Source organism: Adiantum capillus-veneris, chromosome 26 (assembly GCF_014529385.1).
Source record: "Adiantum capillus-veneris isolate H3 chromosome 26, ASM1452938v2, whole genome shotgun sequence".
Lineage (NCBI taxonomy): Eukaryota > Viridiplantae > Streptophyta > Polypodiopsida > Polypodiales > Pteridaceae > Adiantum > Adiantum capillus-veneris.
Window position 1 is genome coordinate 80,607,542 of NC_140956.1, and position 122,149 is coordinate 80,729,690.

Here is a 122,149-nt window from a genome sequence, read left to right on the forward strand (position 1 = left end):
CTTTCTACAAATTTTACTATCTTTAGAGAAACTTAATGTCACAACAAGGGGAATTTTGGGAATTTATGACAAACTATTTGGGGGTATATTGGGATTTTTTGAAATTTGAGGAGTATTTTGGGAATTTCCGCAAATTAGAGGGGTATTTTGGTAATCTTCCCTTAGAATTATCATCTTAGAGAGAGAGAGAGAGAGAGAGAGAGAGAGAGAGAGAGAGAGAGAGAGAGAGAGAGAGAGAGAGAGAGAGAGAGTAACCGATTGTTCTATCTGGATAGCAGTAAAGCAAGGTTACATGACCGTGCCCTAAGTCATTGTGGAGAATTGATATTAGATAAATTGCTAAAAAAAACAACAGCAAATAGATAGCGTACAATCTTACTAACACTCACATCGGTAGCATCATGCCAATTGAGGTGTGTTTTTCTCTCTTCAATTGTTAAACGCATCTCCCCCTCCCCCACTGCGTGCATTGCATCCTTTAATGATTGAAACGTTCACACATGCTTTGTCTTTGGCTAACCTCTATAATGGACCAAATGCTACATGAGAGAAGTTCTATCCAACATCATTTACTTTGATGCTTATTTTGTGGAATAAAGAGTCATTTAATGCTCTTGCATGTGAAACATATACATTTATCTTTATATGTAATGTAGCTTGTGTGCAAGCACATTCTTAGAAGTGCACATACGACCTCCAACCACCCAGCTGGCACTCTATAGCAATGTTTGTTGATGTGGCGACACAGTTTTGGGTGATGGGCTACGACATTAACCAACATTTGGCAGAGGGAGCTTTTTGCATAAGATTAGGGAATCCAACATAAAGTTCATGGAGGGAGATTTTTCGATAAATTTGCAAACCATTCCATTTTCCATGAAAAGCTCCATCTAAATCTCCCTCTATTCCCCTACTCATGCACTTTGAATCAAATAATTAAATGCTATTATGGAACAATTGGTCTTTCTCATATGTTTTGATCCTTGTATTAAGTTAGCACATAAGTAGTACATGATACGAGTTTACCAACAACTCAATAGCTTTGCATTCGGCCTTTTCTTAGATAGTGCAAACCATCATAAACTAAATACTTATCTAAGTTTGGAGCTCACAATTCTTGAGAGAATTTGTATTGAAGAGTGATTGCCTTATTGATCTGTTAACATTAGAACTAAAAGTGGCCTTTGTGCCTTGATTAGTAGCATGAAAATTGAAAAACATATAATATGGAATTATCAATGATAAACCACAGTTGTCAAGTAATGTTCCATAAATGATAGCAAAATGATTATTACCATGAATGAATGTCAACAAATTTTGTTGTAAAGAGATACGAGGGAGAGAAAATTACAAATTATATTCACAGACATAGAAGCGATATGGAATGTGATTAATCTCACCACAATCAAGTGTCTTATCCCTTGTCTTGGATAGTTGTTCAAAACTAGAAATAGAATAATTCATGTTATCTCAAGCTCTTCATTCATGAATTGACTTTAATAGAGAGATTTGATTGTCGATGATGCGCTTGTCCAAATGTTTTCAAATATAGACATGTGCTAAGATGATACTTCTACTGTGTCCTCAGTGCCATCTCTACAACTTACAAATAGAGAAAACTCCATTGTTTTATGGAGAGTTAGTAGTATAAAAGTCATTTGATAAAACTTGTGTAAAATCATGGATAGCAATACCATCCCATCAGCCAAAGAGCCAAGTGGTGATGATTAGCACAAGCTTAATAATATTTTGTTGATTCTCTTTTTTTATGGAGAGTTAGTAGTATAAAAATTATTTGATAAAACTTGTGTAAAATAATGGATAGAAGTACCATCCCATCAACTAGAGAGCCAAGTTGTGATGATTAGCACAAGCTTAATAATATTCTATTGATTCTCTTTTTTTCTTTTTCCTTTTTGAAATTTTCATAGCAACACGAATGTATATGTACAATATTTTAATGCTTTCATAATAGCGATCGTATAAATTTGGGGTTAAATGGCCATAGAAAGTCCAACAGTTGTAACCGAGATTGGGCGGCCAAGGAAATTTGTTAATCTGAGAATTGGCGACTGACCAAAATTTGAAGGTAACTAAACCAATCGAGTTCGGATCCGAACACTTCTCTGAGAGCGCCAATCGAGGTAAACTTGAGGTAGGAAAGATTGGACTCTTGAAATGGTCGGGATTGGTACTCACTAGGCCCTAAAGTTATGACCTTGGGTAGCCAATAGCATTGTAAGGGCGGACAAGAAAGTTTGGTTGTAGGCTTTGGTAGGTGGTTGGAAAAAGAAAAATAGATCAATCAATAAAAATCATTTAAATTGAGTAGCAAAAAAAAATCCAAGTGGGTGGCATGTTAACCCTTACGGACACCCTATCGCCTTCGATGGACGCCTTATTACTTATTTGAGTCATGGACCGGGCTTGTCGGTCCAATAGATGTGTAGGCAATCGTCGATGAGAGGCACACCACTTATCCCATTTTTACATGATTTTTACTATGATCGGCCACTGTGGGCGCCCATGTGTGAATGGGTCAGTCTCTTGTAAAGGTCCATTTTGACTTAAAATTTCATTCTTTGAGGTGCATGCTAAGAAGTGCTCTTGCTCTACCTCCATATCCTTCTCCTTGGTGTGCTCACGGGTGTGTGTGTGTGTGTGTGTGTGCGTGCGCTTGAGAGAGAGAGAGAGAGAGAGAGAGAGAGAGAGAGAGAGAGAGAGAGAGAGAGAGAGAGAGAGAGAGAGAGAGAGAGAGAGAGAGAGAGATCGAGCATTGTGGCGGCATCGATAGTGGCGGCTCCTTCTTCTTTGCAGCACAGGATCCTTCACGATGGAAAGCATTAAGCGGTGAGTGACACACCACTGCCTCTTTGAGCTTGCTAGGAATGTCTAGTCGTGTGCTTGCAGCCATTTGTGGCTCGCACATGGTGTTTGGCAAGTTCCCTGTCTCCGACACGTGCAGCAAAGCGCACATTTTTTACGTCGTTGTCGAGGACTGCCTTGCACTAAGCTCGAGGAGCACAAAGCCTTTCTTTCATCTGTTTTCAGCTTTTGTCTGAGTTTGTGTAGATCTGTTAGTGGTTGTAATGTGTAGGTTTGGCAGGATCTGTTAGAATCTGTTAGTGTTGAAATGTGCAGGTTTTTGCTAGATCTACTAAGTTCTGTAATGTGCAAGTGTTAGCAGGTATGTTAGTCAGTGTATAGTTCTGTAATGTGCAGCAGATAGTGAGCAGTAGACGGTGTAAAGGTTGATTGTTCTGTCAGTGTGTAGTTTACTGTGTTAGGCAGTGTGTGAGCAGAGATAATTAGTGTTAATTAGCTCTGTTAGCTGTAAGTAGGTTAGACAGAGCTGCCAGGGGCAGTTGTGTGTGCGTGTGAGCTCGGTGCCCACGCGCAATATTATCCAAAAAAAATTATTAAATAAAATAATTATTAAAAATGCTCGAAAAATATGAGAAAAAAAGAAAAAAAAAGGAAGGATCGAAATCATTCCCCGAGCCCGAGCCCAGGCCCCAGGCCTCAGTCCTCAGTCTTATGATATAGTATAGACACTACTATATATATAAAGATTAGAACCTCAAGTGAGGGGAGGGCATGTGGGATAAGTCCTCCACCATTCCCTTCACACTTACCCTTTGGACTTACTAATTTTAGCCTTGTTCTTGACTAGGAAAATACTATTTTTAGGATTTTAAGTTCTTAAAATAACCAAATCAAGGGTTGTAAAGCATGGCACGTCCCTCTAACCAAGACACTCGTTTTGAGCTATCACACGCCATATATCCATGGCTTGGTTAAAAAAAGGACCTTTAAAAAAAAAAAAAAAAGAGTAAATTTGGGTTACAAACGCCCAAAAAACTAGGTGAACGGCCTTCACGGGCACTCACCAACACTTATAGAGTGTTGAGATCACATGCACCTACGCTCCATCATGTACTAGAGGACGATCACATAGAGAGTGTCTCCATTTACGCGGGCACTCATTATTCCTCCACATTAGGCTATAGGCCCTCAGCGCGAACCCAATGTAGTACCACTCACCCAATCCCAATAGTTCAATCCAAGACATGCAAGACATGGGCCAATGGTCCAAGCCGAGCGTGCTTAGCCGCTTGAAGAAGACTTTTAGTAGAGCCACTCGCTCCGAACATGGAGCTAGCGATATAAATGAAGGGGGTGGGGAAGTAAATTCACCATTCATGACCAACGTAGACCCCATGCTCCTGGAGAGTGTGCATGTGAATAATCCATTCACTGCACCCCCTGACTCTTCAGAGCTAATCCCCTTCGAGGTTATCTTACCTGATGGTAGAAGCCTTTCCGAAGTGCAAGAGGTTGAGCGATATATCCTTACAGCTAGGAAAAAGGAAATCGAGAGCTTATGCAAGGCAGAGCAATAGAGAGATCTAAAGGCGAAGACCCCTATGTCAACATCCATGCTAGTCAAGCAATCAAGTGCTCCTTAATTAGCAACCACTGAGGGTCAACCCATAAAGAGACACATTGCATTTAGTTCAAAAGACACCCCTAGCACCTCAATCCTAAATGGAGCGTTTCAAAATGAGAACTGGGAGTATGAACTACAAACGGAGACTTTAACCGACCTATACACAGTATCACGTGGGTTGGTTAGATGTTCTACAATCCATAACGGGTGCTTCTAGCATAGAGGAGCAACAACAAAGAGTTTGTGATGGCATCCATAGGGTTATTGAGCTAGAGAGGCAGAACAAGGGGATCCACATGCCTTCAACGGGTCTCATGAGATTCTTGGATACAGGGAAGGCTAAGCAACCAACCTTATCACAAATGAAGACTCCCTCGGTAAGCTCGATGGATCCTCCATATGTCATTTCGCCAGGGGTCTCAATACAATCTGAGCCCATAAGTGATAGCTTTTCCTTTCCAAGTTTAGCTCATCTTTCTCTTGATGACACCACGGCTACCATGCCTACCGCATCGATGGGCATGATAAAAAAACACGCCATGGACCTTATTTATGAGTGAAGCACTACTATACAATACCTACAAGTGTATATCAATCATATACACCCATAGGCCCTCATGCTCGTGTAACTCCTACCCCTCCCCTTCTTTCAACAACTTATGCTTCATGACCACACCATCCAAGCTCCTATTTCAAATGAGACTATACCAGCTAGCGTTAGCATGTCCCACCCCACGTCTATTATGCCTAGGGACACACATATTAACTTTGGGCCACCACATGGCACAACATCGTACCCAACTTGGAACCCAAGGACTGCATATATGCCAAACCCAATGCCAACCCCCATTCCACATGCAGTCTCGAGAGCACATGTCCCCACTATACCTGCTTACTTGGGTGACTTGGCAACATTTTCTCAAGCTATTGGTCGATCTATTGCTGAAAATATGTGTAACACGCCTAATAGAGAACCTAGAACTAAGGCAGTACAAATAGCCAAGCTCGCACAAAAATTTAGTGGAGACGGGGATGTGAGAAAGCAGATCGAAGTATTTGAACAAATATGCGATTCCCTAGGAGAACAGAATGACCTAAATAAGACTAATTCTTTAAGCCTGACCTTGAGTGGGAAGGTTGGGGATTGGTATAGAACCCTAAGGGTGGAAGAGAAAACAATTTACCCTACTCTCATGAGTTTGTTCTTGAAAGAGTACATACAAGATGGAGTACTTTGGGGTGTAGCATCTTAGCTCCAGAAAGCCCAATGAGAGGAAGGAGAGTCCTCTTGAACAACTATCACAACACATGGTCCCTAGGGCCCAAAATGTTGTTCAAACAACACCCTTACCACCTCCAGTGCTAGGACCGCAACCACCACATCCGAGAATCACTTATGTGAATCAAGTGGTTTGTGAGTCATCTATTGCTTGTTTGAAGGGCTGTGAGGAATATATAGACCCTAATATTGCCTATGGGATTGATGCACTTGAAGAAAGTCCACAATACTACAAGGAGGACTACTGGAGACAAGTCAAACCTGTCTATCAAGTAGCTACTCTTGCAACAAGAAGCTAAAATATCAATTTCACTTCCAAGAGACCATCAATGCTACGAGTGTGGGGGTCCACATCGTGTAGCCGATTGTCCTATTAGATTACAAAAAAATACCACACTAATGCAAACCAATCAAGCGAGCACATCTACAATGCCCAATGTCCAAATAATCCGAATGCGCCAAAGATCGTGCCATTGAGCCTAATTGAGGTTACCGAGGAGCCATCACAAAGTACGCATGTGGTACCAGTAAATGTACTCACACAGCGATGCTTGAAAACCAAAATTATATTCTCGAAGAAAGAGACACCGCATCAATTGCCCAATATCAGAAGAAGAAGAAAACATGAAGGAAGAGATCTCAAAAAGCAGCGAAGTCATACCCCACTTCAAAGACCAACATAGGGATTGGTGACGACCCCGTATATATGAACGACGTTGAAGTGGATTCTGATTTAGGTGAGACCATGGAGACTAAAGCGACAATTAGAAAAGAAAAAAACAAGAAAGATCGTCCATGAGCCACAATGGCCAGGACCCAAGAAAAAGATAGGAACTTACCCAAACCCTACAATGGAGATCGAGCGAGTCAAGCAATTAATGGGTTTGGTAGAAGAGACCCAAAGGGATCTAGAGCTAGCACGTAGGCAGATCCAGATTATAGACACAATATTCCCTACGCAAAAGCAACCTCACAAAGACCATAGACCACTAGTCATACCAAGTGTCATTCGAGAAGAAAGTGGCTTTAAGTCATGGGAAAGTGGGCGTACTCCCTTCTTGTTAGAGAGAATGTTTACAGAGGGATTAGTTGGCCCAATTGAAGAAATAGAGATCCCATCTTCCCCACGCTAAGAGATTGAAGCCCAAAAAGTACCATTAAATATTGCCAAATTGATGGATTTCATGGCTTCAGAAGTTAGAACTACCATCATAATATTATGTTATCAATCAATTTGTGTGTCTATTCACTGCATATGCTTTTTAATTGTATATGAGAATGCAATTACTGTGCCAATTTTGGACGATTTTGCAGTATTTGAAGAAGTCTAAGGACATTCAATCTCAGATGCTCTTCCACCTCGATGAACGGGCTTCATCTCAATAGCTTTCGCGGTCGGAATCTACATCAGGAAGGGGGACATGTTACCCTTACGGACACCCTATCACCTTCGACGGACGCCTTATTACTTATTTGAGTCATGGACCAGCTTGTCGGTCCAATAGTTGTGTAGGTGATCGCTGATGAGAAGTGCACCACTTATCCCATTTGAACACGAGTTTTACTATGATCGGCCACTGTGGGCGCCCATGTGTGAATGGGTCAATTACAAAAGGTCCATTTTGACCTAAAATCCTCATTCTTTGAGGTGCATACTAAGAAGTGCTCTTGCTCTACCTCTATCTCCTTCTCTTTCGTGTGCTCACAGGTGTGTGTGTGTGTGTGTGTGTGTGTGCGTATGCTTGAGAGAGAGAGAGAGAGAGAGAGAGAGAGAGAGAGAGAGAGAGAGAGAGAGAGAGAGAGAGAGAGAGCATTGCGGCGGCAAGGCGGTTGAGCGTGGCGGTGGTGGCAGCTCCTTCTTCTTCGTGGCATAGGATCCTTCACAACAGAAAGCATTGAGTGGTGAGTGACACACCATTGCCTCTTTGAGCTTGTTAGGATTGTCTAGTTGTGTGCTTGCAGCCATTCGTGGCTTGCACACAGTGTTTGACAAGTTCCCAACCTCCGACATGTGCGGCAAAGCGCACATGGCCGAAGGCAGTTGGGAAAGTTGAGTGGCCGCCCGAATGTGCTCAGGAAAAATCATTTTTCCAAGCATACATATTTTACAAAATTAGGTTACTTTTTCAGGTTTTACAATATTTTTCTCTACTTTGGGGCGGAATTTCTCCCTTTCCCTAGCCCTCAATCGGCATTTTTGAAATTGAAAACAACACGAGATTAAGCTGAAACACGTTTTTCCCGAAAAATGGTGGCCGACAAAAGAAGTATGATGGGTGGCTATAGAATTAAAGAAAATTTATTTATTTACTATTTTCTTACTATGTTTGGCGGCCTATCATGGGTGACTATGCCCTTAAGGACTTAAGGACTAAGAGTCCTTGAGAATGGGTGGACAACCAATGGTTGACGTAATTTGGAGCCATACCTTTTATGAAGCAAAAAAAAAGTGCTTGCATGTCGACAACGAGCAGTAAAACGCTGCAACAAAGTAGGAGGAGGATATCCGAGCAGAGAAAACCTTGCAAGGCTTGGCCGGCAACCAAGTTACTGCAGGTTGAACCAGATTGATGATGTTGATAGCTGAAAGAAGACCAAGGGAGACAACGTGGGGCAAGGAAAGGCTGGCATGACTCGTTCGTTGTGCATTTTTGGCTCAGGAGTCGGTGTCGAACGGAGACAGCGTGGGGCAAGGAAAGGCTGGCATGACTCGTTCGTTGTGCATTTTTGGCTCAAGAGTCAGTGTCGAACGGCCGTGTGTGGTTGGCTCAAAGCCCAAGGCTTTCAGATTGTGCTTATGAACGCCATTAGGTGGCAATGGGCATCACAACCAACAATTCTCTCTCTCTCTCTCTCTCTCTCTCTCTCTCTCTCTCTCTCTCTCTCTCTCTCTCTCTCTCTCTCTCTCTCTCTCTCTCTCTCTCTCTAACACATGGTGGGCCCACTTACCATCGGCTAGCTACAGACACATTGTACCTGAGTCACGGAGGCAATCGACCAGTGACGACCTTGGCAAGTTGAATAGGGATGATGACGGCATCCACGGTGGTTTTCAAGAACTATTACAAAAGGTTAGGCGACCCCTTGCTATGGTTTGCAAAGGGTTTGAATTGAAGTGCGCAAGTGGGAGCATGTGTGAGTGTGTGCCACAATGGAGAAGAGAGGAGAGGAGGAGACCTTGTGTTTGCAGGGGCTAAAACTCACTCTCTACATGTGAGCCCCCTTATTTTATTATGTACATAATGAATAAGTATAGTGGGCGGGCACCTGGCCTAACTGGCCACATGGGGCTTTACCCCAACAACCTCCCATGTAAAGGCCAATGTGGTCGTGAGAGAGAATACAAAACCATCACAAGTATGACCTCAACCAACGCCCACTAGCTCACTGAATATGTGTGCATCCAGCTCTAATCGTAGAGAAAGTATAGAGCGATCGACACCATACTCCTCACCAAAGCTGCACACATCCTATAGGTATCTCACCATATGCTGCAAAGGATCCCTATGCTCAAGGCCAACGTCAGTCACTGCATGACTGACTGCTCCCACTGCAAATGCACCTACTACAAATGCAATCTCGGGTCTCAAGATCAGTATCTCGTACATGAGACTCCCAAATGCTGATGCAATCCTAGCAATATCTGCCAATCTGACCATCTCCGTCAAATCTGGCTCAAAACTCCACTCATGGAAATCACTATGACACCTGAACTCCGATCCCTGGAATCCATCCTCGTGTCCATCGCATGTCACATGCGCACCAAGAGCATCAGTCTATTCTGAACCTGTGTGGTAAGAGCAATGCCTAGCTCTAACTCACACGCATCAGCCTCTGGCCTAAGCATATCTATGAATGACTGAATCACGGCTGAATCCTCAACACTCAAGCCATCCATATCCGTCATCGTATCCACAAATGACATGCTCTGCTGCGCAACTGGCTCAATATGCTCACAAACTGGAGCATCATGCAACCTATCCGCAAAGGAGACATGCCTCGTCTCTCTGCATGGTTGCGTACTCACAAAGACTGTGGCGTCTCGTACATGATGTACTCACATCGCATGGATCGTGCCAACACTAGCACCTCGCGCTATGACTAGCTGTCCACGATGTAATCTAAAACTGTGCGCATCCAGCACTACCTGGCATCCGCTGTCTCGTAACTGACTCACAGAGATCAAGCTCTGCGTCAAGCCTGGCACACGGTGTACATCTCGCAAAACGTATGATGCACCACTCGGCAACAATAGTCTGACATCTCCTGCACCAACTGTGTCATGCACCGAACCATCAGCTAGACACACACGTCCAAGCATACCACTAGCATATGTGCTAAACCACTCACGACTCGGAGTGATGTGAAATCTAGCACTCACATCTAGTATCCAATGCGAAGGTAATGTGCTGTCAAAAACCGACATAAGAAAGTCAAGAGTAAAGATGGAAGCAAAGGCGACATCTTCGTCATGCGTAGCCACATATGCTACATCTGCTCCCATCATCCAAAGTGATAGCATCCCTCTTGTGATGTCTCTTGCGGTGTCTCATCCGTCGAAAACAACACCTACATACATGCCCTGTATGACCACAATGCCAACACACAATATCTCTATGTTTGCAAGACTTTCCTTTGATTGTAGGCATCTCTCTAGACTCATTTGTGCCAAAAGCATTGCACAGTCTTTGCCATAACTCTCTAGCTATCTAGCTGTACATGCATCCAAACCAATGCAACAGACAGACTCACCAAGGTGTAACCTGATCGTTGAACGTGCAAGCTCATCCAAGTCCTCCCACTCATCGTCAGTCATAAACTCTGGCCTAGCATCCATGCCCTGTAGTGGCAACACTTGGCCCAATTGAGTCAATGCATCATGCATACACGCTTTCCAATGCTCAAAGTTTGAACCGTCAAACTTTGTATGCAAAAGCACAAACCCTAACAATGATGTACGTGCCAAATCCATGGCGATAACCTGTGACAAGACCAAGCACAAGTCGATCAACTGACAATAGCCAAAGCCTGGCTAACTCATACACCAAGTACTATCAAAATACAACATAAGTTGGCATAAGCTATCTAAGAGAAGTATCAGCAAATATGGTGATCAATGTAACAAACACGTGAGAAAAATCGCTCAAATGATGCCAAAACACCTGCACTAATCCAAGAGCACTATGTGATAATCGATGAAACTATCATCAACAACTAGCATCAACAATCTCCTTCCATAAGAGATTACCACGTGTATGTCAAATGACATAATCCGGTGAGCAAACACTCTCACAATGTGATGCCAAAACACTATGGCAAAGCAACCACTGAATGCCAATGCAATCAAAACACAATTGCAAACCATGCGCATAAACAAATAAACTCGCAAGAAAAATCCGGCAGAGTTTCCGCAGTATTTGGCTATCTAACCATAATAACCATATATGCCATAAACATGCTCAGAACCATGAGCAAATAATGCGCAAAATCGTCACTCAAGCATACATGAGCTGGCCCAAAGTCTCAAATCTCTAAACTTGGAAAACAATCCTGTAATCAGAAACACAAGTGCATCAACCGCACTCTCCAAGCGAGGCATATACTAGCATAAACTTGGACACAAACCAACCAAAATATGATTGATGCTCAAAATAGCTGAAATCAGCCCACATATGCCATTGCAAGGCGAAGAATACCATCCGCTGAAAAGTGCACATCATGTGCATCCACATGGCAATATAAACGAGCATCAAGCGTGTACCAAATGTGTAGCCAATGAGCATCCAAATCAACTGAAAATTCAGCTCACAATCATGCCAGAAATGCTTGCAAAACTCTCTGCAAATCTATGCACCACACTCTTGAAATCTGCTCAATCGCACAAGTCAATGCACATAACCTGTGATGAATCCACTCTCGAATCCTGAGAGTCCACAAGAATGCATACATTCACAAAGTGTTCTCACCCTATGTGCATAAATGTGTTGGAAATCTCAACCCACACTCTCTTCACTGTTGAGAGAAAAACATCAATGCGCAAAACAAGAGAATGAGAAAGCTCAATCCGAGCTCTCCAAATGTAGCAAATCACCACAATAGAGGATGCATAGTCTTCAACTTTTCGAATACCCTGCAGCCGGTCAACGCATATCTCCCAAACCGCTAAGAATTTGCAGAAACTTCCTTCTGCAAAGTTGTAGACCACACAAAAACGTTTGAGCAATGAGGGAATGGACCTGAAATGTGTTGTTTTTATAGGTCTAAACAGATCTGTAAAAATCTACAGTTGTGTACCCTAGACGTGCAGGCAGTCTGAGTGACGTATCTCAAAATCGATTAGAATGAAGACGTTTTGGTAGGCCAAAACAGATATGCAAAAACGTGCTGTAGTTTTTTCTGCTTCTTCGCCTGCCTCCCTATTAAGCTCCAATGGTGCTCCCAATCCCTGAGCTCTGATACCAGTTGAAGTGCACAAGTGGGAGCATGTGTGAGTGTGTGCAGCAATGGAGAAGAGAGGAGAGGAGGAGACCTTGTGTTTGCAGAGGCTAAAACTCACTCTCTACATGTGAGCCCCCTTATTTTATTATGTACATAATGAATAAGTATAGTGGGCGGACACCTAGCCTAACTGGCCACATGGGGCTTTGCCCCAACATGAATGATGGGAAGTTCGAGGTAACTGGGAGGGTTGTTTCCCAAGCTAATTGTTCTCCTAATTAAAGCATAATCCCCTTTTATGTTCTACACTAATTATCCAAATTCCCTTGTCGTTTGATATCTCTTCTTCCACTTCTCTATGCACTTCTATCGTCCTTCTTGGGACCTCTGCTTCTTCTTCTCTATAAGCATTACACGCAAGCAATATCTTGTAGCCCGTGCAAAACTCACTTGAGTATTATATGGGTTTTGAATTCACTTGCATGCACTCTCTTCCAAATGCCGATGGGGTCAAACTAAACCTTTTTCATCAGCTTGCAACTAAATTTTGATCATCCTCTTCTTTATGAGTACTCCTTATATACTAAGATAATTCAATTGATGACTAGAGTATTGTATGGCATCTACCCCTACTTTGATTCCCAATTCCTATTACTATAGATTTAACCTCTTCTAACCCATCATAAGCCACGGAGCAAATCCGGATCAAAGCTTACTATATGTGAATCACAATATTCACAAAAAATAATTATCTTGATGCTTCATGCAAGTTTGACACACTCAATTCTAGATCTAGTTCACTTTCTCTCTTGTAGGCTTATTGCAGAGCTCTTCCTTTTTGTGCCAAGACAGACATGAGGGAGCAAAAATTTTATTTATTGATTTTAAATGTTGTCCTCGATTTAGATCTAAGAGACACATCTTTAAGGCTAGTCTTAAAAGTAAATTACATAAAGATATAAACAAAATTAAACTTAGCTATAATGATTGATCAAACAGATCTCCATGGTTGTGAATTGTTGTTCCGCCAAGAGAATTCCAAAAGCTCCAATTTAAATCCTCCTCCCCATGGTCGTCGCCTTTCCAAGAGCATCGCTTTGCTCTGATACCACTGTTGGGAGATAGGGGGACAATTCAACAATTCCTCACAAACATCACCATCAACTTGTCACCTTCTCTCCCAAATCCAAGTACACACACACACACATAAAGAGAATAGATTTGACAAAGATAGAGTGTAACAGATGTAGACATGATTAGAGAGTACATAGAATGATTTAGCATAGTCTAAGAGAGAAAAGCAGGGAATCTTGCAAGTGAATGGCCTAAAATCATAGCCCCAAACTCCATGACATCCCTTCTTGTGGAGTTTGGTATTTAATTTGTTATTTGAGTTTTTGGGTGCCAAAATTGAAGGGCCCTCTTTTACGTCTAGTCCACTTTAGTATTTGAGTGAAGTAGATCACTTATTGCATGTCCCATAAGGATGAGTTCTCGCTAGAGCTATTTACAAGCAGCCATAGTGGCTTGTTGAAAAAAAATATATAAAATATTGTGCAAAGCTAAAATGGCCGAGAGGGTTATTATTTGCCAAAATCTCCTCTTCAACTCCCATAATTCCAATCTACAAATCATTATCAACACACTATTAGTAAAATTAAATAGACAACACATAATTAACCACTACGCAAGCTATCCCCATTGTAGTTAACCACATACAATAGAAGGGTGCCCAGTCTCGTAACACGAGCATCTCATGTTTGACATGTTAGTGTTGAGGCCAAACTTAACAACTGCAACATTTGCAGAAAGAATTGTCAATTCTACGATGATTGACATTAGCATACGCTTAGTGGAGCTATGTAGACCATACAAGGATATCTGTGAGATTTGCATGTAGGTTCTAGCATGGATACACATGCTCACCTATCACTAGAGCTGATACGACTACATGCAGATCGAGTGAGTGAGCCAATGGGTGTAGGCTCATAGCGACTGTTAAGTCACTGTTAAGCAAGCATACTTTAAGTCACTATTAAACAAGTAACTTCTATATAATAAGAAACTTCCATTCTTGCTTTTAGCCAACTCCCAAAAGAGAGGATTCCTTGTGGACAAATTTCAAACCTTGAAAAGAAAAGTTTACACCTTTAGATGAATTGTTTTCTAAACATTGTTGTTGATGTACTCTAGGACTAATAGTAGGTGAATTTCCACGATAGCATTGCAAAGGTCCTACACCCTTGTTTTGTTTGCAAAGAACAAGATCCAAAATTGAGCAACTGTGATACCAGTCCTTTAAGTCACAATACAAAGAAGCTCACCTTATGTTTGTTGCAAACCTAATGTAATTGTTACAAGTCCAACAATGCCCTATTATTCAAAGCGAGAGACATGGGTAATGGGTGTATATTTATGGCATGCCTTCCCAAAGAGATAGCGGTGCTTAACAAGCCTACTTGAAGGTTAGAAATTATAAAGCGTGTTGCCTGCAATCAAACATTTGTATCTTGAACTCTCATCTCCAATGAACGGATTTCCTACCAAGGCTACACGAGGTTGGAAATGACAATTTGAGTAAAGAGAATCACATTCAATTACTGATTTTTAACAAAACCACAGACAACCTTCTCTTGAAGATCGCTATCATAAAAATCTAATATCTAACCAACCCAAATGATTTTCTCATATTAAACTGATCATTTAATGTGGAAGAGTAGATGGGAACAAGGGTTAGAATATAGGCATGTGCTTTGGGGTCTATCTCGACACGGGGCCAATGGTAAAGGGGCCCAAATGAGAGATGATCATTCAAAGAGCAAGGTTAGCTAATGGAGCCTAAAAACCTTAGGGTTAGCTTCATTAAAGACCTCTAAGGGTTAGCATTGAAAGTCCTTTGACCTTAGGTAATCTAGGGTTGAGCTTGAGGTAGGAACCCGCCGGCCCAAGCTTGAGGTGCTTGTCGTTCTTGCTGACTAAGGTGCTTGTCATGCTTGATGACTAAGGTGCTTGAGGTGCTTGTCGTGCTTGCTGACTAAGATGCTTGAGGTGCTTGTCGTGCTTGCCGACTAGGGAGCTTGAGGTGCTTGTCGTGCTTGCCGACTAGGGAGCTTGAGGTGCTTGTGGGAAGATTACCTAGCTTGAGGTGCTTTGTCATGCTTGTTGACTAAGGTGCTTGACGGTAAGGTGTTCCACAAAGTCACCAAAGATCCCTACAAGGAGGGGGCAAGCCCTACAAGAAGGGGCTAGAGAGAGAACACACACGCCCTGCAAGCTTGGTACAAAGAAAGCAAATAGGACACTTGTCAAGCTCCTCCTCATGTTGCCCTCATGGTGTGCCTAAAGCCTACTGGTTGGCCTTCCAAGGGGTCCAATGATAAATTGGTTAATTTAATTAATTGTTTTAGCATTTATCAAGTCCTCTCTCTCAAAGGGGAAAGGGGGACACTTGTCCCAAGCCTACCCTTGTTGCTTGATATCCTTCTTGTATGTGATTGGCTAGGCATGGGAAGGTCCAATGAGCTTCAAGCATGAGCTACAAGCATGAGCTACAAGCATGAGCTAGAAGGGGGGGTCGGCCAAAGCAAGAAGGGGGGCTGCTTGGGGGATATAATCTCCCACACACACTCACACACTCTCATTGTGTGAAGTGCAAAGTGCAAGAGCTCCATCTACTTCTTTAAGCTAGTAGAGAAGTTGAGAGCCTACGCCAACACTCTTGGCTATGGAATGCAAATCCAACCAGGAGCCATGCTTCAATGCTTAAGCTTGCCATCTTCTCCATCTTCATTACTATGCTATTATGTATGCTAGCAAGAAGAGCGATGATAGGTGAGGAACTATTTCTTTCTCCTATGGAATGTTTCTTCTTCATCTTCGCTACCCTCATTCCCTGCTAGCTCCTCCACCTTCGAAGGTGTTTGAGGACTTGGGACTGAGGCTTGGGATAGTTAAGGCTTTTTACAAAAGTTTATGTTATGCTTGTGATGCACGAAGCTTTCCATCTTCATTGCATCACCTAGGTCACATGGAACACAAAGATTGTATTGTACCAAGTCTCTGTTAATGGGAGAATCTGTAATAGAAATGCCTATTGGAGGGGGGATCGGCTTCGCATAAATCTGGTCCTCAACTGTTGTCATGTTCTCTAAACTCTCTCTCTTGCAAAAGTTTTGTTCATACCAAGTTAAGTAAGTACTATGTTTATGTTGCTACCATCAATTAAGTTCACCCTCTATACTCACAAAGTAATCTCACAAAAATGTTTTCTCTAATTTTCCTAATTCCGCTACTCTCAAAGTTCATAGGCCATTTCCATTACATCGCTATCATAGATTCTTGTTCCCATCGGCAAACAAAACTCACTAGGAATTTTACCATGGTCTTCAAAAACACAACTTCACCCTCTTTCGATGAGTCTCAACAAGTTCACATTTGAAACAAGGGAGCTTCTTCTTGAACATAAAAACACAAAAGAGCAAAGATTAGTGGCAACGATAGATTGTTTAATTCGAGTAAAGAAGCTTATGCATTCTCACTCGATTTCAACCCAACACCATAGGTCGACTCTATGTTGGCACTGTTGGACCATGCACACTTGTAGGCTATCAAGCTCGAGCAAGTATCTTAACTTCTCTTGATGCTTGGGCCAATTGCATGAAGGTTTGCTTTAGCAATCTTAGAGAGATTAGTCCTCCTTGTTAGATTTTTGTCTCATCTTTAGGCCCACTTGAAGACGAAGAACACAAGGTTTCTAGGTTTTGAGGAATCTTTAGAGCAAAGCCCAACTCAAACGTATAGTGAGGTGAAGCTTGATGCAAGGCCCTGCACTTGTGACTTATGTTCATCGAATATCTGGTGAGCTCCTCGCCGCACTGGCTGGCATGGCTCCTCCTCCTCCTCTCTCTTCTCGCCCACTTGCGATGTATCACTCGCGCTTTTCGTTTGTTGCCTTCCTCCCTTAGCTTGCGCTTTTCGTTTGCTGCCTTCCTCTCTCAGCTCACCACAATTGCCTTTGCTAATTGATAAAAAACGTGCATCTTTCTTGATTCCCTCTAATGCGTATTTTCCAAAATCATTAGCACTACTAGTACCCCCTACTGGTAACTACGTTATTATATTCGTTTCATTATGAGATTCTCCTAGATTCCATAATTTCCATTGCTTGTGCTGAAGGATCACAAAATAGCGGCTTGAGCAGACTCGAACTTAGATAGCGTGCAAATTGAATCCAGATGATGCCAGTCTACACCATCAAGATGAGCGCCCACGATGCTCCGAGTTGCAATTTTATATTTTAAAAAAAATATGGCTGTCGCCACATCAACGACCTGCATCCACCTGCCTGCTAGCTCGTGCGACATTCATAATCTACGTTCCTCCTCCTTCCAATTGCCTTCGCCCACGTGACACATCACCTGCTTGCTTCACTTCGCATACCTTCGCCCACGCTCCTGTTTTCCAAAGAGCTATCTCGGCAATGTTTTTTTAATTTACTACAGCCGGTACCCCTTACTTATGGGAAATAGACTGTAGAACTATTACAAAGGCAAGTATTTTAGGCGTTTAATTTATGGGAAATAGGAAGAAGGCTTCTGTTGTTTGACAGCCCAGCTATGGCGGGACAACCAAACCTCATGTTGTAGGGTTCCTTCCATCTGCACCGCTCTTTATTCGCGCAGCAGCGGATTATATGCAGCGTACCTCGTGGGCTTGAAAGCAGACTTTTAGCCGCGATCGCAACGCTTTTGGCTTGTTTGCGCACTCGCGCGTCCATTCTGGAGATGCCACAACGTGCAGTGATTTATTTCTTGGCTTGATTCATCAGCGATGGGGGGTGATCCTGACGAGCAGGAGCTGCAGAAAGCCCTTCTGATGAGCCTGCAGCCTGCACCAGAGGCTAAAAGAAGCAAACCACGTGATGGGCCAGTTGCGGGTACCCAAGATGTAGTAGCACAAGCCCGGAGGACGGAGCGTGAACTTCGGGCTGCAGCAGCAGAGCAGAGAATGCTTGCTTTTCAACGAGCACAGGAAAGGGCTACACCCTCCACTAGCACACTACCTTCACACCTTGTTCTCGGGGACCCCCTTTCTATTACTGATTCTGAAAAGCTCTTTACTATGGTCTTTGGTTCGAGTGTCTCCAAGGAGATCATCACGCAATGGTGTCACCAGGGATTCAGGTAATACTTCCTGCACACACTATTATTTTCTGGATCGCCTGATCAATGCTGGCTCTTGTTGCAGGTTTAGTCCAGACCCAGAGACATCTCTCGGTCTCGTGCAACGAGAAGGGGGTCCATGCGGTGTGCTTGCTCCTGTACAGGTAAATCTCACTAGTATTTTTGTGTTTCGATCGAAAGAAATGTGTAAATCTATGTCCTACACAGGTTTAAATAGGTAATTTTTGTGTAAAATTTTGCAGGCGATGGTGCTTAAGTACCTTCTATTTGAGAATGGAGAATCTCAAGATGGGCCATCTCACTCAAGTGGCAGCCTGACATCAACAGTGCATCTCAATACTTCTCGAGATTGTACCCTGGTATTCTCAGATGCACAAAGGACTAGGTATGTTGTATTCATTATGCTCTGTTTGTCACGTCCAAAGAAGGGTACCTCTTTTTGCCTCTTTATGCAAATTTTGTGCAATTGGCACACTATTTGGAGATTGTAGACTGTAGTCAATTGAACTAGGCTAAAGTAGGTCAAGCGTGAGGGTGGCTGACTTAATTATAATGTTCTTGTACTATAAAGCCTTGCAACTTTCAAGGAGAGAGCCGCTAGGCTTCGGAGCTTATTGAAAGACCAAAAACATGCTCATTCTTGGGAGGGGGTATATAATTTCTTCAAAATTTGTGTCATTCAACATGAGAGGTACAAATATTTAAGTTCGATAGTTGAACTATATTGCTAGAACTTGTCATGATACCACTGTAATAGACTTCGACACTCCAAGTCAAGAATCTACCACGACAACACAAATAACCACTTCAAAACATTTCACAGTTCACAATTGATTTGACACTGGCCCGGCGGAGTTCCGTGCCTAGAGATATTGTCCCTAAAGACTGGCGCCCCTTTCGGTATTTCTTTTTGTATTAATCTGTGTTCAAAGTACAAGAGTGCGGGCAGGCGCTCACACTCAAGACTCTGCGTCCATTTGCAAAGTAGTGTAGTGTGCAGCTTCATCTTTATTGTAGTTTTCTCCTATGATTCTCTATAGGGCTGAATGTTCCGGCGTAAGCCTAGGCTCACCCAAACTAGAGATTCTATTCTTTTCCTTGTACTTGTGATTGTCAAATTAGAGGGAACTACATGTATATCGACGGCTTAGCACGCGCTTCACCTCCTAGAGTTGGGCCAATTGGATTGCCCTTGACTACGTTTTTTAAGTTACTAGTGTCCAATTTGGTTAGATGACCAAGCTCAAGAATTAATAGCTTGAGTCATGTTTACTTTGTCTCCTTAAGATACATATGAATCGCATAAATTATCTAGAATCTAGAATAAGTCATTATCCTTAAGAGAATGTGTCACGTGACACATCCCAACCCTATGTGTCCGTGGACAAGCTATACCACAGCAGGGTTCAGTCAGTCCAGTCAAGTTTAGATTAGCAGTGATCTGGCAGTTTTGTGAGTCTATTCGTAGACCGTGCATGCCCAGTCACTTAGCATAGATGCATATCCTCCGGGTGCACACAACATGATCGTTGGAATTCCCATCAAAATCCATTAGTATCAGTTAGGGGAATTTTCCAGTGCATTTAGCCTATTTTCCTATTTTTTGTTATTTTCACTTATTATTTTTAAGTGACTTTCCAACAATAGTAGGTAGGGCAATTTTGCTAAGTTAATATATAAGCAAACCCAAGTTAGCACTTTATGGCAGAAGAGGCAGCAAGAGCTTCCTGCTCAACAGGCAACTTCTCAGTAGTACCCCCGTCAGCAGCATCAAGTCATCACTAACACTAGCCTCCCTTGGGGATCCTCAACGTTTTCAGCCTCAAAGCATAGCCAGCACCTGGCGTTTTCACTAACGCTAGACCACCAGCAACATCAGCGTTTTTGCTCAGCATTAGGACTCATTCCAGACCAGCGTTTTCAGCTTTAAAGGACCTGCTGTGCCAGCGTTTTTCAACCAAGGAACTCTCTCCAAAAACGCAGCCTAAAGAGCAGGAAAACCAGCATTTTTCATCATCATTTCAGCCCCGACCAAGACAGTCATTTTCAGCCATTAAACCAGCAAGAAACAATCATTTTCAGCCACGAAGACAACCCCGAATTTAGCCGTAGAAGATCACAGATTTTAGCCTTAGCCGTCGTCATCACCGTCGTCGTCATCAACATAGTCCCATTGCATCAGTCCATTGCATACGCATTGTACACCTTTGTGCAATCCAAGTAGACCACTCTCGCCGACGAGAGTGGGGCCTTTAGAGGAGGGTTTTACAACCTCTCGGGTGTCGTATCTCTTCTCTCTCCTTCTCTCAGTCTCATTCACTTGCACGCACAATATCCACTCACTTTGTTCGTGACCACAACACTCTACAAGACGGAAAGCTCTCTCTTTCCCTAAAGAACTAAAAGGAACCTTGAGCAATAAAGATCACTAATCTTGAGAAAATACAACATGCATTCCGTTGCACCTTACATTGGTATCAGAGCTTTGGAAGTGTTCTGCATTACTCAAGGAAAGAACCACAAGAAATTTTTTGCTTGTTGCGATCGCACGAACCCAAGTTTACTTGGGCGTGGCGATTCCTAATCGTGTTGTGTTGAAGAGTGACAGGAATCCCAAGAAAGAAGGGCTTGTCCAGCCTCCCCTTGTGTCTCTTTTCACTCATTGAGAGCGGACCGTGCACTTAGCGGCCGGCCAATCGACGTGAGGTGGGAAAAAGCAACCTTGGTGTGAGCGTAAGGCCGCCAAGGGGTGCGCCCGTAGAAAAGAGTAGAACTCGGGTGAAGAGAAGATCCTTCTCCAACGCGATTTGCAAGCGAAAGAAAACCTCAAGAACCCCAAGAACCCAAGACCCTCAAGACTCAAGAAACTCAAGAACCCAAGATTCTCACGAATCAAGGACCTCAAGAACCTCAAGAACCCAAGATTCTCACGAATCAAGGACCTCAAGAACCTCAAGACCATTAAGAATCCAAGTTCCTCGCGAGCTTAAGACCCCAAGATCATAGTGCATGGTCGTCACCCGAAGCGGAATGGATACTTCGCATACAGGTGATGAGCATGAGAGAGGCGACGAAGACTTGTCCCCACCCGGAGATGATGTCTTCAACCCTCCCCCTTCGCCATCTACGTCACCAAGTGCACCAGACGCTATGGAGGCAATGATGAAGCAGATGATGGCCATGATGGATAGACAGGAAGACAAGCGCCTTGCTTTAGAACGCGAGCGCGACGTAAGAAAAGAAAGAAAAGAACTAAGGAAGGAGGAAGCGGCAGCAAGAAATGTTGCATTGGAGGCCGATCGTGCCGCTCATAGATTGGCTTTGGAGGTCGAGCGTAATGCTCGACGAGAGCTACACACTCAAGAATTGCTTGCCCAAGTTCTAGCCTCGAAGACCGAATCACCCAAAGATCGTGGGAGTTCGTCAAGTGGCGCAAGCCACGACGCGGATTCCAACCATCCAGTTACAGAGAAGTTGAGTTTCAGTAAGTATGACGGTAAGATGGATGCGATTGTTATTCATTCTTGGTTGCATCAATTTAATGCTTATTTTGCGACAACTAAGAAGACAGGAAATAGCAAAGTTTTGACGACAGCTATGTACCTTGCCGGTAATGCCATTAATTGGTACTAGGCATGGCAAGAGGTACTGCTAGCTGCGCACCTAGAGGCAGTCGACGATTTCACGGCCTTCTCTTTTAGTTGGGCTGATTTCCAAGACAAGCTCAAGGCGTGGTTTATGCCACCTCAGTACCTTGCACGATTGAAGGACGATTGGCGAGCTCTCAAGCAAAATGGTATGTCGGTTATGTCTTTTTCTAATCGTGTTTTGCAGCTCGGCACTCAATTACACAAATCGTATGCGAAGCGCAAGGAGGCATTTCTTTACGGATTGGACGAGTATATCAAGTATGATGTCGAGGTACTCGATCCAATCGATCTCAACAAAGCGGTAGCAATTGCTCTCGCCCACGAGATGAAGCACAACAAAGGAAAGCCTAAGGAGAACAAGACTTCCACAAGTACCTCGCAGACTTCTCAGAAACTTAAGAACGGTAATAATGATAACTCTTCTAACCAATCTTCCAACAGTATCTCATTAAAGAATTCTTCCAATGAATCTAAGGGTAAGGCTAACACAATTGCTAAACCTAAGCTTACTCCAGATGAAAAGGTAGCACAAGGAATTGTAGGAGGATACATCACGTCGGAAGAACAAAGCACTTATTCTAAGGAAGGTCGTTGTTTTCATTGTCACATTAAGGGTCACATAAAAAGAACATGTCCTAAGCTTGAATCGAATGAATCTAAAGAACCCACAGCACCCACTACATGTGTCAATGCAATGAATGATAACACGATTGTGCCCAAAGTTTCTCAGGACCCTCCCATTGATGATTCTCTCATTAAATGTTATGGTCGTACGTCGGGGCACCGTTTTGTCATATTGTTTGACCCAGGTAGTATGCATGATGTGATCAGTTCCTCTCTTGTTGAGAGAGCTTGCCTCGAAGTTAGTCCGAGATCTCCTATCGAGGTCTCTGGCTTTCGTCCCGGTATGGACGCTCTCATCACGGAGGAGTGCCTTGATGTGTTGTTTCCGATTCAACAGACTGCCTTCACTAGAAGATTTGTTGTTTCTCCTCTCTCAGGATGTGATATGATTTTAGGCATGAAATGGTTTCGTGAACTGAACCCTCTCGTTGATTGGGAGGCTAACACTTTAACTCTCAATGCCAAAAGTGATTCTCCTACTGTTATTCATGGAATGGACATTGTTCCTTCTCCATCTCTCATTGCTACTATGCATGACAAGATTGAAAGGATTTGGGATAAGGAGATTCTCTCTGTCTCTTTTTCTCCACAGCATGACACACAGGATTTGCATGATTATGAGAAGCATGATGATTTGATGGATAATGATTTGCATGATGATTTGGGTGAAAAAGACAAGCATGATGAATTGCATGAAGATGATGTGATTGTTCACAAGGATGATGTGTTAGTTGATGTTTTTTCTAGCGAAGCTAAGCTCGTTGTAGATTCGATCAATCACCAAGAATCGATCTTGGCTTTTGAGTCGAGGTCCACAAATCCCCTACAAGAAGATTCGATAGATCTCGAAGAAGCGATCTTGGCTCTCGAGCCTTGGTCCAAAGCACCCTTACAGGAAGTATTGTGTGTTCACATGATTGATATGCACGCATTGTTCGAGTGTTTCATTCGTGATTGTTTCCTGTATTTTAGTCAACATCGTTATGTGATCCCTTTTCCTAGGCATGACATACTGTATGTTGAGCACGTTTCTCTCATGGATGAGCACGAATGTATGCGGATTATTCATGAAAAGTTGAAAAGTTTGTATGTCAGGAAGTCACATTCCATGTCTCTTCCTTGGCATGACACAGTACCTGAAAGAGCACATGATTGTATGAGCACCAAGCATAGGCATTTCCATTGTGATTTGCCACAGTTGATTGATTTTGATCAAACAGAAAAGATTCGATCGCATTGTTTGCATGTGTTTGATGAACGGGTTGCCACTCCGTCTCTATGTTCATCGACATTGCATGCACAGTCTTTAGAGAAGAAAAGATTTTTTTCCTTCACTTTACATGACATGGGTATGTTCATGGTTTTGTGTTGGAGAATTTTCAGCCATGGAGATTCTTGAAGATGAAAGAAGTAGGACTCTCAATGAAGTTGAAGCATCGAAGGAGCCACAGAGTCGCTTTCGGCGTGGCCCAAAGAAGCAAGCGTTGCAAACCTTTATGAAGTTCAAGTACCGCTCGATCCACACAGCAGAGTGGGCCGGTGAAGAGTCCCTTCCAGGATTGCGGATGCTGTTGGCGATCTCCCTAGACGCCATACAGTTCGGTACCAGTACCTCACTTTAAAAAGGAGGGGATGTCACGTGACACATCCCAACCCTATGTGTTCGTGGACAAGCTATACCACAGTAGGGTTCAGTCAGTCCAGTCAAGTCTAGATTAGCAGTGATTTGGCACTTTTGTGAGTCTATTCGTAGACCGTGCATGCCCAGTCACTTAGCATAGATGCATATCCTCCGGTTGCACACAACATGATCATAGGAATTCCCATCAGAATCCATTAGTATCAGTTAGGGGAATTTTCCAATGCATTTAGCCTATTTTTCTATTTTTTGTTATTTTCACTTATTATTTTTAAGTGACTTTCCAACAAAAGTAGGTAGGGCAGTTTTGCTAAGTTAATATTTAAGCAAACCCAAGTTAGCACTTTATGGCAGAAGAGGCAGCAAGAGCTTCCTGCTCAACAGGCAACTTCTCAGTAGTACCCCCGTCAGCAGCATCAAGTCATCACTAACACTAGCCTCCCTTGGGGATCCTCAACGTTTTCAGCCTCAAAGCATAGCCAGCACCTGGCGTTTTCACTAACGCTAGACCACCAGCAACATCAGCGTTTTTGCTCAGCATTAGGACTCATTCCAGACCAGCGTTTTCAGCTTTAAAGGACCTGCTGTGCCAGCGTTTTTCAACCAAGGAACTCTCTCCAAAAACGCAGCCTAAAGAGCAGGAAAACCAGCATTTTTCATCATCATTTCAGCCCCGACCAAGACAGTCATTTTCAGCCATTAAACCAGCAAGAAACAATCATTTTCAGCCACGAAGACAACCCCGAATTTAGCCGTAGAAGATCACAGATTTTAGCCTTAGCCGTCGTCATCACCGTCGTCGTCATCAACATAGTCCCATTGCATCAGTCCATTGCATACGCATTGTACACCTTTGTGCAATCCAAGTAGACCACTCTCGCCGACGAGAGTGGGGCCTTTAGAGGAGGGTTTTACAACCTCTCGGGTGTCGTATCTCTTCTCTCTCCTTCTCTCAGTCTCATTCACTTGCACGCACAATATCCACTCACTTTGTTCGTGACCACAACACTCTACAAGACGGAAAGCTCTCTCTTTCCCTAAAGAACTAAAAGAAACCTTGAGCAATACAGATCACTAATCTTGAGAGAATACAACATTCATTCCGTTGCACCTTACAGAATGAAGTTTCCCTTTTAGTATACCTAGGCATTTGATGCTTGAACAAAAGACTCCAAAATATTCCACATGTATTGGCAACAAATCGGCCGGTCAAATCTCTCTCAACATTGCCAAACAACCAGTACTACTTGCTGCACCACAAACTTAAAGACGGATCAGCACTACCAGCTTCAAGAACAAACTGGGATCCAAGGGGACTTGTTGCAACAACATTGTAGCGTATCCCCCCCCCCCCGATACAAAAATCCGAATCAAGGAGGTCTTGGCATGAAAACATAGCCGCAAGTCACCCTACTGTAGGCTAAAAATTAGCCTTTCAATCAGTCCTTTTCAAGTATTTGTGTCACAAGCTAGTGACATGGCACGGCCCCATGGGGGTTAGAAATAATAAAAGACCCAACTATTGACAATTCGGCCGAAGATCAAAAACTTACACAATCCCTTACTGACGTGGCAGTCGTACGGACGCCCAAAAATTGCAAAAGGTTGCACGGATGGCCGCAATCATGGAAATAGCCCTAGGGGCATATGCTTTCATGTGTGCTCTTTTGGAGCCAAAGCTTTTTGTCATAAACGGGAGCGCACACGAATAATCAACAAGCTGAAAATAAATAATATTTCAACTCAAAAGAGATGAGGGAGAAGATCGACATGGTATTTGGGACCAGAAGATGCGCGGGTCACAAAAAGAAATACCGAAAGGGACGCCAGTCTTTGGGGCCAATACCTCTAGGCACGGAACTATGCCGGGCCGTGTCGACTTAAGTGTGAATTGTGAACTGTTTTAAAGTGAATCCTTCCTGTGTCGTGGTAGAATCTTGACTTGGGGTGTCCAAGTTTGTTACAGTGGTATCAGAACGTGGCCGATTTCTCTTTTACCGGGAAATCCGATCCTTTTCTCGCAACACTTATGGATTCCAACAGAGATCAGTCAACTTCTTCTGCATCTGGGAATGTGGGAGGAGATCACGAAGAAGATTCTTATGAAGAGTACGGCCCACCTCAGCCTACTCAGGCTAAGATTGAAGAGATGGAACATTGCGAAGGATCCAAAATTTACAAAATTTTTGACTCAACAATCCTTCGAAGAAGTGCACACCCAGTGGCAGAAGGCCACAGAGCCACCCATCAAACTGACACTCACGAGACCTCCTTCGAGGATGTTTACAGAGCAAGAATTAGAAGAGGTGGTTCAGACACAGATCAGTCGGCTTTTGGACGCGAACAATAAAGCCAAAAAGCACGACAAAAAGCAGAAGAAAGGAACAGACTTCCCGGGTTATTTGGGTCGTCAATCTACTTTTGCATCGGCAAGAAAGCAGAAGAAGTGTGTACGATTCGAAGGACTACCCAGTTTTTCTTCTTCTTCTTCTTCTGACAATTCTTCTAGCTCTTTTGACTCGAGCGAAGAAGATAGAAAAGGGAAAAAGCGAAGCAAAAAGCAAAGCTTCGGAAGGGGCAAGAGAAAGGCAAAGAAGCCCAAGTTTCGCCTAGTTTCCGACAGTTCTACAGAGGACTCATGCTCAGATAGTTCGGATTCCGACGATCACATGTTTTGCGCAAAGTTGAGATCTTGACTCAGAGAACCCAACAGACTTCTAATAATGAAAGTAGAAAGAAAAAGAGCCCCCAGGAAAAGAAAGACAAGGAGTTCACGACCTCGGCTCACTCCTCGAGAGAGGGCCAACTACATCAAAAGAGGGGAAGTGTTTCGGATGCGGGGAACATGGGCACGTCTCCGCGAAGTGCCCTAAAAAGCCAAATCAAGAATAAAATGAAGACAAGCCAGAGAGTTTGAGAGCAACTGAGGAACGTGGACGAAAAGGCAAGATGAAAGCAGGAATGGTTCCAAATTGCATAGGTAGTGACCCAAGCACGATTGATGAAAGTACAGAACTTTGCCGAGCTTGGGGCAATGTGAAAGATCAAGAAGCCCTGATTTTCTTGGACGGAGGAGCCAAGGCCAACTTCATTTCACCTGAATTGGCGATGTGGCTTGAGATTACACCCGATCGGATGGGACCATGTTATGTCCCACTCACAGGAGAGGGGATCTAGCCCAGATGCCGTCGGGATGGGCGTCCAGTGTCCGGGCGGACGTAGTGTGAATCCGACCAGTGTGGCCTGCCATTATTATAAAAGGAAGGCCAAGGCCTCATTTCCAGTTATCGACCCCCACTGGTGTTGCTAATTGGACTATTTTCTTATTTTTAATGATTAATTTCTTTTTTAGGATATTTTATTATGTGCACTAAGAACTATTAAAAGATTGTAGCTACAGGAACTGCCATCAGGAACGGAAAACTCTGATGTGTCATTTGATGGGTGACGGTAAACATCGCGAAGGAGTTTCCGTAAGTTCGGTGGAAAGGGCTGGGTTACGAGTGCCCCTGATACGTCACATGATGGGTAACGGGTGCATCAGTAAGGGGGCATCCCGTAGGCTAAGGAGGAAATCCGAACTGAGTAAGAAAATACGCGTAAGAACGCAAGCACAGAATAAAGATGGGTTCAATGAAGCTTTTTACGAAAAGCAGGAACAATCGCGGGAAGGCAGACGCTTTCCCGCGAGGAATCTATGTTTGTATTGCATTCGTGCATGTGGTTGCATCCAGGGACGCCTGGGAAGTGTTGTTAAATGCATTGGTTTTAACTCATAAGGTTTTATTGAGTTTTTGGGCAGGTTCAGACCAATTTTAAAATATGCCGGCCGCCCACTTAATAAGTGGGCAACCACTTAGAAGATAAAGCAACAAAACCAGCCAGCGAATTCTCTCTCCCTATTTCGGGTAGAACAGGGGGGGGGGGGGGGGGGGAAACCAACAACAAACAAAACAAAAAAAACCGGCCGTAATCTCTACGCGAGCAGTTATTCGTGCTGTGGCCAGGGAGCTATAAAAGCACCACATGCCCTCACTCACGGGAGGTACCAACATCAACAAGAGAAGACTCTGCTGCAAGAGATCGCGAGACTACGAAGAGCCGGAAGCAGTAGAAAAGCACTAGCGCTAGGATTCTGGAACAAAGATTGGCGACGGAAACTGCAAGTGTTTGCGTGACGACTGAGTACGGAGGTCGATTCTCCTAGCAAGGAGGGACAGGTATAAGGTGTTGGTACGCATTGAGAATTGTTGCTCTGTGTGGTTTGTTTTGCAGGAATCTCCCGTCTTACGGGAAGGACCTTCACGGGCAGTACGACTTCACGTGTAAGTCCCTTATGGGAAAGTACGGCTTCAAGCCTAAGTCCCTTACGGGAAAGTACGGCTTCGCGCCTAAGTCCCTTACGGGAAGGAACGGCCTTGTGTCCAAGCCCTTTACGGGAAAGCACGACCTTCGGGTCTAAGATTACAGAACGGAGGGGTTTCCTCGGGTTCTCGTGCTTGTATACGAATTCTCCCTGAATAAAAGAATACTCTTAACGAGGGGGGACCAGCCCATCTTCTGGTCCCCAATACTGTGTCGATCTTCTCCCTTCTCTCACATTTGCAAAGTATTTTAATTTTCAGATTTTCAAGTGCTCGTGTACGCTCCTGTTTTGTGATAGTGGTATCAGAGCTCGGACTCCTCTCTTTCTCTGCAAAGAAGGACGATTCCGGGAAGAACGGGAAGAACCATGTCGAGCCAAGGGAGAAGCGTTGAAGAGGAGCTTCAACAAGTGGAAGCTCAGCTTGCGGAGTTGCAACAAATTTTACTGCTGCCAGACGTCCAAAAGCTTTTGGGCGGAATGAAGAAAACGAATGGAACTGATGTAGCCAAGCATCCAGACAACACTGTTGGCGTGAGACCACAGGAGGCAAGAGAAGAAGCACGTGCCGAGGTGCACAAAGGATCTTCGGATCGGAATGAACGACCTACTTCAAGGAAAGGTCAGGAAATAGCGCTCCTGCTAGACGAGAGCAAGGACATCTCTATCTCATCTCCATCTTACTCTCCTGATTATACTTCTACTTCTCGATCATCTCGTCAGAAGAAGGAAGCAGCTACTACCGCCACTACCATACATCAACCTAAAGATAAGCCTCGATTCAAGAAGCAAGGTCGCAAGTCTCAACATTGCATGAGAGTCTTCAAATCGACAAGGACATCAAGTTCGAAACCTACAAAGGACGGAGAGACATCTCCAAAGCACTGTCCTTCATCAGATAGTTCGAAGTCGCCTTTACCAATGGGCACTTCACAGAAAAACCCAAATTACGCCATGTGGGGATGCACCTCAAGGAAACGGCAAGTAATTGGTGGTTAGCCAAGATTCTGTAAGGTTCTCAGGCCAGAACTTGGGAGAGCTTTAAATGTGAATTTTATGAACAATTTCTTCCGCCTGACTTCGAGCAGGACATACGGAAGGAATGGGACTGGCTTGCCCAGAAGGAACATGAAAGAGTAAACGACTTATGTGGACAAGTATTGGTCAGTTCTTCTGAAGGTCACTCCCTTCATGAAGATTACCGACGAGGAAAAGAAAAGAAAGTTCGAAGTGGGTCTCCAACCGCAGCTTCGAAAGAGTATGAAGGTGTATCCGCATGATACTCTTCAGAGGATGATGGAGTCAGCAATCATCGCTGAGGATTTGCACTCAACTGGGACGCCCAAAAAGATGGAGCATAGCACTTACCGTGCAAGACAAAGAGGGGTCTACGATGACCAAGGGGGCCAAGGAAGAAAACGTCCTCCATCTAGAGACGATGATCATTCTAAGAAGCCAGAGGGCACTGGCAAGCGAACTAAGTACCTTTCTCCTACTCAACTTCAAACTTTCAGAGAGGAAGGAAGATGCTTCTACTGTGGCGAGAAAGGACATATGAAACCGGACTGCCCGCTAAAGCAACAATGGCAAGAGCAAGCCTCTATGAGGCAAGAGAAAGCAAGGAAGGAACCCGCACCACCAAGCTCGAACTCCATTCCAGATGTCCAGGGAAACACATAATCAGAGAAAGGGAAGCACTTGGACTTAGTGTTTCAAGAATTGCGAAAGCATGAGTTGCATGTGAATGCAAAGAAGAGCGAGTTCTTTCTCTCAGAGATACACTATCTCGGCCATATAGTCTCTCACAATCAAGTGAGTATGGATCCTGCCAAGATCCGAGTGGTAGAAGATTGGCCTATTCCCACTACGGTACATGATGTACGTAGCTTCCTGGGATTATGTTCGTATTATCGAAGGTTTGTTCGAGGATTTGCTCATGTAGCAGGACCACTTCATGATTTGACAAATAAGAAGATTCCTTTCAGATGGGGATCGAGACAACAAGGAGCTTTTGATCGGCTCAAGTACTTGCTAAGCCATGGACCTATTCTGATAGTGCCTGACTTAAGGAAACCATTTGAGGTTCACTGTGATGCTTCAGGCGATTGCATCGAGGTAGTGCTAAACCAAGAAGGCTATGCAGTGGCCTACGAAAGCAGACGGCTTAAGGATGCAGAGTTGCATGCATCAATCTACGAAAAGGAACTTACGGCTGTGATTCACGCCTTATCCAACTGGAAGCACTATCTTCTAGGAGCGGATTTTGTGATCAAGACTGATCACCAGAGTTTGCGGTATTTTCTTACGCAAAGGAAACTATCTGAGAAGCAGATGAGATGGGCAAACTTCTTGTCTATGTTTCACTTCGAGATCCTTCACACGGCTGGGAGTAAGAATGTAGTCGTAGACGCACTATCTAGGCGGCCAAGGGTGAACGCTATCACTTCGGTGTATCTCCAAGAATTAGAAGCACTACCGGATTTGTATCCGAATGACCCAGACTTCTCCACCTTTTGGGGAAAGCTACATCGTGGAGAGAATGAGTTTCCCTATTCCATTCGGGGCGGTTATCTCTACTACCATCAAGCCATATGTGTGGCGGAACCATTAAGAAAGAAGATCATGGATGAAGCACACGCTTCGCCTTATGCGGGTCATCGGGGTATTCTCCCTACGACCTTAGCAATGGAAAGATATTTCTTTTGGCCTAGCCTTAAAGCAGACATTGATAAGTATGTCAGGGAATGTTTGGTTTGCCAAAAAGTGAAGTATGATCGGCATAAGACGCCTGGGTTGCTACAACCTTTGCCTGTGCCTAATGAACCTTGGGAAAGTATTGCCATGGACTTCATCATGGACCTCCCTAGAACTCAGACTGGAAATGACGCGATCTGGACCATTGTGGACAGGTTTAGCAAGCAAGCACACTTTATACCAGTCAAGAAAACGATCAAAGCAGATAATATGGCTAGGGTCTTTCTGGCACAGATCTTTAAGCATCATGGAATGCCTAAGTCTATGGTGAGTGATCGAGATCCTCGCATGACAGGAAATTTTTGGCGTGCCTTGATGGATAATCTTGGTACGAAGTTGAATTTTTCATCTGCCTACCATCCTCAAACGGACGGGCAAAGTGAGATAGTCAATTCCACAGTATTGGATATGTTAAAAGCTTATGTGTCAGACAGGCAATCTGACTGGGAGAAATATTTGCCTCTTGTCGAGTATGCATATAACAATACCATACACTCATCGACGGGGAAAGCACCTTTTGAGATTCTCTATGGTAAGCCTTTGCTTCCACCCATCCTTTTAACTAAGGATAAGATCTTTGCAACAGATGAGTTTGTCCGGGATTTGGACACCGCCTACGGGCAAGTTAGGAGAGCTATTCTACGCTCTCAAGAAAAGCATAAGAAAGCTGCAGACAAGCACATAAGGAATCTAGACTTAACAGTCGGACAGTTAGTCTTACTCAAGTTTGAGAAGGCAAGACTTAAGAAACAAGCGTCTCATAAGGAAAAGGTGGTAAAACTTTCTACCCGTTACTATGGGCCGTTTAAGATCACTGAGCGAGTGAATGATGTGTCACCTTCCGATTAGAGCTACCGCTTAATTGGAAGATCCATAATGCTTTCCATGTCAGTTTACTCCGGCCGTATGTGGGACCGCCTCCAAGCCAGCCTAGTGCTGAGGAACCTCCTGAGGTTGAGGAAACAGAAGAAATACTCTAACCGGAGCAGATAGTAAGTCATCAGGAGCGGCCTCTCAAATTCGGAAAGATAACACATAAGTATTTGAGAACTACTCGAATCTAGATGCTTAGTGGATGACGCAGGAGGAATTAGCAGCTTATCCCGAGATACTGGGGGTATATGTCCAAGCACTACAGTTGAGGTCAACTGTTTAGAAGCCAGAGAGATGTTGCTAATTGGACTATTTTCTTATTTTTAATGATTGATTTCTTTTTTAGGATATTTTATTATGTGCACTAAGAACTGTTAAAAGATTGTAGCTACAGGAAATGCCATCAGGAACGGAAAACTCTGATGTGTCATTTGATGGGTGACGGTAAACATCGCGAAGGAGTTTCCGTAAGTTCGGTGGAAAGGGCCGGGTTACGAGTGCCCCTGATGCGTCACATGATGGGTAACGGGTGCATCAGTAAGGGGACATCCCGTAGGCTAAGGAGGAAATCCGAACTGAGTAAGAAAATACGCGTAAGAACGCAAGCACAAGAATAAAGATGGGTTCAATGAAGCTTTTTACGAAAAGCAGGAACAATCGCGGGAAGGCAGACGCTTTCCCGCGAGGAATCTATGTTTGTATTGCATTCGTGCATGTGGTTGCATCCAGGGACGCCTGGGAAGTGTTGTTAAATGCATTGGTTTTAACTTATAAGGTTTTATTGAGTTTTTGGGCAGGTTCAGACCAATTTTAAAATATGCCGACCGCCCACTTAATAAGTGGGCAGCCACTTAGAAGATAAAGCAACAAAACCAGCCAGCGAATTCTCTCTCCCTATTTCGGGTAGAACAACACAAAAAAAAAAGAAAAAAAAAGAAAACCGGCCGCAATCTCTACGCGAGCAGTTATTCGTGCTGTGGCCAGGGAGCTATAAAAGCACCACATGCCCTCACTCACGGGAGGTACCAACATCAGCAAGAGAAGACTCTGTCGCAAGAGATCGCGAGACTACGAAGAGCCGGAAGCAGCAGAAAAGCACTAGCGTTAGGATTCTGGAACAGAGACTCGCGACGGAAACTGTAAGTGTTCGTGTGACGAGTGAGTACGGAGGTCAATTCTCCTAGCAAGGAGCGACAGGTATAAGGTGTTGGTACGCATTGAGAATTGTTGCTCGTGTGGTTTGTTTTGCAGGAATCTCTCGTCTTAGGGGAAGGCCCTTCACGGACAGTACGGCTTCACGCCTAAGTCCCTATCGGGAAAGTACGGCTTCATGCCTAAGTTCCTTACGGGAAAGTACGGCTTCGCGCCTAAGTCCCTTACGGGAAGGAACGGCCTTGTGCCCAAGCCCTTTACGGGAAAGCACGACCTTCGGGTCTAAGATTACAGAACGGAGGGGTTTCCTCGGGTTCTCGTGCTTGTATACGAATTCTCCCTGAATAAAAGAATACTCTTAACGGGGGGGGGACCAGCCCATCTTCTGGTTCCCAATACTGTGTCGATCTTCTCTCGTCTCTCACATTTGCAAAGTATTTTAATTTTCAGATTTTCAAGTGCTCGTGTACGCTCCCGTTTTGTGACAACTGGCAGAGTGCCAGTGGTTAGCCCGCGAGGCTAGGAGTGCACGAGGTCACCTCGAGGAGGTGAGGCCAGGTGGTATGGGACGCCAGGTCTTATAGGTGCACGTCTATGTCCTCGGACGTTGCCCCAGCACGGGGAAGCTGCCGGATGGTGGCTATGGTCGGGTGATTCGTCCGACGCGTATCTGTAGGCAGTCTGTGTAGCCGGGAGATCCTTTCTCCTCGTTTGTTTCATGGTATCAGAGCCGGCTATAACCGGCCAGTACAACGTAGAGGGCGGTACTATTTCAATTACCTGTTAACTTCACACAGAGCACTAAGAAGGGAAGAGAAAACAGTTGCGTCCAGCGACTAGAATGTCACTGCGCACACGAGACCGACACCCTGTAGGCCCCAAAGACTGGTGCCCCTTTCGGTATTTCTTTATTCAAATTAAGGTAGACAATCCGACCACTTCGCACAAGCTTTCACAAAGCTGTCCAAACCTGGCGAGGGCTGAAAACACAGATTTTCGACCTGATTTTGGCAGCATAACGATGCAAAAACCCTTGAAGGTCAAAAGCACCTATCTAGGACGGATTCCCTTGCTATCTGGAAGCTTTCTAGTGAGCTGTCACAGAATTTCAGCGGGCTGTAATTCCCTGTTTTTCACTGCCGGGTGCCCAAAAGCCTGTACACTCATCCCAAGGCTCTCACGAGGCTCCCCCGGTGTTCCCTTGCAGTTTAGGTGTGTAACCCTAAACCTGCAGAAAAACACAGCAGGCTGTAATTCGCTGTTTCGGATCGTTTTTAGCGGAGCGAACACGCCTACGCGTGTCCCAAGGGCTCCCGCACGCAATGGGACAGTTCCCTTGTGAATTGGACGAGTTTTCACGCGAGAAAACTCTCCGAACTCGCAATCTTTCGCGATGGCACTGTGCGTACCTGTGGGGGATTAGCAATTAGCTAATCCGGTTCCTGTTCAGAAGGCTCTTGCCTTGGCAAATGCGCATAAACCCCCAGAACTGTACATGTTCATGTGAGTAGCCCAACTAGTGGAACATTACCATATGTGCCAAAAGGGAGAGAGAGATGGACGTGAGCAAATCATCGCGCTACATGAGACAGAGGAGAAGGCAAGCTTTCCATTAAAGTTGTAGACCTGCACCCACTACTCACACACACACTGTAGCTCACTTATGAGTCAAATCAGCCTCCTCTCTCAAATTGGGCGCCCCCTCTTGCTGATAGAAGTGGAAACTGCACCAGGAGCCGCCATGTGTCCAGTTTGCCCCTTATGAGTTAATTCTCTAGTTCCCACTGACTTATAAAGTTATATGTGACTTTCCGAGTGGCCCAGACTTCATTTGGCACACACAGGCTTCCATACTCGTCAGAATTCAGTGCTAACTGGCCCGACCAGTCCCAGACTGACCTACCCAGACTCCCGCTGCGAGAAACCTATTCGGCCGCAGCCGTTTCACACTGGCCATGCAATGTCCACTTGCACCTTTTCAAGGGTTCCGGGGAAAACAAATAAAAATAAAATAAATAAAAATATTTAGTACTTATTTACGGAAGGCAACAGGAAAAATACACCTCCTGGTGACACCGGCTTGGCTGCACGAAGGACTATGTGCACACCTACAGACTGGTTCGAGTCGGATAATCACCGTTTTATGTAATTTTTGATGATATAATTGTTTGATCGATTATTTTCTTCTCATGGGCATGTTTGCAGGTGAAATTTAATGAGCTGCTCGCTGATTTTTGATAAAATTCAGCAATTTAACAAGGGGAAGTGCTGAAAATCAGAGGATTTTTACTGAATTTAGATTAAAATTCAGCATTCTGTAACTTTTCAAATCTCTCTGTAATCTCCTTCTCTGTGCGAAGCACAGAGAGAGAGAGAGAGAGAGAGAGAGAGAGAGAGAGAGAGAGAGAGAGAGAGAGAGAGAGAGAGAAGTACCTCTTTCTCTGTAGCAGGGACTTTCTCTGTGAGCGTGGGAAGACAGATTGGTGGCGATTTTTTTTCCTAGCGTGAGGATCCGAGTTGGCTCCGGCAGGGCAAAAAGTCACATGCCTGGCAGAGGTCCGCACACGCTTGTGGGTGGGGGAAAATTTGCCACGCGTTGTGCTCCTCTATCTCCACGCACGCATTGCTGCAGATCTTTTTAACGCTGGGCAGCCTTTAGGCCTTGCGTTATTTTTTTTAAACAACACGTTGCCTTGTTTGATTATTATGCCAGGTGGTCTTTTATTTAAGTGGCCAAGGACACTTAAAAAAAAAAAAAGGGCCCGAACACTTTGGGATTTTTAAGTGTAGTCTAAAACCTGCATATTATAAAAAACTCACTTACAGAGTTGCAGAGCTTACAGAGAACTCAATTTTGGCCCTCCTGCTCCTCTCTCAAGCCTACTCTCTCTCACCTGCTCATGCTCCTGCGTCCCCGCCATCACCTGCTCGCCTTTAGACGCTCACGCCGACGCGTAGAGCTTTTCAAACTTCAACTGTTCGCGACCGAAAGGTGCAGAAAAGGTCCAGTTTTTAACGCACTTCACCATGGATTCCTCCTGCTCTGATGTGCAGTGTGACGACGCGCCAGGTAACATCCAAATTCCATTCACGCATGCTCTTTACACATGGATTACAAGTACTTTCCAGAGTTTCGACCAGCGTGTTACCGCTCTGGAAAACGCGTATGTTCAAACGAACCTTCGCTTGGCCTCTCTCGAAGGGGTCGTGCAGGGGCTTAGTTCCCGACTCTCTACTCTTGAAAATATGGTTCAGTCGACGACTGCGCGTATTTCCGAGGGCGAAACCCATCTCCAGCAATTGCGGATACAGATTGCTGCTTTTGGTCGTTCACAGGGTGGTCTGACCACCACAATTCCGTACAAAACTACAAATTTCTCAGGGGAAGAGAAGGAGTGCACGGAATTGGCCGTAAATAACTGATTGCTCCAGTGGACCACATACTTTGATCTCCATGGGGAGCATGATGAACGGAGGATTCAGACGATTCGTCTCTATCTGCGCAGTAAGGCGCTTACCTGGTGGCGTGCATGACACAGAAGCCTACGACGTGGGTTGATTTTTGTGTGCAATTTAAGAGGGATTTCGCTAAAATGGACCCTTTGAAAGCTTATGCCAAACTGCAGAGTCTTTCGATGAAAACTCTGTCTTTTGATAAATATACGACAGCTTTCAAAGAGGCGCTCACCTTCTGCAAGGTGGATTCTACGCACGCTGTGCACATGTATTTGTTGGGATTGCATGAGGACTACCGTTGGGCCTTAATTAAGGATAAAGCCTTGACTGAGGTCGAGGATGCAGTGGCAAAGGCTAGGACGTTCCATTTAATAAGTGGAGCGAATTATGAGACGAAAAGAACCGCAGACCATCAATCTGGTGAGGGTGCTTCGAGGAAGCGACCCCTATTCCAGCACAAGTCCAAATCATCGTCGAGATCTTCTCAGGAGAAGAAGAAAGCCAGAAATGCTTCAGTTGCTGATGTAGTGAAGAAGGGGGCTGTCACAAGGCGGGCCCCACGTGCCAATAGAAAAGAACAGACTGAACAAACTTTTAGCACTTCAATAACAACTGAACTGAAAGAGAGAGAGACGATACGCGACACGGAGTGGCGGAATTCCACCCCAGAGAATATTGGCCCCAAACCTTGGTGCCCCTTTCGGTATTTCTTTATATTACTGCCGATTCACAAAGTACAACAGCCGAGGAGCACCTGCTCTGCAATCTACGCGCTAAAAAGTGCTAGAGAGGGCCCCCAAGGCTCATATTTAAAGGCCCAAAGCCTAAAAGCATCAAATATGAAAAGCTGACATCACTTTCCTAAAATTTCGGGATTTCCCTAAAAATCCGCCGTAAATTCCGGGATGTCCGTACAGGTGCCACATCATCATATTTTGATGTGCAAAGTCTTTTGAGTGTGTTCTGCTTCATTTTTAATGCCTTTATGTCACTTGGGGCCCCATCGGACGGGGTCCCCATAAGTTGGTAGGACTTCTTCTTCTGTTGCTTGTTCTTCTTAGGGTTTGCAGGTTTTAGGGTTAGGGTTTCCAGAATTAGGGTTTGAACAGTTAGGGTTTTTGGCAAAAATTAGGGTTTAGGGTTTTGCTCTCGGGCAACCACATCATCTGTAAGTTGGCTCCATTCTTTAGGTTTTGACACGTCAGCAATTTGTTACATCTCCCCTTCTTGAAAGAGAGTAATCGTCCGCGATTACAACATATCTGCAAAACAACTCAAGTTAGCTCAAAAATTTCCGAGGGACATTGCGAGGGACAATCAGTTTGCTCTTTTTATTAAGGCTCCTATCGGTTGTTTTGATCAAGGAGTTAGCTTCTCCTTTCGTCCAGATCGGAACTCTTGATATTCCGACGTAGTAAAATTAGCCATCACACCCATACTGTACTGATCTTCCTCGGGTATCTTGATGCACTAAAATTACATACCCAGGCAATCTCATCCAATTAGGAATATTCAGTGGTTGGCACATCAGAATGCAACACAAATGCTCACATATGCATGCTACAAGACATAGAAACATAAAGCCACCGATGAACACTCCTCCCGCATAACCTAACAAGGTCCGGGCCGGGAGATATTCAACGACTCCCTCATCACTCCTTCCGCATAACCTAAAAAGGTTCGGGCCAGGAGATATAGAGGCCTTTTACAACCAAACGCCCCCCAGACCGCAGCTTGCGTCGTTTGGAGGTGCTGAGAGTAACCACTGCTCAGACTTCTTAATACTCCTCCTGCATAACCATCCAGGTCCGGGCCGGGAGTCACAACAACAATTATTTTACAAGTATACAACCAAACGCTCCCAGGCATCGGCCTGCGTCGTTCAGAGGTTTTCAAACATACAACGAAACGCTCCCCAAGCATCGGCCTGCGTCGTTCCGAGGTTCAAACAATACCAAAACAGTATTTCTCACTTCTCTGCCTGGGAGTAAAATCACCAATCATTGAAACCAGTATCAAACCAGAGTCAAACAATTCAAATCGGCACCAAAACAGGTTCAAAATAGATACCATCCATTTCAAACAAATTCCAAACAGGATCACCAAACAAGATCAAACAAAACTCAAACTTAAAAAGCAATCTCCACATTAGTCGAGCTCGAAAAGTCGACTGACTTTCCATCTTGAAACCTGCACCAAAAATTAGGGTTAGGTTCCTTCCATGAGGTCGTAGCCGAGCACGGGCATGGTCCATGAGCTCTTGGACAGACAGTGTTTCTTTGGCGGCGATGGTAGTCCCAGGAGATAGCAATCACACTAAACCTCCAAGGTCATCTGCTCGTGAAGAGACATCTACTGGGAGATGTCAAGAAACTTCAAGTTATAATCTGCTAGGGTTTCCATGGCAAGGATTCTAGGATACCCCACTCTGCAAGAAGTTGCACTCCGAAGGAAGATGTCAGAAACCATATAACTTTGGGCAAAAATTTTCTTGAAAGCTTGTCAAGTGCTTGGAGTATGTTGCTTGGTAGCTGTAGACATCAACATCTGTATAGCACTGCCTCTGAGAAAAACAGTGAGACTTGAAACAAAGCTGGATCCTTCTCTTGCAAGGGATCTTAATTGGCTTATGCCCTGTAAGACACGAGCGGTGAAGACGGGAGCGTGCCCGATGCGCGATGAAGTAAGGGTGGGAGTGGCTGATACCTCAAATATAATTCAATTCCAATAGCTCTGTCTGCTCTTTTGTAGGACCGGTATGCTTTCAAAAAAGCACACGCCTGATGCTTTGATACCATTATCACAAGGCGGGCCCCACGTGCCAATAGAAAAGAACAGACTGAACAAACTTTTAGCACTTCAATAACAACTGAACTGAAAGAGAGAGAGACGATACGCGACACGGAGTGGTGGAATTCCACCCCAGAGAATATTGGCCCCAAACCTTGGCGCCCCTTTCGGTATTTCTTTATATTACTGCCGATTCACAAAGTACAACAGCCGAGGAGCACCTGCTCTGCAATCTGCACGCTAAAAAGTGCCAGAGAGGGCCCCCAAGGCTCATATTTAAAGGCCCAAAGCCTAAAAGCATCAAATATAAAAAGCTGACCCCAAAAAATCAAATTTTGAGATTTCCCTTAAAATCCGCCGCAAATTCTGGGACGTCCGTACAGGTGCCACATCATCATATTTTGATGTGCAAAGTCTTTTGAGTGTGTTCTGCTTTATTTTTAATGCCTTTATGTCACTTGGGGTCCCATCGGACGGGATCCCTATAAGTTGGTAGGACTTCTTCTTCTGTTGCTTGTTCTTCTTAAGGTTTCTGGAATTAGGGTTTGCAGGTTTTAGGGTTAGGGTTTCTAGAATTAGGGTTTCAATAGTTAGGGTTTCTGGCAAACATTAGGGTTTAGGGTTTTGCTCTCGGGCAGCCACATCATCTATAAGTTGGCTCCATTCTTTAGGTTTTGACACGTCAACATTTTGTTACAGGGGCTTGCTTCGGATGTGGCCAAACGGGTCACCAAATCAAGGATTGCCCTAAGAAGAAAAAGACACAAAAACCGCAAGGTTGTCCTTCGGTTCAAATTCACGAGATCTCAAGTAACTCTGATGTTGTTCAAGTTGAAATCCATCATTTAGCCAGTTCATGCACTAATTGTACTTTTAGCACCAAAGTGTTTGATAAGCACGATCTTCTCCGTTTCCTCGTGAAGATCAATGGTCACGACGTGACCGTACTCCTTGATAATGGAAGCTCACACAATTTTGTGGATGCAAAATTGGTGCAGAAACCGAGTCTGCGGACGCGGGATAGTGACCATGAGTATCGCGTGAAGATGGCTCGTGGCGTGGATACGGATGTATGGAATCGGATGGTTCCAGACTTGTCACTCGAGCTAGTTGATTACAAAGAGAACTTGGATTTCCACATCATACGCCTGGACAGAGCAGATGTTATTTTAGGAATTCCATGGTTTTATGATAAACAAGACTCATTGTATATAGACTATGTACATCACTCTCTTGTTTTTGTTAAGCAGAACATGCCTCATGTATCTGTGTCGCTTTGTAATCAGAAGTCTGTAAATAATGGTTTTGCAATACCAGTTGTTACTGCTTTGGAAATGTATAAAGAAATAAAGTCTTCTGATGTTGACTTTTATCAATGTGTACCATTTGCTTGGTTTGATTCATTATTGCTTGGTACTTTTGTCACTGAATTTCGTACAAATGTTTCACGTTCTTCTGTTGAACTTGGGGATTGCGATGAATCCAACCTTATCCGAGGAATCATGACTGATTTCAAGGATGTTTTTCTTGATATCTACCTCCTGGCTTGCCGCCTTCGAGAGGAGTAGATCATGGCATTAGTTGGTGGTTGGTAGTTATCCCTTCTCAAAGCAACCTTATTAGTATAGTAAAACCGAGGAGGATGAGATTCAGCGACAGCTGAAGGATTATCTTGACAGGGGTTTTGTTCGGCCTAACAAATCTCCGTAGGGAGCGCCAGTGTTACTTTCTCGAAAGAAGGATAACACTATGCGCTTCTGCGTGGATTACAAGGGCTTGAATAAGCTCACTGTCAAGAACAAGTATTCGCTCCCGCGTATGGACGATCTGATAGATTGGCTCCATGGAGCGTTATATTTTACGAAGATAGACCTGCGATCAGGCTATCATCAGATACGGATCAAACTGGAAGATATTCCTAAGACAGGCTTCTATACGCGTTATGGTCACTACGAGTTTTTGGTCTTGCCTTTTGGTTTGACCAATGCTCCAGCTACGTTCCAGCAGATGATGAACGATCTGTTGAGACCATTTTTAGGCAACTTCGTTGTTGTATTTCCCGATGATATCTTGATCTACAACCGAAGTTTGTCCGAGCACCTAGTGCATATACGTTCTGTTCTCGAAGTATTGAGAACTGAGAAGCTTTATGCTAAGGCTTCTAAGTGTGAATTCTTTAAGAAAGAGCTTGTGTACTTGGGTCACATCATTACTCGCGATGGAATTCGCGTCGACCCTGAAAAATTGGATAAAGTCTGAAATTGGCCCATTCTGAAGAATGTACGCCAAGTAAAGTCCTTTTTAGGCTTTACTGGATTCTTTCGCAAGTTTATCAAGGATTACTCTAAAGTTGTTGCTCCGCTTACGCAACTTTTAAAAGGAGCGGTGAAAGGGCCAAAGACTTCTGGCCCTCATCGTAAAGGTAATCCCCCTGTTGTCTGGAATGAGCGTCTCGACGAGAGCTTTCGGACACTAAAGTACCTGGTGTAACAGACTTGGACACTCCAAGTCAAGAATCAACCGCGACAGCACCAAATAACCACTTCAAAACAATTCACATATCACAATAGATTTGCACTGGCCTGGCGGAGTTCCGTGCCTAGAGATATTGGCCCCAAAGACTGGCGTCCCTTTCGGTATTTCTTTTTATATTAATCAGATCAAAGTACAAGAGAGTGGCTAGGGTTTCACTCTCAGACTCTGCGTCTAGATGCTCTGAGAAGTGAGACCCTCACCACTTATTTAAAGGTTACAAGGGATGCCCAAAAGCAGAGCCCCAAAAGCTTTCCAGTTAAAAGCATAAGAGCTCAAAAGCTCTTCTCTTTTTTTTTTAATTAAAAAAAAGCATTCTCTTCCTTTCTCTTGCGTAGAGTAAAAAGCAAGATTCGCGTCGCTCATCATTAATTTTTTTTTCTTTTACAAGCCTCCGCGATTTTCAGAAAATTAGGGTTTGTGGCAAAAATTTAGGGTTTGCAGGTTTTTTAAAGGGTTTCTTGCAGAAATTAGGGTTTCTGCTGTCCGCCACGTCATCACTTTGTGACACCTGGTGACTACTACGCCAATATTACACATTGTGGATCCTAGCAAACCGTTTGTGGTTGAAACGGATGCTAGTGATTATGCTATTGGTGCGGCATTATACCAGGATGGACGTCCTGTTGCGTTTGAAAGTAAGAAGCTTTCTGACGCTCAAATGCTTTATCCAACGTATGAGAAGGAGCTTTACGCCGTAGTCCACGCCTTGAGGAAATGGCGGCACTACTTGTATGGCTCTACGTTTGTTGCATGGACAGATCATCACTCCTTGCGCTATATCTGTGATCAGGGTGATCTCGGAAGGTTAGATAGATTGAGCTTATGCAAGAGTTTGACTTTGAGATCCGTTATAGAAAGGGATCCAGCAATCGAGCTGCCGATGCGCTCAGCAAGATTCCTGAAGTCAATGCCTTGTCTATGGCTGAAATCTCGACGGATTTCTATCTCTCTCTCTGAGGGCTATGTCGTTCTGATGGCCGTTTTGGCAAGATATGGAACTAGGTCGAAGCGGGGCATGACTCGCATACAGGCTTGGGTGATCCGGAGACCCAAGTGAGTCGTGCTGGAGAGATGAGACAGCGACAATATTCCATTAGAGGTGGACTATTGTTCAGAAATGGTAAAGTTTGCGTGCCGGAAATCGATGAGGTTTGACAAAGGATTTTGTGCGAATGCCACGATGTTCCTAGCACTGGGCACCCAGGCATCCAGAGAACTTTGGCTTTGGTCAAGCGATATTGCTATCGGCCAAGAATGCGCTCTTACATAGAGAGCTATGTGAAGAGATGCGTTTACTGTCAGGTCAATAAGGCAGAGCGCCTTAGGAAAGCTGACTTGTTATATCCATTGGAAATCCCCGATGCCAAGTGGCAAAGTATTTCCATGGACTTCATCGTTGGTTTGCCAAATACTAGTCGGGGCAATGACGCTATTTGGGTTGTGGTCCATAGACTCACAAAAATGGCGAAATTTATACCAACGAAGTCGACAGTAAAAAGCCATGAGTTGGCGGCTTTATTTGTCGATTAGCTTATAAGCTGTATGGTCTGCCAGAGGATATCGTCAGTGATCGGGATACTGAGTTCACTGGCCGATTTTGGCGAGACGTGTTTGCTCATCTTCAGACGAAGTTGAGTATGTCGTTTCTGGCCATCCTGAGTCCGACAGACAAACTGAGAGGATGAATCAGACGTTAGAGGACATGTTGAAAGCCTATGTCTCTCACAGGCAGTCTGACTGGGAAAGGTATCTTCCACAGTTAGAGTTTGCCTATAATAGTAGCAAGCATTCTGCTATTGGATTTAGCCCATTCATGCTGATGTATGGATTTGAGCCTAAATCCCTGATTGCTATTGGCTTAGAGAAAGTCAAGGAACGCCAAGCTCGTGATTTCCTGTATGACATGCAAGAAATACTCGAATTGGCTAAGGATAGTATAAGAACGGCTCGTGATCGAGTCACTACTTATGCTAATCAAAAGAGATCTCCAAGGACTCTAGATGTGGGACAATGGGTTTATCCCAAGGATTCCAAGACTATGCGAAAGGGAAAGCATTATAAGCTTTCAACTAGATATTGTGGTCCGTTCTTGATCACAAAGAAAATTGGCCAAGTTGCCTACAAACTGGCTCTTCCTTTGGATGTTAGTGTACATCCAGTGTTTCATGTCAGCCGCCTTAAAGTGAAATTGGGCGAAGCCGACGTTGTTGTGCCTATCGAGGAATATGTATGGCAAGATATGCATTTTGAGTATATTCCTCGAGAACCAGAAGGAGTTTTAGATCATCGTACCCGTCATTCGTGCCAAAAGGCTTATGACGAGTACTTAATTAAATGGAAGGGTCAATCTGAAAGGTTTGCTACTTGGGAACCTGTTAGAGCTTTGAAGGCTTAGTATCCCCACTTCGTTGATGAGGACATCAATGGTTCTTAAGGGGGGAAGTATGTTATGTCCCGCTCACAGGATAGGGGATTTAGCCCAGATGCCGTTGGGGTGGGCGTCCAGCGTCCGGGCGGACGTAGTGTGAACCCGGCGAGTGTGGCCGGCCATTATTATAAAAGGGAGGCCAAGGCCTCATTTACAGTTATCGACCCCCACTGGCAGAGTGCCAGTGGTTAGCCCGCGAGGCTAGGAGTGCGCGAGGTCACCTTGAGGAGGTGAGGCCGGGTGGTATGGGACGCTGGGTCTTACAGGTACACACCTACGTCCTCGGACGCTGGCCCCAGCACGGGGGAGCTGCCGGATGGTGGCTATGGTTGGGTGGTTCGTCCGACGCGTATCTGTAGGCGGTGTGTGTAGCTGCGAGATCCTTTCTCCTCGTTCGTTTCAGACCACAAGCAGAGGCAGTTCTAGCGGCACCCATACGGGACGTGGCCATTACACCTGTCATTGGCAAACTCAGTTGCATTGTCAGGGGTATGTGGGGCACGAGGACTTCTACATAATGCCCTTGGAAGGTTGTGATGTCCTCCTGGGAGTCCCTTGGTACCATAAGAACAACGCTTTGGTGGATTATCGGGCGAAGAAAGTGACATTGACCAATGAAAAGGGCCGAAAAATTGTACTTGATGTGAATTTGAAGAGCGAGTCTGTCCCTATTGTATCACTCCGATAGAACCCCGATTTCAACATGGGTGAATCTAGTGCAACGGGTTTGCACAAGAGGGGAGTCACTCCGCTCCTTTGTCAATAGATTGCTCCGGTTTTTGATATAGAGTCACTGATGTCCCTTTGGGTTTTAGGAACATTGTTGTGCTGACAGTATTTTGTTGTATGACTTTATGAACTAGAATTTTTGAAAATGAAAATGATACTGGTTGATTTGTACTTGACTTATTTAAGTGCAAGAACTGATAGACGAAATGACTGCAGCTTTCGGTCTCATAGATCTCTTTAGACATGATTGCAATATGGATTAGTTAATCGGGCATTTGTGAGGTCCCGACTGGATCTAGATGCGATTGTTAAATACGTTGCCGATTAATCATGGTCTGAGATTTAGAATTAATTTGAATGTGATTTGTCATGTGATGTCCTGTGATGCGACTGTCAATTAGTACATGTGCGAGATGTGTTGTTCCTAGTGCGTCGGTACTAACAGTTAGTGTCTGCTAAGACAATTTATGACCTCTATCTGTTTTGCAAGCGTAATCAAGGGCGATTACAATGCTTTCAAGAGGGGGGTATGTCACAAATGGGTGACATGGCATGGCCTTGGACACACTCATTGAGTCGGGCAGCAGTCCCGGACACACAGCCAGGCCGACAATACACCTTGTATGGCATTTTCGGAATTTCCGATGCAAAACGCGCTGACAGGCTAATGTGGCAGAGTGTATGGAAATACGCTTTTTGCGGAGATGCTGATGACGTGGCAACGTACGGAAACCTTGCTTTTACGTTGGCTGAAGTTCGCTGGCTGATTTTAGCAAGGCTTTTGGGACAAATTGCTTTATTTTAAAAAGCTTTTAAGCTTTTGGTTTTGTGGCTTTGCTTTTGGGCATCCCTTATAACAATAAATAAGTGGGCAGGGCCTCACTTCTCAGAGCATTTGGACGCAGAGTCTGAGAGTGAGCACCTATCCACTCTCTTGTACTTTGAACACAGATTAATACAAAAAGAAATACCGAAAGGGGCTCCAGTCTTTGGGGCCAATACCTCTAGGCACAGAACCACGCCGGGCCGTGTCGACTCAAGTGTGAATTGTGACTGTTTTAAAGTGAATCCTTGCTGTGTCGCGGTAGAATCTTGACTTGGGGTGTCCAAGTTTGTTACAAGCGATCTCACTCTGCCCATCGATTCAACTTCGTGCCAAGGTGATCAAACAAGGCACGCCAAAAGTTTCCTGTCATGCGAGGATCTCGATCACTCACAATAGACTTGGGCATTCCATGATGCTTACAGATCAGTGCTAGAAGAATCCTAGCTATATGATCCGCATTGATCGTTTTCTTACCTGGAATAAAATGAGCTTGCTTGCTAAATCTGTCCACAATGGTCTAGATCGCATCATTTCCAATTTGAGTCCTTGGGAGATACATAATAAAATTCATGGCAATACTCTGGTTGATGAGCACAGGTAGAGGTTGGAGTAACCCAGGCGTCTAATGTCGAGGTACTTTACCTTTTGGCAAACTAAGCATTCCCGAACATATTGATCAATGTTTGCTTTAGCCTTTAAGGCTTGGCCAAAGGAAATACCTTTCCAATGCTAAAGTCGTAGGGAGAATTTCCCGATGATCCGCATAAGGTGAAGCATGTGCTTATTCCATGATTTTCTTTCTCAATGGTTCCGCCATGCAAATTGTTTGGTGGTGATAGAGGTAATTGTCACAAGCCGGGCACCACGTGCCAATAGAAAAGAACAGACTGAGCAGACTTTTAGCACTTAAATAACAACTGAATTGAAAGAGAGACGACACGCGACACGGAGTGGCGGAATTCCTCCCCAGAGAGTATTGGCCCCAAACCTTGGCACCCCTTTCGGTATTTCTTTATATTGCATCAACACAGTACAAGCTGGTACTCCAGACTTTGCACCTTCTCCAGGAAGAATGAGCCCTAACCTCATATTTAAAGGCCCTAGGCCCCAAAAGAAGTTTAAAGTAAAAAGCCTTCAAACTCAAAAGCATCTGGTCCAAAAGCAAAGGCAAAAAGCTGTCAGCGTAAATCACGGAAAGCTGGGGGGGGGGGGGGGGAGGGCAACCTCACCAAAAAGGGGTTGGGAGGTGCAAAGGGAGACACCACCAACCTCAGCGGACGTCACTTGTGAGCCCGACGCCCTTCCAAGTGGGTATGGCATTTCCTAGGGGACAACCGTTGGGTCACAAGGGCAGTTTAGTGTGGTGAGCGATAAGTTACTTGGAGGAGGCAACTCCGAAGGGAAGACCGAAGCAAGTCCTGCAGTACTTGGGCCTTTGAACAAAGGTACTTGGTCGCTCACGCCCATAACTAGTCAGCGAGATAGGTCTCTCAAGGGCACTGCTCTAAGAGTGTAGATAATTCTGGCCTCTTGGGGAAGCAAAGCCTCACGTAGACCAAAGGAAACTAGTGACAAAAGCGTCTGCCGTAGGAGCCTGGTTGCATAGTCCCGGTCGTCATTCTTGTGCACTTTTTTGGTGTATGAGGGGAATGGCCGGGAGTGCCCAACCCGACTCCTAAAACAAAACAAAAAAACTTATGGAGATACTAGATGAAGCTCTAGAGGATTTCAAGCTTACCGGAGATGACATGCCTACAACTTTTCAGGTACTAAACATTGCTTTAAATGCTATAGACAGAGGTGGTTTCTTGCTCCATGTTGATACCTCCATGCCAAAGGGGGTGATGTCGATTTAGTAGCATTTATGCAAGGGTTGGAGATGTCTACCTATTTGCTTCAGTTTTATGATCTTCAAAAGAATAGTGATCTTCTATTTGCTTCAGTTTTATGATCTTCTAACAAATAGTGATGCATGCGAGTATAGGGGATGGTACAAAGATGTGATTAGCATGTTCTTTAAGTACTAGATGCTATTTGATCCAGGAGGATAGGGTTATATGCTTGGTCTGTGGCAGTTGATCTACATGCCGTATGATCTTGGTGGAGTACTTGCTGCTTTACAGGTTATGGCAGGATATTTACAGGCATTACAATGTAGTGAGTTTATGGGTTATTGGATGGTTGTTGTCATGTGCGCACTTCACTTGCTCTACGTGGACATGCTATTGCCACAGTCTAGCATGAGTCTTAGCTTAGTCCCTAGCCTGGCACCTTTGTGAGCCTCTAGAAGGACGTGCATGCTAGGTCGGTCATAGCTGCATACCCTCTCTTGCACAATTCAACCATTCTAGCATTTAGGCATTTACCGTGTGTGAACTGCCCCTTAGCATTACATTTATCAATAAATGATTTTCAATATTTTCTTAGCAAGGTCGTGGGGCTGGGCTTATGACTGCTCGACTCAGCCTCTGGTTGGTTTATAAGCAGCCAATAATTGATTTTCAGCATTTTCTTAGCAAGGTCGTGGGGCTGGACTTATGACTGCTTGACCCAGCCTCTGGTTGGTTTTTAAGCAGCCAATAGGCAGCGCTTGGAAGGCAAGAGGCAGAAGAAGGGCAAGTGCCTGCGATACCCTCAGCACCCTGCCTCCCAGCAGTCCTGGTGTTTTTCTCACCTTTAGCCAACCAGGGTCAAACTTCAGCGTTTTTTAGACATCATCACCAGCGATCTCAGTACCAGCCATCAGCATCAAACTCTCAGCATTCAGCCCGTAGACGATTGCAGATTTCAGCCAACAGATCCTCATAAGCCTATTGTTTTCGAAGCTTCTCAGCCGCCGCAGATTTCAGTCTTAGCCTCGTCATGGTTACAGATTCTAGCCATCGACATCGCTAGCGTTTCCCGGCATTCCGCCATAGCCTCGTCGTCATTGTCGTCGACATAGAACCCATCAGTACCTCGTCGTTTTTGTCATCATCATCATCGACATAGAGCCCATCAGTACCTTGTCGTCTTCGTCATCGTCGTTGACATAGAACCCATCAGTACCTTCAGCACCCCACTATACCCCTTAGTACCTGCAGTACCCTTAGTAGTACCCAGCATCAGTAGTATTTGTACCCATTAGCATCAACATCTCAGCATGTAGCATCATTGTATCAGCATTGTGCAAGAATAAAGAAAGTACTTGCACTGGCAACAGAGCAAGGGGGCCCTTGAGGGTTTGGCTAAGACTCATTCTAGACTGTAGCAGAAGCATGCCCACGTAGTGCAAGTGAAGTGCACAATGGTCCCCCCGTGTTAAAGGTGAGACACAACTGCCGAACTTCTACCTGTACTTCTGATGCTGAATGCTTCTGATGCTTGTGGATGCATAAGCCGATGAAAACTCCTCCAAACTTGTGGATACTACAAATGTAGGTACTGTTGCGATGTAAACACCGACCAATTGAGTTGCTAGGTAGCCTTACTACTGTCGCAGAATACCAGCTTTGATGCTGACTTTGCCTTGTGAGAAAGTACGACCACTCGAATAGTCCTGTCGTGAAAACATTGCGGGTAAAGATGAAAGGTAAAGGTGCTCGGAGGTATTTCCAAGGATTGCTTGTCGATGGAAGTGGATGCACGCTACATGCGAATGCGCAAGCCCCTTTCTTTAATTCCTTCCATATTCGCATACTAGGCAAGTAGATCCTGGTACTCAAGATCTGGTTTTCATGTATCCGATGTCGATCTTCCTTCAAAGATCCATATGGCAATGAAGACGGGAGCTGGTATTTGATGCTTGATATTGAGGGTCTTGAGAGGCTAATAAGTCCGGGGTAGGGACGTGAAGCTTCTTTAAGGATGCAGCGGAAGAGTTTAAGGATTTAGCTAGGATCTAGTACTCCGCACGCAAACACAAGGTTACTTCACTTGAAAGAACTGAATTGAACTGAATGTAAGAGAGAGACACAAGAGAGGGATGAAAGAGATGACACCGAAAGCTTGGCACTTTCGTGAGCCTCTAGCAAGATGTGCATGCCCATGCCGGTCATAGTTGCATACCCTCTCTTGCATAGTTCAGTCATTCTAGCATTCCAGCATTTTTTGCGTGTGAACTGCCCCTTAGCATGACATTTATTAATAATTGATTTTCAGCATTTTCTTAGCAAGGTCATGGGGCTGGACTTATAACTACTCGACCCAGCCTCTGGTTGGTTTATAAGCAGCCAATAGGCAGCGCTTGGAAGGCAGGAGGCAGAAGAAGGGCAAGTGTCCGCAATACCTGTCACGAGGACGTAGCAACTGCTAACCTTAGTTGTTGGTTTCTTTCCGATGATTTTTATTTAATTTTTGGGACCCACTTTTTGAAGTCACAAATGGCCGGACATTGTGTGGCTAGTTTGAAACGGCCAATGGTCGAGAGTTTAAGCCGTAGTTGGGAAGAGCAGGTCTCCACGAGATGGTCGGGCTAATCGGCACTGGAATCCAAGCAGTAAAAGGGTGTCTAGGCTCAGTTCAAAGTCATTTAGGCCCCCTTGCTACACTTATAAGTCGGTGGGTACTAGGAATTAACTCTAAAGAGGCAAATTGGACACATGGAGGCTCTGCAGCAATTTGCTACTTTCAGCTAGAAGAGAGGGCGCTCAAATTGAGAGAGGAGGCTGATTTGCAGCTCATTGTGCTTTATAGTGTGTGGGGTGAGTAGTGGGTGCAGGTGATCACAGCTTTAATGGAAAGCTTGCCTTCTCCCTTGTCTCATGCAACGCGATGACTTGCTCTCGCGTCCTCTCTCTCTCTCTCTCTCTCTCTCTCTCTCTCTCTCTCTCTCTCTCTCCCCCCCCCTTTGGCACATATGGTAATGCCCCACTAGATGGGCTACTTAGTTGACTGTGTACAGTTCTGAGGGTTTATGCGCGTTTGCCAAGGCAAGAGCCTTTTTAAAGGAAACGGATTAGCTAATTGCTAATCCCCCACAGGTAGGCACAATTCCATTGTGAAGGATTGCGATATTGGAGAGTTTTCTCGTGTGAAAACTTTGTCCGATTCGAAGGGGAACTGTCCCATTGTGTGCGGAAGCATCTGAGACACGCGTATATGTGTTTGCTCCGCTCGAAACAGTCCAAAAATGATAATTACAGCCTGTTGTTTTTCCTGCAGGTTTAGGGTTTCGCACCTAAACTGCAGGGAATCGCCAGGGGAGCCTCGGAAAGGCCTTGGGATGCGTGTACAGGGCTGTAGGCACCTAACAATGGCAAAACAGAAAATTACAGCATGCTGAAATTAACCTGCAGCTCACTGTAAAGCTTCCAGAATGCGGGGAAAAGCATCCTAGGCGTGTACTTTTGACCTATAGGGATTTTGCATTGTTATGTTGGCGAAATTGGGTCAAAAACCCACGATTACAGCCATGGACAGATCCGGACAGCTTGGTAGGAGTTAGGTGAGAGTGATCGGATCGTTTCTTTGCATTAAGAATAAAGAATACCAAGAGGGGCGCCAGTCTTTGGGGCCAACAGGTGTCGGCATCTGCTTGGTAGCGCTCTAGCTTCCAAGCCGTGTGTTTAAAGTGTCAATTCCCGTTACAGGTTTTTATTTGCAAAGTTTCTTTGTGTCCTAAAGGTCTAAAGTAAAGTTCGAGTGAAAGCCAAAAGTCTACTGATCTACGGGTCGGTTTCATTACCCTCAGCACCTAGCCTCCTAGGCTCCAGCAGTCCTGGCGTTTTTTTCACCTTCAGCCAGCCAGCGTTTTGACCTTCCAACTTCAGTGTTTTTAAGACATCATCACCAGCAACCCTCAACATTCAGCCCGCAGAAGATTGCAAATTTCAGCCAGCAGATCTTGAGAAGCCTAGCGTTTTTGAAGCATCTTAGTCGCCGCAGATTTCAGCCTTAGCCTCGTCATGGTTGCAGATTCTAGCCATCGACATCGCTAGTGTTTCCCGCCATTCCGCCATAGCCTCCTCATCGTCGTCGACACAGAACCTCAGTACCTTGTTGTCTTCATTGACGACATAGAACCCATTCGTGGTCGTTGTCATCGTCGTCGACATAGAACCCATGAGTACCTTGTCATCGTCATCATTGTCGTCGACATAGAACCCATCAGTACCTTCAGCACCCCGCAGTACCCCTCAGTACTCGCAATACCCTCAGTAGTACCCAACATCACTAGTGTCAATACCCATTAGCATTAGCATCTCAATATTTAGCATCATTGTATCAACAATGTGCAAGAATAAAGAAAATACTTGCTCTGGCAACAAAGCAAGGGGGCCCTTGAGGGTTTGGGACCTGACATTCGATGTCGTCTCTTTCATCTCTCTCTATCATTTAGTTCAGTTCTTTCAAGTGAAGTAAAATAACCTCGTGTTTTGTATGGAGTACTAGATCTGAGGTAAATCCTTAAACTCTTTCGTTGCACCTGATAGTGCGCTCTATTGACGGGAAATGTTCGAGTTTTCCCTCGATCTTGGAGGTTTATCTTTACATGAAGTCGATTTTTGGGACAATCAGAAGGGCAAGTGGAACAATATTTATCCATGCTTGTGTCACGGAGACCAGCACCACGTGCCAACGAAAAAGAACAGATTGAACAACTTTAAGCACTTCAAATAACAACTTGGCTGAAAGAGATAGACGACATGAGACGGGGAGTGGCGGAGTTCCACTCGAAGAGAGCATTGGCCCCAAAGGTTGGTGCCCCTTATATTGCTTGAACTCAATACAACGCCGACACTCCAAACTCTGCACCTTCTCTAAGAAGCATCCTAGAGAATGAGCCCTTGGCTCATATTTAAAGGCCCTTGGCCATGAAAAGCAATTACATGAAAAGCTTCAAACTCAAAAGCAAGTGGTCCAAAAGCTAGCGCCCAAAAGCTGTTAGCGCAATTTTCAAAATTTCGTACAGCCTCTTAGTGCAAAATCCGGGACTGTTCGTACAGTCTCTTGGGTCATCTTGTCAACGCGAAATCCAAAAATCTGTATTGTTGCCACGTCTTGCTTTATTTTAATATCTTTAGTTCACTTGGGTCCCATCGGACAGGGTCCCTTAAATTGGTGGGAACTTCTTCTGCTTCTTATTCTACTGGTGCTGCTTCTTAGGGTTTAGGCTTCTCGGCCAGGATCTGTAGGATGGCTCCGTTCTTTAGTGGCTTGACACGTCAGCAATTTGTGACAGCTTGAGTATGCGTACAACAATATGGTGCATTCGTCCAACAGGCAAGGCGAAATTGTTGAGGTGGCAAAAAGGTTCCTCCCATTTTGCACACAAAAGATAAGATTTTTGAAGCAGATCGCTATGTAGAAAACATGAATGAAATGTATAAGAAACTCAAGCTTGCCTTGGAGAAGACTCGGGCAAAGTAGAAAAATGCTGTTGATTGTCACCGTCGTGAACTCTTGTTTTGACCCGGTGATTGGGTTCTTTTGCGGTTTTGAAGAGGCCAAATTAAAAAAGACGAAGGGTAAGGAAAGGTTGTTTCCAAAACTTAGCATGCGCTACTATGGGCCTCCTCAAGTACTTGACAAGATCAACGATGTTGCTTATAGGCTGAAATTGCTTGACACTTGGAAGATTCACAATGCGTTCCACATGAGTCTTCTAAGACCCTTTGTGGGTGATGTGCCAGATGAGGATAAACGAGAAGTTGAGGAACTTGAGATGAGATCTTGGTCCTTGAGCAAATTTTGGCACATAAGGGAAGAAAAGTTAAGAGAAAAGTTGTACTACGCTATTTGGTGAAGTTCAAGAACTATCCACCTATGGATGCGAAGTGGATGGAAGAGTGTGAACTGCTAGAGTCATCGAATGTATTGCAACTCTACCTTGAGGCCTTTGGGTTACAACTTACATATGCCCCAACTCAACGTGTTCAAAAGAGGGGTAATGATGGAGTTAGCACATCATATGTACATAGGGATTCAGTGCAATAGAAGTGTACATCGCTCTACAAATGTTAAAGGTACAATGCTCACTTCTATGATAGATGGGAATGACAACAGTGCGAAGGTTTCATTAAGTCATTTGTACCTATGTTACATGATCTTCTTGCGGATACATGTGATGATAAAAGAGTACCAATCACACTAAATTATCTATGGCATGTATGATCTAGTACCCTCTTTTTAAAGTCACAAATGGCCAGGCATTGTATGGCCAATGTGACACAGTCGACGACCGAGAGTTTCACTCGTAGCAATGAAGGCTAGGTCGTCACGAGTAGGTCGGAGAGTCGGCATTGAAATCCGAGTAGTAAAAGGCTGTCTAGGCTCAGTTCAAAGTCATTGTCCCACACAACACTTTATAAGTTGGTGGGTACTAGGAAATTAACTCAAAGGGGGCGAATTGGACACATGGCAATAGGATCGCAACCTGCAAGCCAACACACACACACACACACACACACACACACACTCCAGAAGTCTCATCCAAGAGGGGGTTGATTTTTGGGCCTCAGAAGTGATTGGTGTGTGTGTGAATAGTGGGTACAGGTGATCACAGCTATAATGGAAAGCTTGCCTTCTCCTTGTCTCATGTAGCACGATGATTTGCTCTCTCTCCCCCCTTTGTGCATATGGTAATGCCCCAGTAGTTGGGCTTCTTAGATGACCATGCACAGTTTAGGGGGTTTTATGCGCTTTTGCCAATGCAAGAGCCTTCTGTACAAGAACCGGACTAGCTAATTGCTTATCCCCCACAATTATGCACAGTTCCATTGCGAAGGATTGCAAGAACGGAGAGTTTTCTCGTGTGAAAACTCGTCCGATTCAAAGGGGAACTGTCCCATTGCGTGCGGGAGCTCGTGAGACACACGCAGACGTGTTCGCTCCGCTCAGAACGATCCAAAACAGAAATTACAGCCGGCTATGTTTTTTCTATAGGTTTAGGGTTTCGCACCTAAACTGCAAGAATTCACTCGGGGACTCAGGATAGTCTCGGGATGCTTAAGGAAGGCTTTGGGCACTTGACAATGACAAAACAGGGAATCACAGCATGCTAAAATTGATCTTCAGCTTACCGGAAAGCCCTAGACGTGTACTTTTGACCTATAGGGGATTTGGCGCCGTTAGGTTACCGAAATTTGGTCAAAAACCTGCAATTACAGCCATGGACAGGTTTGGACAGCTTGGTGAGAGTTAGGTGAAAGTGTCGGGATTGTTTGTTTGCAATAAGAATAAAGAAATACTGAAAGGGACGCCAATCTTTGGGGCCTATAGGGGGTCGCCGTCTACTTGGGAGCGCTCTAGCTACCTTGAAGTGTTGAATTCCGGTTTCATTGTGAAGTTCCTTTGTGTTGTAAAGTTAAAAAGTGTAAAGATCGGTTGAAAGCTAAAGTCTACCGCCCTCTAGTGAGCCTATGGGCTGGTTTTAGAGGTAGTTTTCTCATGTCGGGACATTCCAACCATGTTTAGCCTTGGGTTTTGGCTTGGTTCCATGGCCATGTAGGCTCCTGTTGGCATGGGATATTTTATCATAGGCTCTCTGTCACAAACTTGGGCACCCCAAGTCTAGATTCTACCGCGACACATCAGAGATTCACTTTAAAACAATTCACAAAAGACGACACGGCCTGGCATAGTTCCGTGCCTAGAGAGATTGGCCCCAAAGACTGGCGCTCCTTTCGATATTTCCTTTATATTAATCCTTGAGCAAAGTACAACTCCCGCAAGGTCCTCCGCTCTCTGACTCTGCATCCAGATGCTTTGAGAAGTGAGGCCCTTAGGGCTCTTTTATTTTACAAGGGATGCCCAAAAGTAGAGCCCTAAAAGCAATTAAACTCAAAGCAAAAGTTCTAAAAGCAACTAGTCCTCAAAAACTGGCCAACGCAAATTACGGAATTCCGTACAGCTGCCACGTTAGCATGTCAACGTGAATTGTGGGCGTCCATACAGCTGCCACGTCATCAGCTAGACAATGCAATTTTTGGACACTCCGTACAGTTTGCCACGTCATCAGTCCATCGTGTGTGTGTTTGTGTGTGTTCGGGCAGTATTGCCATGTCATCATTTTGTGACACTCCTATTTTTTCCCATGAGCGGTATGGGTATCTGGTGCCCTTCCCTTTGTAGTTCCTCCTATTTTCCTAGGTCATGGATGTAGGGGACTTGGTCGGACAACCAGATTGTTGGGGGGGGCGGAGGTGATCTCTTTACACACAACAATAGAGCCTAGAGAGGGGGCACCTATAGGGAGCAGTCCCTCGGGTGCAGATCTGGCCTTGGTTGGCAGTCATAGTAGGATCCTCCCTAGCGTTTTGCCTAGCTCGTTGGCGTTTTTCAGATCAGCCCTAGCGTTTTTGTTGGGGATTAGAGGCGCAGTGTGTGGAGACCCTCTCTACGGTGCAATACCTCCTGAGGCCTTGTGATCATGCTATGGCAGGGTTTCTCATCCGAGATCCAGATTTAGATCTAGCCAGGAGGAGGTGCACCAGATCTATGCTTGTTGAGCATGCTGGAGGTGGTGCCCATGTAGTTGGCAGTGTCAGTAGCAATCGCAGTTATGTGTACCTCGGGTCTATCCATTGGGCATGTCAATTCTATGCCCGATCACGGTTGGTCAATTGTATGAGCAGCTTGTTATCAGCATGGAGAGCCTTTTCTAGATCTCTCTCTCTGTCTTTCTCATTCTCAAATGTTTTGGCTCTCTCTACCTCAGTGATCTGTCTTCTCCACGAGTGCCTTGTTCATGTATGTGGCATTGCATTGCAGGTGTTCTAGATCGAAGTTGAGGTGTCCACCGAATCGGGAGCCAGTTCTTGTCTTCATTTCCGTTGCATCTTCCGTTGCCGCCTTTGTTATGGTATCATAGCCCTCAATGACACGACCACCTTGGATGCTTGGATTTGGGTGGTCCGATGCCGCTTTGGACTTGATTGAAGCTTGCTGTTTTTCCATGTTTTTTCTCTAGTTTGGGGTAGATTTGGGTATGCAGAGACGTTGGACCCTCTTCTACGACTTCCTTGTTCTTTACCTTGATTACCCCGACCTCTTCGCCGAGGGGAACCAGATGGAGGCTACAAGCGTTGCTGGATTGTTCCGGTTTCTTCCAGACGGAGTTATGTTGCCGTGCCTTCTCGTCGCAAGGGGAGCATGCATGCGGCCTTTGGATCGAGAGCTTCATTTCAGCCTTCCTCTTGCAGAGTGAAGGATTTGGACAGAAGTAGGATCTTCTTCATCACTTCTGGAGCAAATTTCTATGGCTGTATTTTCTTCAAGGAGATGGATTGGCAGATCTGTTGTGCCTTTTGCAAATGCAAGTCTTTCTTGGAATTGTCGACGGAGATACCTAACCAATGGGTAAGAGGTTGATGATTCGGTTGCAGTTCTTTGCTCTGTACGTCCTCTGTGCATAGTATGCATGTAACGGGACGGCACCACGTGCCAATGGAAAAGAACAGACTGAACAGGCTTTAGACGCTTCAGCCTTCAAAGCAACTGAACGGAAAGAGATACACTCCACGCGAGACACGGAGTGGCGGGGTTCCACCTCAAGAGAGTACTGGCCCCAAATTAAGTTGTCTCTTTCGCTATTTCTTTATATTTCTTCAACTCAATACAACACTGGAAACACTGCTCTGCATCTCCACGTGGAAGCATGCCAGAGAGTGAGCCCTTGGTTCGTTTATAAAGGCCCTTGGCCATCAAAAGTAGTTACATGAAAAGCTTAATAGTCTATAAGCATCTGATCTCCAAAAGCTAGCGCTCATGGCCATCCGCACAAAATGCCACGTCAGCATCTATTAGCGCAATTCGCGTAGGCGTCCGTACAACCTACCATGTCAGCGCAGATTGCGGAAATTTGTATTGTAGGCCATGTTAGCATGTAGCGTAATTCGTGAGCTTCCGTACAACAGCCATGCCATTGATCTCCACGTTGGGTCTTTAATGAGTGGGTGTATGTGCCTTTTATTTTAGGCCTCATCGGATGGGGGTCCAATAAGTTGCTAGGGGTTAGGATTTTAACCTTAACCCATTGGACCACTCGGCAAGGATTTGTAAGTTGGTGAGAACTTCGTCTTCTTTTGCTTTTGCTAGGGTTTAGGCCCTTTGGCCAGGGTCTGTAGGTTGGCTAGTGTGCGTAGCCCAACCCTCTAGGTCTTCAATGGCTTGACATGTCAACAATTTCTGACAATGCATATCCTCTCTGCTTTGGGGATACATGCAACTCAACCAGCCTCGACAATCTCTAATCTAAGATAATACACTTAAGTTGTCCAATCGCCTCTTGTGCATTATCAGGCATGTATAAGTTTATGTATCTTGGCCTCTCTATGAACCCATCTTGTAAGAAGGTGAAGGATTGTTGAAACAAATACTAGAACAAAGGAGTACTTTTTGGCTACTCAGACACGTGCATATCCTCACTTACAATATCCTTCTTCAAGCCATAAGGGTTATGATGCTGATTGACAAATAAATCCGTTAACTCATTTGTTGGTATAAGCTTTGCCATTTTCGTGACTTTGTCAACCATGAACCAAATGGCATCATTGCCACGGCTAGTATCTGGCTAATCGAGTAAAATATCCATAGACATACTTTAGTGCTTGGAATCGGAGATTTCCTATGGATGTAACATGTTAGCTTTCTAAAGGCGCTTTGTCTAGTGACTTGACATTGGCTGCACTTCATGATATAGCTCTCTATGCAATAGGGATCCGTACGTGTGAGTTGATCCGTACTCTGTGTGTGGGTTCGATGGGGTGTTTTTTTTTGGCGGCCATTCATGTGAGCGCTCTTATTTAGGGCTTTTAGGTGCCTGTAGATCCTTATTAAACTGAATACAGAGAGACTATCGTCTTGTTATTTCGATGAGACTATCATCTATGATTGACTATCATTCAACGCAATCTAAAGTTTTTGGAGTTTGTTGTTTTATGTATAATGTAACATTTGAGAGTTAACTGTAAAAGCCTTAATTTTTATAGTTAATGGCAGTCTTGGTTTGTAGTTTTACCATTTTTGGTGTGATACTTATGAACAAATGATGAACCTCCTGAAGTATTCTAAATTTTAGGCTTTTTAAAAAATACATATGAATTTTATGTACCTAATGACTTAACCATTTAGTACTACTGAACACTACGTACCTAACCACCTTGCTTCTTCAACGAGACTCTTTGGATAACCCAAGCCTATGCAAGTCATGCTCCAAGTCGACCTATCTCAAACTGATGACTTGGCACGCTCAAACCTGCAGATGTTGGCCGAGAGGACATGTGGGGGTTAGGGATTAAAAAACCTAACCCAAACAACTTCCAGATTCTGGCCGAGAGGCCCAAAGAGGGTTAGGGTAAAAACCTAACCCTACCCAACTGACACAACCTGGCCGTGGTGCCTAAACACTTTAAATAAAAAGCAGGATCCAAAAATTACGTGGAGCATTACACGTGGCAGCGATGTACAAATATTCGCGTTTTGCTTTGACTGCTGACCGGCACAACGTACGGATTTCTGCGTTGTACGGAGCAGCCCTTAGGGTGCCAGATTTTGGGGTTATTGCTTTTGGATCTTTGTCAAAGATATTTCAAGTATTGGCTGTAATATCCATTTTGTCTGTTTTTTTGATTGGTCTTGCTTCATTATACTCTTTCTTTGTGTGTGTTGATTTTTTGTTTTGTGCAAATGTTTTAGCCTCTTATAGTTAGACTTTCTGACCTTATGAAGGTCTATCATTAGATGCTTATTTCAAGACAGACCTCTACTTTGATGGAGCTGTTTTATTGGATTCTGAAAAACTTGAATTGCTGAAATGTAACAATTGAACTGGATCTTAGTACAGAGCCTTACTTTCAGCGTTTGCGGAGATACTATGGCTAGTTGGAGGTAAAACGAAGGCTGTCGTTGCTGTTCTGGATACTGTCATGTTGATGTCAGGAGGTGGTGGGAAAGAGGACGAGCAGGATGAAGTATGTACTGTTTGTCTCTATTTTGGTTTGTTCAATGAAATCAGATTTGTTTTGAGTTAAAAGAGAACAATCTGCGTGTAAATGGACCCGTTACGTAAAGAAAGCCTCTTGTTCTTTGAGTTGCGTAGTTTGACTCACGTTGAAGATAGTTTCAAAGAGATTACAGTGTGTGCTGTTATGTAAGGGGATAGTGCTTAAGCCAAGTTACTTTCAATGAAAACTAGGAGCCATTGATACTAGCAAGCTGGATTTATTGAGTTGGAACTTCTGGTTCACTCTTGTTCTGCTGTGTAGCGAACATGGATGCCTTTCTTTAGTTAGCCCAGCTTGGAGGATTTTTCATTCAATGGATTAAGGATTCTATGTAGTACATGCTTGGGGAAAGGAAATAGTATTTGGCTAATGGAACATTATTGGACTTCTTACTCTTTAACAATGTAGTTTGATTGTCACAAATGGTTGAAAGGATCTAGTTATTGATTGAAAGTTCCAAGAAAATCGTGCTGGGAGGTGGTTTACTATCAGTAATCTACATTTCAGGTCGTGTACGCATTGATCTGTTCGAAAGTGCTTTGTTTCTTTAGGCCCCATCTCACTTTTTGGTGTTGGTTCTTGAACAGGCAATGTCTCGTAAGCTGGAGGGAATTGCACTGAATTCGGCTATGGATTTGCAGAAACAGTTGAGAATCTGCACATTCACATCAATGTCTTCACTCTTGCATCAACTTCCCATGTTTCTTCCGGTTTTTAGGAGCCATGTGGGTGCATTGCTGTTTCTCTTTTCAGCCCTTTTGTCGAGAGGATTGGTATGATCAACTAATGGCTACAAGATAAATACTTCGCATTTGCCTTTAAAGGAGCACCAAGAAGAATGAATACTGTGTGCTCCAAACTGCAGGAATCCATCCAGCTGGATAGAGATGATCCTGGACAGCCTTTGGTCACAGCTCCCTTTGGACATGCATCTCAGGTAAGATGCTCCTCCCTTTTTGATCTCCGCCTGTTTATAAGATACAAAGTTTTTCAGAAAGTTTTTCTTTTTTCTGTAAATCAAAGAAGAGCCGTGATGTAATGCTAAACATGAAGAGAGAATGCTGATGGTAACATGTGGATGACTACCTTGAGTCTTCAACTTGTGCCTTTGTTATGGGTAGCGAAGAAGTTTTATATATGCCTATATTAATCCAAGAAAGGCCCAGATTGTTGTGCAGGGGCTGGGACAAATTGCCTCATAGATTCTAGTGATTAACGCAGGCATAGTAACCTCTTGTTGGTTGATGTAAGCCAGGGTGGTCTCGTACATTTTGTCCACGTACGAAGACGTACTGTACTCATCGAACTAGAAAATTTATGTCGTACGACATGGTTACGTACGTTCAAAAATAAAAACACGCAATTCTTAAGCCTAGATTTTACACTTGAGACAATTAGACAACTCTTTATCACATTGGACAAGAAGACTAGATTTTACAATTGAGACAATTAGACAACTCATTATCACAAGAAGGCAACTTGCAAGTGCCAAGTGCTGACACTCAAGAGTCGAGAGAGAGAGAGAGGCCTAATGAAATCCAAGGTTTAAGGACCAAAGCAATGAATGTGTGTGTGTGTGTGTGAGAGAGAGAGAGAGAGAGAGAGAGAGAGAGAGAGAGAGAGAGAGAGAGAGAGAGAGAGAGAGAGAGAGAGAAGCTCAAGGCATGTGGGAGGTGAGGGGGGGGGGGGGGGGGGGGGGGATCCTAGGCTAGGTGGGAAGGATCCTATGCCAAAAGGTAACCCAAAAACCTCCCAAAACAAAGCGCAATCAAAAGTTCTCAAAACGGTCAAACTAACCGTTGATTGGTCAAACGGACTAAAAAATCCATCGAACGGATCGGACGCCTTGACCGAACGGGACGCCACCGGACGCCTCGTTCCATCCAACGGATGAGAACAACCCTGATGTAAGCAAGCAACACACACACACACACACACACACACACACACACACACACAATTTCTTGCGCATGAAGTTGATGACGTGGTAGGATTGTACAGACGTTCCACAATTCGTGATGACATGTTGATGTGGCAGTGAATGAACGCTTGTAAAATTGCACTGACACCCTGCTGACGTGGCAGTGTATGGATTTCCGCTTTGAAGTTTGATGCTTTTCATGTACTGCTTTTGGAATGGCCATTGGCCTTTAAATACAATGGGTGGGCTTTCTCTGGGGCATTCTTGTGAGAGCAGAGCCACTGGCGGTGTACTGAGTTGAAGCAATATAAAGAAATATTGAAAGGGGTGCCAAGGTTAGGGGTCAGTGCTTGGAACTCCGCCACTCCGTATCTCTGTGCCATGCATTGCATCTCTTGTCGTTCAGTTGTTTTGAAGTGCTTAAAGTTTGTTCTGCTAGCGCGTGGTGCCCGTCCCATTACAAGTTGAGCACCCATGTCCTATTCCACTCAAACGGACACTCCTCAACAACCTGAATATCCTCTTTGATGACCAAATTTATTTCCTCAATAAGAGATGGCAGAATACCCTGTTGAAGATGGATGCTTTGATTGTGAGTCCATTGGCCATATTTGTTGTGACTATCCTACACATGAATCCCCACAACCTTGCCATACCAATTCTCCTTATCCTCGAGAGTCAAAATTACACCCGCAACTCTTCCACTTGTTGCCGTACCGTGTTGAGGGTGGATGCTTTGATTGTGAGTCCATTGGCCATATTTGTTGTGCCTATCCTACACATGAATCCCCACAACCTTGCCATACCAATTCTCCTTATCCTCGAGAGTCAAAATTACACTTGCAACGCTCCCACTTGTCCCAACAACCACGACGGCAACAAGAGGCGGGCAGGCTGTGCGTTGGGGCAACTGTGCGCAAAGCAGGCAGCAGCAGCCGCAACACGCGCTAGCGATGGCGAGGGTAGGAGCGTACAACGAGCGTCAGTTCTTGCACTTCATTGTACATAGAGGGTAGGCAAGCACACAACAACTTTGGTGCATCGGTGCAATTTTGCTTAGCCGAGCCCAATTTATTCTCTTGGGATCATATATGTCAAGTGAAGCGGAAGTGTTTAAGGATTTAGCTCGGATCTAGTACTCCACACAAGCACAAGGTTACTTCACTTACTTGAAAGAGAAACTGAACTGAACACAATGAATGAGAGAGACGCGCGCGAGAGAGAAAAGAGAGACAGCACCGCATGTCGGGTTCTAATCACCCTCAAGGGCCTCCTTGCTCTGTTTCTAGAGCAAGTACTTGCACAATGCTGATACAATGATCTAGATGTTGAGATGCTAATGGGTACTTGATGCTATTGATGCTGGGTACTGCTGAGGCAAAGGATTGAATACTGCAGTGGATGTGTAACAAACTGCTGACGTGTTGACCTACTGAAGAACGGAGCTACTAGCCAAGGGGCCTAAACCCTAAGAAGAACAAGTAACAGAAGAAGTGTCACAAAGTGATGACGTGGTTGCCCGAGAGCAGAAACCCTAACCCTAATTTTTGCCAGAAACCCTAACTGTTGAAACCCTAATTTTGGAAACCCTAACCCTAAAACTTGCAAACCCTAATTCTAGAGACCCTAACCCTAAAACCTGCAAACCCTAATTCTAGACACCCTAAGAAGAACAAGTAACAGAAGAAGAAGTCCTACCAACTTATGGGGACCCCGTCTGATGGGGGCCCAAGTGACATAAAGGCATTAAAAATGAAGCAGAACACGCTCAAAAGACTTTGAACATCAAAATATGATGATGTGGCACCTGTACGGACGATCCGGAATTCGCGGCGGATTTTTAGGGAAATCTCGAAATTTAGGAAAGTGATTTTTTGGGGTCAGCTTTTCATATTTGATGCTTTTAGGCTTTGGGCCTTTAAATATGAGCCTTGGGGGCTCTCTCTGGCACTTTTTAGCGCGCAGATTGCAGAGCAGGTGCTCCCCGGCTGTTGTACTTTGCGAATCAGCAGTAACATAAAGAAATACCGAAAGGGGCGCCAAGGTTTGGGGTCAATACTCTCTGGGGTGGAATTCCGCCACTCCGTGTCGGGTGTCGTCTCTCTCTCTCTCTCTCTCTCTCTCTCTCAGTTCAGTTGTTATTAAAGTGCTAAAAGTCTGTTCAGTCTGTTCTTTTCTATTGGCACGTGGTGCCCGTCTTGTGACTGGATGCTTGGTACTCAAGAGGCTAAGTGCTAGGTATTGCGGATACTTGGTGCTTGGTACTGTGCGTACTTTGGTATTGAAGGTACTTGGGTGCTCAGGACACGAAGGTCCCGATGATCCCTACGCTAAGCTAGGCAAGAGCCAAGCCAAAACGCAAGGGTATTGCGTCGACGACGAGGGGTACTTGTATTGCAGTGTTGTTGAGGTGCTAATGGGTTCTTGTCGTAGTCGTCGACGACGATGAGGAGGGGTACTTGTACTGTGGTGCTGCTGAGGTGCTAATGGGTTCTGTTGGAGATGCTTGGTACTGCGACGACGACGAGGCTGTGGGTTGATTTGCTATCGTCGATGACGGCGATGGGCTGAAAATTGGAAACAGTGGTGAAGCTAATGGGGTGAAGGCTGAAATCTGCTATGATGGGGGAACTGTGCAAGAGAGGGTTTGCACATTGCAACTATGACTTGCTTGATTATGCACGTCCTTCTAGAGGCTCACAAAATGCCAGGCTAGATCTTAAGCTAAGATTGACGCTAGACTGAAGCAGAAACTTGTCCACGTGGCGCAACTGCAATGCGCATGTGACAATATATTAACGCAATTGAAGCAGATTTGTGAATGAAATTTTGGGGCTTTTGTGGATTTTGGCAAAGTTGATGCATGAAATGCATTTTAGGGATATTGCTGAAGTAACCTTGGTGTTGTAAGCAATGGGATCATCTCCCACTTGTGAGTTTTTTGAGAAATCGCAAAGAATCTTTGGTGCTCTATGTAACAGAAGTTGTTTTGGTCACATATGTATGCAGTATACATGCTGGGCAGTTCCCATTGAGTTGACGTATTGCTGAATGTTCATGTTGCAGCAGTCTTGGAGATTATTAGCGTTGCAGATGTATTTTGGTGCTATTGCTGAAGTGGGATTTACCTGGCAATGGTGTATGCATGAAATATATGCTGAACTTTCAGTTTTTGTTGTTGAAAATCATCCTTTCTACTGCTGTACATATATGTGGGCACTGTCAGTAACATAGTCACACTAAATCTTGCTCTTCTTTGCCGTTATTTTGGGCTGAGTTTGGCTGAATATTCAGCTTACTATCTGCTGTTATAAATTGCAGCATTTCTTTGTGTATTGCTGAAGAATGACCACAAACGCTTCTAGTAGTAGTAACACCAAATCCCTTCTTGAAATCAAGAGGTTTGATGGCATCGACTTTGATCTGTGGAAAGACAAGATGCAAGGCATTTTGTTTCTCAAGGACTGTGATGATGCTCTCTTGGGAACTAAGCCTGCAACTATGACAAATGAGGATTGGGCTAGACTCAACAAGAAGGCCATTCCATACATTAAAATGGTTGTGTTTGATGATGTACTTCGAGACATTAAGCGTCTTGATACTACTTATGCTATATGGAAAAAGTTACTGGATACTTATGAAGATGCAACTCTAGTGAATCAAGTGCATCTTATGCGCAAGCCTGTGTGAACATGGAGTTGGACGAGTCTAAGATAGCATCTGATCATTTGAGTGCTTTCACAGGGATTTTGAGCCAGTTATAGGACTCTGGTTTGCAACCTTTCAATGATAAACTGAAGGCTATTTTCTTGTTGATGACTTTGCTTAGTAGTTGGGAGGACTTTGGTTGTTTCACTTAGCAACAACCGTGCATTAACCTTCGATAATGTTAGGGGATCTATCCTCAATGAAGAGATAAGAAGAAAGTCTAGTGGAGAAAGCACTAGTTCAACCTATCATGTTAAGAGGCAAGTCGGAGAAGAGGGACAATGTTGCAAATAGAGGTAAAAGTAGAGCAAAAGCAAGGGTAAACAAAAAGATGTTATTTGGTATCAGTGTGGCCGGAAGGGTATAAGAAGCCCGATTGCAGGTACTACAAAAAGGAACAAGAAAGAAAGAAACAACGGGAAAAGAAAAGAACTGATGATAAGTAAGAAGACGACAACTCTTCCTCCAAAGAAGTTGCAAAGACAAATGTTGCATCTAGTGTGGTCATTGCAGAGCTTCGTGACATTGAAGAGATCCTTGTTGCAGCCTCATTATTGATGGAGAAACAAAGCTTTGCAAAGCTGATTGCCCAAAGGATGATGCAGCTGCAAGTGCTATGAAGGGTATACCTTGTGCATCAACTTGTGGATCTTTGATGTATGCCATGGTTGCTACACGGCATGACATTTCTCATCTAGTGGGAGTTGTCAACTGATTTATGTTTAATCTTGGCAAGCCACATTGGGAAGTAGTGAAATGTTTCTTCAGATACTTAAAAGGTACACAAGAGAAGTGTATATGCTATGGACAATGTACACTACAATTGCAGGGATTCTGTGATTCGGACATGGGAGGAGACCTTGACACTAGGAAATCTACCAGTGGGTTTGTGTTTACCGGCACTGAGCACTATAGAGGCTGAATATACAGGAACTTCTAAAGAAGCTATTTGGCTTGGCCATCTGGTCAGGGATTTTGGTCTTTCTGCACGTGCTCCAGTGCTTGGTCGTGAGAGTGCAGTATGTTTGGCTAAGAATGCCATGTTCCATGCATGTATCAAACACATAGATTCGGTACAATTTCATACGACAGGTATTGATCAAGATCAAAACCCCAGATAACCGTGCAGATGTTCTCACTAAGAGTCTTGCAAAGGCTCAACATGAGCATTGCATAAGATTAGTGGGAGTTAGTTAGCTTAAAGGTACCACTTGGCGGCTCTTAAGTGGGAGGTTGTTGGGTGTAAAGTCCCTTCGTTCCTATGTATACACATATGTTATATAAATGTGGGAACACACCCTTATTGTACCCTAATATTTAAAACACCTTTTTTATATTCTTGGTGTACCTTGATTTGGTACACTCAATAGCTCTGCGTTAACTTCTCTCGACTCATATCCGTCGCTCAAGACTCTCTCTCACTCTGCGCATTCTCAATCCTTGCAAAGCTTGGGGACATATATGTGACCAAGAAGCCCTTATTTTCTTTGATTTTGGCTCTATGCTCTACTCTCTCCCCCCTCAGTTGGCCACCAAATTTGGAATTGATGCATATGCTAATTTGTTGCTAAAAGCAATGATATGGAAGCACAGATGGCGAATGATACCTTCTTGTCTATGACGCCACTTGTGGGCACACTTCAAGTTCATTTCCAAGGCTTGTGGATCAAGGTGACTTTCACATTATGGACTTGATAGGGTGTTGTAATGAGACGAGCACCACATGTCAACTGAAAGAACAGACTAAGATAGATGTTTAGCACTTAAAACAACTGAACAGAAAGAAAGAGAGAATCCACACAAGACACGAAGTGGCGGAGTTCCATTCCCAGATGAAAGCGCGAAGGAGAGGCTACCGGGAGATGCGCGAGGTGAAGGAGTGCAGGTTTGGGCCGGGTGTAGCCAAGCGTGAGTGCAGGAGAGCAGAAGCGCTACAGATCGAAAGCAGAGAGAGGGAGAGAGCTCGCACGATTGGGGAAAACTCACTTATTTAGTTTTTGGGCTTTCCCACTTTTATTATAAGTGACCTTTAAAAAATGTATCCACGTTCTATGTGAACCTGGACAAAGTATAAAAATGTACAAAAGGGGTTATTTAGGCCTTTAACCCAACATGAGACTGCAATGGCCCCAAACGATGGTGCCCCTTTCGGTATTTCTTTATATTGCTTCAATAGGATACACAACTCTATGGCTCTGCTTGCATCTCCGGCGGGTTGAATGCCAGAGAAAGAGCCCACAACACATATTTAAAGGCCCTTGGTCTGTACAAAAGCATCTCAGATGGAAAGCCTCGATTCTAAAAGATACTAGTCAAAAAGCAAGCGACCCATGGGCTGTCCGTATGTTGTTGCCACGTCATCACTCCCAACGCAAAATATAGAGCGTTCGTATGACTACCACGTCATCATTATCTCTACATAATTTGTAGTGCGTGTCTGCTATTAGTCTTTAGGCCCCATCGGACGAGGTACGTTAAGTTGGGTCGGGTTAGGACTATCAAATCCTAACCCCTTGTATTTTTTGGCCACTCGACAAGAACATGTAAGTTAGTGAGGACTTCTTCTTTTGCTTTTGCTAGGGTTTAGGCCCCTTGGCCGGAATCTTGAGGTTGGCTAGGGTTAGGCTCAAGGAGTCATAACAGTGGCTTGACACGTCAACAATTTGTGACAGGTGCGATGCCTTTCTTGGCATGCCATGTTTCAACAAGTATGAAGCCTTGCTTCAATCTCATGATCGTGAGATTCTTTTGACCCATAAAACAAAGAAATAAAACTTGATGTTGATATAAGCACGAGTTTGTTGCCTCCTTTCTCACTTTCGCCTTTAGTGAGTCTCAGTGAAGGTTTCTGGCCAACACTTTTGATGAAGAAAGAAATACCATGTGTTTGGGGTTGTCTCCTTCTTTGTGAGAGGCTATGTTTTAGGCTCTTATGGGCTTAGGATTTAGCAAGGATTATGTTAGAGTTTGTCACCTCTCTGGTTGGTGTTGGCGGAGCTGCTAGTGCCCCACTATCTCCCAAGGGTTGATCATAGGAGTGAGGGTTGTTTTGTGGTTGTGCTCGGCCTATGTGAGGTAGTTTGCTCATTATTGACATGTTCCCGCCATTGTTTTGCTCGTGGTGTACCGTTGGCAATGTCATATAGTGTTCCTTTTGGTTGCCCCAGGCTTAGTATTTTTCCTTGGTACTCAATATCATTGGATTCCACGTAGAGGCCCGTTTTTAGATTTTTCCCCTGGTTTAGAGTTGTGTGGTTACTTATTTGTTGGGATAAGAGTAGCACAAATCTTGGAAGTTCCGATTTAGTGATCCCACCCCCTTGTACTTCATCCACATTGTATTAGTTCAGTGATCATCAAAGTGTGTATAGGGTTTCTCTCTCCAACGTTTCCTCTCCGAAAGTTTCTCTCTCTAGCGTTTTTACCAGATCGCCATACCTCTCTATCTGCCTTTGCGCTTTTGCAAGATCTCTCTTCTTTTGATTGTCCCTCTGCGCGTACATTGCATATTAGCGCGATAGGGTTGCTTTCTGAGGTGCTACATTTGGAGGTTGTTGCTGCCCGTCATTGGATCTGAGGGATTGTGCACCTGTTGCCACTGTTTTCAGCCTTATCTGTTCATCTTCCGTTGCCACTTCTCATAGATTAAAGCTAATTAATCATACACGAGGCTTCATGGAGTTTTAGAAATTAGCTAGGATTAAGGACAACAATTAAGGCTTATTGATGCAATCCAAAGCCTTGGGTTCTTGTTGTCTGTGAGATGTTTCTAGTATATAACTCTTTTCTTTTTTTTTGAGGAAAGGACGAGTATATTTTGCATTCAAGTGACTTTGTCATTTTAGACAAAAGAAAACCAAATGAACAACAATATAAACTTAAAAGTGAGTTGCCCTAGAAAAATATTTCAGTGAAATTCAAGGCTTAGGAGGATGAATAGGGAATTGTGAAAAGTTTGACCAAATCAGGCTGACTGACTGATAGCTGTATGAGGTTTGCAAAACATAGTGTGTATGTTGGTTGCATTACTTTGAGATGTGATAGGCAATGGCTGTGGGCCTTTGTATTGCGCCTCTCTCTCTCTCTCTCTCTCTCTCTCTCTCTCTCTCTCTCTCTCTCATGATATTGTGTTGATCTCCGATTCTCCGGAGGGGATGCAAGGTCACTTAGATGCTTTGCATCGGTTTGCCCATGAAAGTGGTTTGTCTGTCAACCTTGGTAAAACCAAGGTCATGGTATTTAATACCACCCCACAGACAGTGGATCAGGAGGTTAGTGCCCGCATTCACATACGGCCAGGAGACAATGGAGTATATAGATGCTTATACTTACCTTGGAGTGGTTTTTAATGGACCAGCATTTTCAGTGAGGAGAGCAGCAGAGACTAGATTGACCAGAGCCCATGCAACATTGGGGAGCCCATGCAACATTGGGTAGATTGGAGAGGATGTGTTCACATTTTCAGTTTCAGGAGCCTCGGACGAAGCTCTGGCTCTTTGACACTTTGGTGGCTTTTGCATTGCTCTATGGAGCTGAGATTTGGCGACCTTCATTGGACCATCACGGGAGGACAGGTCGCACTGATGGATGGGGGGACATGGAGAAGCCACTAGTCTCTATGATCTCGCGGCTCATTAAAGCCAAGGTTTCAGTACCAAGTGCCATTATCCGAGCAGAGCTAGCTGCCCCCCCACCAGATCTGTCTCCTTGATACACCGCATGTGGCAACTTCCCAGAGACAGATATGCCTGCCTTGCACTTGAGTCCTCTCGACAGTTAGTCATGCAGGGAGATACAGCATGTTGGTATGGGGAGATGACATCATGGTTTCAGGCGTATGGGTTCAACATAGATAGACTGCCCCCCTTCTAGTACTCACTGGATGCACCCTCTCTGACTCTTACACAGTCCGAGATCACCAAGCTCATTCGTCACGACCTAACATAGCTAGACACCAGGAGGCAATGGATACAACTAGCACAGAAGCTGGGCCTGAAGATGGCTTTCTACAGAGAGCATCTTCTCCAGCTTACGGAGGACGGTTTTGTGACGAGGCCCAGATACATGGACACCCACTTGTCTCATGGGATACGATGTGCTATTTATAACCGGACTATACAACGTAGAGGGCGGTACTATTTCAATTACCTGTTAACTTTACACAGAGCACTGAGAAGGAAAGAGAGCACAGTTGCGTCCAGCGACTAGAATGCCACTGTGCACACGAGACCGACACCCTGTAGGCCCCAAAGACTGGCGCCCCTTTCGGTATTTCTTTACTCAAATTAAGGTAGACGATCCGACCACTTAGCACAAGCTTTCACAAAGCTGTCCAAACCTGGCGAGGGCTGAAAACGCAGGTTTTCGACCTGATTTTGGCAGCATAACGATGCAAAAACACCTGTAGGTCAAAAGCACCTGTTTAGGACGGATTCCCTCGCTATCTGGAAGCTTTCCGGTGAGCTGTCACAGAAATTCAGCGGGCTGTAATTCTCTGTTTTTCACTGCTGGGTGCCCAAAAGCCTGTACACACATCCCAAGGCTCTCACGAGGCTCCCCCGGGGTTCCCTTGCAGTTTAGGTGCGAAACCCTAAACCTGCAGAAAAACACAGCAGGCTGTAATTCGCTGTTTCGGATCCTTTTAAGCGGAGCGAACACGCCTACGCGTGTCCCAAGGGCTCCCGCACGCAATGGGACATTTCCCTTGTGAATTGGACGAGTTTTCACACGAGAAAACTCTCGGAACTCGTAATCTTTCGCGATGGAACTGTACGTACCTGTGGGGGATTAGCAATTAGCTAATCCGGTTCTTGTTCAAAAGGCTCTTGCCTTGGCAAACGCGCATAAACCCCTAGAACTGTACATGTTCATCTGAGTAGCCCAACTAGTGGGGCATTACCATATGTGCCAAAGGGGGGAGAGAGATGCACGAGAGCAAGTCATCGCGCTACATGAGACAGAGGAGAGCAAGCTTTCCATTAAAGCTGTAGACTTGCACCCACTACTCACACACACACACTATAGGTTACTTTCCTTGAGCAAAAATCAGCCCCAGCCTCAAATGGGCGCCCCCTCCAGCTGAGGTGTCCTGCAAATGGCTCTACAACTGCCAAGTGTCCAGTTTGCCCCTTTGAGTTAATTCCCTAGTTCCCACTCACTTATAAAGTTGTAAGTGACTTTCTGAGTGGCCCAGATTTCATTTGGCGGGCACAGGCTTCCATACTCATCAGAATTCAGTGCTAACTGGCCCGACCAGTCCCCGACTGACCGATCCAGACTCCCGATGTGAGGAACCTATTGGGCCGTAGCCGTTTCACATTGGCCATGCAATGTCCACTTGCACGTTTTCAAGGGTCCCGAGGAAACAAGTAAAAAAATAAATAAATAAAAATATCTAGTACTTATTTATTGAAGGCAACAGGAAAAATACACCTCCTGGTGACACACCGCACCCTTGAAATACTGCAAGCGACCTCGCTTGCATGCCAATAATACATGCGGTATCTCCTGATATCACATATATTCTATGATGGGAATCGAAGATATACATGCTTCCGGAAATGTAGCGTTGGACGATTAAACAATCCCACCAACGTGGCTACGACACAATGACGCTCCCTCAAGCCGATCAAGAATGTCATCTATCCTCGGTATGGGGAACCTGTTCTTGATAGTATTCTTATTCAAGGCGCGATAGTCAATGCACATGCGCCATGAACCATCCTTCTTCTGCACTAAGAGTACAGGTGAACAAAAAGGGGATGAACTGGGCTGAATCAGCCCCTTCTCTAAAAGCTCGTTGACTTGACTCATAATCTCTTTCTGCTGGGCTGCACTGACCCTGTATGGTGGTCTATTCGGTGGACTAGAACCTGGAGGCTGCCACAAGATCTATAGTATGATCCTCAGGTCTCTCAGGAGGTAACTCCCCTGGCAAAGAGTCCGAAAAACAATCACTGAAACCAGTCAAAAAAGTTGACCTATCTTTATCTAAGGTAGGCAAATTAGATACAACTTGAGGTACTTCTTTTGCAAAGATCAAGTACGCAGAAAGATGATTCTTTATTACAGACGAAATAGCAGAAGCAGAAACAACTGGAACAGACTCGCCTTTAAGCTTTACGTCAAGGACATGAGTCTTTCCTCTATGTACAAGGGTAATCTTTTTGTTGTAAGTATCCACCATAGCATGCAACCTGTAACACCATGGGATACCCAGTAATACATCACAGTCCTCAAGTGGCATAATATGAAATTCTTCCGCATCCACATAGCTCTGAATGTGCAGACGAAGCTTCCCCAAAATGGGAGTAACAGGCTCTGAATGACCTGGGCATGCCAAACCTGCTTCCCCTGCCATACCCATCTCCTCTGCACGGGCTCTTGGATCAAAGAAAACCAGCACTGTCTGGTCTCTAACTTTGCCCCAAGCTCTGCATAGCTCCGTGGCATCTGTGTTTGGCTGGTCTCCAACGAAATCTGGAACAAGTCCTGCACTTGGCTTTGGCTTCTTCCCTTTATGGTCTGACTTGTCATCCTTATCCTGTGACTTCTTCTGTGGGCATTCATTTGCAAAATGTCGTTCCTGTTCACAAATGTAGCATTTCTTGGCCTCCCTAGGAGCTTTGCGTTCTTCAAAAGTTTTGCCAGAAAAATGCCTCTTTTGTCCTTGTCCTCGTCCCGAAGAAGACTTAGACTGCTTCTTGGACGTATCACCTTCTTCAATGGAGGGCTTCTTTGTGGGAGGCTCAGAAGGCTTTCTTGCAACATTGCCCTTGGCTGAAAACTGTTTAGCCTGGGACCCTTTCTTGTGGCTATTAAATCCATCGGAATCTCCCTTCGAGAGATTGCTGGCCACTCTTGCATTCTCTATCAACTGAAACATATTCATGACAGTAGTCTTTGTGTAGTAGTCCCCGATTTTCTTGGGCAATCCGCAACAGTACTTCTCAATCTGTTCTGACAATGGCACAAACTTGTAAGAGGTGACTGGCAATAGTGCAGCCCAAAACTGTTTATTGTACTCTTCCAAGTTCGCACACTGTTTAGCATTCAACTCGTGCCATTCTGTCATCACATCCACTTCAAAAGTGTTTGTCAACCATGCAGGCGCAAAAAGCTGTTTGAATTGGACCCACGTTGTTGGGGCTTGACCCTGGTTCAACAATGCGGTCCACCATTGAAGCGCATTCCCTCTCAAGAGAGTGGCAGCCTTGCGTATCTTTGAAGATTCCGTGAAGTTTCCTCCAGCATAAGCTGCGTCGAACTGTTGTATGGAGGTCAAAGCCTTCAATTGATCCTCAATTCCTCTGAAAGTTTCAAACTTCACTCCCTGCCCACCTTCCTTGTAATCCTTAAGCCGACTCAAAGGAGCCACATTATCATAAACAGGTGCCTGTAACAGTGGTGCTCCATGAGTGTTCATTCCAGCACTGGCATCAACTGTTTTCCCTGTCATATCTACATTTTGTACGTATGGCTGCGAAAAACCAGCCATACCAAAGTGTGTTCCAAGCACTCGAAACTGGCCATAGGCACCCTGAAAACCCGGTTGGACACCCATGTTCGCGTACATAGGGTTACCCATGCATGTTTGCATTGTCCCGAACACATTCCCTGGCATATAACCTGTGGAAGGTCCAGCCATAGCTTGAAACATTGAACCACCTCCAAAATAACGAGGATAAGTAATAGGTAATGGAAGGGTCTGACGCATAGCGTGTTCATTACTCCCTTGACCATTCACAAACTGTTCCTGTCCAGCTAAAGCAAGTTGCTTTGGATCATTGGACACTGCTAGTTGCTCAATCACATGGGCTTTCCCTCTAGCATCACGAGTGCTCTGCGCATTGGAAATCTCCTTTTCCTGCAACGGCTCAGTCATGCCCTGTGTAGGAGGCTGAAAACCTTGTGTCGGAGCCTGTAAGAACTCCTGCAACCTTGGGTTGGTTAGCCAACTGCTGAAACATGTCCATGCAACAACGCAGTTGAGTTCTAAACAACCTGTCCTCTTCTTGAAGAGTTGAAGGAACTTTCTCCGTGCCATGTGAGGAAGATCCCTCTTCAGGTACTTGATCTCTCTTCTCTACCATAACAACAAGCTCTGTGTTGCTTTCATCCACAACAATCCACGCTGCACTTTTTGAAGAAAAAGTGACTATCCCGTCAATGGAACCATATAACGGGCCTGTACAACGTAGAGGGCGGTACTTTTTCAATTACCTGTTAACTTTACACAGAGCACTGAGAAGGAAAGAGAGCACAGTTGCGTCCAGCGACTAGAATGCCACTGCGCACACGAGACCGACACCATGTAGGCCCCAAAGACTGGCGCCCCTCTCGGTATTTCTTTATTCAAATTAAGGTAGATGATCCGACCACTTAGCACAAGCTTTCACAAAGCTGGCCAAACCTGGCGAGGGCTGAAAACACAGGTTTTCGACTTGATTTTGGCAGCATAACGACGCAAAAACCCCTGTAGGTCAAAAGCACCTGTCTAGGACGGATTCCCTCGCTATCTGGAAGCTTTCCGGTGAGCTGTCACAGAAATTCAGCGGGCTGTAATTCTCTGTTTTTCACTGCTGGGTGCCCAAAAGCCTGTACACACATCCCAAGGCTCTCACGAGCTCCCCCGGGGTTCCCTTGCAGTTTAGGTGCGAAACCCTAAACCTGCAGAAAAACACAGCAGGCTGTAATTCGCTGTTTCGGATCCTTTTAAGCGGAGCGAACACGCCTACGCGTGTCCCAAGGGCTCCCGCACGCAATGGGACATTTCCCCTGTGAATTGGACGAGTTTTCACACGAGAAAACTCTCGGAACTCGCAATCTTTCGCGATGGAACTGTACGTACCTGTGGGGGATTAGCAATTAGCTAATCCGGTTCTTGTTCAAAAGGCTCTTGCCTTGGCAAACGCGCATAAACCCCTAGAACTGTACATGTTCATCTGAGTAGCCCAACTAGTGGGGCATTACCATATGTGCCAAAGGGGGGAGAGAGATGCACGAGAGCAAGTCATCGCGCTACATGAGACTGAGGAGAAGGCAAGCTTTCCATTAAAGCTGTAGACTTGCACCCACTACTCACACACACACTATAGGTTACTTTCCTTGAGCAAAAATCAGCCCCAGCCTCAAATGGGCGCCCCCTCCAGCTGAGGTGTCCTGCAAATGGCTCTACAACTGCCAAGTGTCCAGTTTGCCCCTTTGAGTTAATTCCCTAGTTCCCACTCACTCACGAAGTTGTAAGTGACTTTCCGAGTGGCCCAGATTTCATTTGTGGGCACAGGCTTCCATACTCATGAGAATTCAGTGCTAACTAGCCCGACCAGTCCCCGACTGACCGACCCAGACTCCCGATGTGAGAAACCTATTCGGCCGCAGCCGTTTCACACTAACCATGCAATGTCCAGTTGCACCTTTTCAAGGGTCCTGGGGAAACAAGTAAAAATAAAAATAAATAAAAATATCTAGTACTTATTTATTGAAGGCAACAAGAAAAATACACCTCCTGGTGACATATTGGCCAGGTGCGCACATCTTCACACCAGCTACGGATCGAGACTGGGAGATACAACGGAGTATCAGCAGAGGCCAGGACATGCCTCCTGTATGACATGGAGCCTGAGACAGAGCTGCACTAGATATGCCACTGCCCCGTCTACTACGAGATACGTGGCCGCGTCCACTGCTTGTTCAGAGAGGGCTTCGGACCACCCTCCAAATTCATGCGGTATTAGGAGTAGAGATGCTTTGGTCTGTTTTTGCTCGAGCTGCGCAGACACAGAGAGAGCCTGATGAGGGGAGAGGCTTGCCAGTCTCAGAGACGGATCACACACTTCTTTAGAGTAGACACTGGACACGTGGAGGAGCTACTACCACAGGAGAGCTCGTCGCCTCACACCAAAGGCACACTGATCGATTGAGCGACCGAGCTAGGGAGATCCAGACGCCCACGATTGCGGAGTACTACATAGCATCGATGGAGGCTGCATCAGAGGATTCGGATCACTTTGCCCCGACATGCACGACGCCCGATTAGGCTATTGACCATGGAGGAGATTGATGAGATCCGCCAACGACCGTTGCTGGATCTTATGTGATTTGTGATTTAGCTATCCCACCTAGTTGCTTAACTCACACCTAGCAGTTTAGGATTCCACAGTATTTTATTTTGTCATTTGTGTTACTGACTTTGTATAAGATCCACCACATTGTAACTTTTTGGTCTCATAGGTCAGTTTGGCCTTTTGAAGACGGTAATATAACATTTCATTTTATTTCATTTCTCTCTCTCTCTCTCTCTCTCTCTCTCTCTCTCTCTCTCTCTCTCATGCGTTTCCTAGGTCCTTCGGGTATGCCGTGTCGCATCTCTCATTATCCAGACATGTTTGCCGATTAAAATAATCTGGAAAGGAAGTAATTGTCAAAAAAGATATCTCAAGCATTGTTGGATGCTGTACTTCATTTTATATTGGAAAACAATCTATATAAGTTGTTTTAGAACTATATTGTGGAAGATCAATGTGTCAGGGAGATATCATGTGATCAGCACCTTCAATTTAGGCCAAATAATAAAGCTATTTCATAATTTTAAGAACGCGTAGTGATAACTTGCCACCTGGTAGAAGCCAGCAGGGAACTATCTGGTGGTGGTGCCATTTTAACATCCTTCCCTAGCTGAGCAGTATCACATTTACAAAGCCGCTAATGACAAGTCTCTGAGATTGTGGGTATTAAGTTTATTTCACATAGTTTGAGTGAGACAGCTCAAGGAAATCAGCAGACTGACCACCTTTTGCAAGAGGAACTTTTTATCGTTCACTCGATCCCAATGATTTTGCACAGGTGGAGGTAATACTGATTATTGGTTGTTTCAAAGGAAAGCATATTTTCAGGATGCACTTCAGTCGAATGAATGATTATTCAACAGTACGGGCTTAAACATACTTAAAACAATGGCTTTAACATCCTTGCAGCAAGGGGGGATATAAGTGTGTGTGCATGCCGTCCATTCTTTGCTTTTTATCCTAAGACATGCAAGAAACAAGCCACTTCTCAAATTTGGTAGGGCCTGTGAGAGTTGATAGTCTGTGAGATTTCTGGGCAGAAAATATAATATCATCCCATTTTCTTCTTATACACAATCATCAGAAGCAGTCGGTTGGAGCAAAGTAAGAAGGAATTTCATTGACGTCAGAGTGGTTTCTCTCTGCTTTCCCTCTCTGGCATTGTACAAGAGCACATATTTTATCTGGACGGTGAAACAATGCAAAGAAAGGAGTGAAAGGAGAGATGGGGTAGGTATTTACACATGCTCCAAGTGAAACTTGGGCCAAAAGGTCTCTCACATTCACTAACACTAGGTTATGTTTTAGCTGGCATTTTGTTTGAGTGACGTGTGCATTGAAAATTGATAAAATACACTAGCAAGAGTGTTGTGGATTGCAGCACATGGTGAACTGGGTTCACTTTTTTGTCATAAGCATATTGGCTAGTTCTGGGAACGTGCTCATAATATAGATGACATAACATGCAACAGATTTCCCGGGCTCCACTTATTTGTGGCTGCCATATTCCCCTTTTGTGTTTGAGGAGCTTGATTTCTGGAGTGCACAAGCGCTTTGAACTGAACAGTTCAAATTACGAAGGGGATACACAAATAGCTCATTGTGGCATTATTCTGATAATTTTTTTTCTAGATTGTGCGTGGTCTCTAGATTGTGTTTTTGGATCACTCCTTTTCTCAAGTCCTTAGTTCTTCTCGGGTATGGCTGATGGCTTTGATTGGATTCCTTTGATCAGGTCTGTGGACAGCAACAGAGTCTGCTTGTCTCTGTATTTGAGACTGCCATTATAGTATGAGGGCTATGATTCAATAATGTCACTCTTCATCAACTCATAGTGCCTGGGAAGGACTATGGAATGTGAAGGTGCCAAACCGTTCTGCTTTTGGCTCAAGTATTTTTATACATTTGTCAGAAGAGAGAGAGAGCAGTTCCTCTGAGGGCTACACTAAAAGTGAGGTACATAGCCATGGTTGAAGTTAGAGAAAATTACCAAATACCCCTGAAATCTGTGAAAATTTCGAAAATACCTTGCAAATTTCAAAGATTCCCAAATGCCTGTGGATTTTTCCAAAATATCCCTTGTTAGTCTTGTCTCGCACACATTTTTGAAGATATTTTTCTTTGCGAACCTTCACAAGAAGGCTGGCTGTCAATAGAAGATGGTAGAACTAGGACTCTCGAGATGAAATGCCTCCATTTGTGAGCTCGATGGTGATCTTAAGAAAATTGAAGATAGATCGCCATAGTCAAAAAAGGAATAAACTATGCAAAACTTGCAGCAATGAGAAATTGTTACGAGGGTATAATGGGATTTATTAAAATTTGAGGGGTATTTTCACAAATCAGGGGTATGCTGGTAATTTTCTCTCACATTTAATAGGCTCAGGGTTAGAAGTGGGTTTGCAATCTCAATTGTTAATGATTACTGTCCTTTACTTTGAATCATTTTATTTGTTTACAATGTTACTTACACTGCGCAGGAAATTGTTAACCTCTTAATATGCGGACATGCTGTTCCTGAAGTTTTTGATGGGAACATGGATGTTGGTGGGGGTATGACCGTGAAAGGAATTCCTTCTAAAGTCGAAGTGGGGTTTCTGACGCTTCTAGAAGCATTCAAATATTGCACAGTTGGTCCATTCTTGAAGCGTCCAAAGTTTCCTATTTGGGTAGTAGGCAGTGAATCACATTATACGGTTCTGTTTGCTCTTCAGTCCAACATCCAGGATGAGAATGAGTTGGAAGATAGAGAGAGGTGCATTCGTCAAGCGTTTGATTTGCATGATCAGAGTGGGGGCGGCGGGTTCATTGTTGCGAGCTCGATGCAGCAATTACTCCGCGACATGAACATTACCTTGCCGCGGGACATGCTAGAAAATCTGTGCGCCAATGAGTTTGTGGTCTGGAATGAACTCTGCCAAGCACTTCACCAGATTGAGAAGAGCAAAGGTGGACTCAAGAATTCTGATACAGCAGGTGGCTCGAAGCAATTTGAGATTTATCACTTTAACGGCATAGCTAAGACTGTGGGCAATAGTTCGTCGTCTATTCAGCAGCGGCCAAGATTAACCAAGTTGCGTGTTTCCGTACCACCCAAGTGGACCCCTGAGGAATACATGATGGACATCAAGTCTTCTGCCTCTGAGAAGGGTACCGATGCTTCAAGCTCTATGGATACGAGTACAGAAAAGCCCAAAGAGGAACCCGTGCAGCATGCTCCGATTGTAGACTGTATAAGAACGCGATGGGAGCGAGCCACTTGCAACTGGGTCGGGGATGCCCCCAGCATTGTTTAGTAGCTGGACAGATACACTCTTTCAGATAGTGGATCAAAGGGTTATGTGCTTAGTAAGGGACTCGTGTATTTTTCACTGGACACATTAAAATCAATCTCTCTCTCTCTCTCTCTCTCTCTCTCTCTCTCTCTCTCTCTCTCTCTCTCACACACACACACACACACACACACACACACACACACAGAGAGAGAGAGAGAGAGAGAGAGAGAGAGAGAGAGAGAGAGAGAGAGAGGTCCATAATTTTGAGTGCTGTGGGTCCTTGAGGATGCCCGGTTAGCATGTCCTCAAGGAGTCTTACAAATCAAACAGGGTGGTGTGTAGGAGTCTTAGATGATGAATCAGGGCAGTGGAGAATAGTTCCTATGATTTAAAGGAACGTAGTGGCGCAGGGCCCAGGCCCATTGTCCTCTCTCTCCCTCTGTCATTCTATGATTGTGTCACCCCTTCTGTTATACCACTTACCAAAACAAAGATGCATTCCAAAACTCGGGCTGCTTATATATTTGAATGTAGGGTCTGGGTTTGAATGTTTGCAATTCCTGAAATAATGTGGTTTTTGAACAACCCCCTTGAATAATGGTGCATCTTATTTTGGTTGAGATTGTCTAATTTCTTTAATACTCTTTGGCAAATTCAACTGTCTTTTGGTAGTACAGCCATTTTATATGGTTGGTAAATTTCATTTTGATTGCTACTATAAGAGAGAATGATTCTTCAATTGTCTCCTTACAGTTATAAGTGATTACGCCTGGATTTTGAGAATCCCCCTTCCCGGTCTTCCACTCAAAAAAATAACCCACCCTCAAGCGGAAAACCTAAAATCCTGATGGATGGAACTTACTCCTGTTGCTTTACTAACCCCCCCTTAATGTCCTACCAAAGCAATATTTGAGGGTACCACGAAAGGTGCGGGAACCAGTGCCTTTAATTGGATATTTGTTATGCCTTTATTTGACATTGGGCTATGAGCTGATATGCTGACAAAAATGATCATTTATTTTAGACACTAAAGTTCTTGGCATGAATGGATTAGTGGGGTTCACGTGACAATGTCATGTGAAGATCTGCACTCTTCCGTGCTCTTGATGTATGGTCATGGATGCTTTGAAGCCCATGTGCTAAAACAATTGTGATGACATATAAGAGGGCTACAATTGTTGTGCACATGAAGAATTTTAACAAGTGTGCAACTCTGCATGATCACACCTAACCTTGTGCTTGAGTGGGTTAACTATACTGAAATTACACGAGTTCTATAATTGGACACTGTTACCTGTCTTGTTTTGCTACCAATTTTTTGCAATTGTTTTGCAAGCATTGAAAACAAATTTTGAGGTCTTGTTCGATGGAACGTTGGGTTATGAATAAAAAATTTGGTTTTGAAATATCAAAATGGATAATATTTTCAGTGATTTATGTAAAGTTTTAAGTTTCAATTTTACCAACGATTGAAATTGTGCTCTATTAATTATCATAGAACGCCTATAACTTGCTACATATTGTATTCTTCATATTTATGAATCATATCTATTTGATGACAACTTTTAAAAAAAGGAGAATTACACTAGCTCTATATAATAAGCAAAATATTCTGATTTTGAAAATGTTGGGAGTGGAGATGAATTTGTCTTTCAAAGCCCATACCAAAGTATGACTGTTGTTCAGTGTAAGGCTATGATCTGAAGTGATTTGCTAGGCTAAACCAAACAAAATATATAATTCTTGGGGATTCAATCTTGCATATATCTTATACATCAAGCCGCAAGATGAAATTTTGTAATGCATGGATTTTGTCATTCACCATGCCCACACCTTGTCCCTGCGAGGGAATGTGAAAATAAGATTGTGTGAAGGTATGGGATGTGCTTTTGTTGGATTGGCTGTGGTTCCATTTTGTTGCTCGAGTCTTTGTGCTTGGCCACATTACTCCATAATCAATTATATCTTTCCATCCAAAGTCCTAACATCTCTACGCAAATTCAACATCCCTTTGCAATTGCGCTTCTTTCAACCTTCCTTCTTGAGTTGAAAAAATGTTTCAAATTGGGGGGTCACTAATTGGTCATGGGAATAGCTCCCCCTTTCCAAGAGAACTTTGTAGGTTGGACATAACCAAGTGATTCCTCTACTTTACTTTGGAAGGATCCCACCTTCCCACAGGTTTTGTATTTGTGAGTCTCAATCCATTAGGGCCTCCTTGAGGTCTCCAAGGGCCCTTCATTTGGACGTTTAGTGAAATGCCTAATTTTTTGCTAGCAATAGTCTTAGATTCCATCTTCAAAGTGAGGGAAAAATGAAAAAATAAAGCCTTTCATGGTTTACTTCTAGTCAATTCTAGTTTTGGAGTACACCACTAGCTTTCCTCTTGGATACTTCAGAAATAAATCTTTTGAATGTGATTTCAAGTAGTATCTCCCAATAAAAAAAGGAGTCGTCTTCCACGACCTTTTAAAGTTGGGTCTTGAAAAGTACATGCAATGATGGTTTTTTTGAACTTTTTGGATGTTGGAGGAGAGTGGGGAATGTGGAGGGGGAGCTTATACATAGTAGCCCTTGATCTTGGGCTAGATCTAAGGATGGATCAAGATGGACTCCTCTTTCAAAATGTGCCTTATTTGTATGTTGTGCTTTCTTCTTTAGCATCCCTAATCGCTTTCCACGACTCATTTGGCCACGGATCCTCCATTTTTGGTATGGTTTCCATAAATGTGATGTTAAATCATATGTGGTGTTAGCCACTCCTTAGCATCTAGTCATGATTTTGGTTTGTTTCAAAAGCCTTTTATCTAGGTGTTTTAGGTTAAATTTTTTGTTGTTTTGTTTCAAGAGGTGGGATGGATTTTGGAGGTTCATAACCAAAGCTTGTGCAGTGTCGATCAACTTCCTACACATTTCTTAGCTTTGTCATTCTCCTTCAGAATGAGGACAATTCAACCATCTTTCCTTGAATGTTTCGTTAGCTGGCCTCATAGGCTTGCAATAAAGCATCTAGCAGTTCCACGAGTTAATCAGCACTAATCTTTGGATCTAATGGTGAATCTTTCTTTCCCTTCTATTTTTTTAGTTGTTCTCGAGCTTGAGAAAGTGTTAGCGTCATAGTTGCTTGCGTAGGCTTATGATTTGCTTTCAATTTCTCTTCTTTAGCTTTTCGAGATTTATGTTAGAGTTCTAATGGAGTTGCCATTTGTTTCAGTTTGATTTAAGTCATAATTTCTTTCCTTATCACTCTTCTGATTCTCAACATCTCTAGCTTGAGCTCTCATTACCACATTTATCAAAGCAATTCACTCAATATTTGATGCAATTGTATACGGTAGAATTTCTATAATGTTCATAGGCATTTTCCTCACTTCTGTTTAAAAAAAAAAAGGGGGGTGGGGGGGGGGGGGGGGGGGGGTCACTATGTACAAATTGTGTATACCGTGTGCATTAAAGGACTATTTTAAAACTCCTTATCAATGAACTTTTGACGTATAAAACACACCCTTTTCTTTTTTAATTGGTAATTTATTTTTTCCAATTTCATTTTACAGTATCCTTCTGTATGTGAAAATGTGAGCAAAAATAAAATTTAATAACCCCTTCTATTGCACTCATGTGATAGTCACCATGTGCGGACAATTTCTATCCCAATAATCACCTCCACACTCATTGCGTGGTCCTGTTCATTGAGCTTGTTGTTGTGGTGGCAAGGTTGTCCTTGTCTTGGCGAGTATGTCTTTGGTTTGTAATTTTGATTGAATATGAACATCACAATGATCGTAGATTCCTTGCAGATTTTCCACTTGCTATCCCCAAAGGTAGTGTGATAGCCATCAACATCTAGCTGCCTTGTGCTTATCAGGATCTTCTTGATATTGGGTACATATCTCACATGATGCAATTAAAATCTGATCCATGCTAAAAATTTCAGGTGTTATCTGTTGATTCCCTCAATATCACATGCATGATTGTCCCCCAAATGAACAACACACTGTTTGCTAGCACTGTAGCTAGAGAAGCATTCTCGATGTGGTGTCACATGGAACGAATCACCTGAATCCAAAATCAGATGTGCATGTCATCATCAGAATCAACAACCAAAGATTGTGCACTATAAGAAGAAGCAAATAGAATTCATTGCCACTATCCACATGACTAACTACATTGATTTCCTCTATCTTAACCGTGCTCTTCTTTTCAGATTGACCATCCTTTTTGTCATCCTTGCTATCATCAAACTTTTTACACTTGGCTTTCTTTTTCTTCCACTTAAAGCAATCACGCTTGAAATGTCCTTTCTTGCCACAATCATGGCACTCAACAGATTTCCCACGACCAAAGAGCTCCAAGAAAAGTTAGATTGTTACATTCTCAAAATGCAACACATTTTTTAATTGAGATGGCTAAGTAAGCATCCTTGTCTGTCTAAAGTGTGACTTGTTGCTACCTCTGTTTTTCGATTTCCCCCTTTGCTGATATCTACCTCTGGTATGCAATGCACTGGAAGAGTTATTAGCTACAATATTATGTCTATTAAGCTCGTCCATCAGCAAAGAGCTCTCCACATCAAGATACATCAGCATAGCATTGGAGTTGCTCATGGCTGTCCTGAATGTATCCAAACATTCAAGTAAAGTGCATAGTAGGAAACCAACTTTGAATTCATCATCAATGTTGAATTTCAAAGCAACCAGCTCGCTGAAAAACGAGTGAACTCATTAAGATGTACACTCATGGCTATACCTTCCTTTATCTAAGGTCCATGAACTTCTTCAACCAGTAAATCTTGCTAGTAGCATTTTTTTGAGCATAAAACTCCTCAAGTCTAGTCCACATAGCATAGGCAGAATTCAACTTCTCTATATTGAATAGCAAAGAGTTGGACACTGAAAGATCTATCGTAGATCATGTAAGCTCACCCAAATCTTCCCAATCCAATTGCTCTATGTCTGCTGATCGTACCCCCTTTGTCTTAATAGACTTCACCTATTTCTTCTGCACCAAGACATTGTAGCACTATTTTTTCCCTCAAGCTTCTTGATGTGCAAAAGGTTGTTGTTGTCACTGTTGCTTGCCATGACTTCAGCCAATTATAGTAAATTGAAGCCTCTGTTGATTGGAATCTCAACTCGGTCTGCAACAAAATAGCCGATGACAAAGAAGCACAAGATCGGCTGCATAGATTGTTCTTAGCCAGTCTCAAAAACTCAAAAGGCAGACTCAGACTCTGGAGTCTGAAGAATTCAGATCATCCAACAATCTGATTCAGCTACGGTAATCCAATTTGGCTTTAGCAATTCGGATTCAACTTTAGCAATTCAGATTCAGATCTTCTGCACTTTTGGCACACTCTAGGAAACCCTTGCTGAAAGGCAGACTCAGACTCTGGAGTCTGAAGAATTCAGATCATCCAACAATCTGATTCAGCTACGGTAATCCAATTTGGCTTTAGCAATTCGGATTCAACTTTAGCAATTCAGATTCAGATCTTCTGCACTTTTGGCACACTCTAGGAAACCCTTGCTGGAAACCCTCATTCGTTGCCTAACTCAAAACTGAGTTACAAAGATTACAGATATGAGAGCTCAAAGCTCAAAAGCACTCTCTCTGTGCAGGTTTGCTGCTCCACTCGTAAGACCAAGATGACCTTGCTCTGAATCTCACACACTACTGCAAAATGAAAAAAATTGTTTGCGCACTCTCATGTTGAACTAGAGTTCTGATATTAAAACAAAGTCTGCTGCCAAAACATAGCTCTGATGCTGATCCAAGCTCATCGCACCAGCTTGTGAAACCACACATCTGATACCAATTTGTAAGGATTGAGTGAATCTTAAACTGTAGAGTCAGACCCGACAGTCTGTTCAATCTAAAGTTTCAGACTCGGTAGTCTGCAGAATTCTAACAAAGCAGCCTATCAAATACAGACTCAGCAGACTGATTGTACTTGCAGAATCAGATGCAAGAGTAAAGAAATAGAAGTTAGAGATTGAGAGGATAGCTTTGACAAAGTGTTTGTGGGTACAAAAGTGTTGTACCTCTTTAGGTATTTTCTGATAGATATAGTGTACGATTATACAACCACCCAATAAGGGTGCGAATATACAACCGCCCATCCGCATGTGGCCCTTTATTCCAACAGATGTGTTAGTCACAACTTAATCAATTGATGGACTCAATGTGTGTGCAAACAAAATAACAATGCATTAGATAATGAACTTGATACATGGTGCTTATATAGCACAATGAGCAAATCTTGGGAATGAGATAAGCAATGAAGAAAGCTTGCACGTGGGGAGTCCTACCGAACCTCGAGCAAAAACTTTTGAGAAAACCAAAAACCGAGCAAGATTCGTAAAATGAAAGCTCATGAATACGGAGCTATAACGTTTCAAGTCAATATCAACAATATTTGACTGCCTGCATAATGAATGCATCATGGATTCCAAGTCCTAGGTATCTACATGGTATAATGCTACATCTACACAAATTCCAAGTCCCATGGTACGATGCTACATCTGCATGTACTCAACTATATATTAGCAATTCCTGCATAAGGCATGCATCAGGGATTCCAAGTCCTAGGTATGTACATGGTATAATGCTACATCTACACAGATTCCAAGTCACATGGTACGATGCTACATCTCCATGTACTCAACTATATATTAGCAATTCCAAAGAGTGATGGAGGGCACAAACACACATTGTTGAAAGTTTAGAGAATCTTATGGACATAAAGACACACTGGTGCAAAAGTCTTGGCCCCCTTGATTTGCTGAATCTGTGACAAACATTCTTTGCATAAGATACATTTGAAGATTTTGCAAATACTTGTTGGTCAGTTTGTTCTCCCCCCCCCTCTCTTTCTAAGTTAAGAACCTTCCAAGTTCTCCCCCCCCCCCCCCCCCCCCCCCCCTCTCTCTCTCTCTCTCTCTCTCTCTCTCTCTCTCTCTCTCTCTCCTCTCTCTCTCCTCTCTCTCTCTCTCTCTCTCTTTGCCCTTGACTATCATCAAGGAGATGTTGAGAGGAGATTAAAAGGTAAGGAACCAATTTAATTTTTTTGAAGGCATGGAGGGGATGCTGGAAGGAAAACACCTAGCATAAGCAATGTCAAGTTCTTACTCTCTGGCTCTCTCCTCTTCTCAAAGACCCGTGAATGGCCATCACGAGCTCAACTTGCCCGCCCCATGCTTCTTTGTAGCTTGCGTCCTGTTCTACTGCTTGCTCTTTCTCTCTATGCCTTGCAAAGGCCTCAAGACCTACCCTGCCTTGCTGACCTTGTGCTTTTGACCATGCACAAAGTTAACCCCCCCCCCCCCTCTCTCTCTCTCTCTCTCTCTCTCTCTCTCTCTCTCTCTCTCTCTCTCTCTCTTCTTGCATGCATCTAATCACCCTCTCGCACCCTTCCACAAGTTCTCCATTGACAACTGAACTTCCATGTCATGCCTAGAGCAACCTGAATTAAGTAAGCACTCCACAACAGGCAATGCTTTTGGAGCTAGGGCCGGAATTTTTAACACCGTGTGAAACTATTCCAAGAGAGATTAGAATTCTCTCAAGCACCACACGCCAACATGCAGAGAGAGAGAGAGAGAGAGAGAGAGAGAGAGAGAGAGAGAGAGAGAGAGAGAGAGAGAGAGAGAGAGAGAGAGAGAGAGATGATCATGAATTCCAGACACCATGACTAGAATTGAGAGAGGGCTAGATTCTCTTAGGATGTGTGCTAGAGGTCTAGTGTTTGGACGCTATTTTTGCAAGTGGTGCTACTGTTCAGGTTAGAGCGTTGACAGAGAATGGAGCCTTGTCTCTTATGATCACAAGGAGCTTTGGATGTGTTTTTAGATAGCAAGTTATACTACATGCTCAATACTTCCTAGTTACAAATAGGAGTCTTCATATTTAATCTAGCAAGTACGCTAGCAATTTTCTAATTCATCCAGTAAGTTATGAACTCCTATATAGTAACTAGCTCTTGAATGTTCTCATCTAGTAAATTCATCTAAAAAGTCACAAACTACTATATATCAACCTGCTCTTGGACGTCCTCATCTAGTAAGTCATAAACTCCTATGTAGTAGTTAGCTCTTTGGCATCCTTATTTGATAGTTTATCAACTTGTATATACAAAAGGGGTGTTTCATCTGGTAGTTTTGCACTAACTATGGATCAAGGAGTCTCTTATTTTGGTGATTTTTTTGCTCCTAATTTCATTTTAGCAAAAATTCATTAAGCATAATTAAACAACTAATTATTGACAAATATCATGGCTACTCAATCATTATCCAAGTTTTTAAATGGATACATCAATTTGTTAATATAATTGAATAAGAAAACAAAATAAAGTTTCATGGATGTATACGAAGCTATAAAAGTGAAGGGATCGACGGAACATGTTAAATCTCACACACTCAAACATTGATAATTTGCAAATACCACAACTTCACACTCTCTCTTAAAAGAGTAAAAGATATTACAAGATGGTTGCGATTATCATAATTTTTTTTGAATAATTTACATTTTATTCTCCCAAAGAATATTAATGATACAAAGCTAAACACAAACTAGATCACTATCTATACAAAGAAAAAATCCAAGGCAAATGTAATTTGGATACACTACAAGTCCATGTTGTGTTGATTATTCAAAAGTCTCATTATATTTTCAAACTATGACCATAAGCTTCGGCCACAAGAGTCAAGTTATAAGTTTATTAAATCAAAACACCTACATTTTTCATATTATGCCATAAAAGTGTAACAAAAGGTCAAACTATCAATGTGGTGGTGCATTCAAAACCTATATCTCTTAAAAGTTTTCAACAATCTTAGCTGATCTTCTTTTGTGGTAAAAATTAGAACAGTCTAGTAAGAGTTTCTAATGAGTCAAAGCTCTCAAACCATAGTTGTTGAGAGTATATTTGTATATCTAGAAATAAATATAAAGTGTTAACATTTATTTGAGTACAAAGATAAGTAAATTTACTCTTGTTTTCTCATAGCTGAAATGTTTTCAATAAAATTAATGTAACTATATCAAATTGAAACATCTACATCATTCATATAGCTACGACTCACAATGGCACCAATTATAGCTTAATAGACCTCAATTAATGCTAGTTGCATAGATCCTTATAGACTAGTGTTACTACAAGCAATAACAGCTAGTGAGGTTTTAGTATACCAAAACCAGCTCAAGTAGATCCAATGCCACTTAGTTTGACACCTCTAAACTCAATCTTTGTTAGTCAAACTCATTTCAATAGAATGAAACGTGATTCACACTTTAGGTCCACTCATTTTCAACGATAGTCACATATGAATGCCATCATGCATACATCCAATCAAAATATCAAGGTCATGTACCCATGTTTTACCAATTGTTACTCGAACTTGTAACATGTTAGTGCAATCAAAAGGTGTCGATGCCAGAAAGCGTGAAGAGCAGTATCAAAGGTGCTTACAGATATGTGTTCGGATGTCAAAGAAGACCCAGTGTTGATGAAGATGATCGTGATGTGTATGATTTATGTGGCTATGTGTATCAAGGTAGAGGCTCGACGCTTTAAAGAAGGTTATTCATGTGGAAAACCTCTTAGGACATGAAGAGAAAGTGGACAAGTGAAGGCCATGTGGTTAGTGATAAAAAAAGAAAGTGGATGTGTGGCTGAGCTTTTCTGCACGAGGACAGTCAAGAAGTCCTATCGTGTAAATTTTTTGCAAAACGCGTTTTCTCTAAAAATAACCCGCGTAGTCTAAAGGAAAACGTCGTTTCAAAAGTTCTTTGTGTTAGATCAATTGACATGAAATTTAATTCAACTTGTTTCTGCCACTTATTTGATGCCTCTAGACTTGGTTGTAATTTACAGAATTTGGGTTTGGAGTAACTTTATTCGAAATGCTATTGATTGGAAGCATTTGGTTCTAGTATTTGACTTGATTACTTGGAAATGCAGACAATTGAGGCCTCAAGAACAATGCAATGGTTCAAATTCTCTTTAAATTGAATTCAAGTGACCTAGTTGGATCCAATTATTTTGGTTTGCACTTCATTGGACTCAATTGCGCTTAGCTATCCTTATTACATCTTGATTGAAATTAAATGCTACTTGATTGTACTTAATGGGACTCTTTTGCATTTTAGTTCATCATGAGATCTCAGTTGCACTTAATTATTACCATATACATATAGTAGTGATGTGTGTGAACACATCACTACTAAGTGTGTGAACACACTTAGGACCACCGAGGTATTTTTTCTTTCCCGTGTGCATTGTATATATGCTCATTACTCTAGGGCGATCTTATCTTTCCATTGCACACTAAGTAATACACTCTCTGTTGTGTGCCTTGAGCTTTCTATGTCTTCTCCAAGCTGTGTGTGTTTTCTTGCAACCCTAATTCCAACAATTGGTATCATAGCAGGTTGCATGCTCCCGGGCTTAGTCGCCAGCAGCTCAAGTACATGCCTGCTCACTTTCTCGGATTTCTGTGAGCTTTGGCAAGCGTTTGTAGGTCGACAAATATTTTGGGTGAGCTCGTAGAGTACGATTTGCTCATATTTTTGATTTGGGCTCATTTTGGCCTCCGTCCCCATTACATAGCATGCTATTTTGTCATTTTGTGTAGAATTTTTGTCAGTGTCGTTTTCTGCATAACAGGCCCCGTACAATCTTCTATGGTTTGTGCTATATAGCACGTGTTGTTCCCACTATGTTTCTCCTCTTTTTGGGCAGTTTTCACATCAGGTGCATCATTTGCCATGGCTGACAACAACACAGATGTGTCTAAGATGTTTGCTGCTCAGGATAGGTTGGATGGGGACAATTACCCTATGTGGGCTTACATGATGCAACATGTCCTTGTGTGAAAGGGTATTTGTAACATTGTGCAGGGCCTTGATGTACATCCTCGTTCTGAGGATGTAGGCGATGTTAAGGATGTTACAGGTTTTTGTGGTAGGGTTGCTGCTGCCAAAGCTGTTTTGCCTATGGCTGAGCAAGTTCATTGGGGTGTGAAAGATGCACAGATTCATGCATTAATTGCGTTGTCTGTGAAGTGCACTATTACTCCTCACAGTCATTCAACAAAATCTACAAAATAGGCTTGGGATATTCTAGCTGGTCTTTATGCAAGTGGCAATGAGGCAAAAATTGTATTGCTGCGTAAAGAGCTAGAGTCAAAGATTATGCATGAGGAAGATGACATGGACACTTTCCTTGCTGGTGTCAAGGATACCAATGAGCAACTTATTTCTGTAGGTGAAGTCATTTAAGATAGTTCCCTTGTGCAGACTGTTCTTGATGCCTTGCCAAATTCTTATCAGACTTTTGCTAGTGGAATGAAGTAAGAAAGCTACCTACAGTAAGCTCTATATAAAGAGCCCTCTTATATACATTTCACAAATTGTATGATAAATATGAGAAGCATATACATACGATGTGATTACCCACTTTTGCTATTTTCACTTCATAACTTCTCTTGTGTAATTAAGCATTGTGATTATTACTTTTGCACCATGAATGGTTCTCTCTCGAATCCCCCCTAAATCCCAACATTATGCACATTGTTGGTGCAAGAGTCACTTTCCAAAAAATACATGGACTAGACAGTGTGCAGTTGACATGCCTTTATTGCTGCTCAAAGAAAAGGTGGTAACAGCAATATAGCCACTTCTCATGGTTCTTGTGCGAGTGGTAAATCGCCTATTCCTAATGCTTCTGCTGGCAAAAATTCTTCTGGGAATTCTGGTGATAAGGGCAAAAAGAAGATGTGTTGCCATTATTGTAAAGCTAACGATCATTTGATCAAGCAGTCCTAAGTTGAAGGCCAAAGAGGCTAAGACGAAAGAGGCTGGTTCCACGACTCATGCTGGTTCCACTACAAATGCAGCTATTGTCGAGTATTCTGTGAAAGGAAACTATGATGTTGATGTTGATGTAGAATGGGCTTTTAGTGCAGAGTGCACTTATGATCCTTCTATCCATGATGCATGTTTGTCAGTTTTTCCTGTAGATGCTCAAGTGTAGTACTTTGATAGTGGTGCTACAAAGCACATTATGTCTCATCTCGTGACTTGTTACCTCTCTAGAGGATGTCCCTCATGGGAGTTCAGTCACTTGTGCCAGCAATGCCTCTTATCCGGTCAAGGGAGTTGGAAATATTGTGCTTACTGCTGCAAATGGCTATTCTTTCACACTTGTTGATGCGTTGTATGTACCTGGGATCAAGAAGAATCTTGTGTCTATATCTGCACTTGCTAGACTTGGTCTTGTAGTCCAATTTGTGGATGACAGATGTTCAGTACATGATCTCAGTTTCAATGATGAAATTGTTGCATATGGCATTTTAAGCCATGGGTTGTATAAGCTCACTTTATTTGACAAGTGCGGATAGAATTTTGCAAATGCAATTGTGGATTCTAAGGCTATTTTAGATGCAAAACTTTGGCATGCAGGTTTTGGGCATGTGAATTCCACCAGTTTGTTGTGTTTGCAGAAATCTTATATGGTTGCTTCTTTGCTGCCTCTTGAAGCACCTATCAAACATGTTTGTGAAGGCTATAATGCCAAGCAGTGGGTCATTGACACACCTCGACCTCTTGCTCCATCCCTAGATCCATCATCATGTTGTGCAAGATGCAACATGCTTGTAGATGAGCTCAATGGAATCATTATCTTCAGTTTCAATCGAAGGCGAGAACATTGTCTCGCAAGTTTCCTTGGTTTGCTCTGCCGCAATAATGACAATTGGGATGATGGCAAGCAATGCATTTTGCTCCCCATTATTTTCCATGGCGACCTGTGCCCGTCTCTCTCTCTCTCTCTCTCTCTCTCTCTCTCTCTCTCTCTCTCTCTCTCTCTCTCTCTCTCTCTCTCTCTCTCTCTCTCTCTCTCTCTCTGTGTGTGTGTGTGTGTGTGTGTGTGTGTGCGCGCGCGTGTGTGTGCGCGTGCGTGCACGTGTGTGTGTGTGTGTGTGTGTGTAAAAAATGAAGGACTGTATAGAGCTCTCTCTGGTTACACTCCAAGAATTCACATACAGCTCTCTCTCTCTCTCTCTCTCTCTCTCTCTCTCTCTCTCTCTCTCTCTCTCTCTCTCTCTCTCTCTCTCTCTCTCTCTCTCTCTCTCTCTCTCTCTCTCTCTCTCTCTCTCTGTGCAATGCACAAATGTGGATAACTATCTCGAGCAGAGCTTCCTCCCTCTATGTTAGAAGGTGGTTGGCAAAAAGAACACCAAAATTGAGGAAAATTGGTAAAATGGCTGTAGCCAGTACCTTGTATTGCGTTTTCCAAAAAAGTCTTTGCTAGTGTGAGTAAATGAACTACTTAGGGGACATGACAAGCCGTAACTACCCAGCCCGTAGGTGGGACGGGGCTCTCAAAAGCAATTCTTGAGCTCAAAACTCATTGCATAGATCTTTTAGAGTTTCCCTCACATATTTTGTGTTACAAATGAAACCAAGCTTTTGGCGAGGCAAGCGCACGCAAGTAGAGACATGTAGATCAGGAACATCGGGAGCAGCAAGGCATGGGATTGCACAGGCAGGTTGGCATGCATGACATGTATTACTCAATCCACTTATTGCTCATTTTGCCCACCTCTACTCTTACCATGTGTGTGTGTGTGTGTGTGTGTGTGCGTGAGAGAGAGAGAGAGAGAGAGGTGGTGGCGGAGGTTATAGCTCAAGCGACGGTGGTGGAGGCATAGATGGAGGTGGAAATGCTTGCTACACTTGCGAAAAATCTGGTCACTTCTCCCGAGACTTCCCCGAAGCAGAGTGGACACCAATGTACCAATGTTTTTTCCCTACATGATGTTGGTTTTGGTGGAAGCTATCCCTTTTGCTCTGAGACTAGATACATCTCTTTTCTTTAAAGCTTTGTTTTTCATTGTAGGACTGCTATTATGTCAGTTTTGTTGTTCTTCTACGTGTTGAAGTAGATAACTTTTTTGGTTCTACATCTTCTATACACGCACACGTGCTTCTTCACTCAGAAAGATCTTCATCAGGCTTGTTGTAGCTATGGTAGGAGAGGTTCGTACAAGTCTCATAGGTTTTGAGTGGGGAGATGTTGGTGATGGGATGCCTGCAGTGCAAATACCTAATCTTAGTTGGTCTTCATTTGTGTTCGGGTGTTCATTGAGGGATTAGAATTGCACAATCTTGGCCCTCACTGTTGATCATTCTTCTACCGAGTGGAGAACATTTGCTTCAGTTATGTCTTCTTGTGTTTCTATCAGGCTGGCTACCAGCTTCACATGTTACATGCTACTCAAGGTATGTTGATGTATTCGATTTATTGTGTCTGTTAAAAAAGTACTGAAAGTATCTTGCAGTCACATGATGTTGCACTAGCATGCAGCTTCCTTGCGCATTTTGTTTTCATCTAGTTCTTGAATCTGGTGCAGGTGGATTTGTACTGCCATTCCACCAAAGCAATATGGTCGAATGAGTTGTTGATGAATGCTCTGGGGAGTTTAAAACTACAGCACTGCCTTCTTGCTTGCCTAACAGTCATCTACTTTGTTATGATCTAATGCGACACATATTGTTGTGGAATGCTGATGGAAATCGATCTGTGAGGAAGTCTCATGAAGCCTTGCAATAGCCCCTTGTGAAATCCTCGACAAGAATTCAAAAAACGTGGTACTTCCCTTGCTCTCCTTCTTTGCCTTGGCTTCCTCCCCCTCTTTGCCTCGGCATAGGACAAAAGCATATTGCTACGCATAAACAATGAGTACATCAAAGCCAGGATGCCCTACCAAAAAACAATCTGTAATTGTCGGAATTAAGCAGCCTTTAATTAATTTGGAGCATATGTGCATCAAACAATTAGAGGCAAAGGTGCACGCAGATGTAGAAATGAAAGGACTAAAGGAGCATGCGGATCAGGCATCACACAGAAGAGACGATGAGGAAGGTGCCGAGGAGGAATGTTGCAGCATTAGCAAAAATAGCCGCTTTCCTCGACCTTCCAATTCATCAAATCCCGACTTACTGGCCCCACCAACTGTAGCACTCCACAGAGTACCATTTGCTAGCTTCGAAGCATCAGCCAGTCTTTTCCACCTGTCTCTGTTTGCTAGGGCCGGTAACTTAGCACTTCATTTTTTCTTCTTATCAGAGATTATAACAAATGTGAATCCAAGTTGGGGCTCTTGCATATGATTTAACATGGGCATGTCTTTTAGCATTGTTATGCATTCTGATTTCTAAAGGCCTATAACATATTTGGACATCCTACTGACTACCGAGTCCCAACTTCTTTGATTTGTCTTGACAAGATGCACTTGTTAACTCTGGAAACTTTCTTGCTATGGCTAGTTTGCATTGGCCATTCTGGTAGTAGGCAAGGGACATCTTAGCCCTCTTTGTTGCATTTTGGAGTTCTTTTGTGTTGATGATTGTCTTCTTTGTTAAGTCAGAGTTGTTGCAATCTATTTAATGCTAGTTGCTCTCTTATTATGCTGCAATATACTAGAGTTCGATTGTCAAATTTAGATGTCCATTGGCAGTCGGATCAAAATGATGCCATACTGAGTTAACGCCTGTACACCATTTAATTTTTTCCAAATGGAAGCTTACAACACCAGCTAGGCCGATGGTTGGTTGCAACTTATACAGAAGCAGGCCCTTCCTTGTGTTTTTAAGTGACCATTCATAATTTGTCAATTAATCTTTAGCCCTTCTATTCAAAAAGTATGTGCTATGTTGTGTACGATATGTTAAATTGATTGTTAATGTGATTTTATTATAAAACTCCCATAAATGTAGAATTTTGTTGCTACCCCTATCTAGTGTCAAACTAGTAAGAATTCCTTACTGCATAATTAAATAAAACTCCTATATAGCTATAATATTGTGGTTACAACCATCTATGAGTATTCTCATTATTACATGATTGCACTCTTACTAGATATGTGTACTCCATCTAGTAAGTTGCTTAGTAATTATATAATTTTTTCCTATATAGAAGTGTGTCCAAAGCTCCTTGTGCTTTCAAACCTGTCGCTGTGTAGCATGAGATTTCCGAGAGAGAGAACGAGAGAGAGAGAGAGAGAGAGAGAGAGAAATTAGAATTCCTTAAGCAACACACATCGATGTGCACTGAGAGAGAGAGAGAGAAAGAGAAAGAGAGCAGGCGTCGGCTATGGTGGGAACACTGATCATGTGTGCATAGCAGGGGCTGGGAAGCGGCATAGTATGCGGTGCTCCTAAGCCTTACCGCGACGATGTATCTGCTACGAAAGACCTGTTGGAGAAGCCCCCGGAGCCCAACAACCCCCAAACGACCCCCTACCCAGGCCTTGTTGGGGCTAAGGATAGATTTCGAGTGCTCCCTCTAGCATGGCATGAGGGGGCTCGTTGCCACATCAACACACTTGCGAATTGCGATTGTGGCTGGAGCGCACGTGATTTCTCTCAAAAGCTGCATTGTGCAATGCTCAAAATACTTCTCCTGCCTCGTATGACCCGCGAAAAGCCTGCAAGTTGCCAAGAGGCAGTTTTCTTTGTGGCGTATATATGTCAGAGATTATTTAGCATCTTTATTTTGAGAGAGAGAGAGAGAGAGAGAGAGAGAGAGAGAGACAACAATTTTCTTTAAAAAGGCAAATTGGAAATTTTACCGGTTTTTAGTCAAAACTTGAAGCTTTTGCTGGTAATTACACTGGAGAGAGCCATGTGCATACTGGGTCACTTGCAAGAACGCATTAATTTGTTATTAAGATTCCAGCGAAATCTTTTGAATCAAAATTAAAAAAAAACTTCTGCCCCAGTTCACCCTGACTGAGTCCTTCGCACCCTCTGCGCGCTATCACAGCCTGTCGTACCGTCATCCAGTATCTGCAGCCCCCTCCCTCCTTGCCATGGCTCGCTCTATGAATCCCTCGCCTCTTCTCCCGACCAAGGAAGCATGCGCCTCCCATCTCTCTCTCTCTCTCTCTCTCTCTCTCTCTCTCTCTTTCCTACAGGCCATCGAAAACTACTCAATGGTCCAATACTGTCAACTCTCCTCCTTCAAGCCTCGGTCTGCAGCTCTCTCTCTCGCACCAACTTCGCCCTCACAACTGACGAATCTGTCTCTCGTCTCCGCCCTCTAACATACTATCCCCTTCTCTCACTTTGGCTCATCCCCTGCAAATGAATGCAGCAGAGCAAGAAACAGAGAGAGCATCTCCTTCTCTCTCAGTCCCTCTGTGCTTATCCCATCTTCATCTGACTTCCACACCTCACGGCTTGGACGATTTATGTACCCTTTCCTGCTTCGATTTACCTCATGAATCCATGCGCGCGATCCTCCCTCTTTTCGCTATCTGTCGTGCCACCACACAGCCAGAGTCTGCGAAATAGCGCGCAAAATCTCTCTCTCTCTCTCTCTCTCTCTCTCTCTCTTTCTTTACAGAACCGAATTGCAGGCAAACTCAAATATGTCCTTTTGCTTTCCCATTTTCCCCAAAGGATCTCCTTTGATTCCTTTTAAAACAAATAGAAAAAAAAGATTGTAGGCACATACTACACAATCTATTTGAAGATTTTTACACCAAGTTATGTAGGTTTCCTACTTTTCAACTTAGGATATAGAGATTAATTTCAAATTATTGCAAGTGGGATTACGGTAAACCTTGAATTTTTTTCAATTACTTGCATTGCCCCAAGGGCTGGGATTGAACTATGCTCGAAAAGACTAAACTTTAAGTTTGAAGGCAAACCAAGGTAGTGCTCATTAAAGAGGAATGCATATAGAGCTCATTGCTTTAGGTGGCAAAAGATGGCATAAAAAACATTCTACACAATGCCCTTGTTGGATTTGGTATAAATTTCGTTCTTGACAAGTCATATGATAAGATGGCGAGGATTAGGAGAGTAGGTGGGAGTATGCTCTTCTCCCATTCCCAAGCCGAATTAAAGTGATTAATGCCATTATGCTCCCTTATATTGCCTTCACTAGCCCGCTTCTCAAACTAGCCCGCTTCTCAAGATGGCCAAGTGTCACTGGAAAGAGTTCTTAAAACTAGTAAAAATATTTTTATGGAAAAACAAAACGAAATCCTCTAGGCCATAGCAATGGGCCTATTGGGAGTCAGTCGCTCGGTCACTGGATCAAAGAGGCCTCAGAATTCTCAACCTTATGGCCCATGCAAAAGCTCGCTGCACCAAATTTGTAGTCTCCTTGGCTAAACAGGATCAAGCTTGGGCCATCATGATCAGAGATATGATAGAAACATCTAAACTTGGCTCAAAAGGTGGAAAGTGGAGAGTGGTAGAGGTTCATGACAAACTATTAGCCCCAACGTGGTCTACCTAAGTCTGGGAGGCAGCTCAGGGTAATTGGTAAGGAGATGCAACAAAGCAGCAGGAGTCCTAAAGTGGGAGGAAGAAACCAGATACTTCAAGAACTCCATTGTGCATTGGTCCCCCTGGCTCTCCAAAGTTGTAAATTTGCCACAAAATCCCTATTGGATAGAAACAGCCAGGAAACTGAATAATAAGGGTTTGAATCGACTTGGGCACTTCTGGGATGGTGACATCAAGAGCTGGAAAACTATTGACCCTCTGGTAACCTAGTACCAACTGAATGGCTTGGAGGTTTTACTTGTCCACAAAGTGATGAAGGAGCTTGACAATGTAGTGATGCCAATCTGTGAATCGGAGTTTGATTGGAATGCCTGGAAATGGCCCGAAAGCAGTCTATTATGGAAACCCAATTCAGCCACAATCCTTCTTACCATATTCACAGCCACTTGGCCATATGAGCAGTCATATCCAAAACTAGCAACCATATTCGGTCACATGGGCAGCCATAAGGTACCATGCATAACATATTGGCCACATTTCATACCTTTCACAACCATAATCATAACCATATTTGGTCACAATAGCTTTGCCAATGATCTGTCACACTACGATCTACAAGTATATACCGTACCTGAGTAAGCTTAATACCAAAACCCTAGAGGCACTACATCAAAAATACAACATCAGTAGCTACCCAACAAAGCATTCCCAGGTCGCATGACTTAAACTGCAAAGATAAGCCAATACCTACCTAAAATAGGGTAATCTACCAGTTTGTGAGTCTTACCATGCATCGAGCGAGTTTTTCCGAGCAAAGACAAACCCGAGCAAGTGTTTGTACGCAATATAGTAAATTTTATCATCAACATAATAATTATGTTTGTTATATATTGATGCACTACAAAAAAAAAGAGTTTTCAATGGATAGACTACCTCCTAAATCCAAAAGATCAGAGTTCACTTGTAAAAGATCACCATATTCTACGTTGAATCGGCCTTGAGAGATGTTTCTATTTGTCTACAGATCATTTCGAAATGCTTGCCTCATCAAATTTTCAAATAGGTTATCAACAGAGCTAGACAAGGAGTGTGACTGAATCGAAAGGCTCATCAGACCATGACTTGCACTAGTGGCAATATTCCCCAATGCTTTTCCCTCGACATTGAGTTGTCTACTACTAATCCCCTCACACACTCTGCTAAAAGTGCAAGCAGCTAGTTGCACTAAAGCCGTGGCATAGTTAATTGAGGATTATAACCATCATAAGCTTTTCTACCCTCATGTCCACTTTGATGTTTACTCGTTCTATTTCTTTGCCCTCTACCATATGCATCGCCAACAACCTGATAGCATCAACAGAAAAATGTCATGACAAGTGGGGACTCAAGTACTTGAGCACTTCTGACACCTTAACATTGTCTCATCCAAATGCCTTCTTAAGGAGAGGATCACATAAGATCTGCGATTTCTCAGTACTAGTCTGGAGCTTGTGAGCCTTGATGTAGTCCATACCCACTTGAGGGCATGAGGACTTGTGGTCTCCGAGGTTTGCAAGATGGGAACCTGGTTGGAGGAGACCCTATAGAGACTCTGAGCACCACCTCTAAGCTCGAGCTTGGGGTCGGGCTCAAGAGTGGTTTTGAGTTCAGCCTTGGGCACTTTGTTGCTCATCTATTCATCAACTTATGCTAAACGTAGAGCAATCAACTGACACATCCGTAACCAGTAAGGTGGGGAACATGTCAAATCCATATGTCAAGCATAGCTTCAGTATTAACTTTATTCCAGTTTGAACATCCACTCTTTCTTGCAAAGCATAGTCGCATGTGACGTGCTTGCAATAAGCTCTCAAAAGAATAATCCACCATAACCCTAGCCTGAAACAAGTCCATAAACAAGTATTGAGCTTGATGTTACAACATCTCTCTCCACCATAATGCCAACAATATTAACAAGAACATCCCACACATACAGTTACAAAACATATAGCAACAACTTTCAAGCATGCAAATTCTGACACAAGTTACAACTTTCGCATTAAACTTGTTGTTATTACCTGAATCAACAAGTGCTACCCGACATATGGCAGCCTCACCAAAATCTAGATCAAGCACCTCCTCCGTGACACCTTCGTCGCTACCTTCAGTGTAAACTAATGAGACAGCCAGACAACCAATGAATGTTTGAATCATGGACCCGAAATATTATAGGAGACAACAATTAAGAGAAGGTATCGTCACTTGCCACCAGAATATACAGATCGCTTGGAAGAAGCATTTCCCTGGCATATCAAAGAGTTAAATAGAATAATGACTGCCGGGTGAAGCAAAGAAAAGCATTTAGTTCTATCCCTAACACTCTAAATCTCTCTTAAGAAGCCTAAGTGAAACCATTTCTTTCAATACGTGAATTTCAAGTGGGTGGCCATGTATTCCCATGCAGCGTGACGCGTAATCTGTTGATGGCTACTCTGGTGATGGTGGAGATGCTGGTATTCACAACCCATTTTACATATGATGGACGTCGAGCGATGCAACAATCAGACCAGGGGCAAGACAACACGCACGGAGAGGGGGTGGCAGATGGCGCGGTAGGTAGCAACGTAGCATGTAGCTGGCTGAAATCTCTTTTTCTATGTGCTAAAGCCTCATTGGCCGCATGGGTGCAAGCTGGCTAGAGAAATTCTCACGTTCTTTCAGGCTAACGCGAGTTCAAGGCCTGCGAGGCACTTACCATTAGAGTTTTACTCCTCTAGCAAGGCAAGGAATCAAATAAGAGAATCTCTGGAGATTTCAGGCAAATAGTACTTGAAAACTTCCAGTATGTAGTATGAGAGAGAGAGAGAGAGAGAGAGGGAGGGAGGAGGAGGAGGAGAAGAAGAAGAAGAAGACCCTTCATCCCATTAGGGTTTCGTGAGAGTGGGCGACCATGGTGTCCCTCAAGCCGCAGAAGCGCCTCACGGCTAGCGTGTTGAAGTGTGGGAAGCACAAGCACTACAAGAGGTTGTGTGCTCTTGTGACGCTGTTAGCGACGGAAATACACTGGGTTTTTATAACCCCCAGCGTCGCTAAAACCGTCGCTACGAGCGTCGCTACGAGAGCGTCGCTATAGGCGTCGCTATATGCGTTGCTATATGCGTCGCTATATAGCGACGCATATAGCGACGCCTATAGCGACGTTTACACAGAAGACTATAGCGACGCTCATAGCGACGCTACAGAGCCATAAATAGCGACGCTTATAGCGACGCCCGAGAGAAATTTTTTTTGGTGGCAGGGCATTGAATGCCCTCCCACCCATCAACCATATTGTACTTGATTCACTTTTAAAAAAAGTGCAAAGGTAGATAATAGACCCAAAATAGTCACCCACAAGACGCATTGTTTGCAAAATTGACAATTGTACACATCATAAGCAAAATGAATTGATTGGCAAATGTAATAATGGCAATTGTACAACATCATAGGCATAAAGAATTGATTGGCAAAAGGAACTGCGGTGACAAATGTAATAATATACATGGTTCAAAAAGACGTATAAAATCCGTCTCATGATACATAAGCTATGAGAAACCCTAAACTAATGCTATCTAGCTACGGCTAAACTGACGTCGTCTAGTCAGACGTCTCATCGCGTCCAAGCGGCGTATCTGTCGGATTCTGCAAAAAAAGACAATAAGACAGCTTTCAGTAAGTATAAACATATAACGACATTTCTAAAACAATACAAAAAATAAAAAAGAGTAAACCCTAATACTAACCATGCCGCCGCGAGAACTGAGAATGTCCATCAGGGCGTTTAAGCCTTTCCTGCCTGCGTACTCGCGCTCGTACGGTGTGGGATCACGTCCTGTCATCGACCACTGTCAAAACATACAAAGATTTCATTATGTTAGAACTAAAAAACTCATAAACCCTAAACTATCGAACATGCATAAAGAGCAATGTGAAAACACTTACAAAATCGGCCTCAAATGATGCCCATCCACCGCTCCCCAAGTGGTGCGAGCTCCCTGCCTCTACTCGCGCTCTGGCTGCATCCTTTTGTTGCTTCCACTTGTCGGGATTCTCGCGCGCTGCTTTCTTCGCATTCTTCCAATCTTCTTTGGCCAGCCAATCTGGCCTGTTCCACCCATTCTTGATTGCTTTTTGCACTTCGGAACGCTTGTGTTTGCAGTATTCGCGCATTCGAATCTTCATCAGGTCTTCATTGAAGCGCTGATCCCGTGTTGGAACGGGAAACTCATCATGAAGTATGCTGATGACTCTTTTTTTTAAATCACTTGGTACTTCACTCCATTTGTTTAGTATGTAGTGTCTAAACAGCTGAGAGCAAAGACCACGCATGCGCGAGATCACCTTCTTGCCGTCATCATCCATGATGATGCCGCCGCTGATGTCGACGGAGTAAGGCAAGCCCTCTGGCCGATGACGCGTGAACCTGGGTGTCCCGGCAGGGGTCTCTAGCGGCGTGTCGATGGGGGTACGGACGTCAGGTGTCTCCACCGGCGTCTGGGCCCCGAAGCGAGGAGTGTCGAGTGGGGTGGCTCCTGGCGGAGTAGGTAGAGGTGTGTAGCTTCTAGGAATAGTCAGTCGTGCAAACCCTGGCGTAGATGGCGATGCTGTGGCTGGTGTGGGGGCGGGCAAAGAAGGGGAGGGTAAAGAGCCTCGTCGAACACGAGGCGGTGTGGAGGCATCGGTGGCGGAATCCCCACAACAACCGCCACCGCCACCACTAGAGCGCCGGTGTCTAGACGAGTGTGAAGCTCGTCTCGTCGACGCCGAAGCTTCGGAGCGCGCCGAATGCTCCGAAAGAGAGGGAGATGCGGATGGAGTAGGAACGCGCGATGATGCGCCAGAGCGATGACGCTCCACGTACCACTGTCTCTGCTGCGGTGACAAAGAAGAAAGAAACTCCTCATCATCCATACCTGCATTAAACACACGAATATTTAAACTTAATATTGAATGAATAGAGTAGACAATGACGCAAAGACCATTAAATACAATGACGTAATGACGCATATAAATACAATGACGCAATGAATCGAGTGATAGAAGAGGCAAGTCGAAAACTCAGAATTTTCAATCAAAAGATGTGAGCGCGAGTAGAAAAGAGCGTTATACACCATGGAAGGTACTTAGAGAGCCAGAGCTTTTACAACACGGAGCAAAATTGTTCAAATATAATATTTGTGGCTTTAAGAGATCTCTCTCTCATCCTCGCATAACTCAGCATAACTTCCTATATCTATATAGAGCTCTCCGTTTAAACACATATCCTCTGTTTCATTTTGTAGCTCCTCTGCATGCACCCCATATAGAGTAGTAGCATTTTGATGCTCGTCTGGGACCACCGCAGCGGCTTCTGATTGAGCATCTTCTCTGATCTCCTCCATTGATGTCGTTGTGATTGGCACATGGTAGCCTTCATACGTCCTTGCACTACAAGGGGCTACCTCTATGACATACCACCAGTTTGATGTAGACTTTGTAGGATGAAATATTACCTGCCATAGCCACATAACTTACATGAGAGCTTTCAAGCACATAACTTGTAAAAGGGGGATGTTAACTATTTACATACTTACTTGTTCACAATGCTCGGGTAGTACGAAAGTGTCTCTTAGGTCAGTCCATTTCTTAGTAGAATCCACCTCAAGAAAACCAGACTCTCCTCTACGCACAGTAGCGTTGCGACCCTCCATGATTATCTTGAACCATTGCACGTCGAACAAGTCGACAAAAAATCCTCTGTAATCGATCCTCAAAATCTCTTGCAGCGTGCCGAAGTAAGTGAGTTCCGCCACCACAGGATCTGCATCAGAGGAACGTCGTCGACTAAACTGTTCAAATTTTGCCATGATTCCACAATCTTGAGTAAAACGCTTTTTGTCGATTCGTTCCACCCTAAAATGTCGACCTTTACACCATGCTGCTGTGTATGACTTATACTACAACAAACAAAGATTATGAGTGGCTGTTCAAACGTTTATAAATAAAGTCACTTGCTAGTCGTACATTGCAAACTTACCTTGGTCGCGCAACCCCGAGAGTACTCCCACTCTTCTTCACTCACTTCGTCACCGCATTGTTGTGCGCTTTTCAATTGGTTGTGCAACCATCTTAAGCTCATGAAGGTAGGTAGGCTCTCCAGAACCGCTGGATAGTGCATCGGTGGTCGTCTTCCCCGTCTCCACTCGATTCGTGCCCTTTGTCGCTCTTGCTTTGCATCCTCATATTGTGAAATCCACTTTTGCATCACTGGATTGTGAAGCATGCAAAATCGGTTGATTTTAGCCTCTAGATCTTCCGTCATCTTCTTCTCAACACCAAGATTGCACATGACAATCCCAGATATGCGCTCATCATCTATGGTTCGCCATAGCGTGTCCCGGGATTTATCAAATCCGTCTAGCCACTCTCCAATGTACACTAGGGACTCTGATACCAACCAACCTTCTGCCATGCTACCCTCCGGACGTGCCTTTTGACGCACATATCCCTTAAGCGTTTTCATGAAACGCTCTAAGAAGAACATCCATCTGGAATGAACTGTGCCAGCTATTTCCACCTCATCAACTATGTGAACAAGAAGATACACCTGAATGGTTAGCATTGTAGTAGGAAAATGTTTCTCAAACATGCACACAAGCTCCGCAGCATTTAGTTTGGCGAATGGTATGGAGTCTACGTTGATCTCCTTTTGTGAGATCCATTGCACCAGCTTTGCAAGTTTGTAGATTGTGTTACGGATGTCGAGAGACAAACATCCCTCAATGGCAACCGGTAAAATAAACTGTAAAGTATGTGCAGCAATGATATTAAAGTCCACTATGAACGTACCTGATACATTTTATGCCAATCGTGTGACTTCAAACCGGTAAGCTTTCCTTCTTTAGTAAAACACGTTCGGAGCGAGTGCATTACGCCAGTGGGGGTCCGCAAAGATCGAATGGTCTCTTTTACTTTGCGTTCTTGGGCTCCTGTGAAAATCCATGGTGCTTTAGGGAGTTTTATCGATCCATCAGACGCTGTTTGCGACCAATATTGCTCCATACGATCCACATTTCTAAGGTCAACTCTGGCTCCCAAAGTATCTTTCTTGCCGGTCAAATGGTCCCATAGTAGATTACCCACATTCTTGAATATGTGCATTGGATCGAGCAAGTGATTGATCATGAGTCGGGGCCAGTATGGTAACTCGTACCATAGAGATAGTCTCTTCATCCCTGGAGGCAATCCGTCATCGCACATCTCCTTCTGCTCTAACCATGCTTGTGCAGACATCCTTGGTGGCTCTCTTCCCAAAAAGCCGTCGCGTAACACATGATTCTCTGGAAGATACGCTTGATGACCTTCGTAGATTTGCTTCTTCAGTGAGGGTGCCCTACGTGCATTCAGTCTAGGTCCACATGTGACACATGCTCTGTATCCGCTTGTTTGAAGCCCTGCATGTATACACATGATAATAGATCAACTATGGGAAAAACCAAGATTTACAGTGTCTGAGTGAGGAGTGTCAATAGATCACCTGAGCATTCTGTTAGCCCGGGATAGTCATGCATGGTCCACATTAGAATGCCTCTGATCAAAGCATTCCGTCGTCCTGTGTGTCGGCTCATATCCACCACCTCTATGCCAATCCACAATTGTTGTAGCTCTTCCAATAGTGGACGAAGATACACATCCATATTCCCCACTTTATATCGCCCTGGCACAATCAAGCTTAGCCATAGGTGCCCCTTCTTCGTAGTCAACCACGGGAGAATGTTGTAGTTGAGGATGACAACGGGCCATACACTGTAAGATGTTGATCTTTGACCAAATGGATTTACGCCATCCATAGCCAAACCTAAGCGCAAATTTCGAGCTTCCCTGGCAAAATCCGACCATGTTCCATCTATATGTTTCCACGCTACGCAATCTGCAGGAATTCGTAGCACACCATCCGAAGATTTATTCTCCTCATGCCATGATGCTAGGGCGGCCATGGACTTACATTCGAAGAAATGCTTGATGCGAGGAAGCAGAGGGAAATGTCGCAAAACCTTTTGTGGAATTTTTGTCCCGTGGAGATCTACTCGATATCTTTCGGAATCACATTTCGGACACTTCTCCATGTCTATGTATTCCCCTCTAAAAAGAATGCAGTCATTAGGACAAGCGTGGATAGAATTGTAATCCATCCCCAAGTTTCGCAAAATCTTTCTTGCTTCATCTCGGGAATCTGGCATCACATTGTCAGCTGGTAGTATGTGCTCTTTCAGCAATCTACACAACATAAAAATATGATACAGTCGTGTAAAAATCTATCAGATCATTATACATTTAGAGTTCTATTAAAGTAAACTAATTGTAATAGATCACCTGAAAAGCGCTGTGACGCTAGTGTCACTCCATCCAAACTTTGCCTGCATGTTGAGAAGAATCTAGACATACGTGCTCCATTATACAATGGCGTATCGGCTTCACTTTTCATATCATCATAGATAAGCCTTTCTGAATCCATGATCGTCTCGATCATTTCATCAATCTCGGGCTCAAACATTGCCTCGTTGGGAATGTGCTCTGCATGATCATCCCCCGAGCTGTCAGAGGCTACATCTTGTGGCCTCACATATGCTGCTTGACCAAAGCGCCTACGAACAGGTCTATTGGGTTGCAAGATTGCTGCTTGTTGGCCAGCGTCAGAGTCCGACGAGTTATAATTGGCAACAACTCGATCTATAATAGATGGATCGAACTCGCCAAATTCGCGAACGTGCTGCAAAGAAACACGTCTTGTCCGTCGCACAGCATGCTTGCATTGATTACAAGGACATAAGACCCTCGTTGAGAGATAGGTGTTTCGGTTGGACGGTCCCACATCCTCGTCGCTACTCATAATGAGGATAAAAAACTTATAACCTGGACAACAAATTTAATATTCTATTGGCATTCTTCGTCTTATCTCTCTCTCTCTCTCTCTCTCTCTCTCTCTCTCTCTCTCTCTCTCTCTCTCTCTCTCTCTCTTACCTCACATTCTCTAGTCATGTCCAATCCCCGCACACCTCGGTCTAGAGGTGCACGGAGATCAGAACCACCGGGTTATAATCTCGTCTTTATTGGTCAATACCTATATTTGTGGGTACAAGAAATCTACACACCCACGTCTACATGATACTTCATGTAGTGGACAAAACCCCTTTGCCTCTTCTCTAGCTGTAGCACTTCACTTCATCTTAACATCTTTTCACAGTAGATCTTTTCACTGTTCGTCTAACTCTAAACCCTAAACCGTAAGTAATTCTTGCGTGGACTCGATCTAACGTAAATAAGCGTAAATCTAAATAAACGTAAATCTAACTAAAAATAAAGCTAAATCTAATTTAACGTAAGTCTAATGACTAGAGGTTGTCTAGATGGTCATTGTGTCGGGGATGTAGTGACTCTTGCCGCCCTGAAGATCCACCTTCTTCCCTATCTTCTGAAGACATTTCACCAGTACTTTTGGATCGATGGAGCCCACCATGAGTGAAGGCAGCAATACCCTATATTCCATTGAGGGCTTTCTTCACCCGCTTCATGCAGGCATCGCAGTCTATGGAGACCTAAATCTAATCTAATATAACGTAAATCTAAATCTAGCTTAAATAAACGTAAATCTAGTTAAAAATAAACCTAAATCTAATTTAATGTAAGTCTACATATAACCTAATCTTTAACGTCTTTTAAGATAGTTTCCTACGACGTTATAACTCTCTTCTTCTTGTGTGTGTGCGCGTGTCTGGATGTGTGTGCCAATAAAAAGAGATAAATGGTATAACCTTTCTATCACCCATGCCAAGTATGATAGATTGATTATGCCATTTCCCTCTTGAATAATAGGTCTTGAGTTCAACTCCTCGTCGGCTAGATCTTTAGGTCTTTTAATTTTAATTAGTTTCCTACGACGTTAAATTAGTTTCTCTCTCTTTCTCTCTCAATGTGTGTGCGTTTTTTTGGATCGTATGCATGTTTTCTCTCTCTTTTCCTCTCTCAATGTGTGCGTTTTTTGTTTATGCATGTTCTCTCTCTCTTTTCCTCTCTCAATGCGTGCGTTTTTTGTTTATGCATGCTCTCTCTCTCTTTTTCTCTCTCAATGTGTGTGTGCATTGTTTGTTTATGTATGTGTGTGTGCGTTTTTGTTTTTGTTTGTACTCTCTCTCTCTCTCTCTCTCTCTCTCTCTCTCTCTCTCTCTCTCTCTCAAAAACACTATGTGTGTGTGTGTGTGTGTGTGTGTGTGAGAGAGAGAGAGAGAGAGGGAGAGAGAAAGAGGGGAAGGGAACATGAGATTGAGGAGAGGGAAGGAGCATACCTGGCTCTCCTTCCTCTCCTCGTGTGTGTGTGTGTGTGTGTGTGTGTGTGTGGAGAAGAAAAAGAGAGAGAGAGAGAGAGAGAGAGTGAGGGAGAGCGTTACCTGCTCCTTGCTTGAGGGCGCCGAAAAACTCAGATATGAGATGTGAGTTTTTGGGCGCGCTCGGTTATTTTTTTACCCCAGCCGGCGTCGCTATGAGCGTCGCAAATTTACAAAGAAATTTGCGACGCTCATAGCGACGCTTATAGCGACGCTCATAGCGACGCCTGGAATTTTTTTTTGGAGCGTCGCTGTGTGAGCGTCGCTAATATGAAGAGCCTCTTGTAGTGAAGGTCTGGCTCGATTCCAATGAGGTCAACAAATCTCTATGGCCAATTCATGGCAAATATCAGAAAGCTAGTCAAGGATGGCTTTGTGATTCGAAAACAAACCTATATGAAGGTCAAGGGTAACGTGTTCAAAAATAAGCACGTGCTCAAGATTATTCACAAGTCTAAAGCTGAGAAGGCTCATGAAAAGACATTGTGTGATCAATTTGAAGCCCATAGAGCTGAGGGAAAATCTATCAGGGAGTGAAAAAGTATCAGGAGGGAAGAGCACTTGGCATAGGGATTGAGTACTGAAGCAGCACCAGCCATCCCTGCAGCTACCCCTAAGGCCACCAAGAAGTCCACGAAGTGAGCCGCATAGCAAGATTTAGCTAAGAGTTGTGACTCGATAGTACTTAAATAGAAACCTTGGACCTTTGAGATTGTGTAATGTGATACAGTTTTTGCTTTACTCTTGAAAGCATGACTATTGCAAGCCTAAAAAGGTTTTCATTTTGCAATTTTCCCCCATCTCTAATTTCTTTAACTATTGGTTATTGTTGCCGAGACTGTTACTATGGCTTTTATGTTGTTTCCAAAGGGAAAAAGAAGAAGAAGAAGAGAGTTTTAAAGTCGTAAAAAACTATCCCAAGAGACCTTAAAGATCTAGCCAACGAGGAGAGAGAGAAGTGCCATTTAGCAGATGCGCCTCTCCGGAGGTCTCCTTTTGCCGCCTCTTCTCGTCCCCAATAGAAGTATGAACTCTTGTCTTGCAGGAGCGCGTGCTCTCCCTCCCCTGCCTTGCTTAGTCCAACAACCACCACGATTCTTCACGGTGGATGCTTAATTGGGTTGGGAAAAACCTACTCAAGTTGCAACACCAAAAACGATGGTGCAACAAGAGATTAGGTTGGGCTGTGTCAACATGCAGAAGCTTACTTCTGATAGAGTACAAGGTTACGTGATGCACATCAACACAGATATGTTGATCCTACAGCATGCACGATCTCCACCTCCTTAGCCTCTTCCCTCACCCATATACGATCCCCTCCTCCTCCTCTCTCTCTCTCTCTCTCTCTCTCCCCTCCATCTCTCTCAATCTCTTTTAAAAAAAAGTCTACGATGGCCGGGCTCTTTTTTAAGGATATTGAGAGAGAGCGAGGAGAGAGAAAGAGAAGGGGAGGGGTTGAAAAAAAAACCTAGGTTTAGTGTAATCACACCTACAAAATTTGAGATTTACCTCTAAATTTTAAATTTGAAAGTGAGAAAACTTACAAAATTTAGAGAAATTTAGTGTCATTTGGTGTAAAAACCTTAAAATTTAGTCAGTTTACCACTAAAATTCTCATAGGTAGGTTTGCCAAGTTTTCAGAACAAAGTTTTTTTCGAGCATTGGTCCTTGCCCGTACGTGAAAGAGTTCGCATCTCTTTCAAAGATATTTTTTGAAGGGTTTTGTTTATACTATATAGTCGTTGAAAATGATGACGGTTAAACTTGAGGACCTTCTTTCCTCATCTGTTGTGAGTTTCCTATTCCTTCAAAACCAAATTTGTCAATGATTAGGGACCCTGAAATTTATCTTTCCTAGCCAACACAGTTGTCTCAACGTGGCACAATGTTGTTTGTTGTAGCACAACCAACCTCCCAGTTACCCCTTAGAGGGGGTTACCTTATGGGATGCTAAGGACCGGGCTTGGGCCACATCATTCTACAAGAGGACAAATGCTATGCTAGACTACCATCCATTTGCATTGCTATGAGGCATTGATGGGCGTACAACTCCCAAAGAATAGATAGAGTACAAACAAAAACGAAGGGCTAAGCGCATTAGGAAAAGCATTTCAAAGGAGTACAATGACAATCGTACACCATGGCTCTAAGAAGTGTATTCAGCATAGGGGCATCACACGTTGGGTGAGTAATCTGGGTCGAGGCATGACAGACAATTCAACAGACTCGGAAGTGTAAGTCTTGTGGTCCTACATGTAGGGAGGTAGGAATAGGAGATTTATATCCATTGGAATCATGGGGTCACTATTCCCGACAAGGATCAATGGTGGTAGAAATGAGATTCCAATATCTGAGGGAAACTAGTTCCAAGAAGAGGAATATCAACATGCCATTGTATGGGTTCCAATTGTTCCAACCCATCAAAGGAAACATTCTACCAACCCTTGTTCAAGGGTTTTTTTCTGTCAAAAATTTGTGGTCGTTTGTATAGTGTGCCTTGGCTAGTCTTACTCGTTTTAGGGATTGCTCGGAAAATCTCGCTCGAGATTTGAGATTCCTCCCAGTTTGTAAGAGAATCATCAAACATTACGCACAAAGAGATGTTAGTGAGTGTGTACTACTCTCTATCTAGCTAGAGTCCAAAAAACCATAAAAAGATAGTAAGTATGAATGCCAAATTCCTTTAACCATAAACCCATAACAGTGACACATTCCAGAGTCCCCTAGTTGTTCCATATGCCCAGGGGGTGTTATCAATACCCATTACATAAGATGCAATAAACACCATATTCGGCCAGATAAGAAGCCATAAGGCACCATGCACAACCATACTTGGCAACCATAACCACAATCATATTCAACCACAACCCTTCTTAACATATTCAGAACCACTCGGCCATATGAGAAGCCATATCCAGATGTAGCACCCATATTCGGCCAACCGGGCAACCATAACATACCAGGCACAACATATTTGGCCACATTTCATACCCTTCACAACCATACTCATAACCATATTCAACCACTTACCATTTTAACCATACAACCGTATTCGGCCACATGAGTATCTTGCCAGTAAACTATCACACAATGATCCTCAAGTATAGACCGTACCTGATAAGCTTAATACCAAAACCCTAGAAGCACTACATCAAAGAAATGTAACCGCAGTAGCTACCCCAACAAACATTTCCTGGCCGTTTGACTTATACCGCAAAGGTAAGCCAATGCCTACCATAAATTCAGGTCATAGAACCATCGGACATTACCTTTTTTTAAGGAAACACAAGGCAACCATTAACCTACATTGAGAAAGATCTTTCAATGTATTTTACTGTGAATATACATCCCTACGATAGTTTAATAGACAAAATTTGGAAATTTCCATTGAACTTTGAAAGAGATTAAAAAAAACAGAGCCGCGGATACCTAAGGGTGAGATGAAGTAGCCAACTATTTTCATAACTATCATCATCGACTTAGTATAGTGAAGAACATACATGAGTTCTACTACAATATCAAAAGGTGAATCGCACCACAGCCAAGCAGCTCGGACATTAGCCCATATTGATTTCAAAGTCACCCGAGATTGATTCGGAGTAGTTAGCTCCACAACAGCTTGCTTTTCTTTGCCTTTTGCCATAGAGCCAACAACACACACCCCCTTCCAGGCTAAATCCTCACAATCTCAAGGGACAAACACCTTTCACTAGTACACACACATACCACAGACGTACACCAGCACCAATGCTAAGTGAGCATGGAAGCTCACCTTATATAGGCTTTGGAGCCAGTAGCTACATTCCATTCATAGCAGCAAGGCGGGTCCGTCTTCAAGAGGGAGGGAAGCATCAGTGCCACCTCACACACACACACACACACACACACACACACACACACACACACACACAGAATGAGAGCGCAAGAGATGCGTTGTATGGTAGATGCGCCCACCAGGTCTTAGAGGACACCGTATGCAGAGTCAAACGAGCTCGCCCAGATCCTTCCTTAAGTCACTAGGTGTTAGGTAATATATTAAGAATCACAATTTTCCTATTTAAGAATTTCACTTCTTAAATACACACCCCTCTTTTTTACAAGAGATTTCATAGGTCAAAACAAGATATTAAGACCTAACTCAAGTTAATTATACCGAGGCAATGGCGACAGGCCCCTCCAGTATACCAGAGGGAGTTAATCCTCATTTTAACATCAGCATGTGTGTGTGTGTGTGTGTATTGTGCAAGAAGCTCCAGATAGAAGATGGTAATGAGATAAGCAATGAAGAAAGCCTACAAGTGGGAGGCAATGCCAGCTACAAGGATGTGTGTGTGTGTGTGTGTGTGTGTGTGTGTGTGTGTGTGTGGCTTGTGCAAGAAGCTCCAAATAGAAGATGGGATCTTGGGCTCGTTTAATAAGCATCATGCATGATATATGCTTCATGGATGTCAGGTCGTGAGAGAAGAGGGCAACCCCATGGCTAAGGTTTACCTACACTATCGTGATATTATTAAAACCAACTAAAAAGGAGTTTTGCAAGATGGCTGAAAATTAATACTCCTCAATTTAATGCACGATGGCTACTAAATCTAAAGTTGAGTGAATCTTAGAAAATCCTATGTGAGAATATTTGTTGCTAAAATCGATGCATATAGGCCAAGTTAACATGCTTTATTTATTAACTAAAATCCTTTGTTAGAGGAATCAAAACTCGCTCTCTTGCATGAGTAAACACACCTCTCTCTCTCTCTCTCTCTCTCTCTCTCTCTCTCTCTCTCTCTCTCACACACACACACACACACACACACACACACACACACACACACACACACTTGGTCACTTTACTTTACCTAGGCTGCTTCTCCCTGAATTCACACATACTTCACTGCTGATCTGGTCTCAATTGTGGTATTTTATGGTTATATTGTCTTGTGTTGTGTCCACACTTCCTATTGGGAGCCTCCGGGGTTAGCAAAACTTATGGCTCGCTTGTGGGTCGGATTTTTTTTGGCTAATAGGCCCCCTTTTTTGGTTTGCTTCAGGTGGGATATGCCCCTAAGCTTGTTGTGATTAGGTTGCTACTCTTGTGTTGGTGTGTTGCCACCCTATGGGCAGCTGCCCTACTACCTTGACTAAAAGTAAAGGGTAACCTATGGCACAACCGTGTAATAATATTTGCTTTTAAATCCTTCCCTTCTCTCGATCGTGGTTTAACACTCCTCCCGAGCGTGAAATAAACACTGCTATTCATCGTTCTTGTTTATTGCTCTGCATCACCTCCTATTCTCATTCTCTCCATTTCCCCTACACCCTTGCCATAGATACATGTTGGCATCTTGATGGTGTGGCACCATGTGATCACCTGGAGTCTGGGCGGATTTGGTGAGCATGTTCAATGATACTCCCTCTCCCAATGCTCTCGCTTTTTCCACACTCATCACATCGTCTCTATTCCCGCCTGCCTACTGGTGTAGCATTCCATGCATCCTGATCTCTTTCCTTCTCCTTCCCTCAGCCCACTATGCTAGGCTATCCCTAATATACATCACCATAAAATGAATGGAGACGTGGCTCTTCAAGACTGCCTGGTGATCTTGGCACTGATGATTTCAAACATAGGCTTGACAAAGTAACTCCAAAAGCAAACATGCTACCTATTTAATCAGGTGAGGATTTGTTTTACTCCCTCACTTAGCCTTGATTTTCCTGGTTTTTTATCAACTGTGGAAAGAGCGAGAGCGTCATTGTGTGTGGTGTTGTGGGATTATCTTAGTAATTATGGAGCAACCAATTGGCTCTCAAGTGTTTTCCTGTCTCTGCCTGGTTAAATGCCTAAACCATTTGTTGCTACTCACTGTTAATAATTTATTCTTAAAGCTAACGGTATCCTCTGTCGAGCAACGTCGTTATGAGTCGCTACTCTGATACAAAAGTACCACTGTAAATAGGTTTTTTGTGCTACATTCTCCCTATTGGTTGAGGTCGAACTGAGCTCTCTGTTCTGGTTTTCCATATAAAAGACTCACCACTCCGTGGTTTGGTTTTGATGATGGCTACCCTGACTGGTTCATAACAATATCTTGGTTTAAGAAAACCTAAAAACTCTATTCATATTTTTGCTTGACTGATCCTACCCTTGGTTGCTATGTTATTTTCCCCTCACTTAGCCTTGAATTTTGTCTGGTCTTGCATTAGGTGAAATGTGGAGCATGGTTTTCTTATTGGCTCATTGCCTACATTATGGGAATCATTGATGATGTTTGCATTATGGAAACCTAAGGGGATAAGGATGGTCTTTGCTGCCTAGACTGGTCAAGGCCAAATACGTTGATAACTTATTATTGTGTAATTGTGGTTGCTCTGATTTGATTTGTTATATTGTTTACACTAAAATGTGTTTAAAAATCTCCTCTAACTTTTGATATAAAGTCTTTTGCCCTACTGGCTGAGGCCGACGAATTGTTGTCTCTTTGGGTTTACTTTATAAAAAAAAACCCTGCCTGGTTTTTGCATATGGGGCCCTACCTAGTTTTGCGTATGGGGCCCTGCCTACTTTTACTGTGGTGCATAGTAGGAGTTTAAAAATCTCCCCCAATAATTTTTGAGAAGTTGGGAATAGTAGTCCTGCTGCCTGGACTGGTTTTTGCTGAAATCTGTTGATATTGTTCATGCTGGTGGATGATGGTTTTTTTTTTTTTAATATTCAACCATTTTTGCCTTGAATGGTTAAATGTTGAATCTGTTTTTTCTTTCTAGTTATAGGAAGGAAAATCCATTCCTTGAGAATCTTAAAAATTCGACTGGTTGATTGTGTTGATAAGCTAGTGATGGGGTGGAAACTTTTAGCCTTCTTTGAGCTGATTTCTAAAAAATTGCTAAAAGGGTTCATTGAATGTAGTTTACCTTTCCCTTTGAAATTGGAGATAATCTGCAAGAGTTAAGCCTGATTATCTTTAACTATGCAGTCATAATCCCCTATGGAGCTTTACTTACTGACTGTGACATTTATGGTTTTGATCATAATGTCTAGCATTTTGTGTGTATATCACATATCAACGACAGTGAAATACTTAGAAAATCTCAAAATTGGTAGACGTTGAAGCCTTGAATGGGCTGGCTCTCAGTTTTTCACCTCACTACATGGTGTTACTCACTATGAACTTGAAAAGCGAGGATGGCTTGATACTTTAGCTTACTCTAGTCTAAACTTAACCTAGGGCTGGGCTTGCTTTGGTCTAGAGTTGGCTTCCCCTAGATAATATAACTCGTATTAATTTTGAGTTTTGACTCATGTTAGGCTGAGAACATTGCTAGCCCGTGATGCTTTCATCGATCGATTGTTTATAGGAATCTTGACCCTTTACTTGCAAACTAATAGAGTCATATGACCTAGAAAATTCTTGGACTTCCGTTGGCTCATAATGCCTCACTAATATAGGATATTAAGACTTCCTACTTTGAGCTTTGAAATATTATACCCTATGGTAGGTTTAAATTAAGGTTTCTTAGATCACCTACTCTCCTAGGATTTCTGTCGTGTTGTGATACCTAAATACTGACAATTTTTTCGTAATAGTGACTTGGTTTTAAAAACACTTTAAACTACAAGTGGTTTTGGATATAAAACATATTAAAACCAATACCTGTTGGGTGTAAGGATACGGTTTTACTAGCTCAATAGGGTATATTTACTCCTCAGTTGTAAGGTCTACCTGGCATATAGTGTCACCTACATTACTGGATGGTGGTTGGCATTTCTTTTTTACCACTATGAATGAACCTTACTAAGTGGTTGGTTAGTAGCTGGTTTAGGATCTTGCTTATAACACATATGATTTTAGGGCTAAACCACTTTTTGACTGTAGTTAGTTTTAGCAAAAAAGTTTGCTTCGGAATATTGCCCCATAGATGGTTTGGAGTTAACAATCGTAGGTGAAGTTAACAAGGACTCATGAAGTGAGTGAATAGTTAGCTCGGCTTGTGCAATGGACAATGAATGCGCACATGTAAAGAGTAAGCCACATAATGGCAATCGAGAATATCAGAAGTCAACGGTAGTGAATTATTCCTCGTGCTAGCCTATTGCAATATTAAAAAGTTCCCTCGGACATTGGAGGGGAAGGATAACCCCCCTCCATTATTGGAGGGGATAAAAGCGACAAGGAAAGGGCACAATACTTATAATATTAATTCAAATCTAGAGGATGGTGCCAACTCCACTCCATACATGTGGATTGTCTTTTCTTTTTGTGATGGGCACAAGTATCTTTGTGCACAAAATGCACCTACCTCTATCTTTAACAATTATAATATGCCAATTCTTCTCCTCCACACACACATCTGCTAATTCCAAATTCCAATTGTGCTACGAGGTCATAGAGAGCTTCTGGGAAAGTTTCAAGGAAAGATGCTACGAAGCTTCAAGAACAAGCTTGACAGAAGGTAAAAGTCAATCTACTACCACTCTTTTTGAATTCAACATCCCACGATTGGGTCGCGTACACATACTTTTGGATATTATTAGTACTAGTATAGCCGACAGTCTCTCTCTCTCTCTCTCTCTCTCTCTCTCTCTCTCTCTCTCTCTCTCTCTCTCTCTCTCTCTCTCTCTCTCTCTCTCTCTCTCTCTCTCTCTCTCTCTCTCTCTCTCTCTACGTCACTGTGTTCCCGGACGCTGCCAGGCGACACCCACCGGATGCAAGAGACGTTGACGCATCGCGGCGGGGGGAATTCCCTCCCCCTTTATCTATTAGTATAGATAATATAAATTACTCAACATAGGAAAAATTGTCATATTTTACATGCTTCTTTTTAGAGAGCATACCATCCATGCCCATGGACCTACCTTAGAGCGCTTTCGCACACACCGCATGGAAGCATTTTGCTAACGTTCACGTTTTTGGCACAACGGCGCCATTGTGAGTCTAACTTTGGCTTTTGGTTTGTTGGGAGGAAGGGACGAAGGCAGCAACCCACTTTGAGGTTGGACGCAGCGTTCGCTAGTAGCTCAAAGACAAATAAGCTAACTTACACTGAAAAGTATGAGTGCAGTAGTAGTGTTGCCTGCACCAAAAATCTTGCAATTTTATATAGGGACAGAAGCATTGGGGACGTATCTTTGGTCCGCCGGTCCAAGTGCTCCTCGGTCACACACAGGCGACCCCATCACCACAACATTGGCTTGTGTAATCCACTGTTTTTCTAGGGAACTTGTGAGGAAGGAGGCTTCTCTTGACAAAGAGAGAATTTGGCACGCAGAAACTTCGTTTCAAAGGTCTGCACAGAGCCAGAAGCCGACATCGATGATTCTGGCAAAGTGTTTGTGCATCATCCAGATTTGACCCCCCTCGGACGGGATTGGTAAGCATGGGAGCTGGCCGTGCCTCTGACGCGCCGAAGCTGGGAGGGCAAGACGGCTGAAACTGAGGATGCCTTTGGTAGCATTGAAGTTTGTGTGGCTGCAGCAGAAGAAAGCCTCAATCAATCATTGAGCATGGCACTAAGCTTCATATTTGCTCACGAGTCCTCTCTGACTCTCTCTCTCTCTCTCTCTCTCAGACACAACCGTAACCGCAACCAACAACAGCTCTTGAAGAGACACTACTAGGGTAAAGGGGCCAATAAAAAACCACCTCCCTTTAGGAGGACTGTCGGGGCCACTTTTTTTGTGCACTTTCGGACCCATTGTGAGACACAAATGGGTGAGAGTTGGGGTGGACAATGTAGCCAACTTGCAATCATGGCCATTAGATCTTGGGTTCAAGCCTTGTTGGCACAATGGCTGATCTAAATGCCCCTCCATTCTGGTTTTCTATTTACACCCATTTTTTATACACATAAAAAATGTTGTGCGGACGTTCTTCGCTTATATAAATGCAACTTGATTCCAAATTTTTGTTGTTGGTAGAGACGATCTCGATCTTCATTTTGAGCATCTAAGCACTCGATTTTGTTTAGCGTGCTTTCCGGATTGTGTGTTTCCTTTTAGGTGGCCTTAAGTTGGCCCCTTTACCCTAGTTCCATCCACCTAATCATGGCTGAGCTCTATTGGATATATTTACTTGGTAAGCCTAACTAATGAGCTTTCTTGAGCCTAGAGGTGGCCGCTTGGCATGATCTAAGCCATTGTAGTGGACCCAAATTGCACAACCAAACTTTCTTTTGGTTCTTTTAATATTATCGCCAAAAAAACAGCTCATCACCAAAGCAGTGCATGCGGGCATTGATATCCTTGCGCATTTGTTCAATGATGCGGCCACCCTTTCCAATCAGGCAACCAACCTGGCTATCAGAAACAAGGGGATGCATAGTGACATGATCAGGTGGCTCATTCTCCACCTCGTGTGACCCATTCTCTGAATTGTCATGCTCAGTCATGCAGGTGAAGATCCAAAGAAGGGCATCTTGAGCAAGGCGAAGCATGTCAAACCTACCATCTTGGTCACGACGTGAATCTTTGTTGACTTGCCAAAGAGGTGATTTAGATGATATACTCATCAGCACCATGAATCACATCTTCGACCTTGATCTTGGCGTGACTAGCCTCTCGTAGGGACTTGATAATGTTACCAATTTGGGCAAATAGGCAAAGAACGCGATACTCAATGTTTGGAGAAGACAAGAGTAGACACCATGCACTGGCGGTGCCCATGCTACGCCAAGGCCACGTGAACCCCCTCATGTGCTTCTGCAAGAAGCTAGCCGACCAGGAGGGCTTCACCATAACCCTCGTCCACATTACGGTAGCCTAACAGGCACATGAAGGCACACAGAAAAAATATGGAGAAGATGAGGGCGTTACGAGGCTCGATATATTGCCCCCAAGGTTGTACACAAAACTGGCGGCAACTTCTGGCGGTCTTCATTGGAGTCCCCAGTGTGCAGAGAGAGAGAGCTCCTTTGATGGCAGCCAACCACTGATTTTGAAACTTGCGCTCTCCTCTTTAGCACGGCTTTCAAAATCAGGGATGTGCTAAAGAGGAGAGCGCAACTTTCAAAATCAGGGATGAGGATAAATTTCGAGCGCTCCTCCACGCTGGAAGGAGAGCGCCCCTTGCCACCTCAGCAATAGAACCGGTGTGGCACAACGAGCTGCAATGTGCACCATTGAGGCTAAACCTCGGAAAGTTGCAGCTCTGCAGGACCTCGAAAAGCTGCAGGCAGCACTGCAGCAGCTTTCATACTCATTTTCAGATTGTGGTGCCTCTTGCCTTTATTTATAGCGAGAGAGAGAGAGAGAGAGAGAGAGAGAGAGAGAGAGAGAGAGAGAGAGAGAGAGAGAGAGAGAGAGAGAGACTGCGCGGGGGCCGAGCTTCAGATTGTGGTGCCTCTTGCCTTTATTTATAGAGAGAGAGAGAGAGAGAGAGAGAGAGAGAGAGAGAGAGAGAGAGAGAGAGAGCGAGAGAGAGAGAGAGAGAGAGAGACTGCGCGGGGGCCGAGCTTCAGTGCCTAAAACTGAAGCCGATGTACATATGAGAAGCAATGTTTGAGAAAAATCATTTTTCCGAACGTATACAATTCCTTTTCTTGAATTTGGCAAGAGGAATTTTTAAAAAATTAAATTTATTTTTTCAGTTTTTACACTGTTTTTGTCTATTTTGGGACATAATTTTTCCTTTTCCCCTTGCATTTTTGAAATTGAAAAAGGCACGATATTAAGTTGAGACACATTTTTCCCGAACACTGAGGTAAAATGGACTAAGTGGGAAGGTTTTCATATCAAATCACACTGAATTTTTGAAAATTTTGTAGGTATTTTTACCTTCGAATATAAAATTAATAGGTAAATCTAGAAATTTAAAGGTGAGATCACTAAACCTAGATTTTTTTCAAGAGCTGTCGGCCTTGCAAAAAACGTTTTAAGGGCCAACCAAAGAAATTAAGGGCTAAATTTCGAGGATTCATCAAGGCAGGTTCTCATAATCTAACCGAGATCTTGCTCTTGCAAATGTAAGTGATTAAAAATATACTAAATACTAAACCACTAATTTTTTGGGTTTAAGGTTGATTTGAAGCATTTTTCGAAATGTATACCCAATATTAAACACTAAACCGCGATTCTTTTTGGGTTTGAGGTCAATTTGAAGCATTTGCCGGCATCTTTACACTAAAGCCCAAGCCGAGAAATTGCAAATTTAGCTGGTTCAAATACACGAAATCCCAATTTTTGAATTGGAATGGAGAGAGAGAGAGAGAGAGAGAGAGAGAGAGAGAGAGAGAGAGAGAGAGAGAGAGAGAGAGAGAGAGAGAAATAAGGCGACAATCAAATTCGACTATATAAATTGTTTCAAAACACACACACACACACACACACACACACTTTTTTACACTTTCAATTTCACACACACACACACACACACACACATTATCTCTATATCTTTACCCACTTTACATTTTGAGAGTGCACATACATACATACACACACACACACACACACACACACTATTTCTCCATCTTTACCCAGTATAATTTTTACACACACACAAGCAATCCCTACTTCTACACTTTATCCCCCTTTTTCCCACTTTCCTCACTACACTCCACAATTACCCACAAAATGAAGTGCCCATTACATTTATACTCAAAATATATTAAAGCCATTTGTGCAAGTGAAATTTTGGCCATGATAGATCACAATTTATGAAGGAGATACTATCCAAACTCAAAATGTTCATAAACATCCAGCACTACAATCATCAACAATCCATATCCCCTTCTTCCAAAGCATGGGAGTCTAATGTAGACTGCATTGACCTCTTTTCTTGGCAATTGGTCGTGGAAATGGCATAGTTGTTGAGGTCATTTTTCTCACATGACGTTCAATGAATGGATTCACTCGTTGTCTAGAGTTACCAAATCCATCTTGTATTGGTTGAAAGTCTTTGGAGGGATGTAGAACTCCATCCAATCCCCTTGCTTGCACCTCTTGCAAATGGAGCAAGAGTCTTTGCATCAAAACATCAAAATGTGCTTCTAAACCCGGATTTTCTTTCACCATCTCAAGAGCATGTACATAGCATTGGTCTGCATTTGGCGTTTTTATGGTTTGCTCTTTCATACCAATTTGACATATATCTATCTCCTCACCACTATGAGCCATTACGGGGGAGTTGCTAGTAGAAGCAATAAGATTGTCATGTCCATCATGATACAAGTTAAGGCACTTGCCCACAATAGTGCTCAAATTAAAACCCTTGAGTAGCATAACTTTGACTTGGTGCTTGCACATATTACCCTTCATTGCCCATAGGCAATTACAACATCCCCAATCACAATCGGCATTGTACACGAGGTAATGCACCCCCCCACGAGAAGATTGGCTCTTGATTTTTGCCATAACTCTAGAACCCTCTTGAAAAAAGGCCATATCACCATCTGGAATAGTTTGAGCCCTTTCAATTGAATGCT

General features: G+C 43.6%; 1 protein-coding gene across 1 annotated transcript; it reads left to right on the forward strand.

Annotated features, from left to right (window-relative positions):
- The first annotated feature begins 17,733 nt into the window (after window positions 1-17,733).
- Window positions 17,734-80,196, forward strand: LOC147423719 (ubiquitin interaction motif-containing protein). Its single transcript, XM_086501082.1, has 7 exons — window positions 17,734-18,349; window positions 18,414-18,492; window positions 18,592-18,734; window positions 59,934-60,060; window positions 60,681-60,866; window positions 60,959-61,030; window positions 79,269-80,196. Exons 1-7 carry the CDS (start codon window positions 17,997-17,999, stop codon window positions 80,082-80,084), a joined length of 1,776 nt encoding a protein of 591 aa, XP_086357208.1. The 5' UTR covers window positions 17,734-17,996; the 3' UTR covers window positions 80,085-80,196.
- Window positions 80,197-122,149: the final 41,953 nt, after the last annotated feature.

Coding starts and splice junctions, on each gene's coding strand:
- LOC147423719 (XM_086501082.1), top strand. CDS start 17,997: ATGGGGGGTGATCCTGACGAGCAGGAGCTGCAGAAAGCCCTTCTGATG. Junction 60,061..60,680: donor AAGAGGACGAGCAGGATGAA/GTATGTACTGTT, acceptor GTTCTTGAACAG/GCAATGTCTCGTAAGCTGGA. Junction 60,867..60,958: donor CCCTTTTGTCGAGAGGATTG/GTATGATCAACT, acceptor TCCAAACTGCAG/GAATCCATCCAGCTGGATAG.